The sequence below is a fragment of the Nyctibius grandis genome, chromosome 2 (genome assembly GCF_013368605.1).
Source record: "Nyctibius grandis isolate bNycGra1 chromosome 2, bNycGra1.pri, whole genome shotgun sequence".
In the NCBI taxonomy this organism is placed as follows: domain Eukaryota; kingdom Metazoa; phylum Chordata; class Aves; order Nyctibiiformes; family Nyctibiidae; genus Nyctibius; species Nyctibius grandis.
The window spans coordinates 51,434,258-51,556,153 of record NC_090659.1 but is presented as its reverse complement, the minus strand read 5'-3'; the positions used below and the strand labels follow the sequence as shown (position 1 = coordinate 51,556,153).

The 121,896-nt window shown below is 41.8% G+C and overlaps 8 protein-coding genes and 1 long non-coding RNA gene across 17 annotated transcripts in view; 6 read left to right on the top strand and 3 right to left on the bottom strand.

Annotated features, from left to right (window-relative positions):
• Positions 1-1,676: 1,676 nt before the first annotated feature.
• On the bottom strand, positions 1,677-40,169 carry EIF5B (eukaryotic translation initiation factor 5B). Its single transcript, XM_068421850.1, has 24 exons — positions 40,018-40,169; positions 25,658-25,783; positions 25,489-25,573; positions 24,426-25,077; positions 23,726-23,946; positions 23,396-23,546; positions 21,766-21,861; positions 20,469-20,555; positions 18,907-18,996; positions 16,787-17,085; positions 16,043-16,150; positions 15,805-15,915; positions 14,833-14,900; positions 13,556-13,697; positions 11,954-12,085; positions 11,131-11,313; positions 10,826-10,987; positions 8,321-8,452; positions 6,918-7,049; positions 6,727-6,803; positions 6,440-6,604; positions 5,316-5,454; positions 4,443-4,604; positions 1,677-3,520 (listed from the first exon to the last, which is right to left on the bottom strand). Exons 1-24 carry the CDS (start codon positions 40,050-40,052, stop codon positions 3,413-3,415), a joined length of 3,663 nt encoding a protein of 1,220 aa, XP_068277951.1. The 5' UTR covers positions 40,053-40,169; the 3' UTR covers positions 1,677-3,412.
• A 2,044-nt stretch (positions 40,170-42,213) lies between these two features.
• TXNDC9 (thioredoxin domain containing 9) lies at positions 42,214-53,231 on the top strand. 4 transcript variants are annotated; one of them, XM_068424234.1, is made up of 6 exons: positions 42,776-42,791; positions 44,199-44,246; positions 44,574-44,790; positions 47,060-47,178; positions 49,108-49,362; positions 51,692-53,231. In XM_068424234.1, the coding sequence occupies exons 3-6, from the start codon at positions 44,602-44,604 to the stop codon at positions 51,807-51,809; spliced, it is 681 nt and encodes a 226-aa protein (XP_068280335.1). In that variant the 5' UTR covers positions 42,776-42,791; positions 44,199-44,246; positions 44,574-44,601; the 3' UTR covers positions 51,810-53,231. The 4 variants fall into 4 exon arrangements, with proteins under 4 accessions (XP_068280329.1, XP_068280322.1, XP_068280335.1 ...); XM_068424228.1 differs by lacking the exons at positions 42,776-42,791; positions 44,199-44,246 and adding an exon at positions 42,214-42,429; XM_068424221.1 differs by lacking the exon at positions 44,199-44,246 and having other exon boundaries at positions 42,713-42,791.
• Positions 53,232-63,419: 10,188 nt separating this feature from the next.
• Positions 63,420-67,260, top strand: LOC137674926 (lysozyme g-like). Its single transcript, XM_068420744.1, has 5 exons — positions 63,420-63,462; positions 64,298-64,387; positions 65,466-65,662; positions 65,917-66,055; positions 67,130-67,260. Exons 1-5 carry the CDS (start codon positions 63,420-63,422, stop codon positions 67,258-67,260), a joined length of 600 nt encoding a protein of 199 aa, XP_068276845.1.
• A 2,812-nt stretch (positions 67,261-70,072) lies between these two features.
• LOC137674916 (lysozyme g-like) lies at positions 70,073-75,459 on the top strand. The gene is given in 6 exon segments (XM_068420732.1): positions 70,073-70,136; positions 70,510-70,611; positions 73,053-73,181; positions 73,184-73,236; positions 74,394-74,532; positions 75,326-75,459. Coding segments are annotated over 6 exon segments (621 nt in total).
• Positions 75,460-79,603: 4,144 nt separating this feature from the next.
• MRPL30 (mitochondrial ribosomal protein L30) lies at positions 79,604-83,411 on the bottom strand. Its single transcript, XM_068420756.1, has 5 exons — positions 83,241-83,411; positions 82,705-82,785; positions 80,773-80,919; positions 79,874-79,947; positions 79,604-79,787 (listed from the first exon to the last, which is right to left on the bottom strand). The coding sequence occupies exons 1-5, from the start codon at positions 83,289-83,291 to the stop codon at positions 79,655-79,657; spliced, it is 486 nt and encodes a 161-aa protein (XP_068276857.1). The 5' UTR covers positions 83,292-83,411; the 3' UTR covers positions 79,604-79,654.
• MITD1 (microtubule interacting and trafficking domain containing 1) lies at positions 83,233-91,766 on the top strand. 6 transcript variants are annotated; one of them, XM_068420702.1, is made up of 8 exons: positions 83,478-83,704; positions 84,008-84,109; positions 84,401-84,537; positions 84,620-84,706; positions 85,394-85,509; positions 85,845-85,905; positions 90,203-90,311; positions 91,384-91,766. In XM_068420702.1, exons 1-7 carry the CDS (start codon positions 83,551-83,553, stop codon positions 90,284-90,286), a joined length of 741 nt encoding a protein of 246 aa, XP_068276803.1. In that variant the 5' UTR covers positions 83,478-83,550; the 3' UTR covers positions 90,287-90,311; positions 91,384-91,766. The 6 variants fall into 6 exon arrangements, with proteins under 6 accessions (XP_068276821.1, XP_068276803.1, XP_068276795.1 ...); XM_068420694.1 differs by having other exon boundaries at positions 90,545-91,766; XM_068420720.1 differs by lacking the exons at positions 83,478-83,704; positions 90,203-90,311; positions 91,384-91,766 and adding exons at positions 83,233-83,366; positions 85,993-87,711.
• A 923-nt stretch (positions 91,767-92,689) lies between these two features.
• Positions 92,690-94,463, bottom strand: LIPT1 (lipoyltransferase 1). Its single transcript, XM_068425562.1, is given in 3 exon segments — positions 92,690-93,948; positions 93,951-94,163; positions 94,387-94,463. Coding segments are annotated over 2 exon segments (1,230 nt in total). The 5' UTR covers positions 94,003-94,163; positions 94,387-94,463; the 3' UTR covers positions 92,690-92,770.
• A 398-nt stretch (positions 94,464-94,861) lies between these two features.
• LOC137660621 (uncharacterized) lies at positions 94,862-95,461 on the top strand. Its single transcript, XR_011047722.1, has 2 exons — positions 94,862-95,092; positions 95,181-95,461. It is a non-coding gene; the product is annotated as an uncharacterized lncRNA (long non-coding RNA).
• Positions 95,462-101,893: 6,432 nt separating this feature from the next.
• Positions 101,894-121,896, top strand: part of TSGA10 (testis specific 10) — a gene marked incomplete at its 5' end in the record, with an annotated part of 29,967 nt that continues 9,964 nt past the window's right edge. The window contains 17 exon segments of the mRNA XM_068395290.1: positions 101,894-101,956; positions 106,086-106,124; positions 106,126-106,250; positions 106,252-106,294; positions 107,047-107,068; positions 107,282-107,367; positions 107,369-107,512; positions 107,986-108,136; positions 108,478-108,656; positions 108,834-108,911; positions 109,514-109,665; positions 111,093-111,208; positions 116,175-116,329; positions 117,599-117,654; positions 117,886-118,054; positions 120,262-120,372; positions 120,955-121,140. Of these exon segments, the coding sequence (XP_068251391.1) occupies positions 101,894-101,956; positions 106,086-106,124; positions 106,126-106,250; positions 106,252-106,294; positions 107,047-107,068; positions 107,282-107,367; positions 107,369-107,512; positions 107,986-108,136; positions 108,478-108,656; positions 108,834-108,911; positions 109,514-109,665; positions 111,093-111,208; positions 116,175-116,329; positions 117,599-117,654; positions 117,886-118,054; positions 120,262-120,372; positions 120,955-121,140 (1,875 nt within the window).

Sequence of the window (121,896 nt, the reverse complement as noted above, 5' to 3'; positions counted from 1 at the left end):
GAAGGGCAGTAGATGTTCCCTTTGAATTTAGTATGGCTTTTCATAATAGCTCCTGTAATGTCCTCAGACAAGCTGATGACGTACAGGCTAGAGCACGAGAGAGGCACATGTGGATTGGAAACTACCTGGGCGGGCAGGCCCTGGGCATGCTGATCAGTGGCACAAAGTCCTGTTAGAGGTCAGTCCTACACCATCAGTACCAGGTCCAATCCTGTTCAACACCACCTTCATTAATGACCTGGATAATGGGGCAGAGTGTGTCCTTGGCAAGTCTGCTGATGACACAAGATGGCTGTGCTGCATCTAGAGACCAGCAGGCCAGAGAAATGGACTGGGGGTGAACTTCATGAAGGTCAACAAGGAGAAGTGCAAAGTTCTGCACCCAGGGAGGAACCCCCACAGGCACTGGGGGCCAATGGGCTAGAAAGTAGCTCTACAGATAAGGCCTTGTGGGTCGCTTGAGCCAGTAAGGCTCCCCCACAGCAAAGGCAGTCAACAGCCTCCCAGGCTGCATGGGGAAGAATGTCACCAGCAGGTCAATGGAGGAGATAATTGTTCCCCTCTGCTTAGCACTGGTGAGGCACACCTGGAGTGCTGGGTCCAGTTCTGGGCTCCTCAGTACAAGAGAGATTCAGACATACAGAGCGACTCCAACACGGGGCCACAAAGTTGCTTAAGGGAGTGGAGCTTCTCTCGTAATACAAGGAGAGGCTGAGAGAGATGGGGCTGTTCAGCCTGGAGAAGAGAAGGCTGCTGGGGGGTGATTGTGCCCATGTGTATAAACACCTGATGGAGGAGTGAGGAAGACAGAGACTCCTCTGTGGCATCAAGTGAAAGGGCACAAGGCAATGGGCACTAACTGGTACAAAACATTCCTTTTAACCACACCCCACACACACACCCCTTGGAACAAGTTGTCCGTGGGAGTTGTGGATGCTCCATCACTGGAGATGCTCAAAACCCAACCAGGCACAGCCCTGGGCAGCCTGCTCTGACTGCCCCTCCCATGAGCAGGGGAGGGAGGCAGGTTAGACTTGGTGACTGCAGGAGGTCCCTTACAGCCTCAGCCAGGCTGTGGTAAGTTAAGACTGTTTTTTCCAGCTCACGTTAGCTTGTAGGTACCTATGTAACTGCATCTAGTTCTAGATATGTATCTACAGAGAGAGAGGGACCTTATCCAAATCAAGTTGTCAAGGTTTCCACTAGTTTCTAGTTTGGGTCTTTCAGAGCCCCTTGAGTGGTTGCTTTTGAAGCTGCCTTTTTCTTTTTTCCCCCATTTAAGAAAACTGCCCTCACTCTTCCCCATAAAGGAAGATAGTTGCTGAAACTCAAGCGCTTAAGTATGTTAGCAGTAGGTTTCAGGTACAGCACTCTGGTTTTGCGAGTGCTGCTCAAGACATGCTTGAAACTAGCATCTTTTTTTAAAAAAGGACTCAAAGCATTACTTAACTGAGTAAGGCTTTTTGTAATTGTATTTTCATTCTCCCGTAATGATCCCTGCTTCAAGCCCTTGAATCTTATCTTCAACAGCTACCTGCTTCTTTAAAGCCTTTTAGTGAAGGTATATTAAGTTCCACAACAGCAACCTGCAAAAACTTTTCCCAGAGTTTTTACCTGTGGGAAGAACACCCTTCCACATTTTAGGAAACAATCAAGAATACATCAAAACCACAGTGTTTGACATCTGGGTTCTTAAGAACTTCTTTTATTAGTGTAGTTTTCATGATTGCATAGTTTCCAAAAGAAAATTTTAACAATTAAATGCAGTCTCCTCTCTGTGATCGTTCTATTCTAAACCAGCGATGTGAATTTGCACCACGCGGCAACCACACTGAAAAGGTCCTTTTCAATGGCAAGTTTAGTCTAACAAACCAAAAAAATTCCAGTCGGTTACATTCCATTGCCAAAGGAGGGAAGTTATTGTGTTCCTTTGTAACGGAGTCTGCACAATCCCAATTACAAAACTCAGATTTTAAAAAAAAAAAAGTAATCTAAGTGACAGAAGAAATCTGATCAAACTGCTTATTGCAAGTTAAATTCTTGTCGATATTTTAAATACTAAAACTCTCAGCTACATGAAAGATCATTATTGATTTTTGTTTCAGCTTGTGCTTTTGAAAAGTGTTTGTGTAGCTCCTCTCAGCACGAGCTGTAAGTTACCAGGAGACTACCTGCTGAGGGCTACACCACACTGTCATCCTAAACAGGGAACCAGAGGGGAAGGAAGGGTAGGAAAATGCTGGGATTACAGACCGACTCCTGGTCATCGCAGACATCATCAAGCAAATGCCTTCTGAGCTGGTTCGGTCCCACGGTGTCAGATGACTCCACAGCTCTGACGCAGCATCCAACGCCACCGCTCACTTGCAGACAACCGTTTTGCAGGTGCTTACCACAACTCTGAGCCACAGATGGAGAAGAGATGCCACCTCTCAGCTCCTCCCAGCAGCGCCCTTCTGGGAGTTGTGACTTGCTAAACACCCAGTGTGCGACTCCAGTGCTTCGGGAACACGGTGTGAGACACGAGCCACTGAGATCGTCACCACCACGCGCGGTGCGTGCTCTGCAATGGGAAGTGAAGCCAGAGGAAGAAACGCCTTTGCTGTAACGCGCCTCCGCTACTTCGCCAAGCCCAGAGAGGGGAGCCTCCACCTGGCATTTCCACCTCTGTCACAGCCTGTGAAGTGACACTTTGTTTACTGAAGCAAACTGTAAAACAAGTGGGCTACGATGTCCATCTCCTTTATTTGCGGCTCTGCGTTATAATGATTACAGGTCGACTTTCATGAACTGTACAAGCAGTAAAAGGCGGCCAGCTATGCTTTACATCATCGTTTCACACAAAGCAAATACAGAAATATCCAATTGCCTAATTTTCTATTTAAAAAAATTTCTATAGGCACAAAGCAGAAGAATGTTGGAAAAGAGAGTCAGGGGAAGAGGTACGCATAAATAAAGAAGTATTTCTTACATCAAAAGTGTCCCAAGAATCACAAAGTCTGCAGAAGCCTGGTTAATCAAATACTGCAGTACTGATCTCATCAGTATAAAAGTGAAAGAGCTTTAGTTCTGTAATAAAAATTCAATTTATTTTATTTTTATTTTGGAGGGAGGGAGGGGGAAAAAGGGTGGAAGGAAGGTGTAAGAGAAGGAAGGGCAAACTTTAAAACAGCAGCCAGTATTAGGAAGGGCAGTAGGAGAGGTGAACAGGCACATTGGAACCACGGGAACATGTAAATTGACCACTGTCAAACCAGTGTAAATTTCTTGGTTTCTCATGGAAAACATTTTATCCACATATTTTCCTCCCAAACATATATCCAACACTGTCTTCAACACAGGACGCTGTTGGTAACTTTTAGAACAGGAACAGCGCATTTATTCCTGCCTCCCCATTGCTGCAAAAAGTTATCTAGATGATTTCAAACACTTTCTTCAGCTCTACTATAAGCTGCCAGTCAGACTTCTGCATTTCATCCCTGAACCAGTCCTTCAGAGCATCGATGGACTGACGACTGATCTGTAATACACACACAAGACAAACCCATCAGAAACATACACGTGCGTATTAATAATGGCAACTTTTAGAGCATGGGAAGCAATTAATCTGAAGAAAGGGCAGCCGTGTGCACGGCAGGAAAGCTCCTTTTAATCCCAGTTTTGCCACTGATCTGCTGCATGACCCATCCCATTTGTTTCCCTTCTTTTCTCCTCACGTCCCTTACCTGGTCTTCAGAGACCGCAGCAGCCCAGAGCATCTCGTGCCTTGCGCGGTAAGGCAGGAGCCTGTGACCAGAGAGGAGCTCCCGCTTCCCCAGGGCCCACGGCACCAGCACCACCTCCCAGCCCCTGCGTCTCCATCTGCAAAGCCCCTGTGGCTACTCACCCCCCATTCGTGGGTACATGCACCCAGCGTGTGTGTGTGGCAGGGGGTGCCTTACGACATGGTCACTAAAGCAGTTAGGGGTGTGGAGAGCTGTGGCTTTGCCTCTGACAGCAGAAAACTGTGCAAGGCATCGTCTCCTCATGGAATCCCAGCGCTCCAGAATCGGATCAAGTATCTCTGTTCATTGCACAATTTCAAAACTAGGCAAATGCTGTAACACCGTGGCGCACTGCTAAGCTGCTCTGCGCACCAGCCACATACAACAGTGCGCAAACAGCTCATTTAGCGTTTTACCCTCTCGGGCGCAGTAAGCTGGGAGGTGTTTTTAGCTGCAGTACATCCTTCCTTCCATCCTCGAGGGGCACTAGTACAAATCTCAAAACAAGGCTACAGAGAGACACGGCTGAACAACGCCACACATGAACCGTTCCAAGTGCCTGTTGGCCTCTGATGGAAAGTCCCTAGTGTACGTTTTTCAGGCTTCACGCAACGTTGCCACTTCGCACGAGCTACCACTACGTCAGAAGCCCTCTCCAAAAACGCGGATTGCTTTTACCTTACTGACGAGGATATCTGTTGCTTCAAAATGTCGTCCATACATTTTAGGTGATTCGCCGGGAATAGGTTCTATTTTAACACAAACTTCTTGGCCTTTTTTTGCAACTTCCACTGGCTTATGGTTTATTTCAATACTTGTAACTATTCCAATTTCAACAAACTGTAATACAATGAAGAAGCTGTAATACACATCGACAAAACCTCTGTGCACAGACTCTTCTCTCAATCCCTGTTTATATAGACAGACTTGCTTGTTTGACGTACTGCGCTGCCGGAGCAGCCGCCTCGGAACTGGCAAAGCAGTACCTGCTGCACTGGAAGCTCATTGTACTGAAAAGGGGAGCGACATCAAACCATCCGTAGTTCCATCTGTAGCCATCGCGATATCAATTCGTTATCCCTTAAAGTGTCAGAAGTTGGCTTCCCCCCCTTATTAGCTACCAGGAATGACAATTTCCTCATTACTTTACATCACAATACAGAAATTGCAGCGGGGGAAGGAGGGAGGTTGACTGGCAGATACCCTCTGGCCATGCTTCCTGGCAGGGTCCTGCAGCAGTCAGGAGGCTGTGCCCCACTACAGGACTCATCTCTGCTCCATAGAATCGTAGAATGGTTTGGGTTGGAAGGGACCTTAAAGATCATCTAGTTCCAACCGCCCCGCCACAGGCAGGGACACCTTTCCACTAGACCAGGTTGCTCAAGCAGAGAACAGTAAGATGACCAGGAAAGAGACCTGAATTACAAGTCTGAATCTCATCTCCTGCCAAAGCGCTGTACACTGGGGAATGGCATGCAAGCGTTCCCTGGTGCCTCGGCCCAGGAACTACCAGGTGGATCAAACGCCCACTGGGAAGAGGCGCTTACTTACGTTTTTGCTAGGTACACACATGGGAGTCCCCTGCTTCACCTGGCCGGCCTCCACGACGACACCCATCACTATTGGGTCACGGGAATTGAAAATGAACTGAGGGAGTATTTTCATCTTGCAAGGAAATACTGCTATATGCCTGGAAGGTGACAAAGAAAAGGCATTCTGAAACAGATACTGCAAGAGTGTACACAAGAGGAACAGTTCTCCTTCTCCCACACTTCTTGGGCATTTATTCTAGGACTGTGTCATCGGAGGAGAAATCAAGCAGGAAAACACTCTTTTCCAATCTTGCTAATTCTAGTCAATACTCGATCTTCAAGAACTATAGGGAACAACAATCAAGCACAGCTGGCATGGATTTTGACTGACTTGGGCAGTCAACTAAGACCAAGACCAAAGGAATAGTGATTTTACAGTATAATTACAGTCTCAGAAGAGCATAGGAATGGAAATATTACTGCCTCAACCCATCACAGGGGCTCCAAAAATTCAAGATTTTTGTTTGTACAGTGAACAAATATGTTTAAATGCTGAGGTATACAAACTCAAATTGTGATCAATATGAAATGAAATATATTTTCCTTTATTTTGGCTGTCCTTACTTTACTGAGAATCACCCAATGATGCAGACTCCAAAAATTAATTCTGGTTCCCTATAAATTCTTAAATGATTGCATATTCATGTTACTGCAGCCAGAATTGAGCCCTGTACACTGGAATTGCATAAATATGAAACAATAGAATCCAAATCCCTTTAGTTTTGTTTTCTTAACTCTGCAAGACTAAGCCATCTGTCACAAACTAGAAACAGAAGCCAAGTATACAAAGCAAACCCTAATAACACTCCACACTACATGACAGTTTTAGCTAAATCTTATGACCTGCTTCACAGCTCTCATCCTACTAAGCCTAATCCCACATGTAAACAATTAGACTGGAGTACTGAATTCTTGAACACCACCAATTTATGGTCCCATCCTCTTCCTCCTCTCCTTCCTTCCCATCAGAACTACATGCTAAATAATAACATGGAAACAAGAAGTTAAATGCAATTTCATTTATAATAAAATAATTGAGACACTTATTTGGGAAGCATCCAGAATAGGACTGCTCTTACTTACTTGAATTCCTCTTGTTTCTGTTTTTTGTAGTCTTGTCTATATTTTGTGAAGGCATCAAATAAGTGATAAATTATTTCAGCACTAAAAATCCGAACTCCTAAGCTATCAGCCATTTCCTGTGCATCACGTTCAATCCTCACATCAAATGCTAGAATGACTGCGTATCTGTAAGTAAAAATAAGCCAAAGAGTTTACTGGACAGACCACAGCACCAGAGCTAAGGAGGGGGCCCTTCCTGAAATGCCACCCTGCATTTATCAACATAGTAAAGCAAAGAGGTTACTTACTGCGGGTCGTGCTCCAACATAACCGATGCCTTCATAACATCTTTTTTATGGACAGGACCTATATTAATTCCTGAATACTGTTGAAGAAGAAGGCCACATAAATCAGTCACTAATCTGTCTGAGTCGAAAGGAAACAGTTACCAACTAAAACGCAGAACCACCACCATCAGGTACAGCACAGAAGTACTTACTGGCACTTCTGATGTTTTAAGAAATTCAAGTAATGCTTCTAAAGAGCCTAAAGTAGAAGCCTGGACATAAACACCTTTCTCTTCTAATTTGATTGCATTCAGTGTTTGCTTCAGTTCATGTATTAGTTCATCCTTTAGAAGAAAAAAAAAAAAAAAAAAAAGGAGAGAAAATAGCAAGTTTTAGTTCTATTGCTATTTATGCCTCAGGGTACAAAGTCTTTCCGTTTGTGAGCTGCTGAAAGTACGTGACAGCCATACTGACAGGTACCAACTCACAGACTTGCAGTATAGGTCGTACACAGCCCCGTGATACACTGCTGCTTGCGTCTGGCATTAGACAAGACTGAACTGAACTAGACTTGAGGATTTTGCAAGAAGGTGATCCTATAACACAAAGCAGATGCCCATTCTCGGAGTTGGTAACATTTCTCTGCAGACTACGCACTGCTCTCCCCAGCACTGTAAGTTTCTACTGCAAGACCCAGCGAACACACACCCCACAGTGTGTGGCAATATCTTTGGTTGCCTCACTGCAGATCAACAATAAAAGCAGACACCCCTAAAACCGTGAGCTGAAAGGATTCTGAGCGCTCTTTAGGCCTAGGTACAACACAGAGGATGCAAGAGCAGCAAGGCCACTTGGCTGCTTTCAGAGAAGTTAAACATTTTTTAAGAGCCTGTGCCTTTTAAACCCAAACACTCAGTCTTTTCCTCTGACATGAACAACATTTACTTTCAGCCCTCACATATCTACTACTAGTCCACTTTACATACGTACTCAAGGTCTGTATTTGGAGGACCTGGAAGATTAACCTCCCTTTAGAGGCAAAGATAAGCAGACAGAAGGCTAAAGTAAAACTACGGTTAACAGTAAACTATCAACATGTGAGTTTCCTTTTTAAACTAACTTCCTGGCTTTGGAGAACAGGAGCATCTCATCTCAGTTTTGGTTTTAAGATAGCTGCGTTCTTTCCCCTGACATTTTTAAAGCACAAGAGTCACAAGTTTACTGCAGAAGTCTTAAACCAGCTCTGCAATTCTGATAGTTTGAAGAACTCCACTAGCAGATATAATTGAAATATATGCATAAATTACTAAAAAAAAACAAATCAGTAATTAACATAGTCAGCTACGATACTTGTTTTCAAACCTTACTCTACCAGCAGAGACACCCCACCAAAATACCAGGGAAAAGCTAAGGGTCAAGATACTAAAAACACTGCCAGGCTAATGCTTCCCATGGACACAAGGCTGCAGAATGTTACTGTAACAGTTTTTAAAACTCAACCAAAAAAAAAGCAAGTTACTTGCATACTGAGCTCTCAACGTTTGAATGAGCTTCATCACCAGAGAACTCAGTTACCCTCAGTTTAAGTGTCTTATTTCAACGTCAGCCATCTCACCTTGAGGACTGGGATTTCATCCTCTTTATAAGCTACAAGCAATGGCAAACCAGCCAATGTTTTTTCCAAATCTTTCCCAAGAATCTTCACACCTTGAGCAGCAACGACCTCTTTGTGCTTTTCATACTGGTTCTGAAAAGAAGAATACACAAAAGCAAAGAGTTCGTGTAGATGTTACGCAGCAACACAAAGCAGTGCTGAGCAGCTGAAGAGCTTGCCACCAGCAAGCACAGCAGACAGCGTGACAGTGAAGTCCAGCAGCTCCCATCTTTCATCAGTGATTTTCTCTGCTTCGTATTCCTGACATGCATGTTTCAGTCTGCATGCTCCTCTCCTGTCAGATACCTCCCCACCCCACAGCAAGGGGCAGGAGAGGGGGAATCATCTGAAAACAGGAGGCAGCGAAGAAGAAATGCACGCTATAAAAAAGCACGCAGTGACAGGCAGCTGCTCACTAAAAAAAACCCCACACAAACTCTGCCGCATAGGGAAGTAAGGGGAAGATGCCGACAGCTCAGCTGAGGCACTAAAGCTTTGCTGATACAGCCCAAGGCTCCGGCACAAAGAGCTGTCGCACCCTCCCGCTGGAGACCTCCCATCCAGCCTTCTCATGTACGCAGTTCCATGCTCCATTTCCCAGGTGCTCCTCCCCACCCAGGGGAACCTAACGGTCTCTCCCCACTCAGAGCATGGCTCTAAGGCATCACAGACACAGTTACTTCTGAAGACCTTTAAATCAATGTTGGAGGGATTTTCTGGTGTGTTTCTTCTTTTGTTTAGGAGATGTCCCATCCTTTTCTTGAAACTGCAAGGCAGCTTCCTTCCTCGGTAAGCACTTTTGTTCCTGCAAGCTTCTATTCTTTAGCCCTCCGCTCCCAAAATTTGGGTCTTATTTCAAGGATGACAATTCCCCATGGACAGCCTGCATTGAAATGTATCCTCATTGCCTGCTTCAAGAAAAACCCAGCTCTCCTAGATCCACTTCCCCAGCTAAAGGTTCCCAAATCCAGTGTTCTTCATCTTGGTGCTGGCACCCTGTACTCCATCTCCCACCAAAGTGCAGAAACTCATCTGAAGATCTTATTGATGGGAACCTGAGATCTGTTATGTTGCTATTCAGGCCCGCAAAAAAATTTCAGTCTCATAAGTTTCACACAGCAGTTTATCTTCTGCTTTAAATAAAGGGAATCGAATAGAGGGAAAAGCTTTCAGTTCATTCCTCATGGTAGCAGAATATATTCAACAGCTTCCAACAAAGCAGAAAACAACCTAAGCAAAAAAAGTCAATTTTCCTTTTGCCACTCCCTAGCCATTATCAAGTTATTACTGTAAAGCTGCGCTCCAGAGCGGGAAGCCTGACTTAGATTCTCCAAGGCAACTGCCGTACCCCACAGCTGTATCAGCCTGCCACACACACCAACAGAAAGAGCAGCTCTTGTCTTCCTGTTTAAAGCAGGCCAAGAAGCCCTCGCTCAGATTCCACCTCAAAGTCAACACTGCATCCTTCCACACCTCTGAGGCCACAATGGTCTCACAACAGAGGATCACCATGGCAGAGAGAGTACACTAATGTCAAGCCAGGCCCACCAATTGTTACTCCTACTTCACAAGAGTATCTAAGTTTACAGGAAGGAACTAGATTAAACACTAAGGACTACAGTAGCCTGCAGGGACACAGTCCTCCAATGAAATGAAGCACACCATTAAGACCCCACACTAGTTTTCCACCTCTAAACCCAACCTTTAAGCCCTGTCCTATTACATTCACTTAGTATGGTTTTCTTCGCCTTAAGCAAAATCTGTGCCAACACTTATTCCTTCTCTTTTAAACAGGAAAATCAGAACAGTATGTTATTAACAGTATGTTACTACTATTAATGTATCTATTAATGTATTTATAGCCTTTAGTTTCTGTGGCTCTCCTTTCCTGGAAAGCAATACAGGCAGGATCTCAAATTCAGTGTCTCTCCCGAGTCTATTAAGACTAGGGCAGCAGTTGTTGGGCAACTCTTGAAAATAACAGGAGGCTGCAGATTCTGCAGAGGTCCTGGTCATGGCCACTCACCAACTACTTCTAGAAACTCACTTGTTCTCTTTTCTCAAATCAAAGTGTATATGATTTTTGTTATTAAAAGAACCACTTTTACTAATAATATCTACTTTAACTCAGAAGTCACTGTACTAGTACACTCCAATTTCCATTTAAGATGGGTACCTCCCCCTCACACATGCTTGAATCCCTTATTAAAGCATACACATCTTAATCCTCACTGCAGGGCAACTCCTTGATCCTTTTCTTTGCCACTTTTACAACAGACACACCAATAGGTATACACAAGTACCTTCACAAAAACACTAGATGTGCACCGTCTCCCCCTTTAAGTCATCCTTAGATACTGTTAATATAACTGCACCCTACTACGTTCTCATTTTTTATAAAACTTGCGGGTTTTTTTCCTGATTCTATATCTTCTCTAAATGTCAATACACTACCAGTTTCCATACCTTAACTCGTAGCTCCTTCATAGGAGGAGGTAGCAAAAGACCTCTAATCTGAGTTACTATAGGACCTTCTACCCCAGGAACAATAATGGTGTCTCCTTCTTTCAGGCGTCCATTAATCAAAATAACATCTATGGTAGTGCCCATGCCTGGTAGTGCTTTAACCTGAATGAAAGGGAAAAAAAGAAGTTATTCCCTATTTAAGCACTTCAAACACCTTTTTTTTTTTTTTTTTTTTTTACCAGGAAGAAGGGGGCAGGGAAGGGAGAAGTTTCTAGATAAATTTCAAAGAACAGCTGCTGAATTACCTCCATGACTTGAGCTCTCAGCTCCTGACACTCAGCCAGTCTCTTGGTCAGCATAGTTTGTGTTAGCTCAACGAGAAGAGCTATCAGACTTCCCATGCCATCCCCTGTGTGAGCAGAGGTCGGTACAAGAGAAACAAAAGTGCGGGGATCCTTATTCTCATAAAACAAGGCAGCGTTCAAGCCCTGGAATCGGATTAATCGTTACATAGGGAAAAATATATATCAGTATTAACAGTAACATTTAACTCCAGTCAATTACTATTGCATCTTTAAATCCCAATTAAAAAAAAAAATATTGTTACTGACAGTGTGCTATGGAACATGAAGCCTCAACCCACACTTGGAAGCAGTATGGGATAACTCTACAAAGCTAACTACCACATCTTGCTTCTAGACAGCATTGTGTGTCGCAAACAGAAGTTCCCAGAACTGATGTGATTCATGCCCTGCCAGAGTCCAAGGGAACAAGACACGGATGGGATTCTCTCAGGCAATTCCCAACAAGAGAACGAGTGGGGACAAAAAACTTAATCTACTATTCATAACTCCACTGACCACACAGAGCAATTAGCTGCTCTTTTCTCCAAAGTAGCACTCTAAAAATGGAGCAGTTGAGAGATTAATTTAACAACAACAAAGTTTGGTTTATGAGAGGTAAATACCAATGTGTCAGAAGAGATGTGACGGCTGTCTTGATATTCCAAGTTGTTTTGTGGAAAGAAAAAAAAAACAAAACAAAGAAACACACACACAAACCACACTGCCCACCCACCGTCTTTACTATCACTTTTGTTAACCAAAAACCTTGAATATTCCAGCCTACCTGTTTTGCAAATTCCACTATGATAGCTTTTGCACGTTCTTCAAATTCATCTTTCGTATTCTTTTTCTGCTTCTTTAAGGTGACAGCTACATCTGTATCCGGACTTTTTTTCCAGTCATATAACCTATCAATCTTGAAAATACAGTTACACGTCATCTTATGCAGCTTACTAAAGGGCATCTTCATGCTTATGCCACATCATCTGTGAGAAATACTTTACCAGCCAACATAGCTAGCCATCTATTTGCTCCAGTAATCAAACTAAATTTTTATTTGCTTTAGCTGCTATACTTACCTCTGCTTATGTATTTACCCAATATCAGACAGTATTTCATGATAGCAGTACTACTTCAGGTTTTAAAAATTCAAGACACAATAATCTAGGTTCTTATGGGAAAGTTCACACACATGAATTACATCAAGTTTAAGGTAAAACATTCAGAAGAAAGAGACCCACGTATAGCTTCACACACACACAAGAAAAAAAGAAGGGTTTTTTTTTCTGAAAAGAGACTGTACTAGTTCTACAAAGAACTTCTAAAACTTAGTGGTGAATTTGGACCCTTTCCCATGTTGCTACAGAGAAGGGATCACTGGGGGCGTTGTTCAAGAGACAACTGCATACTTCAGAAATACTTCCCGAGTAATTTTTTCAAAGCAGGATGGACTTAGCCCAAGAAACTATTACATTTGCAGTACAAATCAAAAGAACATCTTTAGAAAACAGATTATAACCTGATCAAATGATAGAACTATAACCCACAATGCAAGAACTTTTGGCTATTTAATCTCAGGCTCACTGTAGGCCTTAACACCTCTCCATCCAATAGTGTTTTTAAAAAAGCAGCTGTTTTCAGCAATGAGATAATGACCTCCTCAGTTCCAACAGCCTTCAATCTTAACGCTCATTTCCTTTTTTAAAGTGTACTGCAATTTTTACACTGCACATTAAAACCCTTCTGTAAGTTCTCTGTCAGCATGTCAGATAGCATCTAAAGTCATGGGACACGAGTCATTTCTTTATTATAATTCATGTAAGTCATCACGAACAGCCAGCGTAATTTCTCATGCACAGGATTTCTAAAACCAAGGCTGAAAATAACTGGCTTTACCATCTAATATTGCAGAGCCTGAAATACCTCCTATCAGTGATCAACATATTACTGTTCCATGAGCTTAAAAGCCAGCTTGTCTTCAAGTCAAACAAGTATCAGCAGCTAAAATAGAGGACTTTTCAACATGAAGCTTGTCTTTCAATTTTTTTCAGGAAATGCACACAAATCCATGTAAGTAGGTGCAAGGAAAAAAAAAACCCACAACTGAAGTACAACTTCCAGAAGTATGAACCACATTCTGAAGTTACATAAGGTAAAGAAACTTATCAGTAAGGACTCTGAGAAGAACTGATAGATTGTTCTGCAAAGCTCCTGTAAAGCCATCGGGGTATCAAGGATATGAAAAATGCAACAAAGAGGATCTAAGAACCACTGCTTCAGACTTTACACAAACAATTCAAGTCATGGAAGAAAACAGAAAATTGTCAGGTGCCAACTACACCATTAGAGTATAAAAACACACTATTAGAGTAACAAGCTATCTTACCTTGTTGAGAGCTACTATAAAGGGACATTTCTTAGATTTCAACAGATTTATCGATTCAATTGTCTGTGGCTCCAAACCATGCATGATGTCAACCACGAGTATAGCAATATCACAAAGTGAGCTTCCTCTATTTCTTAGATTGCTGTGGCATTTAAAGCAGGGGAAAAAGAAAAATTTAAAAATCAGTCATGTAGCAACAGAATTTCAAACACCAAATACAATGTCAAACTTATATTGACCAACAAAAAGCTAAAGCTGATCAAGCAGTTATTTTTCCCTCAGAAATGTAAACTAGATTAAAAAAAATTCAAATCACACTGTGTAAATTCCATTTAACATTAATATATTAGAGTACGCATAAGCAAAAATAAGAAACTATTATTCTCCCAAGATTTTTCCTATTATTATATATTTTTACAAGTTATGTTCTGATTTTTTCTGAGTGAGAATTGAGAAGGTCACAGTGAAATACAGGAGTGCAAAACCTGAACAAGACAGTTTAATTATACAATACTACATCAACACTAAGATTATCAGACATCTTTGGTGCCAAACAAAACCTGGCTAGAAGATGAAGAGCTGTGACAGGATGCCAAGGAACTGATCATAACATTACCAAGTGCCCTAAGACCTGGTATTTCAATGCTTGCAGAGGTTTAAGAATGTTACCTCAGAGTCTTAATCCTTCTGTTTGGGGATTTCACCCGAGCACTACCTCAGTGAGTACAGTTGTGCATACCATGTTTTAAACTTAAAAGTTGATTTAGTGGCTTGCCTGCATGCCACTGGTGTTCCTAGACAGCATACGATCTCTGCTAAGAATCAGCTGACTTGTGCAATTGGTAACTTCCAGTCTTATAAACTCAGTTACCTTAACTGGCACACTATGAACTGGAAGTTAGGACAGAAGTTTTAGTTTTTCACAGCAGAGTACTTAGGTCACCTGAAATCCTCACCTTTTCTTCTCCAGCTAGCTTCCTGCTTCTATCTTTCCTCTTACACTAACTATTGAGAAAAAAGTTATTTACATGCTTTTTCAGATATTTATGGCTCAACTGGTAGGAAGACAAAAAATTAATCAAATATAATGTATTAATCAGATGTAAAGAGCACGTACAAAGTAAGCAAATCCAATTATTCCTCTACTTTAGGGTTTGTTTTTTTTTAAAGTGAGAAGAAACACAAAGGATTAGGCAAAGACCTAGTACTTTGTAAAAATATATCCAGATGCTTTAGCCATCACTTCTGGAAAGTACTACATTGTTAGAAAACATTACCTGAAAGACTCATGTCCTGGAGTGTCAATTATCAGCATGCCTGGAATTTTTATGTTCTCTCTGTCAAACTAATATTTCAAAATATTAGCCATCTTGTAAAGATTACACAAGAAGAAAAAAAAAAAAGAAACTATGAGCTAGCAGCATGACTGACAGCCTTTACTTCAAAAACACAGATATGTATTTTAAAGAAAGGCCAGCACCCTCTATAAACAAATCAGCCAAAGCTCATTTCAATATAAAAAAAAAATTGTGCAGCACATTCCCCTAGGCATCAAGTGGCCATAAGCTCAGCTAAAATTTGTAAGACAAGGCAGCCTACAGAGGTTAGTAGTTCAGGCTAGTGAGATTTATCGTCCTTGTCTTGAACATGTCCTCCTCTCCGCTGACTTTACATTTTTAATAAATTGAGTAAAATCGTGGAAAAAGCCATCACTACCAAGGTTTTTCAGTCAGCTGCTGCTGCAAGTAAAGTAGGATATAGTATCCAGAACTGTATCCAAATAGGATATACTATCCAAAAGCAATATAGAACAGTTACTATTTCTGTAACACAATAAAATTAATCACCCAGGCATTGGCCCAATTTCAGTGCACACAGTAAAAAGGTAGGTTTTTAACAGAAAACATACTCAATAATTTTCAAAAGTCTCAATTTACAATCAAAACACTGACAAATAAGCAGCCTGTGTACATACAGGTACTGTCCAGAACAGAGTAAGCAGTATTTGTGTATTTTTCTGAAGAAGTGGCAATGCACTAACTGAAACCATATGTAGCAACTAAAATGAAAAATGATACAGCATCTCCTTTTGGGGGGTGGGGGGAGGATAGGAATTAAAAAACAATCAATTCCTATATTAGAGATGGGGGGGAAAGCACATCTGCCCATGTCGGAAAAGTCTCACGAGGCCTTAACTAGTTTACATTTAATATTTTTACAAATACAGTCTTTGAAGTGCTATAACTTACATTTTTCACCATCTTAGTTTGCTCATTAATAGCTTCAAGGGGAACATTAGTTGCACCAATCTGCTGAGTGATACCACCAGCTTCACCGTCCTGTACGTGCGTATGGCGGAGCTAAAGACAAAAAAAGACCAGAAATACTTACATGTAAGAGACTAGAGTAATCTCTTTGAGTACACTTTAATTCTTTATATTTTCAACCAAAAAAACCCCACCCATGCATAAACATTCCACATCTTACCTTATCTAAAATTTTGGTCTTGCCTGTGTCTACATGCCCCAGGACACAGATAACTGGTGCTCTAAGCTTTTCAGTGTTCATATTTTTGCTGTTTTCAGCTCGTCGCTTCTATGTAAAAGACACATAAAACTTGGTAAGTATAAACCAAAAACCACAGCTCACCTCTTGACTTGGTTACGTACATACAACAGAGTTAACTGTGGGACTTAAATTTTCAAGGCAATTCAAGGTCTGTCATCCCTCTTTTGGTAAATCAAAAATTTACAACAGTTAAGGGGTTTGTTGTTTGGTTTTGGTTACAGTCTAGTAGGCCAAGTTATTACATCCACTAAAATGTAGCTTTGTTGATGGTGCATTCTGAAGAAGCATCTCAGATAAGGAAATCAAGGACACTAGCAGCCACAAAAATGTTGAACAGTTTAGAAATACATCTTTTAAAACTCTGAAATATCTGTCTGTAAATGATAATAGCCTCTTTCTCCAGGAGGGCGAGAGGTGGAGGGAAATGACACTGAAGTGCATGTTCTTTGTGATCAAGTTGTCTAAAATCAAATACTTCAGCTTCAGGCAAAATCAGGTCTTTTTTCTTAATTAACCCAATTTCTGGACCTGCCTAAATATTAGTCATGGCACAGCCATCATTTTGACAAATACAGTTAAAAGGCCTTTCAATGAACTGAAGATTAAGCTCTTTCTTATACAACACAGGAGTCCAGCTGCTCAAATAAAGCTGTATCTTAATACCTCGATTCTCCGTTTAGCTTTGTCATAAGCACGCTCTTCCTTAGTGCGGTCATCATCAGAGTCGTACTCGGAATCAGAGCTAATTTCCTTGCTGGGCTTTTTATCCCTAGATTGTTTTCCAATAGCTTGGGAGTCTGCCTCTCTCTCGTCTGAAGTCTTTTCATCCTCATCTTCACTCCCTTCACTATCTTCAGATTCTTCACTCTCTTCTTCCTCTTCCTCCTCCTCATCTTCTTCCTCCTCCTCTTCCTCATCCACTTCATTTTGTTCTTTGACTTCAATGTGGACAGGTTTGCTCTCTGTCAAAAAAACCCCAAAATCTAAAGTAAAAAATCTCTACTAAATTCACATTTGTAGGGTAGAAGGCAACAAAAAACCAGAGAGCCTACTATAAAAGAGTGAGGACTGAGAGCAGGTTCCATTCCAGAAGTGCTAGTCAAGATCATTTTTCAACTTTTTATATTGAAAGTTTTTCATGTTCAGAGCTGGTGACTTGTGTTTAGCATCCGTGCAAGCGGGGGGGAACGATATTATCGGCACACTTACACTTGACATAGTTTGCAAATATTCAGATAAAGTGACATTCTTTAAAGCTGTGCGCACTCCATAAAGGAATGGATGCACTAACACCTTTAAACATAAAGCCAAAATACTCCAAATTCAACAAAATATGGACTCAGCGTATTACTGATCAGGAATTCACATTTAAGCAGAAGTAACAATCAGAACAACCTGTCTCTTCTACATCTTTAAAAGTCTCATCTTAAGGTTTTCCTAGACTGTTCAGAGAAGATTAGTACTTTTCAGAGGAATTATTCAGTAAACAAACAAACAAAAACTATCAAAAAGTAATTTTCTTTCTTTGAAAGCTTCACATTTATCACACTTGCAAAATCATAAGAGATGAGCGAATGAACACTTAAAAGCCATGCATTCTCCTCCTTACAGAGCTGCTAGGAGGTTCACTGCTCTTAAAGATTAGTTATGTTTCCTTGCTATGCTGAAAGTCAATCAGCTTAGTAATACACTAAATCTAATTCCCAGGAAGGCTCTTTTTCTGGATCACATTGGCAGATCCTTCAAATCCAAGCAGCAAGAAGTGGGATGTGACATTCTCCCCAGGACAGTGGTGACAGACTAAAACAGACTTTCAAGAAGGTGAGCAGCCCTTAGTACTCCAAGTAGAACAGTCCAGCACCACAGGAACACACACTTGTGCCAAAATAAAATCCATACTGCTGTACATCTATGTATTTAAAGCATTACACTTAAAAGCACAGGCGCCAGAAGTATCAGGCTGAGCAAGTCAAAAAACATTTGATGAATAGTCTTTGATCTTAAGAAACAATGAAGACACATCATGGAAGTGCTAAGAACAGTAATTAACTCCTGTTCAGGAAGACTCGTAGCAATACAGCTTTCTCCACCACTGGACGAAAACACCTGAGAAGTTATCCCTGCATTCTTGCGCCACTCTAACTTCCCCATAAACAATGCTGTGGCCGCAGACAGAATATGGGCTTTGGCTTATACGCACAGGAATATAAGTGTTCTGGCAACTCTTCCCTTTCTTCTGCACCTGCCTCTCAAAGAAGCAGATGAGAGAAGGTATCTAGAACCTACTATAACGCATGCACACCAACCTTCACATCGTCTTAGTCCCCCTCTTCTTTGAGAACTTGTCTCAAAGGTACTCTCCTAGATGTTGCCAGATTCGTGTAGTAGAATTGTTACGGCTTTGGAATGGTTACTAGGGAAATACAGTACCAGGTAAAAGATTTCCCTAAACTCCCAGAGGCGGTTTAAGCACATATTAAGAGGAGAGGATTTTTACTCCTACAAAAATGACCAAAAAAAAAACCAACTGATTTATTTTAGGTGATGACTGCACATATGAGTATTTCCACAGAGTCTTCTTAGGCAGTATTTGTGCCATTTCTGAAAGCTCTGTCTTTGAGAAGAGGATCTTGTATCTATTTCTTATCACATTTGCCTTACAATTTATCTAATGGGGCAGGGGAAGAATCTAAATACAATATTGTTTTCTACAGAAACAAAAGACTCAGCCCAAAGCAACCTCTTAATCAGAAAAAGCATCTGTTTGGTATTTACATGCCCACCTTTCTCTCCATCTTCATCACTAACCATAGCTTCCCAGTCGTCCAAACCTGCATCTTCCATTTCTTCTTCTTCCTCCTTTTCTTCTGAAACTAAGAAAGCCAACATTAAAGGAAGAGAAAGAAACATCCCAGCAACATAAAACATTTTTAGATGCCACTTCCTTTGACACAGACAACTGCAACTTACAAGTTTGCTGCTACCGTAATTCTACCAAATTATCTCCATGTTTCTTAAACAGAAAATGCTGCACACTTAAGAAATAATCTTTAGTTCTCTCCACAAAATCTTACAGTGCTAGCATCTTTGCCTAGCAAAACATGTTTTTGGAAGACATAGCTAAACCACTCATCTAGTTCCTGTCTGCATATCATGCAAGTGCCTGCATAACGCATGCCACACAAGCCTCTACCACCACCACCATGTTCCTTGAAAGGAGCTGCCCAGTTAACAGTTAGCCATGTGTAACAAAGCGACAAAGAAACAAGAAAACAAGCTGGGTTACAGTATTAATTTTAATTAGTGGGAAAATAACAAATTGTCTACAAAAAGTGCTATTTTAGGACTCCAGGTGCCTTAACATAATTATACTACAGATTCCAGAAGCATTAAATATATTAATTCCAGGAGGAATTCAGTCAGATATTAAGAGCTGCAGTCTCTTCATATAACAGACAAATGGAAAAATGCAAACTTTCAACCCTCTCCAAAAGAAGCGTTAAACAATATATGTTGCAGCACATGGAGTGTCATGAAATTTCAGCTATTTGAAATGAAGTCTAAGTTCCACACTGCTAGAATATTAACTGGGAACTAATGTTCTGCCAGTCAGACCTTCTTTTATGGCAATGGAATTGCTCCTTCAAGAGGTAAGTCAAGCTAGAATTAGAGTACACATTCAGCTTTGTTTTCAAAAAGCTAGTAATTTTGTCAGTATTTGTCTGACATAACAATAAGGGTAAAAATTGAAAGTGTCTCCAATAAGGGTAAAAATTGAAACAGTCTCCTTGCTGAGGAAGAACTCTAGTACAATGTGATTTTGCCAGAACAAGTCCTGTGCGTAGGCAAAAACGAGGGCAACAATCACTTGCTATGCTGATACTCAGTTTCACAAGCTAACCCATATCCACCACATTCAGCACTTGCGAAAGCAAAACATTTGGAATCAAGTCACTGTGAATATTGCAGTATCAATACTAGAAGTAGCATATTTCCTCCCTACCCCCACCTAACCGCTGAAAAAACAGCCTTTTAGGAAGCAAATGAAAAGTCAAGGGAGCTAATCATAAGGCACTGAATGTGCTTATTTGAGATAGTTGCCTAAGCCAATCGAATGCTGGAGTTCAGCCAGAATCAGGGACCTTTACAGTCTCATTCTGAAGCTTCGTGCCTTTTTTTATTCCATAAAATTCCATCAGTTCGTCCCTTACGAAAAGAAAAAAACAGCAACTACCTCAAGAAAGGACAGCCACTCAGCCCCCATCCAACAAGGTATGATACCTACCATGCAGTACTGCCACACAGTCTCATTATGTGTTTTAAGTTTATTAGCATTACTACTAACCTGGCTCTACTGGAAGAGGAGTCTCTTCTTTTACTGGCATTTCCAGTTCTGCAGCATCTTCAGCTGGGGAAGTTACCTCCACGCTTTCTGAAATTGCAAGAAAGCAAATTGGTTGTTACATTCTTCCAAAGTGCAAACCAATGTAGTTAAACATATGGCTTCACCTTTAAGTTCTATTTTTAAGTTGTGTTGTTACAAGTAAATGACATCTAAATTTATTTAATACCAAATTAACTGAACTCCCACTTACTGAGGTAAAACAAAGTTAGAGCATGTGACTTATCTGGAAAACATTTGGCTTTCTAAGCAGGTAAACAGGTTCATGTGATAGGTCAGTTATTGGCTAAGAGGATTACCATTGCTTTTGAACATTTAAAAAACCCACACTTTCTTTAAAAGACAAGAGATAATGAAGTAATACTAACAAACTACCCATTCTTGTTCTACTGTTCCATATTAAAAAAAAAAAAAAAAATCACTGATACAATTCAGATAAGCACCATTCTCAATTCTTTACACACACTCCTTAAGTGGAAAGTAGCCACATAACACTCATGTAGAATGTAAAAAAAAAAACAAAAAACAAAAAACAAACAACAAAAAAACGACCACAGCTAAATAACAAAAAGATTGATGCAAGAGGGTTTTGTTTTGTTTAAGCTAAGGAATAGTCCTGAGAAGAGCCACAGTAATACCCCCACAGGAAAACCACAAAGCACAAAAGTAAAAAATTCTAACACATTCACTTTATGTCCAACTAGCGCAATAAATTCTAAGTTTTCAAAAATGCAAGCTCTCTCAACTACTCATGCCCTGGAAACTGAAAACTCTTTTTATATACAAGAAAACAAACAAACAAAAAATTGTCTCTAACTTAAAAGTACTAGAACTAGGATCAATGCCCTTTTAACCTGAGACATCAACTTAGACTTAATTACACGTCATTATCACTTACGCTACATAGTATTTAACCTACATATGCACACAAAGCATTCAACCTCACATTTGTAAGAGGCCTTTACTTTCTGTACATCTCCAACATTTAGAAATTCTGAAGAAAATACCCAGATTAGGAAAAAATAACAGTCAAGTAGATTGTAAAACAAAGGATTAAGTGAGCGGTCTTCAAAACAACTTCAGAATCCTAATGCACCAGCTCTTGCATGTGAGGGTAAGGGTGTCAAAGGAACCTCACAGGCACCCTGAAGTGCAATTAGTTTAAAATTAGCTGATTTATTCCACAAACACTTCCGGGAATGTGACTAATCTGTTAAGTATCCCTACATGAAAACCACACCTTCTTTATTTTCTGGCTGCTGCTGCTTCTTTTTCTTTTTGTCTTCATATATTGGCCTCCTCTTTGGCACAGAGTCTTTGGATGGCACTTCAACACCTGCAAAAAAATTGTTAGAAAGAAAATCCAGGTGATTAATTACTAAACATAAGCTATGGTTTAAATGAGAACGTACCTTTCAGAATTGCAAGGTGGAGGAAGGAAGAGAGTGGAAAGTAGGTTCAATGCATATTTTATCTTTTTAAAAAGCCTGATTTTCAAAAGCTGCAAAACTTGAGCAAAGTATAGTTCTTCAGATACTCTGAATGCTCTCAAAAAGAACTTAGATTACTAATGGGGAAAAAAAAAACCAAAACAAAACAAAGTTCTGATCCTAAGACTCCAGGTTTGAAGCTATCACACACTTACACAGGATTTCATGAACACACATACCTCAAGTTTAACAAGCATATGTCAATTTAAAGTCTGCTACTCTAAAACTCACTTAAAACCAATCTGCTAGTCATCCGAGTTCCAGACAATCTGGAGCAGTTAAGAGGCACAGCTCTCTTAAAAGCTTAAGGTTGTTCAACAGATAGCATTTTCCCTTTTGCTCAGTGTTGGGGGGTTTTTTGTTTGTGTTTTTTTAACACTATAGATGGTTTTAGGCATTGAAATAATGCCAGCTTCAATTCATCAGCTTCGTCTTCACCTCATCAGAAAGACAGCACTGTAATGTTGGAAGGGATTCAATTAAAAACAGAAGCTTGGTGCAAAGACAATAATTTAGTTACTGCTGCACTTTGTGAAACACTCAAAATTCCTTCAGGTAATGTGTGATTTACAGTGTAGATTTGACAAAAGTCCAGTTGTGGCAGCACACAAATAGAAGGATTCTAATAACTACAGCAATGACTGAAGAGAAATGGCCTTTGTGTATGTTTAAGAGCCCCAAACATTTTACTAGCTACAGAGACTCCTACCCTTACACATCCACCTACCAAAGTGTCAGACAGTGTTCTCTGCAAATAGAAAAAGAAGGATACTCAGCAATTAATTTCTTTCCTTAGCCACAAACAAGTTATCTTGAACAAATTAGGACATGGGCTTACAATACATTGGATACATTTACTTCATTGCAATGGAAACAGATTATATTTGACAGAAAAGCAGGAAGGCTCCTATATAACCTTTTTCTGAAGAAAATTCAAAAGATAATATACTGTTCCCGTGGACTAGCTAACGAGGCAAAACAATGCACTTGCTTTAACAAGCACATGAACTAATTCAAGAAGATACAGATCACTGGTCTTACAAGACCTGCGGCACAGCCCATCTGCTCTTCCTGGCCTTTGGACTAAGCAATGGAACAAAGTGATTTTTCTTAAGTTCCACAACTAACATCTTTAAACTGCAAGTGGAATGTATTAAAAAGTTGGATATTTAAAGTGTAAGATGAAAATATACAGACATTTAAACCTACTTAAAAAAAAAAAGAGGGAGGGGGCACACACACTGCCTTCCTTGACAACAGAGCAGAGCTTTACATGGAATTACTCAGTATTTACCCTCCTAGCTCCAGACAGAAAAAACACAGAGCAACAAGAGGTATGATTTTTTTTAAATTATTATTATTTTAAACTTTACTGCTTACCCTGAGCTTGGAGTAGTTTAAGAGTAGCCTCCGCTCTGGCTCTAGCTTCTCGTTGAGCTTTTGTTAAAAGTTTTCCCTCCTTCTTCAAACGCTCCTTCCTCTCTTTTTCCTTCTGTTTCTTTCTTTCTTTCCTCTCTTGCTCTAATCGTTCCTAGAAAGAGGTTAAAAAACACACAGAAATTTTAAAGCTTTCTTTACACAAAAGCCGACCAAGTGTATATTCTATTGACAAGAAACATATTAAGGACTAATCCATCAACTGCACCAGCAAGGGTACAGGTTCAGATTACCCTCTCCCTTATTTTATCCTGAGAGTAAGATACACAGTACCTCCTCTTTGCGCTTGGCTTCTAGTTCCTCCAGTCGTCTTATGCGTTCTTCCTCCTCTCTTTTTGCCCTTTCCTCCTCCTCTTTCATTTTAGCCAAGGCTTCTTGCATAGCTTTAACCGTGGCTTTACTGGGACCCTTTTTCTTCTCTTTCTCTTTTTCTTCTTTCTCACCTTTCTTTTTTTTCTTGTCTTTTTTCTTTTTGTCCCCCTCATTGTCATCAGCTACAGAAAGAAAAGGCATACATTCAAAGATCCCAGAAATTTTAAAGAAACTCTAAATACAATTAATGTTTCAAGTATGATAAATAACACCAAATGAGGAACATTTTGACTGGCTACTACGTAAGTACTTCATAATGAAAAAAATAAAACTGTCTCTTAAGTTACAAAGCTAGGGCCTGAAGTCTTGAAGTAACAGAATAACTGAGAAGTGAAAAAGTATGTTTGCAATACAGAACTGTAAGCATATACTGTAATGAGAATTCACCCTCTGGCTTGTTTTTCCATGTACCTGAACAAACTACAGGCCAGAAAAAACAGCCACATGTGAGCCAACACAAAGAGGCAGACAAGGCTACCACATGCCTAGTATTCCCAATTCAGAATAAAGCAACAAATCATCCTCACTGCCTGCCAACTCTTTGGCCTTCTTATAAAAGCTACAGTGTTTAAATTACAGTTTTAGAAGCCATGTTACAAACCCTCTGTTCCCGCAGGAGTCTCTCCTTTTTCCCCAGGGCCAGGAGTTGCCACAACTTCAGAAGCAGCCTTCTCCTCAGCTTTTTTTGGAGCTTCCTTCGGCTTTGCTGGTTCTTTACCACCTTCTAATTCTTCCTTTTCTTTCTGCTTCCTCAGTTTGGCTTTCTCTTCCTCACGTTTTTTCCTTTCACGTTCTTTTTTTTCTGCCTTCTTCTGAGCCACTGTTTTTACTTTGAATGAAGGTTCTTCTTCATCATCCCCACTTTCAGCAGCAGGAGTGGACTTTGGTTTTTGGTTTTTCTTTTGTCCTTTTCTAGACTGGGAGACCTCATCTGATTCATCACCACTCTCACCTGTAGACACTGCCCCTGGACGCTCTTTGCTTTTCTTAATGTTAGCTTCATCTTCTTCTGACAGATCATGCTTTTTATTTGACTTCTGAGTTTTCCCTTTGCTTTTCTTAAGCTGCATCTCATGATCATCATCATCGCTGCCAGAAAGCATGTCTTGTTTTGCTTTCTGAGGTTTTTTAGATTTTTTGTCTTTATCTTCCACTTCCTCACTGTCATAGTCATTTTCCAGATTGGCTTTTTTACTCTTTCCTTTCCTTTTTTTATCTTGTTTTGATAAGCTTTCTTCGTTGTCATTTTCAACCTAATTAAACAATTCAGTAATTAAACAATTCAGTAATCAGCCATGAAAAATTACTTGCTATTGTGATCTAAGAAGTAGCATTGAGCGATGTCAAGAAAAACTTATCTTATTGAAGACAAGGTTTGAAAGCATTAACTATTCCTGCTGAGTGTACTATACCTCAGCTCACAATTAAAATTTATTCTGATTGGCTTTGAATAATTATCAGCATCAAGACATGGCTTCTGGTAAAATCTTTCACAATTGACTTTACTATGAAAATATGATCAAGTATAATTAAAAATATATGCTAGCTGCGTGTTTCACATAGGATCTCCAACTACACTGCAACACTAGAACATTTCTGGGACAGAGGTGTCTTGTATTTCAACTATTTCCTATTAAATAGCCCACCTCCCTCTCAGTGTTCACCTTTGCTGTAGAAGGTTCCCTGTCAACTTTCCCTCCTTGCACCTCTATTGACAGTTCTTCCAGCTCCTTCAGGATATCATCTTCACTAAAACAAGAAAGAAGTTACAATACTTAAGTAACTGAGTTTTTGTTTAATGGAATAAAATAAGGCAGAAAAAAACAAACTTACTCAAAATCCTGTTTCTTCTTCTCTTTTTTCTTTTTGCCTTTAGATTTCTGAGGCTCTTGCTCCTTTGCAGCTCCTGCACCTTCTATCTCAGCAGCAAGGGCATCAATATCAATATCATCTTTTGCACTAAAATGCAAAAGGAAAGCAAGGTTATCAACAGTTCAAACGTTAAGTTTACCTAAGTAGAAGCCATCTGCACAGAACAAACAAAAGCTTCAAAATGTAAAATCAATCACAAAACATAAGCAATGCAAGGGCAAAAGCCACATTTAACAAACCATTATGCACTATTACCTTATTCCACCTGGTAGGATGAAAAGGAAAAGCCTTCACACATGTCATCCCCTTGAAGGGAGGCGGAACAGTAGAACATGTTCAGTTCTTGCAACACTGACTTCAAAAGTTTAGATGTGAGATTGACAAAACTTCTTGGACAAATGTAACTAGACTGTTTCACTTTTTTCTCCAAAAGATAAATTGTTTAGCCCTTCAAATCACAGCAGGTGTCACTGATAGAAAAGCAGCCCCCACAATGAAAGCGTAAAAACGAAGCACAACTAGAAGAAATCTTGCAAATAACCAGGAAATTCTATTAAGAAGCACTTATCTGCTCCTTTAAAGACCCTTTAGCAAATAAAAAAGCTACTGTATTTTAATTTAGCAAATAAGTGGAAGTTCTTCACAGCTTCCAACTTATGATAACAGTTGCCTATGCTTTGCCATCAGACTGAAAAGTTGTTTTCTTATCTTTCAAGAAAAGAAGTCACACGGAGGAACACAGTTCAGCACCGAGACAGACTCTAAACCAGATCATAAAAAATACCAATGCAGTTGGCAAGCAATCATTTCCACCACTTGCCTTAGTGTTACCTCTCCAGGTCTAAAGAAAGCCACAAGAAGTTTCACTAGGCATCTGAAATATGCCCCCTTCCTCATCAGGTCTCATTATATCAAGTTTCTCTTTCAAAAAGATTTTCTTTTCTTGCTATAACCAACCTCTCATCTGCAAGTAAGCAGAAGTGGCTTTTTTCCTGTCCTTTATCAATAGTTCTAATTCAGATGCACTTTCTTCTTGACTTCTACCACAAGAATTGAGCAACGACTGAGTCTAGCGTCCAGCGGGTTTCCCACCTAATCACGCTCACAATACAATTCTAAGAAAGGAGACTTACCTATTCCCTGCTTCACACTTAGAACTTTGGTACTCAGACCAAAACTGGTCTATTAAAGTAGCAAATACTAGGATGCTACTTTTATCACAACTTGTAGTTTCAAAAAACATTTAATCAATAGGCCATTAATATCTCATCTAACTCCCTCTTAGATACGTGGGCAGAAAATTGTTCTTTGTTTCACAATTTCACTGTCTCAATTATTGCCACCCACTTAGGACAAATCGGCCAGACAAAGGTTGACCCACCAGATACCTGAATCTATATCCAGAAAATAAGGGAAATAAATTTCTTCCAATTTCAGGACCTTCAAAATATCAGCCAATTCTAAACTACCAGAGCTTCAGCCTTGCTAATTTACAAACCCAGAAGTTGAATATTAACAAAGAAAATTAAGTACTTAATTGGTCCTTTAAAGATTCTGAAATTCAACAAGTCAAAGTTATATTTCCCTTTGCAAAAGGAGAGGGTCGAGAGAATTATTTTACAAGTTTAAGTGAATGCTGACATTCACGAACCCATTTTATCCCAAATATTGGGCACAAGCAAGACACCAAACACTGTCTATAAGTGACAACAGCACAAGTAAACAACAACGCACTTCCTTTTTTTTTAAAGGCCAAGATTAATTATTTGTATTTTGAAGATCTTAAATTTTCTTCTATATAGACTGAACAAACCAAATCAAAAGCAGCACCATAAAGCACTTCAATGTACACCATCTTTATCACCAGAGATACTTACTTTTAGTCAAGAGAAGGAAAAACACGCCTTTAATGTACCCGGTAGTACTTATGGCGCTGACATGGTAATACATTGCTCAAAGAAATGTAACTCTCAAATAGTTAATGCACCATTTCTAAACCAATCCTCACCTCCCTCAAGAAGACTAAACTTTTTGGCCATTTTCACCTTAAGAACAGCTGATTTGATGTTTCAGCAATTTTAAGAGCTGTTTTTATAAGCAGTTTAACTGGCTGTGCACTGGGGTTAGCATAGACAGCTGAAAAAAAATGTCAACAATCATCTCTACGCCTAGAGTTAAAGCCCTAATATCAGGCTAACTATACTACATCTAGGCCCACACATAGGCCTTCACATTTCTTTTTGCACTAAGTGCAGTGTATCAGTTTATTAAGCACACTCGCTTACCTCCTTCTACTCTAGGAGTTAATGGAGAAGACTGAGCCAAATCCAAGCTTTAAATAGTTCAAAGAAACCACAATCTAAGTTCCACTACTACTTCTTCCATGGCTGTACTGCTCTCACTACTACAGGATCTTAACCACATGGTTGTACAGATATTAAAGAGCCAAGCCTTTAAACAGCTTGTATTTTACACAGATATTCTCAAGGCACACTTTTCACATTGCAGCTTTGCAGAAAGTTACGTCCAAACACAAAACACATGGGGTTTTATGATACTAGCAAAAAGGATGCTTATGGTACCTTACGTTTTCCAGGATACAGGCTTTAAGGGGGTAGGGGTTTATTTGGTTTTAAATCAACTCACTTCACCTGAACCTTGAAGAAGAACACTTCTTTGGGGAAAATCTCTCAAATCAAACACTGAAAAAAAATTCACAGACGTTAAGCTTTAACACCCACCAGCAAGAACAGTTTAGGAATAATAATGAAGACTGTTCAGCTGTCACAATAGTGGCATAAATATAGTACGCGACCCTTTCCAAACTTGGCTTCCACTGCTTACCAGTCAATGGTTTCCAAGAAAGCTGTACTTTCCACTACATTTCCATTTATAAGAAGTGGCACAGCAAGCTTCAAATGTTTGAGCCTCGATGAAGTAAAAAGTAAAACTAAGGCTGAATGCACTTATATATATATTTACAATTCTTCTTAAGAACTGCAAAGCAAGAATATCATTGGAAAGCCAAGGAATTAAAATATTGGCTTCCATTACTAAAAGTTTATTCCCACACTGACCCTGAATTTCCTTACCTTTTAAAACTCTAATAATATTCCACTAGGATTTCATAATAAAATAAAGCTGAAAAGAAGATTGAGAAGGTGCCCTCCCTCTCTTCCTGGGAGATTCTTATGTCACAAGGAACCCACGGCACTTAAGATATATAACAGGAGAGCTTCCTTCCTATTGGCATTGGAAGATATACCTAGGAACTTTTTCCTGTAAACTTTTTTAAGCATTCCCCAAACACATGTTTCAGTAACCCAAGCACTCTTGCAGGAAGCTCCTGCTCCAAGTCCTCCAAAAGGTCTCCACATGGCCTCTCCTGCCCCTCCACTCAGCCTTTACAAGGGTCCTAACTCCAACCCTAGGAGTGCCTGATACAGGAACCTGAAAGCTGCTGCTTTCTGGTGTATGCTCGAACAGTTTTCAATTCTGATCTCGAATTGCTTTTGCATGAAGACTTCATAGATAGACTTCACAGTCTCACTACCTTAGGCCGTTCAAGCTCATAATGCTTTGGACTCAAAGGAGGCTTGCTGTTGATCAGGTTCACACACCGAGATAACCCCACATTTCCTCAGCACAAGAGGCTCGAGGTCTGGAAAGCGTGAAACTGAAAGCAAAGTGCTACTGCACTGCTGAGAAGGGGTTACTTCCCTGATTTGCTTTTGTCTCTGTTTCAGAAGTGAAGCCTGAGACACCTTTCTTATTCACACACTTTTGATTCCAGCCTCTATTTTTGCTGCCAGACATAAAGAGTTCTGATATTGCTAAAACAGTATCTCAATGCATTAAATTACAGCAAGAGATAGGTGTGTGTACTTCACTCATAAACCTAAAAGCAATTTTCAAAACATTAAATGGCTGCAAACATTCCTCCATGGACGTCTGTGCCTATACACACAAAAACTATGCAGCGAAAGAAGACACAGCAGTCAGGCTAATTAAAGGAGATAGCAGTAATCATTAACAAGTATGCAGAGATTACATTTCAGATACTAAGTGAAACTATTTTTCTTTAGAATTACATCACTGAAAAAAAAAAACACTCTACATTTCCCCTACACAATTTCACTGCCTTTTGTCATTTAAGCAGGATTACAGCAATATAAGACTTTAAAATATTCCAAAGCATTTTAAAAGTAGTGTATAGAAATATTCACATACTTTATACTGAAAAATATTGACCTTACTGCCCTAGAAATGACATTAAGAAATCATCTGTTGCCCAAAAGGGTTCCAGTACAAGTTGTCTGCAGAGACTACTGAAAACCTGCATTATATAGGGAAAGCCACTTATGAATAGATTCCTGAATATTCACTGGGTCACTAGTTAAATGCTGTGCTAGCACACCATTCTGTAGCAAACCAGGATCAAATATACCCAGATCATCCCAAGTGTTTGGAGATTTTTAAGACAGGCATGGGCAACAAAGGAAATCCAACACCTTTCATGCAATCAAAGCATCAAATCAGGCCAGTAACAGAAAGTGACACTCCAAAACACAACCTAAGCTACTTGCATTACACGCTAAGCAAAACCAGTGACAAATAAAGCTACCATCCCAAATCCTACCTATAAGAGAAAGTATGAAATTTTTTCAGTGTGAAGATTAAAGCAGAGTTCAGAAATAAATGAAGAGCTGTCACCTACCGCTGCTCAGTCAGATGTAAAAAGACGGCCAGTAGCTCTTCTACTTATAAGATCCCACACAGTTGCAAGCTATTGAGTCAGAAAAGTGGAAAAGCCTCGTGACTGATAGATGCATGGTCTGTAGAAAAAACATCACAGTGTTTCTCTTGCTAGTACAGCAAGGAAACAACATTTAAGACTAGAATCCCAGTAAAAAAAAAAAACAAACAAACTAAATCCTCAGCTATTACATAGCATCTGCTGAAAAAATACTAAAATAGCACATACCCTAAGGTGCTGGGCTTGGGCGGGGGGGGGGGGGGGGGGGGGGGGAAGGAGCAGTGTTTTTTAAAACTTGAGAAACAAGCACAGTTTTGGCACAAGTTCTCTTTCTGATGCAATGGCCTGCAACAGCCAGAACCTAGAAATCCCCTGTGGAAGTTATCATGAAGCCACAGCTCACCCTAACACAAACTTTGATTTACAGATGATCAAGATTATGTTAATCCTAGTTTCCACATACTAGGGTTTGCTTTAGTCTTTTAAGGGCATGCTTTGCCATTTTCCTTACATACACTTAAATTGTAAAGTTTCATAGTTTCTAACACTTGTGCACAACTGGCGAGATGTATTTTTGAAGTTTTACCTTTTCTTTTGCGGTCTAGGATATTACAGGTGTCAACTAGTGCACTTCTCATCAGAACAGAAGTTGTCATGCTCCAAATCAAGATTTAAACTTACAATTCTGCAATAAGATAAAAACCATCAGAGATTCCTAACAAAGTATTTCAGAACAGTTACAAGCACATTTTTATTATCTATCACTTCTCTCTTCCATGGAAGGTTAAAAGAATGACTCCAAGTGCTGGCATAGTTAATATATTCATCACTAGCGATTTTCAAAGTGTGAAGCTTCCATACTAAGTACACACACTGCATGCAATATAATCTCTCTAACAGACAAATCTAGGCATAGAAACTTGAAAGACTTCCTGGGCATTGCCCCAGAAAACAAGGCCAAATGCAGGGAAGACAGGACTACAGTTATCAAAGTAAGAGTCAATAGACTTTTAGCATTTTTCTTTGCTCAGTGAACTTCTGCAGCTGAAATGCATAACCGCCTTTCCTTGCCAAACAAGCTCCTCCAGCTTTCTGCACAGGCTCTAGTGAAGGACAGCCTTGCAAGCCAACTGACACCAACAGCATTTCAGAGATACTCTCCGATAACAGACAAACATATTATATTAGCAAGATCACCAGCAAACATGCACATTTTCCTCATGCTTTTTCCTAAGAGCACACACAATTATGACTTTGACTACACTTATTATAGTACCTACAATACATATCCCTGAACACAGGGCAAAACGTCATTATAAATAGGCACTGTGCATCTACACATGACAGAGATGGCAGCCTGACTAGGCAAGGGTAAGATAAAGAACAAAGGAAATTATTGATCTATACATGAACTGAAAGAGTGGAGCAACAGGATTAATTAGTAGTACACAAAGGAGTCGAGTTGCCCTCATTTATATCAATTTTACTCTATTGAAATTAGTTAAATGCAACTGCAGAAATTAAATGGAAGAATTCAGCTTAAAATGAGAACAAGCCCTTAGCTACTGGAAATCCAACATACAGCTTTGCTAACAAAGTCAACAGGATAACACTCTCCTGCTGGAACTAAAACTAAAGGGTACATGCAGACTCAAAGCTCCAAGTACTTTTTGATCCACTGCACTGACTGACACAAATATGATCACTAAAACTTGCCTTCATCTTACAGCTGAGATAAGCCAAGTCAAATTATGCTAAAAATATTTTAGTTAGGATTGGTTTTAAGCGGTCTCTGTAAAAATGGAGTTCAAATGTCAGAAAACACTGTACAATTAAAAACAGACTGAAAAAAAATCCATTCATATGCATGGGGCAGAAGAGTCAGTAAGTCGACACAGCAAGAAAGTTGCATCACTCCTGTGAACTCACTGCCCACATTCCTGCATAATCGGAAGACTCAGTTTTGCTGAGGCAACTTTGGAGATATTTCATCATTTACATGACACCAGCTTTTCTAACCACCTTCAAAGAAACATCACTGTCATTAAGTCATTTTCTTTTGCTTAAAAAAAAAGTCCTTGAACTTCAAAAAGACTGAAAAGAAGCTGAACCATCTGTTTTCATGTGTTTGGTTTTGCAATAGTTTTAGACCAAGTAAAACTAATACTTTTAGATTGGTCTTTATCATTACTCCCCTAGAGCACCTTACCCATCCTCTGTATATGTGGGCCGTAAGCCTAGTAGTAAAGATACCTTTCTAAATATAAGCATACTCAAAATTAGCAAGATACCAATGCTGAATGGCATATTTGTAGTTCTTTTTACTTGTAGGTATTAAGATAAATTGGCATTCTCTCTTTCAAAAAAAGTTCTTTTAGAGCAACTGGTTTAAATGCTACAGAACATAAACCACCTTGGAAGTAATTCTTTAATTGTTCAAAACGCACCACCAACTTGTTCTCTAAGTGGGTTACGAAACTGAACATGCAAACATCTGCTGGCTCAGCAAGGCTATTCAAAACATCGAAACAAAGCCGTGGCCTTTTTCTCATTCTTACTTATCAAAGAGCACAAACATCACAAACCTCTCTTTTTAGGGTAGAAGCAGACACCTTGTTTTTCCTGCTGAAAACATTTAAATTACATATACCGGAGACAGTCTGAAATTCAGGAAAGAATGACCTGCATTCCTTCCTCAGCCCAAGAAGGGAAGGAACATCCACATGAGCACCAGCTATGCAACCCACCATTGCAGCTGACAGTGCGTAATAAATAAATCAATCAATCGATCAGCCCCAGAAAAAGGCCACCCTCCCCTTGCCTTTTCCTTAAAACTATGGGGCAGGGGAGGGGAAAAGCAACTTCCTTCCCCATTCCCAGCCACGCTTTCCCCGCTCATCAGCTCAGGCAATTCTGAGGCCACAAGTCCTTGCAGAAAACACTTTGGCAGCAGATCACATCACACACCGGAGTTGTACTGCGGGGACATAAGCATTGAATCCAATGCAATGGAAGCAGTTATACCATGCAGCTGGGGACAGCAAGAGTCAGACCACAAGGTCTGAAATGTCTGACAGCTCAACTGAATTGTGTGATGTGAAACACCTTAGCTGTTTCTCCCTAGTAAGATCAAGGAAGCTAGTGAAGCTACCTAATTACATGAGACAGCAAGGAAGTAAAATTTGACTAAAAGGGTAATTGCTTTTTATTCAGGCTCCCAAGACAATTATTCCATTTTTAATACTAAAGAGTCATGCCTCCTCTTTCAAGTTTGGCTGGGGAAAAAGAAGAGCGGAATAAATATCAGCTAAGCAAAACCTTCTGAAAAAGACTAGAAAGCTTTTAATCCCAACAGATTCTAGAAAAACAGAAAGTCTCCTTAATACAACCCAGATTAAAAAAAGAAAAAAATGAAAAAGCTCACCACAACCTAAAATTCCCAGTTAAACAAAGATATATCAAAACTTCAAAATAAACAGCTTCTCTTGTGGCTAGTAGTTGGCAACACAGCACTCTAGAAGAAAGTAGTTCTTCAAGGTTCAGTTTAAGTGTTTACCTCCCAAGAGAACAGATGACTAAAAGCATGGAATATGAAACACTAAGTACTAGCATTCAGTCTTCCCTGAACTAGTTCTTTTGGGTTTTGCTTGTTTAGACAAAGTGCAAAGATGACAGAAATTACCTCCAAGTGCAGTGTTTCACAACTTCCCTACCCTATGTATCTCTCATTGTATGAAATCAAAATACATCGCAAAAATATCAATACACTTTAGATTGTCTATAATCCTTAAGAGCAAAGGATGCCCACCTACATTAACTAACATAAAACCAATACTTCATCTTACAGCATGTATCTAAAGAAACTTATTTCAGTATTAAGATAGCAGTTTCATGTTTAAAATCTCCACTAGACTATCATAAAATTAAAAAAAAAAATAATTGACATACGGGAAGAGTAAGTCACCAGTGCTGCAAACATCAGGATCATCAAAACGCACACCTTCTGTAAGATACCAACTGCTTTCAGATCAGAACACCCACCAGACTGCACTGTACTTTGTCAGCAAGCCAAACTTAATGACTGAATTAATTATGTGCACACATAATTTGTCTGCAGAAAAATTATTTCCTCTGCCAGTCTAGGGGACTATTTCTGTGGAAGGAGTTGGAGGGAGGAGGAAAAGGAATATTATGCAAGCATTAAAAGTTACTAAACTGAGGGTTTTATTCAGAACTGTAACCTTGACTCCTAGGCAGCTTTTAAGTGATGAACAGCATAGAACAAATACATAGCGATGGACATGAGCCCAGAGTCAGAAAAACATGACAGTACTAATGCAACTAAAACCAGCAAAGGTATGTAGAGCTGTCAGCTTGTCTGGCTTGATATTGCGAGTGTCAACAACAGCAGCAAAGTTTAACTTACTGTAAATCTCTCTATTCTGAGCAAGGCTTTCCAGAGATCTTAGGAGAACTGAAAGAACAGTTCCTGCAATTCCTCCTGGCTTGCAATGTACTGTTTTCATACTTCTCATAAACAGTAGTCATACATAAGGTTTAGATGCCTTCATGAAGGTAACAGATGAAGAGAATCAAGATTTTGACACGAAAAGCTGCTTCTATCTACTTAGTGGATTGTACTGCTTTTTGTTTTATGTTGCCATTACCACAAATATTTGAAGATCCTTACAATCTTTTTACAAGGATGTTTTGCTACAAAAAAAAATAAAATCCAACAAAATGCATAAAAATAGTTTTCTTATAAATATGAAATGCCTGTGTTAAAAACTATAGGTTTTGAGGGAACAGAAATATACATTTGCATAGAACAGGCCAATAAATTTCTGTAATGGAGAAATTATTTTCCATTATCTTACTCCATCTTTCAGTACAAAATCTTGGCATCTTCCAGATGAGATTTGCAAAACAAGGATTTCAAGGGTTTATCAGCTGTTCTCCTTGGCAGAGCTCTAGAAAGCTTTGCTTGTGGAAATATTTTTGAGAAGCAGATAGAGTTATTGTAAATCTTCTGGTGTACAGAATGTTTCTAAACTACAGGTGTTCATAGGCTTTCTAGCCTTCACAGAACTTTCCTACACAATATTAAGAAGATTTTACTTAACACACTAATAAAAAGAGAGCCAAATAGAATGACTAGTAGACAACGCCAGCAATGTAATTTGCAGAAGAGAAAGCAATATATAGCATCAGCAATAGCACTGTAAGTCTTATTTTAGCAGCAGTGTTCACTCCTGGCTGCAGAAACACAGCTGGCACCTGTAACTTCTAAAGCAATATGCATGAATGATCAGAGTGGTATGCCTAGGCAACAGTTCACAATATTAAAGGGCACAAGAATAAACACACCTACAGACTACCTACTGGAAGCTAAGGAAAACTACTAAGAGAAGAAGAATACAACTTAAAGCTGGGAGAAGAGGAAAAACACATGAAAAGCTAACACCGTCATGGGGAAAGATACATATTCCAGGCAAGAAACTATTTGTAACCTACAGCATATAGCACAGTTACTTGGAAATCTACAGCTGCAGTTTGAGGCTTGAATTCAAATCACAGTTCTTTAGTTTACAACAGCCTTTCTTCCCACACATTAAAAAAAAAAAATCCTATACTAAATTCACAACAACAGCAGGAGAGAACCTTGAGACAGCTTCTGCCATTACAGCTCTATCCAAGAACCAAAGCATAACAATTCACTCCCAGGAAGAGCTAGACTACACATCAGAACACCCACTCTTCCATTAGGAAAGCCTGGAAATTCAGATACCTCATAATTTTATTGAAAGGTTTGCTATGAAGTTTCATTTGAAAATGAGCAATCAACACAACTATATAAATTCCAAAGAGGAAACAATTAAAGCAACTTCTATATGGCTAGGAGCTATTTATGACCCAAGACACTCTCCATATTTACAAAGCACCTCTCTAACACACAGAGTTTTTCCTACAACGACCATATATCTGACAATTCTAGATAAATATGTTCATGGACAGATGCACAGCAATCAAGTGGCAGGAGCCAATAACAGAGTTCCAGAGGAATATAACAGAGGTGCTGGTATAGCATAAACAGATTTGTAGGTGTATTTGTTCAGGTAGCAATCTGTGTTCGTAACAGGCTACAGTCCTGCATTCCCGTTCTTTCCCTGCCCACCACTATCATCTCACTCACAGTTTTCTCCCAGTGTACTTATACCCCCTTCCCATGTCAAAATTCATCCTCATTTACCAGAATACTTCCCTGGGCATTTATCAATATTTATCAGTATGACCTCTGCTGTACTCAGCAGAAGCAAAGGAGGGGGAAACTACACAACAGAAGTCAAAGCTATGGGGGTGAGAGGAGAAACACGGAGTAAAGATGACTTGTACCTTCTGTAACTTGTTTCAGTATGTCAGAAGACAAGGAGAAAATCTCCCTCTTGTCACATCAATTCTCAAACCAATATTCACAACACAGACATACCACCTGCATCTTCCCATGTGCCTCCTCTGCGCTGCAAGTTATGCCCTTGAGCTGCCGCATGCTTTGGGAGAGGCAGCCAAGAGGGATGTAACGGATTGTATCTGTAACACGGTTTTTGGGGAAGGAAAGAGAGCAAAAGAAGGAGGAAACGAATAACTGCATAGCACAGAATTGAAGAAGTGGGAGACAAAACTGACTGGAAGCCTTTGACTCCACGGTGCCATTCTTCTCTCACTCTAATGGAAACGAAAGGGAGACTGATAGGGGATGTTGAAGTCCAACTTCAAGCTACAGATGCCAAGTATGTGATGCAGCCTCTCCCTCCAGGGAACTTAACAGTCACAGCGGTGTCAGCTAGAACCAACGCCACCAGATGATGGCGGTACCTCTACAGATAGACCCTATTCCAAAACGTCGCTAGCCTTCCAGGTCCATCCTCACTTCCACCCCCTCAAACTTCCTGAAATACACCCAGTCTAACCGTCCTGTCCTTCTTCTCAAACACATATTCATTTGAATTCTTCTTCCATATCATCCCTCCCATTGCCATACAAATGTGTAGCCCTGTAGCACAGTATTGTCACTGCTAGTAGCAACCCATAAGTTCTGTACTGCATTTGCAAGGCCTTAGGACTGAAGCCTGTCAGGCTTACTTTGGCTGAACTTTTCTTGACCTGCCTGCAACTGTTACTTGATTTAGCTGTGACAGCAATTTCTCTAATTGATCAGGTGTCTATGCCTAATTGGTTCTACTTTTGTTTACCTAGGCACGCTGCAACCATAGTTTCATAAAGATAGCAGTGACAAGCAGTTACTCTGTGGAGAATGAGATATTCACAACTCTACAACAATGATGGAGTGTAGAGAAATACAGGCCTGGTACGGTAGCAGAGGCCTTGAGAAGTGCAGACACTGGATGCAGTGGAGAGGAGCGCAGCCATGGGATACGAAGAGATGGTTCATACAGGACTTGGCACTGAACACCCCACAATTCACCAGCTAAGAGAAACGCAGACCTGGACAGAACTGGGTTTAGGGGTAACAAACAAGAAATATATAGTATCTACTGTATAGTGCCTTTTATACATTTGGATGTAACATGGAGCTGCAAACCAGTGAAGAGCAAAGGCACATAAGCACATTAGCAAGCATCTGAAACTGATCTCATGTTGATCTAGAGTAAGGAAGATGAAACCATCAACAGGAACAATCCCATTCCTCCTTGTGAAGGACACCTGATGCTGACAATTCACCGGAACAGCTCACCATCACCAGGATGAAACCACTGACCTTAGGACTCGAAGCAGCAGTGAGACGGTACGCATAACTATTTTAACTGCATTATTGCTCTTTTTTCCTGTAACAATTAGATCTGGACTAATAATCATTAGGCTCTTAAGATTTCAATTCTTCTAACAATAAATTCTTGGCCTCTCTTTTAAGGTATACTTCCATTTTTTAGACATAAATGAGATTTTGCGCATAGCGCCCAACAGAGACCTATGCCCAGTAATTTACAGAAATACAAGAGAACAAAGTACGTGGTAGGCACCAAGACTCTCCAAGTTTCCCCTGCACATCAGCTGCTGTCACTGGAAGGGCCCCAAACAGTGACGCTTCAGTACCCAGAGCCTTCTGGGTGATTTTGCATCTACCACACCAGGTACAAAGACAAGCACTAAGCCTTCTTTGCTTTAGAGCACAAAACTCCAACCCCTCCCTCTTCTTTCTCAAATCACACTTGACTCATCTTCTCACCAGAGCTGCTCCAAGATATACCTGTGAAATACAGCCCATGAAACAAGCTAGTAACAACAGACACTACAAAGCAGCATATATGATATGGCAAAAGGTGTGAGGAAACAGTCAGAGGAACAAAGTACTCATTATCCAGAAAGGACAAGAGAAACTAAAATAGTTTACACCCTCACCTGATAAAGGGTAACAACCCTAGGTCACTACCATTAACGTCTTACTGCAACACACATATAAAGTGCTTATAGAGGAAATAATGGTTTGTGAAATAGCCTTCATAGGGTGTACTTTCATTAAAGAAACATTTAATGACTCAAAAAGGACAGACAAAATGAACAGTCTAGGTAAAGAAAAAAGTTGTACTGTTTCTAGTTCATATACATTTTAAGACATCAGTTTTCATTTAACTCCTTACCACTATGAACAACTAAAAACACTCTCCACATTGATTGTATCTTTGTATTTATTATTTTATGGTGACAAGTAACAACGCATTCTCTCCTGCTAGCATATATACACACAACAGTAATCAGTCAGTGTTCCATATGGTTAATATAACTGCTGTTCTAAGGATTTCTTACAAAAAAACCCCAAGTTCACTGACAGGACAGACTCCAAGATGATATGCACAAAACTGTACAAGTCATCCTCTTAACCTACAATCACTAAAATATCTAAGATCTGCATTTATTAAACATGCACAAATCGCTAAGTTATAGCATACTCTATAGTACTGTCTCCCACTTAAAAGAAAAAAAACACCACAGAACACTTCAGGTGCTACAGCTGAACCACGCAGCGATGTTCAGCTGATCGAGACGTGCGCTCACAGCCCGCGGCACTCTGCCACTGCCCGCTCCCGGACAAACTCCCCGTGAGCCCCGGAGAGGCTCGGTGAATCGCCTTTCAGAGGGGCCGCCAAGACGGCGGCGGCAACGCAGCCGCTCCAGCGTCAAGGGCCAAGTTTCTCCTACCGGCGGCAGCCCCGGCGGCCGCCAGCCCCCCTCTCCGCACCGCCGCCCGCGGGACATCGAGCCGCCCCCCGCGCCCGCCGTCTCCTCGGGCCTCCGGCGCCAGCCGAGCCCGCACGCACAGCCAGTGCTGCTCCCCCGAGCGAGAGGCACTACCGGGCCTTCCGCCCCGACGCCGCCCAGCCAACAACCGCCGGGCCGGGCCTAGCGAGCCCCGCCTGCCCGCCGCCTCCGACGAGGCCGCGAGCCCCGGCAGGGCCTGACTCAGCGCCGCGGCACCGGCGCTCGCCGCTGCTGTCAGCGGTCCGGGGAGGGGGGTGAGGAAAGGCGGGGGGGACGCCGCCACACCTACCTGTCCTCGCTCTTGTTCTTCTGCTTCTTGCCCATGGCGGCGGCCCCGGCGCTCGTCCCCCGCCTCAGCGCTGCCCGCCTGCCCGCGCGCAGCCCCGTGCATATGGTAAAGCCGCCCCCACCGCCCGTCCCAGACGCGCGCCGCGCACGCGCCCGTCCCGCCCCCCCCACCGTCCCGGCCTGCCCCGCGCCGGCACGCGACGAGCGGCGGCCCCCGGCGCCGGCCGGGAAGCGCCTCCGCGCGCTGGCGCCCCCTGCCGGCCGGAGGGGGGAGCAGGCGGCGGTGCTTGGCGCAGGGCGGAGAGAAGGAGGGCCGGGGGCGGTGTCCCCCTCGCCGGGGAACGGCTGCTCTCGGGGTTTCCAGCGACCGGCTGCTTGAACTCGGCTTTGTTTCCATCAGTTTGGTCCTCAGGCAGCCCTGGAAAATGACTAAGCGATGCCTCAAATCTGCAGTTTCCCTCCTGCCTCCCCGGAGGGCTGCGCGGAGGCCCAGAACTCCTGGCAGGATCATAGCCCTCTTGGCCACAAAAGCCGACTGAAGAGCCAGCGTAAAGGAAACACGTTTGGAAAGCTTTTATCTGGAGGCAAAGGGGACAGGGTAGTGAGACCCTGGAACAGGTTGCCCAGAGAAGCTGTGGCAGCCCCCTCCCTGGCAGTGTTCAAGGCCAGGTTGGGTGAGGCTTTGAGCAACCTGGTCTAGTGGAAAGGTGTCCCTGCCTGTGGCAGGGGGGTTGGAACGAGGTGATCTTTAAGGTCCCTTCCAACCCAAACCATTCTGTGATTCTATGAAGTGAGGAAATGGAGAGGTTAAGGGGAAAGCTTTTATGGTGCTCGGCGGCAGACCAGGCGGTAATGCTGGTGCGGGGCATGCTGTCGAGAGCTGCCCCGTACACCTCGCTGTTCTTCCTCCGTGCACACAAGCTGCAGTCCCCCTGCCCTTCGCAGGGCTCTGCTGGTCCTTTATCCCCAGCACTGCCCCACGCTGGAGGCTAAGCGTAAACAACGGGAGTCCACCATCTGACACTGTGGTGACGGGCCTCCAGCCAAAGCCAGGGGTCAGAGGCAGCAGGGCTGAGTCCACAGCTCAGTGCAGAGGCAATGATCACACTCAGCTCCAGGGACAGAGGTTCCCCCACAGGGAGTTTGGCTGCCAGGCAGCAACACTGAAAGTATGGCACTTCCTTCCCTCCTCGCCAGATTTCCTTAGCGTACAAAGCTTTTCCTCCCTCTCCCCTCCAAGAAGACTTGCGGCACAAGAACTGAAATGGTGCTGCGCTCTCTCACAGGAGAGCCCGCACACTGCTACTGCGGGGCAGGAGAAGATGGCCTAAGTTCACAGAAATACGGTACGGAAGTTAGACAGTAAACACCGAGTATAATGGCAGTGGGGCCCTCGGGTGCAACCCCATCTCCTCCTGGCTACGTTTCTCAAGAGCAAAGCAAGATGGAGCAGGAAAAACAGTGGCCACAGCCATCACGCTGTTTAACACGCTGCGAAGGCTGCACGTTTTCTGTTGTTGTTATGACCCCGTTACAGTAATTCCCTTCGCAGACACAGCAAGCCTCGCGGCTCTCTCCATCTTTCAGCCTCAGGATCACCACCTCCACCTTGCTTCACTCCCTAAAACCTTCGCTTCCTACTTCTCTCTGCCTTTATACAGCTACAACCCCTTATCAGCCTTTCCCACCCAGGCTCCCAGCGGACTGCAGACAAGGCCAAGAGTTTATCTTCCCGCCCCACCTCCCTCATCAGCGTACTTCAGTACCGGGGAGTCAGATTTCCAGGAAACACGACAGCAGAACACTTGGTTTTTTTGAAAACACACTTTAATATCCCATTATTTAAATCTGAGGATCTTCTAACGCGCTTGCAAGAAGAGCAAAGAGACGACAAGCCCCAGCTACTCCAGCGCAGCCGTCTTTTCAAGGAGACGGCCGGAGCGGTCCGGCCGAGCCCCGCCGCCGCCCGCCCCCTGCCAGCCCTGCCTGCTCCCGCCGAGGCGCCGCGCTTACCTCACGGCATCGCTCGAGGGGCCCGGGCCCGGACACGCGGCTCCCGGCCGTTATCGCCCCCGCCGCGCCCCGACTTCCTGCGGGGGCTCGGCCTCATGCGCCCAACCCCAAGCAGTCCCCCAGACAGGCGGCGGCGGGCCCTCCCAGCTCCCGCCGGCAGCCTCCCCCGGCAGCCGCTACGACCGCCCGCCCCGCAGCGGCCGCACACCGAGGTGAGGTGAGGGAAGGGGTAGGACACGCCCCCTGGCGGCCAAGCCCCGCCCAGAGCAGCGCGGCGGCGGGAGGCCAGCGGCCTACAGCGGCCCCGCTTCCCCGCGCCGGGGGAGCCGCGCTGCACCCCAGACGAGTCCGTGCGGCCGGTCAGCGGAGGGATAGGCGGAGGGAGCCGCTGAGCACGCCGGTAAGGCCGCGGCTGCTGGGGGGACGGGACGCGGGTGGGCAGCGCGCCCCAGCAGAGGCCGTCCCCGAGGGGCGGAGCTGCGGCGCGGAAGGGGAGTGGCTCTGGCTGAGCCCCGCCCCTCCCGCGGGGCAGACACACGCCCGCCCTCCGGGCCGCTGCCCCACACAGACGCGGCGCATGCGCGCTGAGCGCCGGCCGCAGCAGGAGCGCGCTGGGCGCCGCCTCGGCCAGTGAAGGCGTCGGGGAGCTCTTCGTGCGCGCGCACGCGGCAGCGGCCCCGCCCCGGCTCTCGCGAGACGCTAGCGGGGCGCGGTCGGCGGGCGGGGCGGGGAGAGGCGCGGGAGGGCGCGGCGCGGCGGAGGGTGAGCGGTGGTGGCGTGTCGGGGCTTCGACTGTCTTGTGGCGGGGGGTGGCGCGGCCGGCACCGCAATTGGGAGGGGGGGGGCGAGGCGAGGCGAGGCTTTCCCCAGAGAGCTCGTCAGGAGCTGGGTGGGTGGGCGTGCGGGTGGCCGTTGTTTGTAACAGCCCCGCAGAGGAACGCGGCGCCTGCGCGGTGTCCCGCCGTGTGCCGGCCCCCCTCGCCCCGCTGCGGGCGGTGCGGGCCGCGCCCGGCCCCCAGCGTTCCTCCCTGGCGGAGCGCGCAGGGCCCCGGCTCCGCCAGTGGTGCTGAGCCCCCCCGGGAGCGGGCCTGGGGCGCAGGGCCCCTGCTGCGTAGGAGCCGCATGTTGGCACCCAGGCTGCCGCGGCCTGGGGAGCCGGGAGCCCTCTGGGGGCCTCGGGCTTTAGTGGAGACTGGTTGGGGTTCGTCTTCCGTTTTCCTTCCTGTTTGCTTGGAGGACAAGCCTCCCTCTGCCCCAGCTGAGCAGGGTTCCCCCCCTCTCCTGAAGACCTAGTGGCCTCTGACCTGCGCTAGCAACGTTCTTCTTTCCTCTGGAAGGACAAGAAAGGGAGACAGGAAGCACTAACGGAGAGACTTTGTAGTTAGCAGCTTTGGGGAGGGGGCCTCAAGGTGCTGCAGGTCAGGGCAAGCGTGGCAGTGACACGCGTGGAGTGTGGCAGCAGGCTCAGCACTGCTGATGTTGCGTTACGCTTGGGAGTGCTGCCGAGATGTTGGTGCTTTGCCTGTCGCTACTTAAAATGTTTTCTTGCCTCGGTATGCGAGGTGTCAACAGAGCCAATGGCACTGGTGGTTTGGCTGTTTTGAAATACACCCAAGATTCCTCTGGAACCCAAATTCAGCACATCAAAACCCTGGCCTGCAGGTTGAGAATCTGATTAGGGTGACTGTGCATTGTCCCCAATTCAAAACTGTCACTCGTTACGGTGGTGGTTTTTTGTAGTGTAAGTATATTGAAGAAAACAATCAATTATGTTGCCCCAGCTCTCCATGCACCCCAGTCTTAGTATTTTGTTCCTTTTGAAGTGTTTGGGCAAGGGCGGACTTTACAGAACATGATTTTAGCTGTGTTTTTTCACACAGTAATTAGGTAGTGGTTGTTGGGGTTTTTTAAATCCTTTCACTGGCTGCTGTAGGGTGGTGTTTCCAGTACCAGTTTTCTTGTACTAATTGAAGCCATGTATTGGCCTAAAGCATTTGCTGTTGAGCTCCTTGTCTTTATTTTAGCTGAGGAGAGGAGTGTTAATTCAGATTTAAATATGTTAATATGCATCAGGTACTTAAAGTGATTGCATTTAAACTACTGGCAGAAACTTATATACTGAGCGTTGCTTAAACTTATTCTGAGACATCTTACACCTTCCCTCAGCAGCTTGGAGCTTTCCGATTGCATCTTCTAGTTTGAGAATATTTATTAAAGGTATGTGGATCTGGCTCAGGATGAGTGTTCCTTTGGAACGGGTGAATTTTACTTCTTTATATTAACAAGTAATTTCAGGTTTCTGTGCACTTTTAACAGCTGCATTTAGGATTGAGAGAATAGGACTTGATTGGTATCTTTGCCATCTGTGTTTATTGTGAAAGTATTCTCCAAAGGAGATTACAATATAGAAAAGAACTACCTACTGTTATCTTCAAATAGCATAGCATTTTGTTTCTCTGCAGTGTGAACTGCAAGTAAGAGAGGTCAGGCTTTTAATTAAGTGTTTGTTATAAATGTTAATTCCACGTGTCACTATTTCCACAGCTCTGAAGAGATCACTTTCTAGTTAAAGATGGCTGCTGATACCTCTGTTGAAATACTTCAAAAAGTTCTGGAGAATGAAATACTTCAGACTACCAAGGTTGTGGAAGAACATCTGGATGCTGAAATGCAGAAGCTGGACCAAATGGATGAAGATGAATTGGAACGCCTTAAACAAAGGAGGCTTGAGGCACTAAAAAAGGCCCAGCAGCAGAAACAAGTAATGTCTGTAGTAATGTAGACTATTGACTAGACTTTTTTGTAATCCTAGGGAAATTATGTATGTGAACTAAGTGTTTTGGGGTTGTTTGGTTTTGTGGTATTTTTTTTCTTCCTCACCTTTCTGTATTTATGAATTTTAAATTATCCAGGAAAGCGAGTGTCTGTCCATGTGTGCATGCTTTGTGTTTTTTAACAGGAGGAGAGAAGAACCTCTGTGATTGTTTACAATAAGGATAGGATAAAGAGTCTCGTACAAAGATTTGAGTGTGTCCGTATTCACTGAACATTGCTATCTGGAAGCATAAGCCTTGTAGGCAACCTAATCATAAGCCTTTAGGCTCCTTAAGCTTCTGAATTCTGGACATTGATCCTTACGGCATGTAAGTGGTGCATGCTCTTCTCTTAAGGTATTTTGTAGGAGAATGATACAGGGTCTTTCCTTGTTCCTAGGGTGGAATCGTTTGTCCCACTCCTTCTAACCCAGTGAAATGTCTTTGTGTGACTGTTCATTTCTTCTTGCAGGAAGGAAATTCTGCTTTGGTCCCTCATGCTAAATTGTGGTCTTTGTACTCCCCAAAAAGTCTCTTTGAACATAGTTCTCACCAAAATTTTGATAACATATGGTGTGAGACCTGAATTGTAAGTAGGGAAGCCGTAGGTTTCTTAGCTTACTCCATCTAAGCAAACCTAAACAAAGAAATAGACTGGTTTGGGGAGGAGGTGACTGGGTTGAAAGGAGATGCTCTGGCTGTGTTGAAACCCCTAAAAGTTAATGCTGTGCTTTGAAATGAGAATGCAGTAAAATGGCACTGCATGGCTGGGATGCTGGAGGCCAGGCAGTGTTAGCAGCTTTGGTTCTCTAAACACGGAAGTAGAAAAAGTGGCACACTGTTTGCTTGTCCTCAGAAGTTAAGTTTATATTTGATTCTAGTGTTTTCCTTTTTCAGAAGTCGTAACACTTGGGTGTTCTTGGATGTGAACATGTGGTAGTTCTCATGTGAAAACTTGTTCATGTCAGTTGATCTTAAGTCACTGTTCTCATGCATTTTCAAATGCAAATTTGAAGTAGGTGCTACTCAGTAAAAGGAGTATGACCGCACTATTCTGCAATAGGATTGTGCAGAGGGGAATTAGCACATACCCGCTGTTGAAGGATAAGTCGATTCTTGATTTGCATCATGATGACTTCTTCAAGTGTTCATACCTCTATGCATTTTTAATGTGTACAATGTTCAGGAAATTCATTGTTCTATCCTAGTGTAGCTTACAGGATATTTTTGGTTTGCTTGGAAACCTTTCCCTCCCCCCCAACTCTGCTAAGACAAAACTGCAAGATCAAGAACAGTGATTTATCTAAATCCCTCATACCACACTGGAAACTAGAGGTTTTTGTCAAGTTGTGTCATTCTGCCCTACTTCTAATCATTCAGCTTAGTCTGTACTTGTTTAAATACACTGCAATTCACTTTCAGTATTGTAGAAGCTGGGTTTTTTTCTTAAGTGCACTTGTTGAAAATCCTAGAAGATTAGCTTTTTCTAAACTGTATTTGCATATTTAATCAGGCAGTTTTTGAAGTTGCCTGTAAATTTTAGCTTGTGAAATTTTGTTTTTCCATACATTTTATGACTAATGGTGTGCATGTGTTATCTGAATGTTTTTCTGGAAGCCTGGCTGATATTAAGATAACTTCAGTGTATATTTGATAGATAGACATCATCTGTTGCAGGTGAGTTAGTAGGCTTTTCTTCTCCCTGTTTTTTTCATAGAGGGAAAAATTAGAAGAAATTCATTTTAATGCATGTAATGACTTGAATTAGTTTTAGACAAGAGTTCTTTGAGTGTACAAAATCATTTTAGAGAGCGGAGCCCAAGCTGTTGGTTAGCAGTTTTCAAATGCTGAGAATTTTCTGTCGTTGGTGTTCTCTTTGAACTAGTCTAGTCTTACTGAGAGGCTACGCTGCAGAAATTTGTGCAGCTCTGTACAAGGTTTCTACTTCCAAATGAGTAAGGTAGCCTTACTGCTCAACCACCTATCTGTTGTTGAGAAAGAGGCAACCCAAAAGGATTGTCTAGCCTGGTGGCATTTGTGTATTTTCAAAACAGAACTAAAGCAGGGGAATAACTTGTTTTTCCTTCTATTACTGTGTGAAATAGGTTTCCACTGCAGGCCCCCTCTTTTATTTTTCTTAAAAGATGTAGAGCTTGCATGACAGGTGCAGGACTAACAAACTCCATGCTAATTATTTCCTTTTATGTTTTCCAAAAGGAGTGGCTTTCAAAAGGACATGGAGAATACAGAGAAATCCCAAGTGAGAGAGACTTTTTCCAAGAAGTCAAAGAAAGTAAAAACGTGGTTTGCCATTTCTATAGAGATACAACGTTCAGGTACAGTAAATAAGCTATGTTTAAGAAACCTTTTATTATAGATGTCTACAAAACCAGACATGTTCTTTTGTTCTTTCAAATCCCACAAACAGACATTTTTAGAAGTATTCAAATTCCTTCATTTTCCAAATCTTGCTCCCTTCTCAAGATGTTTGATTTTTTCATTTTTTTTTTTCCATTCCAGTTAATCTGGACATGATTTGACAACAATTAATACTCCATTATGTAGTTGATTAGAATATAAATATATAACTTCTTTGACAATAGTTGAGAGAGTGCTGTGTTTCATTACTGATTTAGTTTGAGGGAGCCAGGTCTATAAACGTAGTGACCACACAGGAGCAGCATGTCAAGAAGATCACTTTGGTTATTCCAGACAGAGGTATTCTGGACAGTTCTGGCAAACAAAAATAAAAATATAAACAAAAACTTGTCTAGGAATCTTCAGAATTTAACCTTTCACCTTGAAAGGATCTGTGGATACCAATTACAGCTGCTTTCCCTTTGTGCCTGTGCCTTTGTGATTATGTCACTTTTTTGGGGTGTGAGAGACCTAGGTCTGAGAATATGTCCTGGCTCAGAATAGGGACCTAAAATAAGATCTCCCACTTCCTTGGAATAATTTCAGAAGTTCTGGGTTGTAGGCTGTTCATCGGCGGGTCTGTCTCAATGTCTTCTGTTAAAATGCAGTTGCAAAGTAGAGTAGTTTGTTGAAGGAGGAGCCAGTTGTCCTGTTTTTGCTTGGTTGGTAGGGGCTTTTTTTCCCCCAAGGTGTTATGTTCTCTCTAGCTTATAGAACAAACTGAAACAGCCTCAATATGAGAAATTGAAAGAGGTCAGAGCTGGATTATGCAGTGAGGCATCTGCATCCTACATTTTTTAAGTTAAATGTTTTAAGTTTCGGAAATAGCTGAAGCAGTTGTTTTTGGCTGGCTTTTACTCAAAGAAGTTGCAAGACTGTCTCTGCAAATAAAGCAGCTTAGAACAGGTTTGGGTTGGTTGGTTCTTGTTTCTTGAAGCAACAAAGTCTGTAGACTCAGACATGAGAAAGAACTTTACTAAAGTTCTTTGTAAAATGTGTCATGTGGACAGCCAGCTTGAAGCTAGTGTGTCAGGTTTACCAACCACAATATGAAGTTGCTTTCATCCTTGCCCACTCCAGCTTTTTGATCTGTTCAGCTCTCCTCTTGAGTTAAAGGACAGTCACATCACAGAGTTCATGCAGTTAAGCCAAACCACTTAAAGATGACAATCCAGAAACTTGAGCTTGCGGGTGACAAGTCCCAAATCTCTGCCACCTGACAAGTGTTTTGAGCAGTTCACGTTACTGTCCCTTAGCTGAGAAACAATAATTGTATGCTTGCTCCTATTCCTTTGCAACACAAAAGTGAAATATTTTTGCCTATAGCACTGTTGAAACAGTCTGTGCAAATCACTTTTTTTTCTTCTGTACAGTGAGTTACTGCACATCAGTTGTGGAGGTAGTGACTGAAAAAAAACAAAACACTGTAACATGTTGAGAGTACTTTTCTGAAGATGTGAAGTTCGTTATAGAGAAATTTTTCCAGCTGACAGACAGCGAAGCTAGAGCAGGAAGAATAGAAATAGGGGAAATTTCATCAAGAAATGCAGGCCTCAAGAAATGAGAGAGGCTTTCAGGTGTATGTGGGAGTAATTAGGAAGAAATTAGAGAAATTGATGGTGTAATTGTGCAATAAAGGTGCTCCAGGCTGTTACTCTATTAGTCATTTAATCCAGTTACCTTTGAAACAGGTTTTTTTGAAACTAAATTCTTAATTACAAAGGTCACATCTGAGGAATTAACATGATAGAACTAGCTCTTGACTGTTCCTTTTAAACATTCTCTAAAATACATGTTCTTCAGCTTACTGATTCTAACACTTTGTGTATTTTGGGCTTTTTTCACAGGTGCCAAATAATGGACAAACATTTGACAGTACTGGCAAAAAAGCATGTTGAGACAAAATTCGTGAAACTCAATGCTGAAAAATCTCCTTTCTTGTGTGAGAGACTGCGCATCAAAGTAATCCCCACTCTAGCACTAGTAAAAGATGGAAAAACACAAGACTATATTGTGGGCTTTACTGATCTTGGTAACACTGATGACTTCACTACAGAGACCTTAGAATGGAGATTAGGCTGTGCAGACATAATTAATTACAGGTAATTAATTGTTTTGTGATAGTTTTCAGATACAGGGCAAGGAAAACATGCTTGCAGACAGGAGAATCTGTAAAAGTTTGTAACTTTGACTAATATATTGTATGCTTAAGACACACGAGAGTTTATTCCAGTCATTTAATCTGTCTACTTTGGCAAGGGAAAGAAGAAAGTATCTCTTTGGCAAAGTATTGAGACATTGTAATGAAGGTTACGTTGTCCTTTTTGTACAGTAATAAAAATAGAGTTCTTGCTATGAGGTGTATTGAGTAGCTACGCTGCTTTGATACAGCCTCTCAGAGGCATGCATCTAATGTAACCCTTTCTAAATCAGCCACAGATGCTTGGATGTCACAGTTGCAGCGCAGTAAAATTTGAACATTTTTAATCCACTTCAGAGAAGACTCAGCAAGTCACCCTTAAATTGCATCTTAGTCCATATTACATACATGAATATGTGGGGTTTTTTTCCAATGAACAGTACAGAAAGTGAAAATGAGTTGCAGAAGTGTAAATAAGTTTTTTGTGTAGCAGTACAATATAATCATCATAAATCCCCCATTTAAGACTACAGGATAGAAGGCAGTAGAAGATAACTGTCACCACAATAGCCTAACTTTACAGGAGAATCACTTACCAGAACTTTCTGCTTTGCTTTCCAGTGTGGCTGAAATGTCATCTTTATCTCTTTAGGTTAATTTTGCTCTTTTGTTTTGAATGTCTTTGGCTTTTTCTTTATTTTAAACTTCATTACCTGAATTTATTTCAGTGTCCAATTTCCAAATTTTGGCAAGAAATATTGTTGTATCTTAAAGGCAAAAACATTACTGTTCAGTTTAGCTTAGTAGCTGTTGAACTTCAGATGAAATAACTGAAATTAAAATTTCTAATTCAAAACAAGTGGTAATACCCACTTCCCAGTTCAGTAGCAAGCAAATATACAGAGGAGTCAGAGGCAGCTTGGATATATATTCTAGACAGTAACAACCTTTCATAGCAAAAATCTTTCAGTGGAGTTGTACCAAGCTGCATTGAATTTGCTACATGTTAGTACATTGGCTTACGCCATAATTTTACTTCCTACTTGACTCTACTAGTACTGTTTATTCTGCTCTTAGCTGCTTGTGGAGTTGTTTCGTTTTTTGTTCACTTTGCCAGATCCTGAGTTTGGTACCCCGGCTTTGCAAAGTGAGCCACAATATCTGCACAGCCCAGGAGGTCCATTTGTGTACAGGTGTTGCATTTCCACACTCCTCTGAATGTAATGTCCCGCTCTCTGGAGTTCATGAAAAGGAGATAGTCCTCCTCAGAGCCTAGAAACAGTTCTTTTCCTTCAACCTCTGTGAGGTAGCAGATGGTGAAAGGATATACTGTATTCAGGGGAAAAACTGTTCAGGTCACATTGTTTCACCACAATCAGGATTCAAGTGGTGTATTGCCTTATTACTGACATGTAATTAACTAGCAATCAGTGAACTGTACATTTAGAATCAGTATCAGCAAAATTTTGTTTACAAAATGTTACAACCTACAAATTTCTAAACACCCTTCTATAGCTAACTCCAGAAGGTTCTAATTGCTCACTCACTCACTGACACTTAGATGCAAACCCCTCATGAGTCATGCGAGTGAAAGCACGCACACCCTCTTCTGAGCAAGGGGAGGGGATTCCCCTCCTTTCGCACCCCTGCTGTAGGAGACGTGAGTGCTCCAGCTTTACGTGAACACCGGCTGTTCTCAACAACGCGTGGACCCATGCACTGGTGAGAAAGCCCCCACAGGGTCATACGGGCACACTGAGGCCTGAGTCCCTCCACAGTCCCCTAGCTGGAGTACCGTGTCTGATGGGGAAGCTGCTCTGTCTGGCCTAGGCAGAGATAGTACAAGGTGACTTCTGGCAATACAAAACCCAGTTTTGACTCATCTGTTTCTACTCTGAAGTCCCTGTTACAAAGTTTTAGCTTCTTTTGTACTTCTGGCTCCTTGTTTGTTTTGAAAAGTCACTCTGTAATTCCCTGGTTACTGTTTAATCTGACAGATGGTTGTCTTTAGCATGATCAGTTCGCAACAAATGCCCTTTCAGATAGATTTTCTCTGAGCTCCGCTCACAGGTGCTGTTTCCCCTCGCAATCCTGTCTTAACTACAGTTATCCAGGCCATTTTGTCCAGGATATGCTATGCTAGCAACACCGCAATGCTACTTAGGGTGGCTTTAGGGAGCAGGGGTTGTGTTCTTTTACAATGTTTTTCTGGAGAAACAGGTAATTAGAGATGTTACTTACTTTCTGCGTGAATACCGCTTTAATCAACATGTCTTACTCTTTTGCTCTAGTGGAAACTTGATGGATCCACCTTTTCAAAGTCAAAAGAAATTTGGAACGAGCTTTACGAAGTTGGATAAGAAGACTATCAGAGGAAAGAAATATGATTCAGATTCTGATGATGACTAGAAGAACAGATAAATGTATTTGTAAATCATCTTTTGTTTATGCTTGGTACATTTCTAAGAATGTTTTTTATAAAGCTTACTGCTTTTCATGACATCCGCACATAATGCTCATTTTTCTATACAGTTTTATACAACTGAGTCATAGCAGAAAAAAGCTTAATTTTTTTTTCCGTCTTTTGGAAGTAATTTATAATTCAAAAATCTGAGTCCTTCTAACTAAATAACGTGGCAAATGATGAACTTTGTCTTAAGTGTAAGTTTATGAAGTGTTTTGGAGTAACTGTTAGAAACAACTGTACCAAGTCAGACCAAAGGTCCCTCTGGCCCAGCGTCCAGTCTCAGTGGGCAAAAGCAGATGCACAAGGAAGAGTAAAAACAGGGTGAGCAGATAATGCTTCCCCAGAATATACTTGAAGCAATCTGCGGCTTGGGGAACTCTGTATCTGAGAGTATTTGCTGGTTAAAATAGTGGAAGAAAAATCTCTTTAAATCCTCATAGTATCCTAGCATCCACATCATATGGCAAGGAGTCCACAGCTTTAACTGTGTTGTGTGAAGAACTACTTCCTATTGTTTTCCTTGATTCTGACAGTTCCAGGTTTTTTTCTAATTTTCTTTATTAAAGGAGATGATAGACACTTTTTTAAAAGATTTTTCCCTATCAGTTGCTCTTCCAGTTGCCTTTTTAGATATATTATTACTTATATTATCAGTAAATCACCACAAAATGATTGGTAAAGGAATCGCGTGTTTTAACAAATGATTGCTTATCCTATGGTGCCATATCATGACATTGAATAACTTAACTACATTGCACTAGAAGTTGTAAAAACAGTCATACCTTCTGTGAATTCTGAAATAGATGGTCAAGAGAAATGCCCTTTTACCATCAATGTACACTGCACGTTAAAGCTGATACAGCAGGTAATAGCACATAGCAACAAGCATATTGAAAACAGCCTTGCTCACAGGTTTGTATAATTCTGTGGTTTTGAATGTGTAAATTTTATAGCAGATGCTTTGTACAAGAGAGTAGAATAGAGAAAAGTATTTGGGAGAAACCTTGATCCGTTAAGTTTAGATACAGCGCCGCATACTGTGTACTGTTCTTCAGTAGTGGACAGAATTTTCAAGGGAGATCTTCCTTGGAACACAATGTAAAATTTCTGGCTAGGTGAAGAGTTGATGAGTTTTCTTTTCATTTTCAAAAAAAAATAGTTAGCTGTGTGCTGAAGGACCCTTTTGAGGTGGTACTTTGAATCCAGTTGGTCCAAAAAGCAGTGAAGTGGCTCTAGTCAGTCTGGCTGCCTTGTAGTGGAGAACACTTGTGATTGGGCCAGCCCAGCAATATATCTCTGTAAGTTTAAAAAATTATATTTTATTTCTGTTCATGTACATTGAAATAAAATTATTTTAATTCTGATGATGACTTTTGCATCCTTTCAAATAAGATGGTCTAGGTGCTGTGGTTTTTTTTTTTTTTTCTTTTAATAAGGTCCATCAGAAGGTTGCATGTGCACTTTCTAGAATTCTAGCAAACTACATTTGGTTCTAACATTACGACATCGCTTTGAGAAGGCAATCAGCTTCAGGTCTACATAGCTGCCCATTAATCTGCTAGAAGCATGAAATAGACTTGCTTTGAGTTGATCTCCTTTTTAATGCACAAACTGTCTAAATGCACTAGAAAGTGCCTTTTTTTTTTCATCCAGTTGCATGAAATTTGATTTAGGAAACTAATGTTCCAACAGTATTTTTAAGAGTGTCTTAGCAGGACTCCTCTCTGAGTCCTAATTATGTTGAACAGGCTGTGGAAATATAAAATAATGTCTAACGTAGTTGCGTGCTGTGTGGAAACACATGTGGGCTTGTCAGGATTCCAGCATGGTGCGTTGTTAGAGGTTATTCAGTTCCCTGTGTGAACAGCCACATTACGCACTCAAGGCAAACCCTAGTTAGAGTCTGTGGTTTCATGTCACTTTAAGCTGCTGATTTTTTTTCTAGGTTAATCTTCAGTTGGACTTCTTCCTTCATCTGGCTGGTAACAGGGCCACACACACTCCAGTGCTGATACAAAGAGTTTGCAGGAATGCGTGGTTTGGGTAAAAGGGAAAGCTGAGACTGTAATAATAAGTTTAAATTCATTTTGAAGTAGCAGCCTCATAGATCTGTCTGCTTCACATCTTTACTTTCATGTCTGCTTTCTGCATTTTCTGTCTTGAATGAAGATTAGATTCTTTACTGTGAGGGTGGTGAGACACTGGCACAGGTTGCCCAGAGAAGCTGTGGATGCCCCCTCCCTGGCAGTGTTTAAGGCCAGGTTGGATGAGGCTTTGAGCAACCTGGTCTAGAGGAGGGTTGTAACTAGATGATCTTTAAGGTCCCTTCCAACTCAAACCACTCTATGATTCTAACGGTCATTGAACGGTCCTCTCGGTAAGATCTCCGTTCTTGATCTGCATGTTACTTTGAGATGAACAATTCAAATCCAAGAATTTTATTTTGGCTGAAACTTAAAAATTATTTAAGAACTGGAAAATTCTTCTAGTTTGAGTAGTGAGGAACAAATTAGTCTTCTACGGTAGAGCTCAGTGATTTTTCAGTGCAGATTAAATAGTGGGGTATCCATGATAATAAGACCTGGGTCAGTAAGCTAGAAGTATAAACAATACAGAGAACACCAACTCAAACCAGTGTCAGCTGTACAGACTTGAAAAGCCCAAAGCTTAACTTTGTCAGCAATGTGGCAATATGGCTGATAGATGAGAAGGTGATGATGATGCACAATATCTAGAAAGGACGCAGGTTGCATGTGATTAATTGCTTACAGCAGATAGATCATATATGTAAGGACATGACTTAATAAGGTTCCTGAGCCTAGGCTAATCACAAAATAGTACCTAGTCTGGCATGTGTTAGCCATGAAAGGGTATTATACAATAAAGAGATGAGAAGTGCTCACATATAGCTTTTGAAGTTATGGGGCTTATGCATGAACTCAGCATGTAACTTTAGTAATGATTAGTGCTTAAGTCTGTGCTTGATGCTTGCATGAAGTGATCATTAAAGAAATGCATGGAGATAATAAACCAAACAAGATCTTCAGTGTTCAGCTCTTAATGCTAGATTATTTGGATTTGACTGGGCACTCATTGATCACTGATTGATCCCCTGTTGTGCTTGTGATGGTCTGCTCAAGAAATCTACCTAGAAGTTAAATGCTGAGTTGAGCTTTGGGAAGTGTGAAGAAGTCTGCTCCCTGAAAGAGATGGGATGAGAAACAAACTCTGCAGAGGGCAAGAGCTGAGCAGCTGCTTTCAGACCCCATTAGTAGGTTGGATTGCCTGAAAGTGTAATAGGGGTCATTGAGGGAGGCCAACTGGAAAGGTGAATTGATGCCTTCCAGTCCTCGGTTCCAAGTAATCCACATTGTGCTATTTCCCATCTAGAAATTCTAAAAGGAATACTTTTCTACAGAAATTTCTATAGAAGATTTGGGCTTTGAACAGTACAGTTTCTAAAACAAGCTCTTTGTCTTCTACATACAAGAGTAAAGCCGGTGTCCTCAACTCAGTGTGAGGGATGCCATCATTTTGTCTCTTGCATACACACACACAAATAAGCAAGCACAAGCTGGTGCAGAAATACATGGCTTTTGTATTCATTGCCTATTCAATAGCTGTGTATTCCACTTTTTTAAAGGAAAACTCTGCCAGTAGCGGGTTGATCTGTCTGTCTCTTTAGAACGGCTGTATGTGACAGTTTGAGAGTGAGGGTTACACTCCAGAGTTTAAGGAAAGCCTCTCTCGGAATCGGACGTGGAGGGTACTTGATGTTAATGGAGAATATTTTGGAACTGTTCTGAGGGGCATGTTGCCCCTGAGTCCCCTTTAAAGGATAAATAGATAGATAGGTTCCACCACATTTGAGCAAATCACTGCTCTGAAGGTCTGCTCTGATCTTTTGTTCTTGGATCATGCTTTGGAGCCTTCAGTGTTAAGCCTGTCTAATATGATTGTGGTGATCCAAGACATTCCAGTATCCCAGATGCTCCTTGTTATCTGTCACCGTGGAGAGCACCATTCTGTATCGTATGCTGCAAAAGGGAACATAAGCCCATACCTTTTTCATCAGTTTAAGCTAACACATCAAGCTGGCTAAAGTAGTATATAAGAAACCAGAGCATCACCCAAAAACATCTTGTTCAAATTTGGTGGATTAATTTTAAGTATATGTACACTGGGAGATATTTGCTGCTTGATGATGGAAAGGAAGTAGTTAAGAAAACTTGCTTTTAGAGATCCCATGAGGTGCATATTCTAAGGCTACATTTTTTTGGATTAGCTGTTACAGCCATGGCTTGAGCTGCCTAAAATGAACCACTGCTGATCCAGGAGCTATGTAGCTGTGTCAGCTCAGTGTTGAATCTGTGTTAATATGCTTTGCCTTTTTGAACACAACCTGTTCAGACATCATCTGCCCGATGGTATGATTTCAACATGTGACTCTTATAAAAAAAGATTTAAAAATTAACTTATCTGCTTCACAAACCATGCAATCTCCAGTAACCATTGGCTTTTCCCAAGATGACATCGTGTGAAAATCAGGTGATTGTAATACACAAAACCACATTAACTCCTTTCCTGATCTTCTTCCTCCTTGCTAATTATTGCTTTTGTCAGTGTGCTGCCCTAGAAAAAAGTCTGAAATTGTTTCCTGCTTGGTTTCTGAACTGTTGACAGTCCTGAATGCTTTGTATCATTAATTCCAAGCACACAGAAATGCTCTTAAGAGTTATCATGATTAATGGGTAAAGTTAATAATTAATTATTGATGGGTGTTAGTTTGACATCTCTGTGAGTCATGAATGTCCTATCCTCATTTTGTATGTGGGAAACTAAAACGAGACTAGGTTTACTGGAGGACCTAGGAACATCAAGAACTAGGTGCTCCAGTATCTAATTTCAGTCTCTTCCTGGAATCCAGATTTTGGGATTAGGTGTGTCAGTTTCCTCTCCAGTGGCTGGTTCCCCGGGGCAGGATCTGAGGCATCCAGAAGGCTGATGAGCACCACCAAAGTGAGCGACTACAAAATGCTTTACCCAAGCGCGGCATTCCTCTCCACCCGCACTTCTGAACCTTTGTACAGCACAGCATCAGGCTTGTGGGACTGGAAAGAGGGAGCAAGAGAAAATGTGGCTTTGTAGCTTATGGATTTGAGAGGAGATGGGGTTCTCCTCCCTATTCCCAGTGCTTTGTGTGTTTTCCACACTTAACTACAAAATACTACATGGATTTTTTTTTTTCCTCTCTGCTTGTTCAATATGAAACACCAAGGCAGTCTCAGGAACATGAGGCTCATGCAACTATGTCCCTACAGAGGCTATAGGGCCATTCTCTTTGTCTTCCCACTGACTTCCCCTGTGGCTCTGGTGTTCTCTGCTGTGCAGTAACACAATCTCAACAGACTGAAGAACGAACACACATACATCCAGTCTTGGTGAGAGGCATAAGTGCTTTACACAAAAGGGAGGTTAGTGTAGGTTTCTGCCTTCATGAGGTTATCTTCTAAGATTGGTCTTGCTTCTGCCATGGCTGGTCTAAATAAAGTAGGCATCACAACCAGTTTTTGTGAGTAAATGCATGAGTGTGCACTGTAAACCCCCACTCATCCAGAGATTTTGGCATTGGGACACAGAGTCCAGAACCAGGCTTTGGGACATAAGGACCAAGCTCCTCCAGCTGAGCCACTTTAGACTCAAACAGGAGCAGAAGTACATCTCAGCCAAGTACTTGGAACACAGTTTTGGAGCATGACAGTGTTTTGATTCATGCTTTATGAGCATAAACCCTCTCCTGGCTCAAACTTGAAATGACTTGCTTTAGGTGATAGATCTGTCTTTAAGGTGGGATGTGAACTGAGGTCTCATAAGATCCTGTCCAGTAACGTCTTTGCTAGAACACCTTTCCTACAGTAAAATTCAAAGTCTCATTTTAGAGAACAGAGGAAAATACTTTTTTCCTCCCTCATAAACACTTCTGGTCTTAGTTATCTTACATGATGGCTAGAGGGATGCTTTGTGCAGAGTGGGATCTCATTTCAGTGCCCACCTGCATTCTTCAGAAAGGCAAGATAAAGAAGAGATTGGGGCCCTTAGCACCTGCTCACTTCTGAACACAGTAAAAACTGAGAGCCTCATGTCTTACAAGTTTGAAGACCTTTGCTATCATTACTTCCAGGTATACTAGATGTGTCAAAGAAAATCTATGGAAATGTAATTATTAAACTGGCTGTATCCCTTTAAAAGTTGGGAAAGACAGCTCTAGGGGATTTGTTTGAGATGATGCTACAGATGCATCTTTCACTGGCCAGTTAGTGGTAGGCATCCAACATGCGTCAGCTGTCGTGGGCAGCTTCCCTATAAAGCAGTTACAAAGTCTGTGAATACCTGGTGTTACCTATAATTACATCCCAGACAAAAGGAACAACCTGAGAAATGCATCTGCCTGCCGATGTTATGAAACCAGAGCTGAAATTCGCAACAGAGACAGTAATTAGTATGGGTATTGTTCCAGGTAATTTTAGATAGTATTCTCACCACCCAGCAAAATGTGATGCTCTAGCCTGCACCCTGAAGGACAATAGCATGTGCAATACATAATGCTTTTCAAAATGATGCTCCATGTTGATCGCATCTCTGTTAAGTAAGTGCAGTGAAAAAAACCCTCACCCTGGTAGATCACTTGGCATGAGGAAAAAAAATATAAAGTTAAAATCTGTAAGTAGGAAAGAACTGGTTGGTGGTGTTGAACCTGGTGTGCTTTAGATCTCAGGTGTGCTCCTTTCTAACTTAGGTAAAACAAGGGGAAAATGCTATTCTGTCAGGTAGCATTTTTTTTGTCTGCTCTGTGCTCTCTTTAGCTCAGTGTAACTAACAGTGTCAGCGAAAGACCATGGGGAAACTATGTCTGTGGTCACTGACTGCATCTTATTGCCAGGATGCCCCTGTGGATACCAGGAAGCTTTGCTGCTTCTTAAGTTTAAGAAGATGCAGGTACCATCTGGTAAGTGACCTCCTCCTCTTTTCTTGACTTTCATCCCCTTCCTCCCAATCACACACTGTGCTGACCAAAATCCAGCACAAGGGGAATATGTACTGGCATCCTTCATGTTTAAAAATTACACAAAAGCAAAAAGAGTTTCAAATTATAGGGTTGTTGTTTTTTTTAGATTATAACATTGGTGTTCTTTTTATTTAATATTAATTTAATAATAACATCATATTTCCATGACTTTCATATTTTTTCCCCACTACCAACCATGAGGGCTAGCAACTTGCTGTCCTTCTGAATGAGAGTCTCGCAATATCATATGAATCCAAAAACCTGTGCTTCTAAACAAAATACCAAGAATAATAAAAATAGAAAAAGAGGTATGGTAGTGTTATGAGAGAAGGTAACATTTTTCAGGGACATCAGTCCAGTGCATTCCTGGATCTCTCTTTATGCAGTCCAGCCATTTAGAAAGAGCTGCTTTAGTCATACACACCAAGATGCCTTCTAACGCATCGCCTCTTCAGCCTATCAAAAGTAGCATCATATCACAGCTGTGTACATCATTTCTGTTGGGTTATGATCTGTCAGAGGTAGACCTTATCTGACTCTTGTCATAATTTTCCAAATTAAAGCTAGCATAAAAATGAAAAATTGTGCTGTACTAGTGACAGATGCAGCCCACTCCCATGTAGTGGTTCACCTGAACTGGATGCTCTAGATTAACAGCCCCACAAAGACCTTTGAGCAGAAGACTGTGTTTTCTAACATCTTGCAGGTCCCTTTATGTGCCAGTGTCTTGGACAAGTGCACTGGCTTAGAGCCCTGCCCCGTTCAACGTATGTGAGCACAGCCTTGTTTCCATCGAGGCTGCCTGCTTTTGGCATTCACTCTAAAAGACATTCGGCAAATTTTGTGAGGATAAAGAGGTTTTGGGCAAGAAAAAGTCCCATTCATAATGCTGCTGAAAAAATATCCTCTTATTTGGCCTTATACTGGAAACTGTGTGAATAGAAGGAATCTGCCCTAGGGACCTAATGGCATACGGCAGCATAGATGAAAATAGTTGTACTTAAAACACAAGATCCACCATTCAATGAGTAAATAAAGAGCAATGCAATGCAGAGCAGGCATTAAGAATTCATGTGACAGTACTGTGAAATGTAGAAAATATGTGATTATATGGGTAAAAAATGAGAGAAAATACATAGCAAAGACAAACTATTTAAATTCAAAACTTTATCTTAAGGACCATAAGCAAGTGGCCCACACATTAGGAAAGAAATCTTACCTAAGGTCAGGGGTTACTTTTCAAAAAAAGGTCCCAAGTCATCAGCATGAACACAGGTTCAGTGACCGAGGAACACTAGTTTATTATCGCTAACATGATACTGTTTTTATAAAAGGTAACTGGATGTTAATGCTAAACTATTTTCATCTATTTGAGAGAACACATCTCTTTCTGATACAGATTATCTTCTTCTATAGAAGGCAAATGAATATATCTACTGGGTTTGTTACCATCAAGCTGTGCACTCTGACCTTTTACCAGCTCCTTTCTTCTAGCTTTCCTCCCTTCCAGTATTTCTTCAGTCACTGTTTCCTTTTGAAAGGACTAAAGCCACACTGTACATGTGATGGAGACATGTATTTCCACCTGTTATTTCCAAAGATACCACATAGATTCTTACCTTACATTATGTCAAACATTACCTTCTACTATTTAAAATGTTAAACCCCAGTAAAAGAATTAAGTGATAGTCTAGTCTGAGATACTACAATAAGATATCAGGTTTGTACATGACGAATGAATGCCTAGCCTTGTTGTAATCCTTGCCTTCCTTGTTGGGAAGATGTCTATTATTTCCATGTTTCACCCAAATAAATGAGGTTTATACTTAAGACTCACGCTAACTCATATACCAACCCTCCTAGGGTACCAACAGGGCTAGGTTCTCCAGTGAAGCTTCCCTCCTTCATAGTGACTCAGGATCTAAGTCCACGATATTTGTGTTTATTGATTTTCAAGGTGACAAAGCCTACTTGATCATCTCCTGTGCTTTACAGACTAATAACCATTGCTTGTTTTTGAACCCAGAAATTAGTAGCTGGACAAAACAGTGTTTCCTACCCACCACATCTCAAGCCCAAAAGTGAGTAACGGGAATAGATGGATTTGTGATGTATTAAATAATGAAGAGAAAGCTACTGGAAGAAAAATCTTGCTTTCCTAGCCTCCACACATGCTGGGCAGAGTCTTGGGAAGAGAAAAATGTGGGGAAGGGAACAGGATTGAAGGGCACTGGCCTCCCAGACCATCCTTCAATCTCCAAGAGACTCAGATGTTTTACATATGTGAAAAGTGTCTCGGCCACAAGGTGCAAGTCTTTCAGAGACCCTCTGTGTACCACTCCTGGCTTCACCTGCTGAGAGACCAGTTCCCTTCCTCCTCATTTCAGCTGCAGCATCCTGCCTCCCCGAATCTGAAAATCAAACCCTGCCTCTGCTCTCAAAGTATTCAAGTCACCCTCCTGAATTAGGCTTGCTGCAAGCAATGAAGCAGTGAGATGCTTTTCTTTAATTGTCCTTTTTGGAATTCATATGGAAGTATGACACTTAATTAAAAGCTTGCCAATCTGAAATCATTGAGGAAATGAGAAAAAAAAACCTTCCAGAAACGTGTCCAGACTGATCTGAGATGCAAAGCAAGGAGAGCACTAGATAGGGATCTGATTTTTGCCTGCCCTCTGCCGCTGATTCACTGCAATGCTTTCTGCAAGTCATTTATTGTGCATCAATGTGCTTATTGATGGAGGAAAACCAGTATTTATTTCCTTTCACAGAATTGTCCTGAGTCTTACTAACCACCACTTGTGCAAATCTTTGGATGAAAGGAATCGTAAGAGTTCTAAGCTCTTAATATACATTACTTATTGTACTTAAAAACAAATGTCATCACACGAGGTAGGATTTAACATTCCAAAGCCCATAGGGTGGGTACCTTTTCATACACATATATATAAAAGTCATCAAGTGACCTACCTCAGAGGAAGGCCGACTGAAGACAGGTGAGTCTGAATTCACCCATAGAATATTTATTTAGAGCCAGAAGCCTTGATTTTGATTTAGCATTTTGTCAATACTGTGATAGTTATGCTCTTTCTACTTAAAGCCTGTGGTGATTTTTGTGATGAGAGGGGGAAAAAAAAAAGGCTGATAATTAAAAACTTTATAATATGGCAATTTTCTGCATATGGAAACAGCTAGAGCCTGTAGCTTTTGATGGGGCCATGTATGGATTTGTCATTGAATGAATAGGTATTGGGTCAAGCTGTATTCATCCTGGCTTGCAAATACTCACTCTTAGAGCTCAAACTGAGCTACTGCGTGTACCCGGCTCCAGCTGGGGTTTTTGCTGGCCTGAATAAGCTCACTCAGGACAAGGGAGTCTTTCTGATGACACTGGTGGACTATTTGACTATTTGTGTTTGTGCATCTGTGCAGTTTGGTTTGCAGTAGAAATAAAGACTAGAGAAAAGGTCGCACATTATTAAAATCAATAAGGCATTTTCAAGTGTTAATAGCGTTGGGTGATGATTGCCTACAAGACTCGTGGTGTGTTTTGTATTTGAAACCCTCTTGGGGAAAAAGAAACATTTGTAAGCTGTAAGAAATGCTCAGTTTAAATGCATGCACCAGCAAGGCAAGTACAGTCAATGTTTTTTCCAGTTGATAGCTACTATCTGATGACATTTGGGGATTTTATTAATAAGCACAACAGACGCATTTATTATTAAAGTGGTTATCTGCCATTATCACACACGGTAATTAACACAGAAGTGTTATTTCACCAGCAAAATCTTTGCCTTGCATGCTCTTAGCAGAGAGGGTCATATTTCTTGATTTATGAAAACTACTTTTTTTCTAAAAGCCAAGCAAAAATCCCATTGCTTTTGAACAGAGAGACAAAGGATGTGTGCACTTTGTAGCACATTAGACTTCAAACACCTATATAATTAAAGCAAAGGTACTGTACCTCTTCTTCATAAAGACATGCTACGGGTGTTCAGGACCCAAGTGATGTGAAGCCAGTGATATGAAGTGACAGGGGCCGAAAAATCCCTGCTGGCCCAGGCTGCCAACGGGGACCTCCCTGCTCCCAAGCTCCCCAGGCCCAGCCCTTCTGTCTTGACGTGATGGTCTAGTGGCACCCGAGATGGAGGAGACATTCGGCCACAGGAGAAGCCTGTATCCCCCAAGCAAGGAGGAAATAAGGAGCAGATGGGGCTCCCATCACTTGTTTCTCCTCCCACCACCACTCCCCGAAGCTGTCGGCTGCATGCCGTGCTGGGGGTGAGGGGAGGAGAGTGCTGCGGAGAGCGTGCCTCCACTCCCCAACCCGTCTCCAGCTAATGCCATCCCTGTCGGGGGCCTCAGGGTGGGAGCTTTTGGCACGCAAGCTTTGCTACAAGGCTGTTGCAAATCAGCACCGATTTCTTCATGTTTTGCAAACCGCTCTGTTTCCAGGTCTCCTGAGGAGCTGAAGAGAGCCATTGCCATGATCCCCGCACTGCTCTTGCTGGGTCTTACGGCCCTTGTCGGTGAGCCAGGGTTTGGGTTTGGTTTGCTGTCGAAAGCACCCCGGGAACAGTTTGCAGAGGGACTGTGGAGAGGAGGTGTGCGGCCAGGCCTGAGGTCCCCTTTCTGCAGGGCGCTGTAAAAACCTGTGTGGCTGAAGGTCCTCGGCTGCCATTTGAGGCTGTTTGCTCTCCACCTGCGTCCTTTAAACCAGCGCGTCTGGAGTACAGGACTGACACCAAAAGGGAGTCACAGACACACCTCTTGATTTTCTCAGCTTACCTTATCTGATCTTTCTGCCTACTCAGAAATGGTCTCACAAATGTCTCAGGCTGTTTGATGGAGGCTAGTCATTCCTCAGTTACTGAGGAAGCAGGGTAATTTGCTCAGGCTGAGGCAAGCACTCTCTTGAATTAATTCTTCACCAAGTTACAGAGGGATACAGGAGACGTTCCCAACCAGGGTGCTTGGGTACCACCAGCCATTATCTGAGGGGTCATGGACATTGGAGGGCACTTAATGGGAAAAATCCTCTGAAACAAATGCAGATGCTGTTGTTCCCCTCTACCAAAACAGCATTTAGACCTAACAGGGCAGATGCCTCTTCATGTAAATTGTCATTAGTTTCACTTATTTCAACCTATCAAATTAGAAAAGAACAAATTTATATTCTCTAGCTTTCTTTGATAATGTTACTGATAGAGAGCAGTGGCAATGACATAAGAGTGGCCTACACAAGGTGATGTGGGTTACGGGTCTGGATGAATCCCTCACGCTTGACTTGTACTCACTTGCAGCGCGCTGTATGATATTGCTTTGAGATCTTATGTGTTCAAACACCTCCGTTTAATTTTTCAGCTCCATCCATGAGTTACAGTTGCTATGGCGATATAAGTGCTCTTCAAGCCCCCACAATATCCTGTACAGCCGTAAGAGCCCCAGACTGTGGTAGGTATCATTCATTGCTTGATTCGTCAATGTGTTTTGTGTCTGACAGATGCTTCGCCTTCTGTTATCACCAATTTAAATGTGGTGCAACTATTCAGTTAGCCAAAAGGGAGAAAGCAACACCTCCTCCCTCAAAATGGCAGGTGCTGCGAAGCCTCCAGACCTGGTGGGAAGCGGGAGGACAAACCTCAGGTCCTGCAGTCAGGATCCTCAGCCTCTAAGCAAAGGGAAATGGCGCAACCCCTTTTCAGTCAAAACAGCGTCTTCATCAGCCAGGACTTTAGCATCAGCATCCTGACAAAACCCCAGGGCCTCTCAGCTCAAAGGGGAAGATGCGCAGAGCTGAGTCCTCAGTGCTGGCATGTCAGCTGATCTGGCCAATGGTGACCTGCCAGAGACACACTCTGCAGGTCCCAGGTTTGTAGCCATCCTACCTTTGGTGACCTGGTTTTGGTAACTCCTTCCCATTTCCCTCATTCTTACCTTGTGTTATTGCCCCATGTCACTGCAGAGCTGACTGTGTCAGATTCATACTGCTGAGACCTCCAGGGACTGTAAGGGGCTTTGCCACATACCTCAGACATAGCCATCTTGGACACATGACTGCGGGTGTCCAAGCATGGATCTGAAACCACTTGCTTGTTTACAAACTGTTCCAAAATTACTTCAAAAAAACCCCACCTGTCTATCCACAGACTGACAACGTAGCTGTTACTGCAGTTTGGCTGGTCAGTAGTAACACATCTCTCACTTTTTTCAAGTGCAATTTGAAATTTCACTTTTCCAACTCCAGAGCTGCATTTCCAGTGGTGCGGCAGCAGAGCAGGACTACAGATGCGTGGTCCCATCTCCTGAGAAGCTGCCCTCTTCCCCTCATCATCCTTGTGTACTGGCACAGCAGCTCCCCGGCCAAGGCCAGAGCCAATAGAGCTGTGCTTGTTCCTCAAGTGCCACTGCCCAACTCGGTGTAGCTGCGTTTTCTTCAAAACTCTTGTTACTCCTTTGATATACCCACTCAAGGAGAAAGCAAGGGTTTTGGGCGGGAGGGTGTGTAAGCCTACCTTTTCCTATGCCGCAGGTCTTGCCATGATACGGAGGACTGCTGAGGCAGACATCGTACGCCTGAGGAAATACGAGATCCCGATTAAGAGAGTAGCCAGAAACCTGTGCTTGGACCCGGCGCTCATCGCTGCCATCATCTCACAGGAGAGCCGCGTTGGCCTGCTCCTGGACAACGGCTGGGACCAGGATCAGCACAAGTATGGCTTGATGCAGGTACATCAGGGCGATAAGTATGAGTAACAGAGCAGTAATGGAGTGTATATCCCAAGGCTTTACCTTAGCAAATGACTGTTCTGTGTTTGAGACAGCACTTAAATGCGTTCTCTCTACATCAAAGGTTGTGCTTAATTGTTATCCCGAATAAGGTCACTTCCATGAGTCACAGCCCAGGAGTACAAAGAAGAAGGGGAAGCTACAGTGGTGGTTGTGTTCAGAGGGAAACCCATCTTCTTGCTTGACTTTTCTAGCTTGGCAGGCAGCAACACCAGCCTTTCGGAATGTGGGATAGTGAAGAACATATAAATCAGTGCTCAACTATCCTGGTTCTTGCAATCAATGAAGTACGGGCAAGACATCCTACCTGGACCTGGGACCGGCAGCTGAGAGGTACACGATGGGCTACGTACTAGAAAGGGACACACTGAGTGATGGGAGTGCTGTGCATTTGTTGGTGTCACTTTTAAGGGAAAAAGAGCATCAGTCTGGCAGATTTTACAGCTTCTCTTACAAAAAAAAATAAACCCAGAGTTTTCTAGTTTAAAAGAGGCAATCCCAAAACAGCAGACCAGCAAGAGTATGTGAACAGCAAGAGTATGTGGCAAATATGAATATAGACATAGCCTCCCACCTCAAACCTCTGTCCACAGGGCCTCCATGTTTCTGCCTGCAGCGGAGAGACTGTGGTGGGGTGCCAAGCTCCTTCGCAGCTTTGCTGCAGTAGGAAGCAATGGGAAACCAGCCCAGCCTGGGAGATGCTGCAGCAGCAGGGAAGCACCATGTAGGGCTGGGCAAAGCTGTGGGGCACAGCTTCGGCAGGTTGCCCCTTGACTTCAGTGACAAATGTCCACAGAGGGCCACTACATTGAGCAGCCAGGCCACCGCTGGTGAATGGCTGGATCCAGGACCTCCTTAAATTCCCTGGAAAATGCATTGTGCTCAGTGAATGTGAACAGGTCTCAGGTTATCCTCTTATCTGTTCATCCTACAAGTGAAATGGCTGTCAGATGGATAAATAAGGTAGAAACCAACCAAACAAAAGCCACTGGGGAAGGCAGAAATTGAGGCATCGCAACACAACAGGCTTATCATGGCAGGCTGTTAAGTTGATTGTGTCAAGGAAGCCTGGGATCCAGGTTTGCTTGTAGTCTGCATTATCTGCGAGCCAATTTGTTCACCCTATGTTATTTCTTGGCGCTCCCATCCTTGCCTTTTTAGATTACACCCTTCTGGGACTAGCATGCCATTCCCACCTGCATTTGGAGAGAGTTATGGGTTCCTTCACTATAGAAATAAAGATTTTGCAAAACCAGTCACTTTTCAACAATAATGCACAATTAGCAATTTCCCAAGCAGTTGTGTAGGTTTGGTGAGATGCATGGCCCTTTTGGCTAGGAATTTTTACTTTTAAATCTCTGTTTCTTACTTATAAGCCCATAACAACTCCTTCTTAACTCTTTCCAGGGGGAATCTGCACCTACCGTGCAAAAATGGGCAACCTCCAGGTCTATGAGGAAGACCCATGCGACAGAGACAACTACTACGCCAACAGCGTGATTAGGCGAGCCCAGTACTTTAAGAGACAGGGGTTCTAGCTCATAAACCTGCCCTGCCACTAAGCCTCTCCTCTACGTAGACTAGCCCAGTAGTGACCATAGTACCCAGAGCAGTTCCTCAGGGTTCCTGGCAGGACCGATGCTGGTGGCACTGGCACCAGCACCTCGCTTGCTCCAGCAAACCCCAGCTCCCCACTCACCCATGGGCAAGCTCAGTGCTGCCTTCCAGGGGACCCACAGGGACAAGTAACCACAAGCTCAGGGCCTTTGAAAGGCAGATGGGGACAGACCAGCAACATTTAAGTGTCAGGTTGAACCCAGAGCTATTTGAGCCTCCCCCAGGTGCGGGCATGCAAGCAGCTCTCCCTGGGCACTGGCTGTGCTTTTCCCATCTCCTCTATCCATCTCTTTTCCTCTCCCCAGGCCAACAAGGGGGACAAGCCCCCAAGTTGAAATCTTCCTTCCCCTTGATTGCGTTAGCTACTGGGCAATGAAGAGACTTCTCAACGAGCCTCTGGTCTCTGAATGTTTCTGCACTAGCTGTGTATTCCCATGGCCAGCCTTGTGGGGGACAATGCTAAACACGCCCATCGCCATGGTGGAGTTAGAGATCTCTTCAGGGTGAAAAGCAGTCTCACACAATGGGAAAACCTCTAAATGGGGACTACTACAAATGCTGTAGCAGGCATGCAAAACACCTTTCCATTACAGAGCAGCCTCCGAGTGGGAGTCGGCCCTGTATGTACCCTCCCCAGGAGCCATATCACAGTAATAGCATTGGTAAAAAAAAACACAACCTTTCCTGCTTTAGCTGTGGCACCTTTATGCTGGGTTTCCTCCAAGTTTAAAAGCGTTTCAGCATCTGTCCCTCTGCCAGGAATCCCAGCTTCTAATTAGGAGAGAACTAGCTCTGGATTTATAAGCTCTCTTTGAAAGTGTTCGTCAATGTGGATGGGTCTGGGTGCAAATTTAGGTTTACTGAGAATAATACTGAGAATAACAGAGAAAATAAAGATAAATGTTGAAACCCTATCTTTCTTTTTTTTTCCACCAATTTAATGGGGCCCAGTGAGCAGTAACCTGCAACTTGAGTAAATAACCCAATTCAGTACTCTTGGAATTGGTTTAAAACTCAATTTGAGAACAGGGAGAAGAAAGTGGTGCTGCAGACTGGGGTGGGTGAGAAGAACTGGGCTGGGCAGCAGGGCATGAAGCAGCCTGAGCCCGGCTGCTGCCCCCAAACCTGTGAACAGGGGAATAAGGATGTTCACATTTAGCCTTTTGAATAACCATTTTGGAGGCATCAGGGCACCTTTCTGCCGGCTGTCACCATTGCTGACCCAGAAGCGATGTGCTTGGTGGTCCCTGCCCGGCAGCACGGGGCTGTGCTGCGCATGTGCCCGGGCTGTCAGGTAGTGTCAACACAGGCAGTGTGAGAGCTGGTCTGGAGATAGTTTTTGCAAGCAGAGTAATTTTAACGCTGTGCTCCTTGTTTTGCCAGTCACTCATTCATCTGCTTACCGACGCGGCAAGGACTGTGTGTGATTAAAATATTTGCAAGCAAACTCATTATATCATCTCTGGAGACCAGAGGGAGCTCTAGGACGTCTCTAACATTTCTGATTTTTTTTTTTTTAAGACTACAAAAAACAGTTCAGTGTTGAGCAACCAGAGGTGTTAAACTATATATTATTTAGTCTTTAGTGAATTCTGCACTATATTAAGACAATTTTTAGTAAAATCGTTACTTTGTAATACAAACTTGTGAAACATATCACGTGGTTTGATCCCCTCTACTTGAAATAGCTTATGTAAAATTCATAGGTTGAAGTCTTTGCTGCGTTATGTTATATAAACCTCTCTTATACAAACCTATTATGTAAAACCTATGAATGCATTTTTGGTAATCAGTATAAACTTCAAATGGGGCAGGGAATCTCATTGCTGCCTATGTGTATAAAGTTGTTTTTTGAGTGTGGAGGGTGAACAAGAGTGGAGCTTTCTTTGGTTCCCTTCATGTCACCCTTAATTGCTGCCAGCAGGCTCCCTGTCACCAGTACTGGTATTGCCATCCCTGGGGATCTGTGAGCTCCTCAGGAGCCCAATTTCTGCATGCATTACGTATGAAGCTGCTGCTTCACGTTATGGTAGCAACACCCAAGGGCCTGCAGACCTGTCTGCTGGCTTGTGCAGCACTGCCATGAAGGATTATTTATTTTTTAAGTCTATTTAAAAGGCCTGATTATGGGAATTCCACATTTTGTTGGAAATTTTATTTTAGGGTATCAGCACTTCGTGGCAAGTAAGGAAAATCTCTGTGGAAAATGAGTTGAAATATAATTGCCTGATAAATTGGCTAGAAGGAGTAAATAATTAAGGAAAGTTTAACACTGGCACACTGCCTTAAGATTTGGGCAAAAGCTTTCCTGACAAACGGTGGGTTGAGATTGCTTTACCCGTGTCCATGTTCCCTGGTCACTCATGTCCATGTTACTGAAAGTTACTTGTCTGGCTGGTGTACACAGGGCTGCTGCAGTCGCACTCTTGGTTACCCTTTTGACCCATGGCCTATTAAAAAAGAACAGGCAGCTTGCAAAGCAAATGATCTAATACCAAGTAACATATTAGAAAAAGTAGAAGCACAGGTAAGGAAAGAGAAAAGCTGAATCAGAGGGGAAAGAAAGGTCCAGGGAATCACAGACCAGGACACCCGGCTGCAGCACTGAGGAAGATGCTAGAAATACCCCATCAGCTCAGAAAGAGTTTCTTTGTGTTTATTCAGTGAGCAGTGAGATACATTCATGTCTTCATGCGTGCCAATGCTGACTGATTGGTTTTCAGGCTGTTCCGCATGCTCAGGAAGAACCACCCCATGTACCCGATGCTCGTGCTGCTGGGCCTCGCTGCCCTCCTGGGTAAGTCTGGCGTCCCTCACTGCCTCGTCCCAAGCAGCCAGGGACACGCTCCCCGGGGCTGGGAAGCAGGAGACATTGATGCAGCTCCTCACACCCCTCCCCAAAATCTCGGTTGCCATTAAACTCTATCAGAGGAGAGAGTGTTGGGGTCCCCTTGTGATTCTTGCTGAAGGATGGGTAGCCTCTGAGGGTGCAGGGTGCAGGGCACAGGGCAGGATCTCGCCTCCTCTCCATCACAAGGAGTGACAGAGGCAGCCCTGTATGGCTCCTGTGCCCCACAACCTGTCCTCTCTGGGGTGCAGCCTGCCCTTTGGTTTTCCTTGCAGTCACAAAAGGTTTTTACTGCTTGAACCTTTCCGTGTCGCCTCTGCAGGTGCCTCCCAGGGCCGCAGGGATTGCTATGACAGTGTAAACAGAATTAAAACCTCTGGGACTTCGTGCAAAACTGCAATGCCAGAGGGTTTACCCTACCGTGGTGAGTATCCCTCCTCTGCCAGACGGCTCCATTTCTCCATGGCACAACAATTCCAAATCCTTCACACATCCAAAGTGCTGAACACACACTAGCTGCTGATCTGTGAATCATCTTCAGTGGTATTTTGAATTTTCAATTTTTTTAAAATGTCACTTCTGTACGAGCCATATCTGTTCTATTTTCCTTCCTGCCAGAGGTACTTCCCTCTGTTTCAACATTCTTTAAACTCACTCGTAATCGTGAACATGAAGATCTCCATGCATGGGCTGCTGTGACTTTTTGTAGCTGGTTCTCTATGGGAGGTATCAACAGTACAGGCAAAACTGACAGAATTGAATCTTCCAACACAACGACACAGGATGAATTCCCCGGCTTAAAACGTGAAAGAGCTGATGGAAGAGTGAAACAGCATTTCACCCTCACAAAATTTACCGTGGCGGAGAAGCATGTCCGGATGGATTAGCAGTGACGAGGAGGTCTGCCATCCAGTGGCTCTTTTCCTTACTGCTGAACAGCTACAGTGGCTTTGATCCACACTGCCTGCTAATTTCGGTTTGTGCCTTCCCCTTTGTTGTCACTGTACAAGAGGGGATAAAAAAAGGGACCTGGCATAGCCTCTGCATATCCAAATTCTCCGTGGTTGCAGCTCCGTGTCATGTTATTGTTGCGGGGTCTTTGCCTGCAAAAACTTTATTACATCCAAAAGCATAGGTTCTTGTTTTCCACTGACAGCACGTTATTGCTCCCAACAACTGAAGCGGGGCAGTTGTTTTCAGACAAGGCTCATCCTAGTTCCAAACTGTTAGCAACAGGGTTTTAAATTAAATTAAAAGGTATTTCATTTCTAAAATCATAATTGTGTTTGTGCTGTAGAGCAGAAACCCTGTTGTTTTTGAGTGGACGCACAAGTTGTTAGGCGTTCCTGTCTCCCGTAACACCAGCAGCATGTGGGAAGTGCACAGAGTCAGCTGCTCCAAAACACCGCCAGCAGATAAAAAGCCCATTTGTCTCCAGGAAGCGCGGCAAGAAGGTGGGGAGACATCCTGCAGCAAACACGTCGGGTCTGTGATGTTTATCTAATATTCTTGTAAATAATTCACTGTACCAAAGTCTGTTTTCCATTAACTGCTGGCATCGGGTTAGCATTGCTCCTCTCAGTTGCTGTTTGTGTGTTTTCCCTTCTGCAGCGGCGTGTTTAGGCAACAGATAAATGCGGATAAATTGCAAGTCAAACAAACTGCAAGTCAGATAAATTGTAATGGATGTAATTGAAGGATGTTTCTCTTCGATTTTTCCTATTAATGGTAGCTATGGAAAAGCAAGCTGGAGCCAGTAAGTAGTGTAGGATTTCTTTTGACCTCATAGTTTTGGTGGGTTTTTTTTGGAATAGAAAAAGCACCTTCTGGAGGTGCCGCTCTCCACTGGCTGTGTGGGCAGCCCAAGTCACAAGCTTAGACTAGACAGCTAAGTCCTAGGCAAGCTAAAATTTGAGGAGATGAATTGTGCACAAGCTAGTTCACCTCACAAGCTACACTGTGGCTTTATGCTAGGATGATCGAGGGGTAATCCTTTCCAGAGCACACGATACCATGAGTGCATCTGCTAGCACAAATGCCTGCACTAGTATCGAAATGATGCCATGGGTTTCAGTCATGGATCTGAAAACATTTTAACGGCATGCGTCACACACTGCACTGGCCTGACGTCTGGTTGTAAATACTGTTCTGAGGCTGTTCAGAGCGTTATGGGAATATATTGAATGTTGACACAACTGGAGCTTTGGAGGCAACCGTGAAACCAGAAGGTCCGAGCTACACAGGGACGCACCAATTCAGTTGTTCATCTCCCCTTAGATCCACGCACAAGCTCATGCCTATTACAGATCTCGGTCTCTGGCTGTCAGTCATTGCCATGCAAGCAGATTTTTCCACAACCAATAAAGATCCTACTTGGGCACATAAGTTTATGTTGGGAATAGAATTGCCTTTGAGATGTTCTAAGAAAATTCAAGACTATCACAGAGAAAATGCAAGGTCTGCCGAGTGCATCCAACCCCTGCCATCGAGCCGGCTTTTCTCTGTCCCTTAAGAGGGTTTCCCTCATGACCCAAGTTTCTGAACATTTCCCCATTATAGTCCTAAACTGAAAGGAACTAAATCTGGGACTAATCTACCCAAAGGCTTAGATTTAAAACAAGAAAATTTGCCTTTTAGTCTGCACGCCAGAGAACTGCCCTCTATATTTGAAAAAACTTCTTTTATATCATCTGTGTAGTGATTTCTAGGGCACTTACCCTTCAGCAAAATCAGTCAATTCTATCATTGCTTCTCTCTAAATAGATTCAGAAGGATTCCAAATGTCAGCTCAGTCATAATGACTGTTAGAACAACCTGTTTCTGATTTTTAAAATGAAAGGAAAAGTCATGCATGTTGTGTTGTAGGAGTTCCTGCCGCAGAGAAGATTGCAGAAAAAGATTTGGACAACATGGAGAAATACCAAGCCAAGATTACAAAAGCTGGCAACAGCAAGTGTGTTGGTCCAGCTGTGATTGTCGGTATTCTCTCGAGAGCTGCATGCTGAAGGACAGCTGGGGTGACCACGGAAATGCATTTGGTTTGATGCAGGTATGGCCAACCTTCTTAAAATCACAAACCTCATCCTTCTTTTGAAGCAGAAAGTCAGAAGAGCAGCAGAGGCCCTGTTGAAAAGCAACCCCCTAAACCTTTTCAGACAACTCTTTGGCCAGAATAAAGCTGACACTGACCCAGCTATCAGCTCCCAGCACTGGGGAAGGATCCTGGTGAGTGTCAGGGCATGAGCAGATTGCTTTTGCACTGTGAAACCGCTGGTTGCTTCCCTGCGCTCTCTTGGGAATGAAGAGATTAGTTGTTCCTATTTCATACTTTAGATAATAAATCTTGTTTAAAAAGCATTTTTTTTAACTAAGCACAGAGGCCTGTAGGCTGCAGCTACATACAGTCAGGTTAATTACCCTTTATACACCACAGGGGCCTGGCTAGTGGGGGATCCTGCTTCATTATTCATGCCTACATTCACGCATCACTTGTTTGCCAAGTTGTACGCTTACCCGTACAATCCCTAAACACTTGCTGCACGCATTGGGATCTGCTTTTGTAACAGCTCCAGCCCCCTCAGACTTGTGCTTTACTAACACGTGGATAAGAGATGAAGAACAAGCAGAGAAGAAGGAGAAGGAGAAGGAGAAGGAGAAGGAGAAGGAGAAGGAGAAGGAGAAGGAGAAGGAGAAGGAGAAGGAGAAGGAGAAGGAGAAGGAGAAGGAGAAGGAGAAGGAGAAGGAGAAGGAGAAGGAGAAGGAGAAGGAGAAGGAGAAGGAGAAGGAGAGCAGAACTGGGGCAGAGATCCAGGGGAGATCCCTAGAGGAAACAGGGGTTTTCCCACCCTTGATGCAGCTGGGGAGGAGAGGAGCAGTCACCTTGCAGTTGGAAAAGCTCAAACAGAAGTAAACCCACTTTCTGTACCCTGTCACCTTTACAGCAGCAGCTGTGTTGGGTTTTTAAGGCTCTGACAGACAAGGAGCTGAGGCAGACATTCCTCTTCAGTGCCCCGATAGTCTGCTAGTCACGCGTCTGCAGGCTTCGCCTACGCCTTGAACTAAGTTTGCTTCCTCTCTATACAATTAAAAAAAGAGGTAAGTCATGAGATTAATGATCAAAATTAATACAAGCAGCCTGCAAGCAATGAAAAGCTCTGGATAAATAGTGGGGTTTCTGGTGTGCCGGTATTGCTGTCTCACTTTCAGGTTGACAAACAGTACCATAAGATTGAGGGGTCATGGGACAGTGAAGAGCACTTAGCACAAGGCGCAGAGATTTTATGTGGGATAATAAAGGAAATCCGGAAGAAATTCCCCACACAGACAAAGGAACAGCAGCTCAAAGGTGGAGTTTTGTCAGCTTTAAAATGTCAGCTTTAAAACACTTCACACACATAAAAGTCAAGCACGATAACACTGTAAAACCGAGCATTTCAGAAAACTAAACACATCCCAGTCTCCCTGTTTGTTTTATTGAGGTGTGGAACAATATTCCTTGACACTCACTAAAAGGAAAAGAGGAATAGGATGTGGTTAGCTTTCTAGTAGGCTTTTGGAAAACTTGGTATATCTCATGACATGTTTCAGTTGCAAGGAGTAAGGGTGGGTTTTTCCCCACCTCTCTCCATTTAATTTGTTTTGTTTCTGTACCCACCTACAAAAAGCTACTATCCTGGCAACTCCAAAGAAGGAACACATTCATTTTGAAAATGTGTGGTCCTCTCTGAAGGAAACATGGTTATATTCTTGAGCACGGATTACAGCTGAAGCCATCATGGTTGGATCCCTTTATTCCAACTACAATACAAATATGTCTGAGGTTATTAACGTGGGTAGACATGAAGGAATATGCACAAAAGGAGAAAGTCACACAACTGAAGATGTTACATTAGCAAAATACAGCAAGGGGACAATGATCACCAAGTCTGGATGTGAAGGAGGAAATTATGATTTCTTCACAAAGTTAAAACACAAAAGGAACACCTCAGTGGCAAAAATAGCTGGAAATGATAATACAATACTGGTGAAAAGAGAGCTGCAAACTAAAGCAACACACTTAAGTTGCAATTTTTGTTTGTTTGCTTATTTACTGACAAAGTATAACCACTGTTTATATGTTTCTTTCACTCTCATTTGAGGTGGGATTTCAGCCTATAACATGGGAGCTAACAGTGTCCAGAGCTACAACAGAACAGGTTTTGGCACAACACACGATGACTACACCAATGATGTGGTTGCAAGAGCCAAGGTTTATGAGAGAAGTGGATACTGAGATATCCGAGTGATGAGTAGATTTGAGTCACTGATTGCGTAGTTTGCTTCTAATTAAAAAAATCCTGGATTTCTTCCCCAGAAAGAGTAAGAATGGAGGAGGGCAATGAAGGCAGAAACAAGTGCAAGCTTTCAATGTTTTTTTTTCAGCTAAGGCTAAAAACATCACTTCAAAAGATAACACCACTAGTAATCCAAACTGCAATCTATCTTTTGCCAAGCAGAGTTTTCATCTGTGCTTGCAGTTTCTCAAGCAGCAGATTAATGCTGCAAGAAAGTTATAACACTGCTTAACAAGATTTTGTCTGCCTTAGATTTTAGCTGTCATTACATGTGTCTAACAGCAGTACAAAATTGGTTGTTAACAATGTGCAATTTTAGAATTGAATATTTTCAATAAATATTGCATATATGTAATCCACCAGAAGACTATATCACAGTGTATCATATCCTTTCAGAATAACTGCTCTTAACACTGGTGGTGTGACCCCAAAACGGCTGTTTCTTGTGACAGGAGGGAAAAAACTAAGCTATCCTTAACTTTTTTTTTGCCCTTGATACTAGATCATTTTAGCCTTTACAGTTGCAAACAATCTGTAAAACTCAAGCTGCTGTAATGAATACTTCTATTGAAGCTATATATTAGCTTCAGTGCAGGGTCTGGACTAAGAATATGCACATTCCATCATGTTTTTAAAATGACATGTAGTTTACAAAATCTGAAGCAATTTCATGCACAATAAACAGACCATTTTAATCAATCATATAGTAAAGATTTTGGGGAGTCTTGGCTTCAGAGTTGCTGGATTCATTCAGTCATTTCAAGACACAGGGGAGCAAAGTAAGTGGTTTAGAGTGGTTAAAAAAACCCTTCAAGCATATCACTAGGGCCTAAAGGGGAAATAACGAAGAGCACGGGGGGTTGTTCGTTCATTTGTTTGTTTTAAATATGGTGCATTTTTTATAGCTAGTATTTTGTACCTGTGATTAAAACTATACTGATACTATTATTAAAATGGTATTGATCGACTCACACTACAGTATTAATTACCAAATCTGAAACAGTCAATAAACCTGCAACAGAGCAATAGCACAGAAATAGAAATTTATTCTTAAACAGTACCTTTCTACCTTGCTACCACATATTGCACCAAAGATTTGTTTGAATATACTTTAAATGCTACAGCAGGTAGACATGGCAAATCGTTCCTACCCAAGAAGCAAGCTCAACATGAGCCAGCTGCGTGCCCAAGCAGCAAAGGCAGCTAAGGGTACCCTGGGCTGTATGAACAGAAGCACAGCTCGAACAAGGGAAGGGATTACATGCCTCTACTAAGTGCTTGTTAGTCCATATCTAGAGTAGTGTCCAGTTTTGGGCCCCCTGACACAGGAAAGACCAATTAAGTAGAGTGAGGTAAGCAGAGAGCCACTGAGGTGGTTAGGCCTGGAGCACTTGTCCCATGAGAAGGGAGAGCTTCAGGTGGACTTAAGAGCAGCCCCACAGTATCTACCTGCGAGGGATAACTGAGCAGACGGAGCCAGGCTGGCTCCTCCTGGTAGTGCAAGGTGGGAAGAGAAGTGACAACAGGCATAAACTGAAAGAAGAGAGGTTCAGACTGGATACAAGACTGTATTCTGCACACAACCCTTCCCCATGCGGACAGCCAGGCAGCAGAGCAGGCTGCCCCGAGAAGCTGAGCTGTCCCTGTCCTCAGAGGTTTACAAGACCCGACTGGACAAAGTCCTGAGCAACCTGGTCTGACCTCAGCGCTGGCCCTGTGTTGAGCAGGAGGTTGGACTAGAGACCTACGAGGTACCTTCCAACCTGAATTTTGCTATCATTTTAAGTTAGCCTGTTTGTTCCCTGCACAAAAAGGCAGCGTCTCTTACCTGTGCTTCACAAAGAGGTACATGAAGCATTTATAATGCTCCATTAATGAAAGGATGTGGACACACACTGTGTTTGTGCACCCTGTTGGTTCAGGTTTTAGATCTGAGATCAAATCTTTAGACAATGTATGCTTATACAGAGGTTTGGGATAGAAGATTGACTGTATGACAGTTGCGACCTTGAAGGAAATACCATTTCAGAAGCGCCTAAACTTACATGTGTATTAAAAATTTTAAGAAAATACTATTTCCTTTTTCATTAAAATTGCTAGCTTGTCAACATCTCTTGTAGCTAAATCTTACCCAGAAATAACAGGTACTATCTAAAACATTTTCCCTTCTCTGTACTTGGGAAGCAGTTACTAGCTCTGCTCTAACTTAGGTAGTTTATAACACACTTAAGTTGTGCACAGTACCAAGCAAATTTGTCCATTAACACATTCTTTCTGGTTTACATCGCAGTACTTTTGAAGGCTGTAGCATCTCTATAGTTTAATGAACAGAAGATCCACATTCATACACATACTGCATATGACAGAACTGGCAGCGCTCCCTCTGTTGGAGATTCACCAGGCTGCAGTGCCGTGGACACAAATCCTGAACGTGCTTGGTAAGGCTGAGTGATCCTGGCTTTGGTGCTCTGGGCCACCAATCCGGGTACAAGTCTTGTATTTGCTGTCCCTCAGCCACATGACCCATTTGCCTAATGTTCTGGGCCCTAGTACTTGTGCCATCTCTTTTAAGCATGCCCTGTACCTTGGATGCACTACACACATCCTCCAAGAGGGCTGAAATTTCAGCCTGTACGAAGTACCTCCCTATGGGAACATGATGAACACGACACAGAGACTGCAGTTATAACACAGTGCAGCACAAGAGGTAATGCCGATGCTGGAAGGAAGGAGGGAGGGAAGAAAAGCAACATTCATTTATCTGTTTCACTTTTTTCCTTGCTATTCTCTGTACTTCACACTGACACCAATATTTCCTACGTCCTTCCATCTACAGCCTGTAGCTTGTTGAGAAACTGAAGTTTTTCAGCTCAATTTTGTGTTTCTGTCTGCAGCCTGCCCATAGGAGCCATTACACTCTTCAGTGCCACTACCACAGCCTATCCTTTTTCCTCTGCACACAGTGACTCCAGCTTTTGTGTCCCTCTACTGATACATCTATTTCTTTGAACTCCTACTGGTGTTTACTCTTCTCTGCAAGCCTGCAGAAGGGATAAACATTCATTTCCAGTGACTGTATCCCTCTGATCTTCTCACAACATACAGTCATTAAGATTAACTCCTCTGCAGTGTGTCTAGCGTGGGAGAGGCTCACAGTGTGTTAAACTACAGAATTTATGCTCACTGGAATGAAAACTACTTTATCATTTGATACAGCAGCAGCTTCCTAACTTTGGCCACAATTCTTAAAACTTTATATAAAAATATGCACAAGTACTATTAAAAATCTTTCAGTAAAAGGTGTTATTTTATAAGCTTGTAGCCCACAATTACTAACTTGCATCAAGGAAGTATGTTTCTGGGTCTCCAGATTTATAAAGTTTGCAATCTTAGAACAGGAAAACCATCAACTTTCACACAGACTGCAGCTCTTAGGCCATTATTATCAAACATTTAGGATCAAGAAATATGTATGAAGTGAGATAGCATGTTTCCTGAAAGACAAATTATACAACCTACCACGATGTGAATCACTCCTCCTGTTACTCCCAAATGGGGAGATCAGCGACTTTTTAAGCTACAGCAGAGGCCAGGTGACAGACGGTTTGCTAAGGAACAAGCATGAGATCTGGATGACCAAGGTAAGTCACCCAAATGCCTGCCTCAATCAAACGACACTCTCGGTGGACAGCCAGTCGATTCTCATGTAACTGCTACACAGAGGGTTTTTCAATTCCAGTTCCTTCCTTTGTGCAGCAAAGGTGAAGTCATGCATCATCACTGTAAACCTTCACTGTTAGCTGGGAAATGTCCTCACCATCATTAGCTACATGTACTTCTCTGCTTATCTGACTTTATTTACAAAGTTCTCTAATAGCTAGACATAAACTGCAGTAATCTAGCCACAAAATAAAAGCACGAGGACAGAAAACCTATCATTCATTTAGTATTTCAGGCAAATATGAACAACATTGAATTTTATATTTGTACACATGCAATCCTTCTCTAAGCATCAGTGTCACCTCTGCCATTTGTACCAGACAGAGTAAAAATTAAGCTTACATTTCATACACAAACTCTTAATTCAGGATTTAAATTATTTATTTTATAAAATATAAATCCAACCAGCACACCTTACGACTTAATTTCTTTCTGCTCCACAGGTTTCAGATGCCGTTTAATGACGAGCTCTCCCTTGCTTGTAAGAAAGGTGTCCGACATTTCCTCTTCTGTTGGCAACCCGTAAGGTAGTTTCAGTGGCTGTATTCTACAGGCGAAAGGGAGTTTGCTTAGTGAAGTCCTATGACTAGAAGAGAGTTACATTAAATGTTCCAAATTAAACAGTTAACAAACCTTATCAGATGTTTAACAACTTTCAGTCTGGAATTCACAGAAGGGATATTTTTGTGCAATCTTGGCTGATGCGCCTGTATAAAGGATAGAAGACGTTTTACAAATGCATCGCCAAACACCACATCTCTGTTCACAGAACTTTTCACACTATCAGTAAAAATATAAACCACATTTGCAAATATAGGATTTAGAGAACTGTCATGCATCAAGAACATACACAAAAATAGGAAATTAAAACTTGATCAAACTCAATTCCAGTAAAATGACAAATTCATCTTTATTCCCATTACATTATCAATATATTCAAATTTCTTCCAACTGTTAAAAATACTGTAAATGTAAATACAGGAGTTTAGGGGTAAGACTGCTTGCTTCAGTCAGATCTTAAATTGATCAAGCACACTTTTTTTCTCTGTAATATAACACTGACTAGGTTTATCTTTGCACAATGTGCAGTTGGCCTAAAAAATCTGGATAAACCTATCTTTGACACAAACACTTAGAGACTTGGATTTGGAAGCCTCTTCATTAATAAATGAGTCTTATTTGCCTACCTGCAATATCTGAATAATACGACCCACAGAGAAAACTAAACTCAAAGTATTTACAAATCTATTTTTATTATTTTAGCAGAATTCTCAAGGTAAAGTTCTCCACAGCCATGCAGAGCAATAGCACATAGTGATATTCTGAATTCCCACTAAAAGGGCATTTGCCATTAATGTTCCTCTCAGCTCTTTAAACACATTACCGATTTCTCAATTACATTTATAGCAGCTGTAAAGCAATCTGAGTTTGAGACTGCAAAACTGAGGTCCTTAAAAAAAAACCACCTTAATTCTACCCTATGTTTCTACATTTCTGATGTACGCAGTAAGTATTAAGAACAACTATCATACTTTATCCAGTCCAAGATCACGTATTATCTTCTTTTCCCAATATGGGCGACCAATTACACTTTTTATTCTAGTAACAACATGGATTTTGTGGGGCTGCTCAGGGTCACCTCCATACTTTTCATGATCTCCAGGCTGTGGCTGAAATACCTAGAATAAGAAGTTCACAAAAACGGGTTGTTTGTTTTTTTTTTTTTTCCTAAATATCTGAATTATTATTATTATTATAGTTAACAAAATAACTCTCTAAAACATACTTCAACCTTGGTAAAAATTCTTACATGTTTAACTACCTTTCTTTTCAGAAGGTCAAAGCACCAACAAGTGACCTCAAATTTAGCTTTTATAACATTAGTCAAAGATATTTTTATAATGGTTTGGACTCTTGTGTTTGGACGTACAACTGCATAGAAATACATGGACATCACTATTCCAGCACAGCACTTAATTCACATGCATCTCATTGAAGAACCTCTGCTTAGCCTCTGAATGGTAAGTTTTTCCACAGGCTTTAAGAATGATTTTAAAGAAACGAGTCAAGTGACACAGGACAGTATCTTGAAAGAAGCTAAACTAAAAATGTAAATGTAAAAACGTACAATTTAAGTCAAACTTCCCATCTCTTTGGTTTTAGTTATTTATTGAATAGAATTTAAAAAAATAGAATATTGAGTAGAATAGTCCCTTCAGTTGGAAGGGAAGTCAAACTTCCCATCTCTTTGGTTTTAGTTATTTATTGAATAGAATTAAAAAAAATAGAATATTGAGTAGAATAGTCCCTTCAGTTGGAAGGGACCTACAACGATCATCTCATCCAACTGCCTGAGCAATTCAGGGCTGACCAAAAGTTAGAGCATGTTGTTAAGGGCATTGTCCAAATGCCTCTTAAACACTGACAGGCTTGGGGCATCGACCACTTCTCTAGGAAGCCTGTTCCAGTGTTTGACCACTCTCTTGGTAAAAAAATGCTTCCTAATGCCCAGTCTAAACCTCCACTGCTGCAGCTTTGAACTATTTCCACGTGTCCTGTCACTGGATCCCAGGGAGAAGAGCTCAGCACCCCCCTGTCCACTTCCCCTCCTCAGGAAGCTGTAGAGAGCCATGAGGTCGCCCCTCAGCCTCCTTCTCTCCAAACTAGACAAGCCCAAAGTCCTTAGCTGCTCCTCACAGGACATTCCTTCCAGCCCCGTCACCAGCTTTGTTGCCCTCCTCTCGATGCATTCAAGGACCTTCACAACTTTTCTTAAATTGTGGGGCCCAGAACTGCACACAGTGCTCAAGGTGAGGCCGCGCTAATGCTGACTACAGCAGGAGAATCACCTCTTTCGGACGGCTGGTTATGCTGTTTGATGCACCTCAGGATGCGGTTTGTCCCCTGGGCTGCCAGGCCACACTGCTGACTCACATTGAGCCTGCTGTCGACCAGCATCCCCAGATCCCTTTCTTCAGGGCTGCTCTGCACCCACTCCTCTCCCAGTTTACACTTGTGCCCAGCATTACTCCGTCCTAGGTGCAGAATCCAGCATTTGGACTTGTTAAATTTCATGCCACTGACAATTGCCCCATATCCCGATCTATCTAGATCCCTCTGCAAGGCCTCTTGTCCTTTGAGAGAGTCGACAGCGCCTCCCAGTTTGGTATCATCAGCAAACTTGCTAAGGGTGCATTCAATCCCTGCATCCAGGTCATTGATAAAGGTATTGAACAAAACTGGCTCTGGGACTAAGCCCTGAGGAGCACCGCTGGTGACTGGTCACCAGCCAGATGTAGCCCCATTCACTACAACCCTTTGAGCCCTGCCCTTCAGCCAGTTCTTCACTCAGCGCACCGTGAACCCACTCATCCCAGTTTCTAGAAGTCTGTCACACCTCAGAAAGCACAGCATTAAGCAGGCTTACACCTACTTTTCAGTTTCTCAACTACTGAAGCACATACCCAGTCTGGAATTCTCGACCTGGTAAAGAGACATCGAGCCCACACAGCGGCCGCCATGCCCTCCATCCTCTTCCCCAGCATCTGCAAAGACAGCAGGACAGAACTTGGCGGGACCTTCCCTACAGCTCTTCACACTTGCCAACAGATCACACAGTCACTCGAACCACACCGGTGAGCGCATATCCCGCGTTTATTACAGCTCTCGGTGTTTGAAGAACTGACTGTGCTGACACCGGGCCCTCTCCCACGGCCGCGCTCTCCTCTCAGCGGAGGCACCAACCGGGCCCCGCGGCGGTGGCGCCCCGAGGAGGCGAAGCTCGCAGCAGCGTGAAGCTTGGCCCTTCAGGCCACTCATAACCGGCCCCTCTCTCCTTCCCCCCGCCCAGCGGCTGCTGCAGGGCGCCGACAGGGCCGTTCCCCGCCGCCCCTCCTCGTTTCACGGGGGAGGCCCCCCGCCGCAGGCGGAGCGCCTACAGCCAGAGGCGCGGCGCCAGTGCAGCGTCACGCCCGAACGAAACCCCAGACGAGGCCACCACCTTCCAAGCTGCTGCCTGCCCCAGGCCGCCCCGGCCCGCCGCGGCCGCCATCCCGGTGCGTAACCTTCCGGCCGGGCGCCAGCACCACGGCACTTCAGTTCCGCGCCGGCCGGCGGAAGGACAACGGTGAGGCACAGCCCCTCTCCCTCCTCCTCCGCTTCGGTTTCTCGTCCTCCGGTGGCGGGTGGAGCGGCGCGCATGCGCAGTGCTTCCCCCCCCCTCGCGGCGCTGCCGGAGGCGGGGCCGCCCCGTGCCGGTCCCGGTCCCGGTCCCGGTGCTGGTCGTGGTCCCCGTCGCCGCCGCGGCGCCCATGTCGCGGGCGGGGGGCGATGGCAGCGCCGCGCTGGAGCGGGCCGGGGCGGAGACGGTGAAGCGAGCGGTGGAGCTGGACCTGGCGTCTCGCTTCCAGGAGTCGCTGGTGTGTTACCAGGAGGGCATCGACCTCCTGCTGCAGGTGGTGAAAGGTACCGGGCGGGGCGGCGGCGGCGACGGGGCGAGGGGCGTCTGGGCAGCAGTTTACCACAACCGTTGGGGCGGTTTGTTGTTAAACACCCCCCGGCTCTGTCGGAGGCCGCCAGCCAAGGCGGGTTTTGAGGAGACAGGAGCCGTGCTTGCCGCCGAGGGCCGGCCCCGGTCCCCCGTCCCCTCCCGGGCAGGGAGAGGAAAGCTGGCGGTCTCTCCCGGGGAGACCGGGGGCCGGGCAGGGCTCATCTCCCCGCGCTCCCCCCGCCTCGGGGAGAACTGGCCTGTGTGCTTTTGATTCACAGCCACGAAAGATGAGGCAAAAAGGCACCGTTACCGGCAGAAAATATCCGAGTACATGACGAGAGCTGAAGACATTAAAAAACACATTGAAAAAGAGAAACAAGGTACGGAGCTGCGATGTACCTGTTGGCATTTATATACCTGTTGTTATGTGAACGTTTTATGGGCGAGGTGGTTAACACAGGAATTATCACAGAATCATAGAATGGTTTGGGTTGGAAGGGACCTTAAAGATCATCTGGTTTCAAACCCCCTGCCACGGACAGAGACACCTTCCACTAGACCAGGTTGCTCAAAGCCCCATCCAGCCTGGCCTTGAACACTGCCAGGGAGGGGGCAGCCACAACTTCTCTTGTCATGCTCTTTACTGAAAAAGAGACTTCTTTTATTTTCAGATGGCAAATACCACAAGCAGATCAGGATAGAGGAAAATGCAACAGGTTTCAGCTATGAAAAGCTTTTCCAAGAGTACCTCACTGACATTGTTTCAGAAGTTTGGGTGGAGGACCCGTACATTAGGCATGTTCATCAGGCAAGTAGATATTCAGTGCAACTGATACAGATGTAACTACTAAAAAAATTCCAAGATACTAAATTAAATAAAACTTTTACAGTTGTATAACTTCCTACGATTCTGTGAGATGCTAGTTAAGGGGCCGTGCAAAGTGAAAACAATCCACCTCCTCACTTCCTATAACGAAGTAAGTGTCTAGACTTTGGTTTCTATTTCCCTGTAGGTGATTTGCAGGTGACACTACATGCAAATATCTCTCTCTCTATATATATATAGAAAAGATTTTAAATATAGATTTATTCTTACTTACCAGTAATTGTTACACTAAGGCTCTCATGCCTTCAGCAGAAAACGCAGATTAAGAGAAAAATAAAAATGCAATAGTTGAACATAAGTAATTTTATAAGCTCAGAGTTTTCTGATAACTCTAACAAATTCTTGGTAAGCAGAATCTTAAATGGAAAAGATACTTTTGTGAAAGTTTTGTTGTGGAAAATGTCATCAAAACCAAAGCATCTATTGAGAGATGTTTTTTTTTCTCTTCAACAGCTGTATGTAGTTGTCATTTTAGAAGTTTTGATGAGCTAAAACCTCTCAAACTATCACTGTATTTATTTTGGCTCAAATAGTAATTCATATCTAGTTTCAAAGGGCTGAACGTGAGCTTCTCCTCTACATCGCTTAGCAAGTGTAGCTGTAATCTGTCTGCTTTTTATCCTGTCTTTGAAACTGCGAATCTGCCTTCATCCAAGTTACTTTCCTTTGGTTTAAGTTATTACTAAAAAGGTTTTGTTGGTGAGTTTAGGAAGAGGTGACCAGAAGAGGAATATACGGTTAAAAAAAAACCCCACCACGTTATTTTTACTTTTAACAGGGTAGTGGGAGGAGTCAGCAGATAAGTGGCTTGGAAGAAATACAACAATCATTGAGGAATTATGGAGTAACACTGAATATTGCATTTTCATCTTCAATACATGATCGAGAAATTAGGTGGGTGATATAGAAAACCAGTGAATGCCAGTTATTTGAAGTCAAACTACTTAACCCTAATTCTGGAGACAATTTCTAGTTACTGCTGTGGTTAACAAAGTTGAAGGCAGTGGCCCTCACTGGCTAAAATCAGTCCTCCATAGTTTCATGTTCTAACTGTGAGCATAATAGTAGATGTCTCTTTGTACAGAACGGTGCCTTCCATGGTTCATACAGGTATCGGCTACACTAGGAAATAATTGTGATTGAAGCAAGGAGCTTGTGTGTTGTGTGGATATAACTATTTTTTTATTCAACATACGCATAGTATTCACATCTGTGATTTTTTAAAACAGATTCAACAATGGATGGATGATTAAGATTGGAAGGGGTCTTGATTATTTTAAGAAACCACAGGTAAGAATGCTTTGACCTCTTTAATTAACTTGTATTGTAGAAGAGCTCATTCTGTGTTCACCATGTCAATTCTGTTAATTTCTGCAGGGTCGTTTCAGCATTGGATACTGTGACTTTGACTTGCGACCTTGTCATGAAACAACAGTGGATGTCTTTCATACTAAACATACAAAGAAAATGTGATCAGATATGACTGCTTTTAATGAGTGTTTTTATAAGCATAAAAATGTAAGACTGGATGATGCTGCTTGAGTCCAGCTGTCCACCCTCAGAAGCAATTCTTTTAAGTACTTAGTCCAGCACAGCTTTTATAATTTATAGGTTGAAGAATATTTGAGACTTTTCAGTCTGAGAAAACACAACTGTACAATAATTCCTCCATTGTACTTCTCCCATAATCTTAATACAATCCATATGTAAATTTGATCTTGATTTCATAACAGACCCTCAATACTGTCTCTCAAAGGCCTCTTTAATGTCATTTCTATTTTTACTATTAATTTTGTCTTGAGCAATTTTGGTTTTTATGTCTTTAATTGACCACCTCACAAACATTTGAAGCTGGGCTGCCACATGTCCTCTTTTATAAGCAGCCTTATTTATTTCCTTTAATTCCTGTATTCTAGTCATGACTGCTGTTCTGCTGTGTTTTGGTCAATCCCGTAATACCTCATTTCACAGGCTTTACTAATAAACCCCAAATCTAACACTCCATTTTCCAAGCTCCTTGCACACAAATATTGTAGTGGTCAGTATACAGACATTTTAGGGTTGTGTTATGTGTCTCTGCATGATGGATTTTGGGCTAGAAAGGATGCAAACAGCTCTATTCTTTTTCCTGTCACTCCTGTATGTTCTTTTATGTATGGTCATACACCTATTTCCATCCTTTGCATTAGGTGTGGAAAGGTTGTATGATCCTCTCCCAGTCTTTTTCCCTGACTTGCAAGTTTAGTGTCCTTCCAGCTAGTCATGCCAGTCTCAACAGCAGTAAACTATTTCCCTGCTACTAAGGTAGTTCCCTAAAAAATTAATTGATTTTTAAATTCTTCCAGAAGTTGGATACCTTCAAACTTTCTTGTTGATAATGATTCTAAGCAATATGCTAAATGGAAAAAAGACAAAGTCTTTTCTGGTCTTTCCTTCATCCTTTGGAAAACAGGAGGTATCACCTAAGCTGCTGCTGCTTTTTCTTCTTGTACAAGAGTTTTTGATCATGGTCAGCAAGAATCCAGCACAGTCATATATTCTGACATGAAGAACAGGCAGTGGCCTCTTTTGCAGGTCCCATCAAAATCTTTTCAGCCTCAGGACTGATAGGTGCCTTACGCTTGCTGTGTCTTGTAATACAATATGCCTCTATAGTCTAGTAGCATGTTCATTGCTAGAACTTCCTCTCCTTTGTCTCTTTTTCCTGATGGCTGGTGTATTCCATTATCCTTTTTTTTTTAATTTGCTTTATTCTTCTTTCACCTTCTGTCATCTAATGCTGCTATTCTTTTACTCTTGCCTCTAATGCAACAAATCTATTCCACAACTATCAAGAAGAAACAGAGCTGGTCTTTGCCTTGTTCTCTGAGTCACAGTTTGCCAGTGGTCTGCCTTCTTTATCCTTTTGCATAATAATGTCTCGGCTTTTCAGTGTTACATCAGCAAAAAGAATAACATACGTGCCACAGAAGCTGTACGCTACCAGTCGGTCCCCCCAAACATTCCATAGAAGCTCCCTGGCTTGCTGCTTGATACTAGGTTTCTAGTCACTGTTGTCAGTTTTATTCAGTTGTGTATAAGATATGCCTGTTTTTAATGGGAATAAAGGTTATTTTTTATTATTTGTAGTTGTAGTCATCTGTTTGAATTCTTCTCTGCACTACATAGCGTAATTCAGGGAAGCTGGGTAATGCCTGGTAATCAGGCATTCAGGTAATCCAGGGAAGCTGGTAATCAGCCATGTTTGGGAGAAGGTTCACTGTAAATACAGTAAGCTTCCCAAATGTGAAGCTTTGTATCTTTTAACCTAGTCCAACAATTTCAAATGTATAGGGACAAAATAAAAAGCCACCTTAAATATTTTAGATCAACTTTAGATTTTAGTACTTAATTGGAAATCAAAATTCTTTATGCTTTCTGCATCTTGTAATACAATATGCTTCTCTGTTCCATTAGTAAGCCCCTGTGATGTGGTTCCCTACAAATACCACAAGAGGCAAGCATGGTCTTCCAACTCTTGCCTCTTCATTGCTAGAACTTTTTATCTGTTTTCTAATTAGACTATAAATCACTAGTTAGGACTGCAGATTTTCTTTCAGATCTCATGGATGTGCAATATCTGTACATATGTACAACTAAGGCTTTGGTGATGTACCAGTTGGTGCTGCACTGCAATTTTTACCTATAAGCCCTTTACCTCTGAATAGTTGCTTTCACTAACACAATGTATGAAGAGGAATGGGCATCAATGCATGGAAAAAAAATTGTCAGAGCAATCTAAGAATACAGTTCCGCAATCGTTTTGCTGACTCCAGGCCATGTTCTTCTGAGTTGCCACTTGCACTTACACAGTCAGGTCATCACCTGGATTGTGCAGCCAGGACTGTGCCTCCTGGTATCATCTGTGGAGATGAGCTGAAGCCACCTTCCCTGCTGGAGTGAGACGAGTCCCATTCAGTCCTACAGTGTGACTGCCAGCCCTAGCTGAGGGCTGGATTCACCCCCTTTGACTGCTCTCCTTAGCTAAAGGGAGGTCGCTTCTGCCATGTGATTTCCTCCTACTGAGCGATGGTCAACCAGCCATCTTTTAAAGACAATGGTATGCAAGTAAGATAGTAACCACCTCACAGGCCTTTGCAGGCCTCACTTGTTAAGAAATATTTGCAGCTAACGGTCTCATCTGCACAATTTAATTAGGAAAAGAGTGAAGTATTCATAAAAGGACATACTGCCTAGGGCTTCCTAATCTGACTGTCTAGAACTGATATCAGGTACCTAGCGCTTATTGCTGAGTTAAAAGTTAACCATGGCTTTTGCAGGTGAGCTGATTTGGAAAACAATAAACAGTTGCCGAGTTAAGGCCAAGAAAATGTAAACTGAGTTCTGGAACGTCAAGTCCAGAACTAAGACAAGACTTCTTGTGCAGGTGGTCGACTTGGCAAAGAAAGCAGGGATTTAAGTATTCTTAGCTGAACTACCTTCATTATAATACTAAAAATCAAGCCCACCAGTCAAAAAGACCCTTGCCCAGGTAAAGACCCTTCCCCTGAGCATGCGTAGATCATATAGGAATGACTAAGCGTTTATGTTAATTGTAATTGGATATATTAACCAATGAAAAGTATGTTATTCAAATAGAGGGATGATTTCATGTAATTCTTTGTGTATAAAAAGGTGCTGGGATTCACAACAGGGGCGCTTGATTTGTGGATGATTCCACCAAGCACCCTGCGCAGAATAAATACAATCTCTCTCCTGAGCGTGTGAGATTGGTTAATTGCACACCGGGCTCGAATCTGCTATTCGGACAACAGAATCACAGAATTGTTTTGGTTGGAAAGGACCTATAAGATCATCAAGTCCAACCATTAACCCAGCACTGCCAAGTCCACCACTAAACCATGTCCCTAAGCACCACATCTACACATCTTTTAAATACCTCCAGGGATGGTGACTCCGCCGCTTCCCTGGGCAGCCTGTTCCAATGTTTGACAACTGTTTTGGTGAAGAAATTTTTCCTAATATCCAATCTAAACCTCCCCTGGAGCAACTTGAGGCCGTTTCCTCTCATCCTGTCATTTGTTACTTGTGAGAAAAGACCAACACCCACCTCACTACAACCTCCTTTCAGGTAGTTGTAGAGAGCCATAAGGTCTCCCCTGAGCCTCCTTTTCTCTAGACTAAACAACCCCAGTTCCCTCAGCCGCTTCTCATAAGACTTGTTCTCCAGACCCTTCACCAGCTTCGCTGCCCTTCTCTGGACTCACTCCAGCACCTCAGTGTCTTTCTTGTAGTGAGGGACCCAAAACTGAACACAGTACTTGAGGTGCAGCCTCACCAGTGCAGAGTACAGGGGGAATCTACAATCTAGATTCTCCTTACCTGAAGAATTTCAATCACTGCTGTTACTTACCACATCCTGCTTATTTGACAGTTTGGTGAAGAATTAATTGTCTAACGTAGAAGCATAAAACCTGTAACTGCCTCACTTCACCAGAGAACTTATCAGCAGAGGCTGTCTCTGCTGCTCTGTGTTCTTATAGCAATCAACTGCTGCTGTTTTGACCTGATCAAAATTGCATTCCAGTTATTCTGCGACAGAATTTGGTGCCATGACTTGGATTCATGTGTCCTGCTTCGCCTGGCAGAACCATGGACTGATCCCTGCTGAAACCCCCTTGGTGCCACTTAGAAAGGTAAGGGACCTTTTGAAATCCCTACTGGAGCTTCAGCTGAGGGTTGTCTGTATGGACAAGGACACTGTTGGAAGTCAGAATGTCCTTACAGACCTAATCGTAAGTCTTCTAAGACCAGCAGAATTCAGTAACCCTAACTTTCCACCCACCTTTTCGTTCATGCGGATATAGCGAAACTTGTATTTGTGTTAGAATATTTACTTAGTGTACTTGTACTTACTAATTGCTTAAAGATGTATGTAGGATACATTCTGTCAGGACATATCTGGTCCATCTTGAAGAAAAAGAAGACATCGTCCTTATCTACATCTAGGGAAGCTAGCTTGGAGAAGAACAAAACCTTATCTACATCTAGGGAGACAGGGAGACTAGCCAGAAGACGAAGAACAAAGGAGTATCCTGGAACACAAGAACTTTGATGTGTGGTCTGGTTAATGTAAAAGAATAACTGTTGTCTAATGTAAATCAACCTTGACAGAAGTATTAGTTTTAGGATGCCCTGAAGTAAACTATGCTCATTATAATACATTATAATACTAAAAATCACACCCACAGGTCAAAAAGACTCCTGCCCAGGTGAAGATTCTTCCCCTGAGCATGCGTAGATCATAGGACTAAGCATTTATGTTAATTGTAATTGGATATATTAACCAATGAAAAGTGTGTTATGCAAATAGAGGGATGATTTCATGTAATTCTTTGTGTATAAAAAGGTGCTGGGATTCACAACAGGGGTGCTTAATTTGTGGATAATTCCACCGAGCACCCTGTGCAGAATAAATACAATCTCTCTCCTGAGCGTGTGAGATTGGTTAATTGCACACCGGGCTCAAATCCACTTTTCAGACAACAATGCCACAGCCTCAGAAATGTGATTAGGACAGCCCCGAGGACATAAACGTCATTGCTCTTTTACTTTCTTTGGGCCAGACTGGCCTATCTTGCCCTATTAACAGCAAGATTGTTTCTTGCCTAATTGATACTGGCGTTTCTCAATCCACTTTATGTGCCTCTGATTTTCCTGCAGTTCCCTTATCTTCAGAAGTAGTAAAAAACACTGTTGGTATTTCAGAACAACCCATATGTCATCCGATAACAAGCCCTTTGTCTGTAACTCTCCGCCTCATTACTGGATACCATGCTTTCCTTCTAAGTCCTACCACCCCAGTTGACCTTCTGGGAAAAGACTCTTATGCAAATTGGGTTGTGCTATATATTGTGCCCTGAATGGAATTTACCTCGATGTGCTCACACCTCGACAGGGTGAATTTATGGCTTTTTTGCTTGATGAACCTCCCACCTCTACTATTCAAGGGCAGTTTGGTAAAGAAAGAGCTGTATAACGCAAAGGTATATAAACTCTGTAACTGCCTCATTTGGGCAGAGTTCACGTCAACGGAGTCTGTCACTGCTGTGCTGGGTTCTCCTGCGGCTGTATCAATAAACTGCTTATGTTCTGACCTGATCAAAATTGCATTCTGCTTCTTTGGCAACAACAGTGAAATACATCTTGAGCCTTTCTTTCATAATGTCACTTTATACTGAGCAATTATTTTTATTTAAATTGAAAACTGTCATTTTCAGTTCACTATTGACTTTCAGTAGCAAATTTTCTCCTAGGTGGTAACATAAGGAACCTGCTTCTCCTAGATCTGTATTTGCAAGTGTATTTCCTAATGTAGAAGTATTCCCAATTTTATCTTAGATACCAGTACCTATGGCTGCAGTGACTCCCAGCTTTGTGCCAGGCAGTGCAGGTACAAATGAGGCACAGATTGCCTCCGTCCCAGTTCGCCTCTCCTGCCCTCATCACATAAACCCCCAACACTCGGCTTAATCTTTCCCTCCCTTCTGCACATACATGGACAAAAGCTCTAATCCAGGGTGGAACTGCTGGAGTGATTCACTACACAGTGGCGAGTTTAGCTTACTCCCACGCTTGTACAGCGGAGGCAGGTCACCAGCAGTCTGGAAGAAAGGACTTTCAACCAGAAACCAGGGGGACATCCCTCTCCACACAGCTCAGGGGCTGAGACACAGCCTTTGAGCTACTGTCTGCAAGGAGGCGGATGCAGGCTGGGGGATCCAGTGCAGCAGCACAGTGGCAGTTTTCCATCTACCCCATCACATGCATCAGCCATTTGTACCTTCTCTGCTACAGAGCCAGTTTGGGATGCCGACACCATTTTCCCTGGTTTAAGCAGTGATGATGTCTGTCAGAACAGAGCGATACAGGGCCGCAGCGCACTGCAGTGGCTTACAGCCTACAGTTTGGGAACCTCGGGTGCAGGCAGTGTGAGATCTAATTGCCAGTAAGTAATACTAAGCAAAAGCACAAGATTAAACAGCTTTGATGACTAATAAGAGAAAAATACAGCTTGTAGAAATTAATGTTTTAATTTTGTTTTCAATAAATAAAAAAGCAGCAGAAGTTTAACTTCACATTTTCAAAATGCAAGTCACATTAACATTATCATATTCTCACACAGCAGATTCCACTTGCTGTGCAACTCATCATCTTGTGGACACACTCTTAGTAATGTTGTTGCTAGTGTAGTGGTTTCATGTGGGCAAAACTTACTGCCAGTAAGGCTCTTCGCCAGTTCCCTGCACAATGCTGGTGGCAGCCACTGCTCCGGCAGATCAACGTTACAGGCTTCAATCCTTCCATGCTTTACATCCATATCTACTTTAACGTCAAGAACACAATCTTTATAGACCATGTTAAAACAAGTGCTAATGCTGAACTTCGGTGTCTTTCCATACACCCATTCCCAGGTTTGTAGTTCTTTAGTTTTATTATTAATTCCAGGAAGCACAATCTCATCAGCAGGATTTATTAAGGTGATATGATGATCTATTTGGTGTTGTGTAGCATATTCTTCAGCAATGGCATCTAGGAGCATCTCACAAGTTAAAGTAGGATCCTCTTCAAAGAGGTTTTTCACTGAGGCAGGCACACTAGGAGTGGCATTGCTTTTTAGCCCTCTGTAAGGACTCTTTAGCACAGAAGATAGAACAAGCTTATCTGCGTTACAGAGTAAGGTACAGTGGTGATAAGCAGTTGCCCTTCCCAGCTTTGCAGCAGTACCTGAGATTTTGTAATGCCTGTCTAGCAAGATGTCGTATCTGTCACTGACGTGTACATCTAACTGGGGGCGCAAGGCTTTCAATGCCTTCACAACTAGTTTCAGGTTTTCCATTCGCTCGTATTTTTTTCTGGTTGTGAAGAAAGTCAAATTGATATTGCCTAAGTCATGGTAAACTGTCCCTCCTCCACTTCTTCTCCTGGCTAGTTTTATATTTTTTTGCCTCATTAGCCTGAGGTTGCACTCCTGCCAGGGATTCTGATGTCTCCCTATTACCACAGCAGGGGAATTTCTCCAAATGAAAAGGACCTGTCGGTTCTCTAAATTCATGTGGTCATGGATCCAGTCTTCCACAGCTAGATTTTGGTAAACATCATTAGAAACTGACTGGATAATGAGGCCTCCACTAGTGGTGCTTCTGAAACCAGCTTTTGGAGTCCTGAGGATACAGGATAGCTGAAGGCAGTTCTTTAATGATGACTGGAGTAGCATGTTTTTAATAACTGGACAGTAGATGGAAGGAACTCTTGATCTGGTAAAGCTGAACGTGGCAAGTCCACGACGCGTTGTTGTGACAGGAATGAAATGCCAGTGGCTGTCATGATGCAGTCACGCTCTTCCCAAAGCAGCAATGCTCCTGCACTGATGGGAGTTACAAGGCATGTTTCTCCTTTTGAAGCAAATGACGCCGTTCCAACCCTGAGGTGCACTTAACATAAAAGCTGGCGTTGTCTGAGTGGCTTCTCCTCGCAGTCCGTGGTGCCTAAAAGACCAAAGAAAGAAATGAAATTAAACTATGTGTTTTCCCCCCTCTCAATACAGTCTTGCTAATACAATTTTACTTTAGTTTTAGCAGTCCAGTTTTATTAATTTTTTTTTCATTGATCTTAGAAGAAAAACAGGAGCAACAAGTTCATGAGTTTTTTGGGTCAGTGACGAGCCAGCCAGGCACAGGGCTGGCTGCCCTGGGGCCTGCAGCACCCTACCGCGGGACGAGGCGAGCCCCGCGGTCACCGGAGCCGGTACTACCCGCTGCCGTCCCGGGCGCCATTTCGCTCTTGGCGCAGGTTGCCCCCTCCGCCACGGCGGCTCCCCCCGAGAGGCGGTGCCACAGTGACACCCCTCGGCAGCCGTCCCTCCCCGAGCGGCAGCAGGCCCCGTTCCGCCGCGGGGCTGCACCGGGGCGATGCACCCCCCGCCCGCCATCTCCCCCCCGCCCTCAACGGCCGGCCCTGCGCGCGCGGGGCGCGAGTCGCTACTCACGGCGGGGAGGCGAGGGCCAAGGCGGCGCGCGCGGGCCCCTTAGCGCCCTCGGCGGCCGTTCCGCGCGCTCCGGCTCGCCTTCCGCTTCCCGGGGTGAGAGGTGCCGGGGGCGGGCGCCCGGCCGGCGGGGCTGCCCCGCGGTACGCGACCCGGCAGCGCGGGGGGAGGCCGGGGAGGGCGGCAGGCGGGCAGGCAAACCAGCGGCCCGCTGGTGGTGGGGGGCTGTGAGCGGGCTGGTGCCACGCGGGTGAGAGCTGAGGGGAGCGGGTGGCCCCCGCGGTGAGCGGTGCGAGCGGGACCCGCTGCTCCCAGCGCAGCCGGGACGCGGTGCAGCTGCGGGAGGCTGAGAAGAAGCGAGAATGGTCAGGTGCTGTGCAGCGTGCAGCTGCGTAAGTCAAGACTCGAGCCTGATTAAAAAAACTTCCTATGGTAAGAGGTCGTAAAATGGTTAAGTGGCATTAAAGAAAGGAGGTCGGTGTTGGTCTTCACTGCCTCTCCCAACACGGTAACTGTGAAGCATCAGATCACGCCGGCAAGATGCAGACGCACAACGGATGAAACGGATGGTTCTTCGTGCAAGACCCAGCTGGTGCAGTTCCTCGCCACAGGAGGTTCTGGAGGGCTGAAGCTTTCGCGAGTTCAGAGGGAGACTGAACACGTTAGCAGAAAGGCACAGAGGCTTGTCAAAAACATAGAAATTGCCCGTGGCATTCATGAAGATAAATGTCGATAGCATAATTCATTAACAAGCTGGACATGGACAAAGACTGGATAATTAAAGATGTATTGCATGCAGCAGATTGTCTTCAGATTTGCATTGATTCAAGCCGTTCTTAAAGTCGACCAGCCCTTAGCTATAAGTCTTCCTCAGGAGCTGTTATCTGTATTTAAATTTACACAGTGGACCAATGCTCAGCATTACTAGTTGAAGTTTTTATCCACAGTAGTATCTGTATGGGCAAATATATGCTATATACCTCTTGCTGGTGTACATGCATTCATAAAGGATACATTGCATGCTTTTATTTCTCATTCCTCCTCAATAACAAGTGATAGGAGAGGAAATGGCCTCAGGTTGCACCAGAGGAGGTTTAAGTTGAATATTAGGAAAAAATTCTTGACCGAAAGGGTTATCAAACATTGGAACAGGCTGCCCAGGGAAGTGGTGGAGTCACCATCCCTGGAGGTATTTAAAAGACGTGTAGATGTGGTGCTTAGGGATATGGTTTAGTGGTAGACTTGGCAGTGGTAGGTTAACAGTTGGACTCGATGATCTTAAAGGTCTTTTCCAACCTAAATGGTTCTTCTATTCTAATACTGGAGTCCCAAGACATGAAGGAATTGTAGAGAAATGGGTGGGACAACGGGTTGTGATAATTCTCAGAAACTATTCCTTCTGAAAAGGAGGAATAGTTTCCTCTTCCTCCTGAAGAGGAATAGTTACAGGTAATTTTTCTTCTTTCCAATTCTAGGAATAGGTGGCTTAGGAAGAAACACCAAGATGATATCCTTATTCAAGTGAAACAGTGGAATTATTTGAGGAAGCAATTTGGCTTTGAGTACAGGGTGTTCATATGTTTGCTTTACCAATAAAGAAAACTGTTTATGATGGGGCCTGAATTGCCTTTACCTTCTGATTGAAGAAACTGTACTAGAGCAGTTATATTCCCTGAAAACTGAAGGAGAAAAGAAGGTGGATAAAGGGTGAAAGGCTTCAGAGATTAAAGATGGGAGCTTGGGGTTGTTTCCTACTGAAGAACTGGATCATTAAGAGCATGAGAGTTCCTTACCAAACTCATAAAAGAAATGTGTGGGTATAGTAGGGCGGATAAAAAGTAACAACCTGTCCCCAGATGTACACTGGTGGTGATTAGTGAGAGAAATAGACTAAAAGGAGCCTGACACAATGTGTGCCCCAGCACTTGGCAGGTTGTATTATCACATTAAAAAAAAAAACTTGGTAATTATTTTAAGCAGTTTGAAATGAGCATAACTTGTTGCTAAACTAGTCTGGTGATAACTTTTCACTGGGGTAGACTATTCTGTAACGCATAGGGTAAAAAGCATGTGGAATTTGTCCATAAAAATGTGTTGATTTAGCGTTCCAATATTGGAAGATCAGCTTTTGAGGCAGTTGGCAGAATGCAAAAGCGAACCTGGGCACTGTAACGCTGGTCAGAGGAAGTGAAATGCGTCTAGTGGGACTTTTTGTTTGTTTTTTATTAACATCAAATGCGGGACCATTTGTTTGTTTTGGCACTTAACTCTTGGAAATTTGTAATGTGACGTTCCTTCATTTTTGCCACAGGGTGTCACTCAAAACATACTGTGAGCTGTTACACTCTGGTGTTTTTCAAGTTGAAAACGGTGGGCCTAACCAAGGCAACTCTCCGTTCCTTTAATTAGAACCAGAATTTACTAAAAATGTAAAGTGCACAGAATATGAAGTGGACAGGTAAAAATGCCATGGGTCTGTTTCTGATGTGATGAAGGATAAAATAGACATGCAGCAATAAATACCTTTCCTGAAAAGTGGCTATTCCTGAAGACAAACTCAGGAAGGTAATTAGAAATATTCCAGCTATAAGCAAAAAGTATGAATTTATAAACAGGATGATGTTACATTATAAGGGAGCAGAAAATCCCAAGAGAGACATATAAAATCTTAAAATATAGAGTTATCCCATGGTAGGATCCAGCAGAAACTACCTTTGTGACACTTACTCCAGTATTTCTTTCAGGTTCAGCCTCTGTGTGCAGGAATCCCGAAGCCATTGGGCTACTCTCCTGTGATGGAAGTCTGAGGCAAATGTCCATCTGCATAGCTGATGTTAATTTTCACAGAGCCTCGGGCAGCAGCCTAAAGAAGATTTATTCCTTCCTTCGTTTGCTCTAGCAGGAGCTGAATTATGCATAAAGATGTGACTGGGGCAAGAAAGGGGAAGAAGGCTCATGTTGGCAGAAGAGAGGGTGAACAAAGTCATAACAATTTCACCTTCTTCCCTGTGGACCCAACTAATATAATACCTCTCTAGACTTGACTTTAAATGTCCAGTTTGCCAGCTGGACTGCCACAGTAAGAGGTACTTTGGTCACCTTAGATCTGCTGTTCTAGTCATAAATCTCAAACTTCTAAGAGTCTTTAGAAATATAACATTCTCCCAATTAGTTTTCAAGAGATTTCTCCCATTTTCTGTCAATCCTTAGAACCACCTTAGAACAAAGACCTCCTTGTAATGATTCAAGGTCTTTGTTTTTCATGGGCCAGTAAATAAGCCAGACTTACACCACAGCTGTGATTTCAAGTCTCATGGCCCAGCTACCCCATAAGCTATTCTGCATTCATGTTTTACTGCATTCACATCACTGTCAATATAAACTGCTTGAACCTCCCATCAACCAGCTTAGGGACTGCTCTAACAATGAGGTTAAAATAATTAGTTTTTTTTTCTCTGCTGGAAACACAGGAAAGGGGCAAGTCTATCAAATTAACATCAACACAAGAAAACATCTCTGCTCTGTTACATTGGTGTCTATCTTTAGCCTGCACCCAGGGCTAAACAATAATCAGTTGTTCTATCACTCAAGACCCCTCCCCAGCTGAGAAAGAAAATTGGGAAAAGGAGGGAGACTTGTGGGTTGAAATTTAAACAGATTTAATAAAATAAGAGAACCAATATCAATACTAACACAAAAGACACAAAATTATACTTAGCTCATAGAGTAGTGGCAAGTCCCTCCAGGGATAGTAACCATTGGGAAGAAAGAGAACCCCAGATCCCTCGCAGCTTTCCCATTTATAGTGAACGTGACGTTAATTATATAAATACACCTGTGGGCCAGCCTGGGTCAGCTGCCCTGGATTTAACTGCTAATGGCCTTGATCACCATGGCTGGCCACAAACTGAAACAAAATGTTACAGAAAAGTGATCCTATAAATTTTATCTCTGCAAAACCAGGACAGTTGGCTAGCAGGACTAGTGTCCTTCTGACTCCTGAAACAGGCCATGCATTCTGATACAGAAACACATCCTTGATACCTGCCCTAGCCCCAACAGTCAATATAATTTGGAACAAACTATGATGTTTCTATATCTGGCCTAATTTGTCCCAAATTTCCAGGTGTGGTATCTGATACTTTCCCGATGGATAAAGTGTACTCACCACGATTTATTTCTCTCTTCACGCAGTCTAGTAAGGACTGCATTATGTAGAAAGCTGCAAGTTTTAGAGGGTGGGGTTAATGTAAGAGGTAGTGCAAAACTATACTAATGCTGTCTTCTCTGCAGACCTACGTAATAACCTTTCTGGATTGGACTTTTAAAATTTCTTATGTCTCAACTACTATTGTATAAATCACGTATCTGCAAAATACAGTGATGATGGTTTTTGCTTTTGAAAACAATCCTGCGTATGAGTTTCATTCTTTCTTTGACCACCAAAGCTTTGTTTGATGCACAAAAAGAAAACAACTGCTCTGCATAACATTAACCAGCATTAACAAATAAGGGAGAACTCACCATACATCACTTAGAGAAAACCATAGACATACCAGAACAGATCAAATTAAAAATATATAATTTCAATCCTAAAATTATTTTTTTCATAAAAAATAATTTTGGTAAAGTTATGAAAACCTGAAATGCTATCTTTTCACATCTTTTTTGGAGATAAACATGATAATGCGTAGTCTTCTCTGATGATTTCCACCATACCAAAATCAGAAAGTAAGACTTGCAAGAAATCCAGGATGAGGAGAGGAAAAGAAAAAAAAGTTTCTCTCGCTCTTTTTCTGGAAGTTAAAATCTTCCAATTTCTTCTCTGTCTTTGGATGGGGAATCATATTTTGGAGCTATTACTCACTCCTAATCTCCAAAAAGTTGAGCTCTATCCATGAATGCTTAATAGTGGCAGCTTGCCAAAAAACTCATCATTCACCCAGCACTGTCTCCAGAGTATAAAATCTGTGCTAATGCCTAACCATTTTCTCTGGTTTCTCAGCTTGACTTTGGGACTACCTAAAGCAGCTTCTTTCAACAACTCTATATATCCGTGCCAGATGTGAGCAGACAATAGGAGCCACAGGATTCACATGGCCTCCTTACCCTTTTCACATGGCTTTCTTCAAAGATGCCAGTCTTCTCGTCCCTGTCTGTGCTATTCCAAGAAGAGATGTGCAGCTAGAGGTGCTGTAAATAAAAACTCCTATCTTGGGGTGTAAGAAAACATAAGAAGTAATTTCTTTCATGTGATTTTGTTAGTGGAATAAAGAAAAGCGTAATTAGCCTTGTAACACCTTGGCGTTTTAGCTTTACAATGTTTGTAAACCAGTTAATATGTTAGTCCGAGCATTAAACAGGAATGAGTTCAGACTGGGGTTTATCATATGTATGAAGCTAATGCTTGACACTGTCAAGAAACCAGTGTAATATTAAAAGTAATATTTATTCTGGACAATACAACTGGCACATATATCTTACAAATACATATGTATGTTAGATGGGTTTTGGACAGAAGATAAGGTTTAATTAAAGGAAGGCTATTTTCCCAAGATTAAGTCTTTCTTATCTAACACTTGTTCTTGTCAAGCCAGAGAGATTGTATGGCAATTGTTGGGAGTTTTCATCTGTGAAAGTGTCTCCTTGGATATTAGTTTCTGAAAGAGATGAACCTAATTAGAGTAGAGGTGTTCAGCTGAGCTCCTTGGGCTCACACTGTCCCGGCTGATCAGCTGTGGCAGTTTTAGAATGCCCGTCTTCTCTCCTGGGGCTGGACTGACAAGGCACGGCTGCTTGGCTTTGTCTCTGAAACCTTCTGACCTGTAAGCATTGCTTGTGCTGCCTTTCCCTGAGGCTTTTGGATTAATCTGGGGTGAGGCCTATGCTGCATGTGTGCAGAGGGGCCCATGGAGGTTTGAATTAAAGGTAGTTAAGGGTGCTTTAAAACCAAATAATTCCACTCAAATCAACGATGGGAGGTATTATTGCATATGTCAGAGTATGCCAATCTGTGATATTCACCCACCTCCCTGTTTCCATCCCCAAGTAACTATGAAGAATTGAACTATTATTTGAGGAAGTCATCTTTTTATCTGTCGAGGTCCTGAGAGAACATTATGTCAATTGAGAAGAGGCTTGGCTTAGCTCCCCCCAACAAAAAAGCCATTCAAAAAGATATAGCAGCAACCGGTCACTCAATATTCATTTGTACTTAAACCCAAAAAGAAATATGAGCACCTTTTCTTGACTTTAGTAATGTTTATTGAGAAACTATGCTATAAATCATAAACCTGATATCCAAAAGTTTAATTTTCATATATAAGAGTTACTCAATAAACCTCCCAAGATGAAACCAAGTAGAGAAATAATTAAAATTTCTATGAAGGCAGTGCTTATAGATATTTATATCAGAATTAATGGAAAAATTATTTTACTGATAATTTTGTACAAGATTTTACAGTGCATCAGGTTTTTCAAATGATTTTTTAGGATTATTTCTAACCTCTAACTTGGTTTTGCCTCTAGCATTTCAGTCATACACACCTGCAAGGACAACAGGTTTAGACTATCATCTTTGAAAGCAAGATTAAAGAGAATAAAAGTATAGAGACTGCACGCTCGCTACACAGAGCTACTTAGCTCAGCTGTTGGGTAGGTAGTGTGCCAGAGGTTGGTATGTCCATCACAGCTGCTTGGCTTCTGCCCTGCAGGACTACCTGCCCAAGGAAATGGGCCAGCCTCGGGGGAAGGGCAATAGTGTGGGAATGTCATGGTTATGGATAGCTTTTCCTTCAGGGGGAGAGCCGCAGCCGGGGTTTCTACGGCTCTTCACAACCATCCAGACTAGCCAAGGCTTCGCTCAGCTACCTGGAAGAAGACGAACCACTTCCCGCCTTAGCTGTGCTCCCGCTGTGGAGAGCTTCGCCCGGCTGCGGGGAGGAGAGGCGATGCCCGCTGGCGCAGCGGGCCGCGGGCTGTCCCCGGGGCTGACGAGACAGGGCCTTCACAGGCGCGGAGGCGCGCCCCGGGCGGGCGGACGGCAGCGCACGGCCTCCTCCTGCCTCCCCCCGCCCCGCTCGGCAGGCTGAGGGGCGGCTGGGAGGGCGCGGCTGTCGGTCGCCAGGCGCCCGGGGAACGCGGCGGGAGGCGGCTGTTGCGGCGCGGCGCCTGCCCCGTTGGGCCGGGGCAGAGAGTGGGCGCGGCGGCGGGTGAGAGCGCCGGGCGGGGCGGGGGGCGGCAGCCGCGGGTGCCTCACCTGGGCGCCGGGAGGGGAGAGCGCAGAGTCGCCCCAAGGTAGAGACCGGCGGGACTCGCCTCAGCGCCGAGCCCGGGGGGTCTGTGCGGGGTGGGGGGTGCGGGTATTTCAGGTACTGGTGCTGTGTACGCTGCGGAGAACAAGGAGGAAAGGAGCATCTTAAATTAATCGCTGAAATACTTGTAAGCCAAAACCAGTTTTGGGCTCTGCGGAGAAGGACCTGGGAGTTCTGGTGGACAACAAGTTCACCATGAGCCAGCAATGTGCCCTTGTGGCCAGGAAGGCCAATGGTATCCTGGGGTGCATTAGGAAGAGTGTGGCCAACAGGTCAAGGGAGGTTATCCTGCCCCTCCACACTGCCCCAGTGAGGCCACACCTGGAGTGCTGTGTCCAGTTCTGGCCCCCCCAGTTCAAGAAAGACAAGGAACTACTGGAGAGAGTCCAGCGGAGGGCTACAAAGATGATCAGAGGACTGGAGCGTCTCTCTTATGAGGAGAGGCTGAGGGAGCTGGGTCTGTTTAGTCTGGAGAAGAGAAGACTGAGGGAGGATCTTATCAACACTTACAAATACCTTAGGGGTGGGTGTCAAGAGGATGGGGCCAGACTCTTCTCAGTGATGCCCAGTGACACGACAAGGGGCAATGGGCACAAACTGAAACATGGGAAGTTCCATCTCAATATGAGGAAAAACTTCTTTACTTTGAGGGTGACAGAGCACTGGAGCAGGCTGCTCAGGGAAGCTGTGGAGTCTTCTTCTCTGGAGATATTCAAAACCCTCCTGGATGCAACCCTGTGCAATGTGCTCTAGGGGAACCTGCTTTGGCAGGGGGTTGGACTAGATGATCTCCAGAGGTCCCTTCCAACCCTAACCATTCTGTGATTCTCCAATTCTCTGATTCTATGACTTAATGAGTCCAAAAAGTTTACTACCTCTGAATTCTTTTGGTCATGCTGCAAGGCCTGCTGGCAAGTGTCTTCAGTGCTGCGTGAAGATTACAGTGGTCTTAGTGCGAAGTTTCGTCCTAGTTGCAAGAGGGTTGCATTATTGCAGTTCAGCAATACGGTGGTGAAATGTGTCAACAGCGGTAGTTAAGTCTTACCACTTTATAGCAAGCATAAATAATAGTTATTTTAGGAGATAAATATTATCATGTCTTTCAAAAAGTTCTTTCACAAGTTGAGTAAAAGTAGTATTATGAGTGAGCAAATACTATGCATTCTGTCTGTAATTTCGAGTCCTCAATGCTCAGCGAGCTACCGAAGGTACCGATAACTTGCAAATTACTCTGATCTGTTCTCTTCCCTTTCTGGAAAGACTAGGGCAATGCATGCAACTGGAGAAAGTTGTGAGTGCCTCCTTCAGAGAGAACAGAATATTAGGATGGGATTCACCTCATCTATTTTGACATGTCAATGGTGATGATGACTGTAATAGAGATGTGTAGGCTGTCTTTATTGTTAGAGGTACTCCTAGGGCATGATTAATTTTAGGATGAATGCCTAAAATTGATCATGGGAATCACTTTCTCGAAATCCCTCTTTGTAGCTACCCAAAATTAAGTCAGCTTACTCCTAAATAAAATTATCACTTATATTGCTGCTTAAAAACACCTTGAGGCCGATGGTCAGACTGATGCTTGGTGGCAGAGATTTTATTCAGATGAAGCTGAACGTGGTAGGGAAATAACTCAGTGAACCAGCTGCCCTAAATTTCCTTGAAACTCTTGAATCTGAGCATGGAGAGAAACTGTTGTGGTCATGCTGGTGATGATAACTTCCTGCTGGCAGGTAACTGAATGTTCATATTCTGTTGTGAGACCTGTGGGCTACTTCCCATACTATAACAGGAGCAGGCTGTCAGGCGCTGAATAGCACTGTGAGGCACTGGCATTCTTGCCACTCACCCTGTCTCACTGTGGCTCATTCATCTTTCACTGAGGGACTCATTCCAGCGACCCTACTTCATCATAGTTATTCTGAGAAAGCCGTCTGAGAGTGCTCCATCTTTTTCTTCCTTCTTATATTTAAAAGGCGTTTGTGGATTTGTAAGGTAACATAAGCAGCAGTACTGTGAGTTGATGATAACTAGCTCCATATCTCTGTGTTCAGCTGAATTGAACAGAACTTGAACACTTACAAATGTTTCTGGCCTTGCTCTGTATTTGAGAGGATGCTGATAGAGATAATTCATAAGTTATGTCCATGTTTCTTATTATCATATATTTTCTCTATTTTGATATAACTGAAATACCAAAAGGTGCTTTTCTGCATCCTTTTGTGCCTAGGAAGTTAAATGGAAGCATTCTCCTCCCCAGTTTATATCGCTGGAACAAGCTGTCATGAGCTAGAGCAGAATGCAATGATATGACAGCAGCAAAGGTTGTTTGTACTTCATGATTTTTTATGGCTATGAGTATTTTTTGATAGTGTGGTACTGGGTTTTGAGTCTGTAAAGCCTTAAGTGATCGATAATTTTGTCTGGTTACAGATTGCTTTCATCATATAGCATTGTGAGCACAATTTGTAATTCATTAAGGTGCTCAAATTATAATTCCTGTCTGTATAAAGCAGAGTAAATTGCTAAAATGGTATTTTCCATGAGGAACCCTTAATTTTGTAGTCTACGTATGGTATCTCTGAGTGCTTGCCAGAACTTTCTTGGTTATGCAAGAGAAGATGAGGGGGAAAATCATAGACTCGTAGAATCCTTTAGGTTGGAAAAGACCATGAAGATATGATACAGGTTGGCTGTATGGAACAACAAAACTGCTTTCGGTGTAGCCAGTTACTTGAGGCTTGAGGGTGTAGATGTGACTTGGACTTGAATTTTGTCATTTTAAGTGGTGTTTGTTCATTCAGATGAAGAGTAGGATTTAGCCTCCCTACCCTTCATTAGCACTCCTCTTCCCACCATGCAAAGCAGACATCGTTGTGAACTTCCTCTAGTAATAGCAGAGCTGTAGTCTCCCCAGATTTTATGACTTAATAAAAGTGCAGGAATCCCAAAACACAGATGTACAGATGCTGTCTCTCCTGCCCTTTGTGGATGCTTTCTGTGGTGGTTGTTTTGTTTGTTTGTTTTTTTAAAAAACTACTTTTCCACTCAACCAATCCATAATTATCATGTTTTCAGGTTTATAACTGTGCTTTGTTATTAATTCAGTAGCATTATATGGATCAGGCTTGATGAAAACATAAAAATAAAATGACAATAAAAATAAATTAATAATTTTTTCACTGATGCTCCTAATATATTTGTATACCCATTGAACAGAAGTGGCAAAATTAACTACTACAGAATGTCACAGGACAGAGCCCACTCAGAAAGTGTTTAGTCACAAAGCATCTTTCAGGTCTTCCTAAATTATTAAAAATGTATTTTTGTGCACTGCTAGTAGTACCTGAAGAAAACTCTCAGACTATTAGAATCAAGTGAACCTCAGAGAATTCAGTATTCAGTGATACTGATTTCTCATGCATTACAGGATCAGCCTGTACAAACAACGAAGTTTCTGCATTGCACTGTATCTATATCTTGATTAGGCTGAGATTTTAGAAATCTGAAAATTGAAAAGCGGTATGAGGCTGTTGATGAGATGTTCCAATAAGCTGATAGTGCCAAAATAGTTAGCGACTTCTGGTTTCTTACATAAAGGCCATATATTTTTTTTTAAAAGACAATATTGTTTCAGGAAAATTATTAATGTTATATTGATTAATTGATGAATTAGTATTAATACTTGATCTGCTACATTTCTGCTGGCCTTGGTGAAGTAAGTATGAAGGATATGGGCCCAACTCAAAGAGGATGATTGAAGGGCATTCCTAAGATCTGACAGAACCATAGTGAGTAAGAAGGGTGTTGGAAACTTGAGACCAGGCCTGGAGAGACATTTCCTCTCACAGTACTATGGGACAATAATTGTAGTGGCAGCCCAGCTTGAGATAGTTTTTAGCATAAATATTAAGGGTCAGATTCTCCATTGTCCAGAACCCTTCAAAATTAATCTGTTCAAAATGGTGCTAGTAGGGTGCATACTCTTCATTTGTGAATCACGTATACTGTGGTTTTTTTTTTGTTAAGTGTGAGTTACTACTTATTATGAAATACTCCCTGCAAATCCTTGAAGATGAAGTAAAATACTTTCTTCCTCCTTTTCCTCACAGATTGAAGATCTGAAGAAGATAAACCATGAGCTAAGGCAAACATGTCATACAGCTTCTTGATAAGAAGCACGTGGTGGAAAGTCAGGTAGATAGGTTCACCTGTAAAAATGATCATCTGTGGAAAGGACTGGATGTAATTGGCAAACTGTCTGAGCAGCTGGAAAAAATTGCTATTGAATATTGCTGATAAGGAGCTTGAGGAAGCAAAGGTATCTACTTATTAGAATGAATACTGTGCAGTGATATTTTAATGTTGGTTGCTAATATTATGGGAAACTGTTTTAGGTTTGTGGGGTTTTTTTTGTTTTTTTGTTTTTTTTTTTTTTACCTTTTGGGCTGAATTTCTAGCTGTTATCTCTGCTTTGAAGTGTATTTGCAGGGATGAAGGGGGAGTAAGTTCTGGCCAGTGTGGTATTTTTCAACCATTTCAAGTAGAATGGTTCAAGTATTAAAATCATGCTTGCAGTTGGAAAGAATGTAATTCCAGTGAAAAGTGCTTTTGATTTCACAGGATAACGGAAAATTGCATTCTATGCATGTGCAATTATGTGATTTAGTAGCAGTGGTCAGATGGGAGAAAGCATATTCTTTGTTTGTGATTAGTGTAACTACATACTTATTTCTTTAGCCCATAGGTGTAGTCAGACTGTCCCTGTTTTCAAAAGTTTCTTGGTAAGACAGTTCTGGGAAAAGGTATCCCATGCTTCCTTTTTCATTCACTCACCTGAAAGTTACTCAACTGTTTTTCCTAATCCTGGGCTGCATCTGAAAATAAAACTTTTAACTTATTCCCTTCTAGATTAAGTTTATTGTTACTAAATAGTATGCTTTTAGCCTAGTCAAGCTAGAAAACATGTACAAAATTCTCCTTTGGACTAGAACAATTGAGCTAAAATGATGGATTTGCACTAATGATTATAAAAAATTAATGCATCTCTTGCTCTCAACTTTTTTCTGGTAGATTAAACTTCGACACCAGCAGAACACTTAGCTTTTATGTTGTTTTCTGCCCTGTTAGATCTGTTTTAGAAGGACATTCAGACGTATTCTGCAATATAACAAAAAAATATAGATGTTCAGAAGTTATTTTAATGGATGTTTGTTTTAATTAGATATCTGTTTCATCTTCATTTTGAAGAGTATGTTTATCCATTTTACATTGAAGTATCATTCTTTACAAAAGTTCTAGTTCAGTGAGTGAATTCGCTCGTTTTTGCACATGCAGGTTATTTTACAAACAGAAGCTGAAATAAAGCAAGGGAAGTCACCTTCAAGGCTTGATATGTTTTATTAAGACATTGGAAGAGGACAGAGACTACTATAAATGTGAGACTGAGAATTTGCTGAAGGTATTTAGAAACGCATTTTGAAGTCTTAAGTGAACCTCTCCTTGTGGCAGCATGTAAAAAAAAAATTCATTCATTCAGGTGAGCTTGGAAAAACACTTTGGAAGAGGAGGAATGCATTTTGTAAAATGTTGGTTTATCTTATGCTAAACTACCAAAGCTATAATTACCAGGAAGAAAAACTAAACAGAAAGATGCATAACATAGGAATGGGCCAATAATGTGAACTTAACTGCCCCTTTACACTGCATGCATGTATATCACTTTAAATTGTTACTAACAACTGCTTACATTTTAAGTAATTATTAACATGATTGTCAGTACCATTTGTGATAGGCAATTGCTGCTCAAAATAATGTATTTTAGTGTATTTTAGAAAATGGTATGTATATCTGGTCTCTAATACTAAGAAATATATATGAACAGTTTTGACTGTCTAGAGGGTACTAGTATGAAGGCTTATTAAATCTTTTATAGAAATTTCCAAACCAGATATAATAAGCATATCAAGTTTTGTTTCTCTACTTTAACCTTATATCACCTTATTCTTTAAGGGAGTGAGTTCTGAATCGGAACTTTTGAAAATATTGAGAGAACGTGAAGAATTTAAGTCAATGCTGAAAAAATATGAGCGCCTTGTGACAGAAATTCAGGGTAACTTCAAAGTTTTAACAGCTGAGAGAGACAAAATTGTCAATCTTTATGAACGGGTAATTTGATTTGTATTCGGATGATTAATGAAAATAACTTAAGGTGTTGTGCAAGAAAAAATCCTGGTTTTGTGTAAAGAAAAAATGCAAAGCATTTGTTTAAAAAAATAGAAAAAAATAATGGAAATTCTGTGATTTGAATCTATCAGTTAAATACAAGTTTGTAAGTGCTGTCCTGAGTTAAGAATGCTTTCCTGAATCAAAGAATATATGCACAAATCATTATTTCATCTTTAATATTGCACAGTTTCTGGGATGCTCTGCATTACCAGCTATATGTTACAGTAATATATTACATTATCTATTCCATCTTTTGGTTATGCTGCTGTTTTTAAAAACGGGCACAGGAATAGATTTCCCGACTTCATCAGGAAGTTATCAAATGCCCCAGGATTCCTAAAAATACTGTGACAGCTCAAGCTATGTTAAGACATGTGGAGATAGAAAGGGATACAGCACTGTCAGATTTCCGAAGGATGACTGCAGAACGTGATAGCCTCAGGGAGCAGTTAAAGGTTTGATCTGCCCGCCCCCTCCCGCCCCCAAGGTTATTTTAACATGAAAACTACTTAGTATTGTAATTAGAGTTGGGAAAGATTTCTATTTTAATCCTGAGAGTTAATTGTATTATATGTCTGTGGCTGAGTTCAGACTTGTTCTATGTGTGATTTTGTTGTTGTCATTTGATACAGATTTCCCAAGAGACTGCATTTAATGAAAAGGCTCATTTGGAACAGAGAATCGAAGAGCTAGAAACTACCATTCAAAATGTAAGGGAAAATAATTATTTATGGAATTGTAAATGTAATAGAGGTGATGATCATGTTTAATTCTGCAGGACCAACCTGACTGCTTTCTATCAGGAAACAACAGGCTGAGAGCAGTGAATGTCATTTACCAAGACTGTAGCAAGTCTTTTGACACTGTTACCCACATAGCCATGTAACTTAGTAGAGGCCTAAATCCATCATTGGTAGTGTTGTATCCAAACTGTGATTTCTCCCTTCATACACTCATAATAATGTTTTCTGTTATGTTATTTTGCACTGAAAACTCTTCATGTTGATCAATGCCAAACATTTTTGCCCTTGGGCATAATTACCAACCGAAAATTTACTTTAACAAACGAAAATACCCCCAGAGATCTGAAAGACAGGAAATTGTCCTTCAAAGGACGTGAAATTAACATTTCAGCTCTTTGCCAGCTACCTTCAGTAGACTTGGAGTCAGGCCCTGAGTAAATGAGATACTTGGACATTTCTCCTTCAGTAAAAGACTTGTGCTAAAAACAGAGTAGAATTTGAATTAATAGGAGAAATTCTATGTATAAATCAGCTTTTTTTTGGCTTTTAATGTTTAATTATATTTATAGTTAGATAGTGAACGGTTAGAACAGATGTCCAAAGAGGCGCTAATGAAAGACACCATTGATTCTCTGGAAACGGAGGTGAAAAGATTGGCAAGAAGAGCACTGGGCTCTGAAACTGAGCTGAGCTGGTAGGAAGCTGAATAGGTTTCACTTAGGTAAGTAAAAGTATATAATTCCATTAGTTTGACGAGTAACGTCAGCCTGTGTTCATTGGTTTTCGTAACTGTTATATAGCTCAAAGGGAAAGGAATTTATGATAGTTGTTCTTATGAGCCATCCTTCTTTTTGGAGTGAAATTGTTTTCCTCATTGCTTATTTATATGTAAATATTCTTGGCTTGTTGATATTATTATACGCTGAAAGCCATCTTCAGTGAAAAAGTAAAATTCACTCTGAGTTAAGAGTTAGGAGCTTTATATTAGAAGCTGCAGGGATTGATGTTTTTTTTGTAAATTGCATATGGATTAATTTTTTAAAAAATTTTTATTGTTGTTTTTATAGAGGCAAGCAAACATGCATAAACTAATGAGTGTCACGTGTAGTTAGTTTCAAACATCCTTTTCTTAGTCTTGGAGATTTTCATGAGAGGAAATAAAACTGAATCCTTGCATAGCGTTTATGGCCTGCTGGTCAACTGGAGTTCCTAACCATGTTTAGAAACTTGTAGTGCGACTAGACTCAATGGAAGCCTTTACGGAAGAAAGCATAGGTCAGTGAGTGCAAGATGAAAAAGGATAATTTACTGACTGGAGAGAAAGATCAAGCACGTGTGAAGTTTGTGCAGAGAGATAAGAAGGACTATATCACAGACTGAACTAGGCTACAGAGTGAACCGACTGCAAGAGAAGATACTGTGACTTTTTCCTCCTTAAATATAATTCAGTTAGGAAAACACTTTCCTAAACCTATGTGTCCTTACAAGTGACTGGTATAGTCGACACATGGGTGTTGCAGGGTTTTTTGTTGGATTTTGATTGGTGGGAATGCTGGGTGCTAGCATGCAGTATTATGCCGGCCCACAATGCCTTTCTAAAGACACTGTGATTTCTAAAATAATGTGAAGTCCTTTGTAAATCCAGTCCTGAGTTATTGCTGCTGTATAATAAGTTGTCAGACTTATGAATACTATAAAAATTGAGTGTGAAAGATTAGTTGCTGCTACTAAAATATTTTTTTCTTTTCCCCTCAAACCAGGCTGATAGTCCTCTTCAGTTTCTTCAACAGTTTGAGAATCATTAATATTACTACTTGATTTGAACGTATGACTTGGGTGTAGCTTGAAATAGGTGAAGTATTCCAATGTATGTCCTAAGTGATGATTTTTATTTTAATAATTTCTGAGAAGTTTTTGTGTCCACCTGTTGTAAAGAACGCTTCTTACTTTCTGGGATTCTTTGTAGGAGTATTCAGGCTTTAATATCCAGAGATTGAGGTTAACATTAATAAAACATCCCAAATAGGCTAAACTATACAGAAGAATCTTGCTTTTTCTTAGCTTCTACAATTTTAGTGACATTTCAAAAAGGAAAAAAATAATACATAAACTTCTGAATTCTCCTGTTTAATGCTTCTGCTTTTCCAGTTTATTGAATGAAAAGACAGAACAGAGTCTTTCAGAGGCTCAGCAAAGCCTTGTTAAGAAAAAATATGAAATGCAACTTACCCAAGAGAAAATTATGCTTTTGGATGAAAAAAATGGTGAGTGACAGATACAGTTTTTGTAATAAAATTCAATATGCTAATTGTTATATTACAGCATTTTTCTTTTTCTGTTTTTCTTATGGGTTGAAAGAAAAGGTGTTGAATGCAAATAAATATATTTTTGACAGTTTTAACATTTCAAGGGCAAAAAGGCTGTTTTCTTTCATTATTGGGAGGTTTTTGCATTTTAAAATTGTGTAATAAAGTTCTTGCAAGTAAGTTTCAGTGACAGCACATACTGTCAGCTACCAATGTGTGTTGGTACCAATGAGCAGTGTCTGAGCATATCAGTTATATTTATGATCCACTAACGTGATTGTAGCACCTCTCAGCGTCATAAGATGATGATGATGGAATCAGGAAGACATCCTTTATAGTATATATCCTATATTGTATGTTGCACCTTTTTTATATTATGGGAGTAAAGGAGGTGGATACAGGAATTATTATTCCTGTAGTGGCAAAGAATATGTTCTCACTTCCAAATTATAACTGTATTGTGTTAGAATTAAATAAATTGTGTTAGAAAATAAATAATCTGTTATTATTTTCTATAGAGGCAGTTGACATAATCTGTTCTCAAATGCAGTGCTGAATTTGTGAAGGGAAAATAAAGCTAACCTATAGATAATGACTTCTAATGTTAGAGCTGCCTTATGGTATTAAAATATCTTTTTTTATGTTACTTACAAATTTCAAACTCTGGTTATTTGGATTTAAACATTTCATTCAAATGAATAAGCATTTCATTCAAAGTGAACTTAATTTTTTTTAATGCTTTACCTAAGGCATCTAAGCCACTTCTGAGAAGGCTAGAGAAAAAGATGTTTATCCACATTAAAATCCACATATTTTGTTTTAAAAGTCCTATATCCCGGTCCAGTAAAGTAAGGGACTTAATGTTTGATAGGCATGTCAGTCTGTGTGTCGTTGCGTGCTTTTGATCCTTCCCAGGAAATGTGTCCAAATGAAGCGTATTTTAAGCCTCAAAAAAAAAAATCCGTTCATTAAAGCTGAATAGAGACTTTTCAGAATTTGGCATCTGAAGTCTCATATCATCTGACTGAAGCATGATCCAATCTAGATTTATTAGGATTTTTCATTACTGTGAGGCAAGTCCAGGCAAAGAATCTTTAAATTAATGGAGACTGTCTGTATTGTGCTGTTATCCTGTCGCCACAGGGATAACAGTGGGAGAAGCTGAAGGAAAGGAACAGTGTAGGTGTGGGGAGAGAATGTACTGAGAGAAGAAAGTCGAGAGGTTTTAACTGCAAGATCAATAAAAGAGGGTACCGAGATTACAATTTGCATAAGGCAGCGTAATCCTAGTGAAATAGGTAGGAGAAGTAAAGTTAATAAAGAGCCAATAGGGATATTGGCTGAGCAAGAACTTGCAACGAGGAGGACTGGTTGTCAGAGGAGACTGTAAGTAGGAAACAACGAGACTGGGAGTCAGTGAATGGAGAAACAGAGTGTGGATATGGCGTCAGAGAAAGCTGGGCAATGCAAGAAATCAGAGACTGAAAATTAATAAAGTGAGGGGAGAAAGTGAAGAAGGATCAGAGACATCCAGTGAGGAGAGCTAGTATGAGGTGGTTAAAGAGACTGGAAAGATCCTTAAAATTGGATGACTAGTTCAGGGATTGTGGGTAGGACTTGAAGCTATTGAACACAAACTGTGACTAGAACCTGTGAGCAGCTATACACACAGAATATTTAGGACTTGGACAATAATGGTGAAAGCAGGAGGAAGATCAGAAGTAAAAGGAGATTGAGATGGAAAAGGTGTATTTAGGAGTTTAGTACTGGTAGGGAAGGAGTCTAGGATGAGAAACCTTAAGACTTGGGGCTGACCAAAGTGAAGAGAAAGGAGAAAGGATGAGCAGCTAATAACTTGGAGAGGTAGAATTGGAGAAGATGGAAAGAAAATGTGTGTGCCCACTAGAGAACCTTTTCCCTTTTGGAATCTGGAATGGAACTAGGGATTTCCAAGTCTTGCATTACCTTCTCTTGTCAGCAAAATAATGTACACTTGGCAAAGTGTCTCTTTCCAGTGCTTGTCCGCAGAGAGAACAGCCGTATAGTCCCCTGATGGTTTGTCTTCTATGTCATGTGAGACATGATGGGAATCCAAGTTGTGCTTTTTGTTTTTCACACAAGTTAATCTGTACTATTACTTAACAAATAAACGCTGGTGGGGTTTTTTTTTAACTTATGGTATTGTTTTTAAGTACACTATCATGTGGTGGTTTACTATAGGAGCCTTGCTGCAATTTTTGCACAGTTTTGTAGGGAGTAAATCAGTGTTGTCTAGTGAAGCAACTTGTCTGTCAGATCTCCTTAGCCAAAAACACAGTGAATAAAGCAGGTAATTGCAGAAAGAGAAAGCATACACTATTTAAACTGTTAAATATTGTTATGCAGTATTTTATACTGTACTTTAGAATTTTGGGGTGATGCATAACCAAACTTTTCACAATTGCTCACTAACTATACATGACCTATTTTCAGAGTGCCTGATTTGAGATATTGGTTATTAATTTTCAGAAATGTTGAGCACTGACAGCGGTGGCAGAAATCCGTGCTTGTTTTTTTGAACATGTAATACTTTCTATCCTGAAAATTTAGGTCACAGTTTGGACATCCAAAATAATCAGATAGCATTTTCAATTGATCTTTGTGCTTCCATTCCTTCTTCGTAAAATGGTGATAACACACCCTTGCTTAGAATCACGGAATGGTTGAGGCTAGAAGGCACCTCTGAAGGTCATCTTGTCCAACCCCCCCTTCTCAAGCAGGGCCACCTAGAGCCAGTTGCCCAGGACTGTGTCTAGATGGCTTCTGAATATCTCCAAGGGAAGAGACTCCGTAACCTGCCTGGGCAACCTGTGCCAGTGCTGGGTCACCTTCAGTAAAAAAAAAAAAAAAAAAAGTGTTTCCTGATGTTCAGAGGGTCCTGCCACTGAGCACCACTGAAAAGAGCCTGGCTCTGTCCTCTTTGTACCCACCCTTCAGGTATTTATATACATTTATAAGCTCCCCCTGAGCCTTCTCTTCTCCAGGTTAAACAGTCTCAGCTCTCTCAGCTTTTCCTCATAAGAGAGATGCTCTAGTTCCCTCAATCATCTTCATGGCTCTTCGCTGGACCCTCTCCAGTATGTCCATGTCTGTCTTGTACTGGGGAGTCCAGAACTGGACCCAGCACTTCAGGTGTGTCTCACCAGAGCTGAGTAGAGGGGAAGGATTGCCTCGACCAGCTGGCAATACATTCCCTAATGCAGCACAGGGTACTATTAGCCTTCTTTGCAACAAGGGCACATTGGTGGCTCGTGTTCAACATGGTGTCCACCAGTACCCCGAGCTTTCCTGCCAAGCTTCTTTCTAGCTGGGTGGCCCCCAGCATGTACTGGTGCCTGGGATTGTTCGTCTCCAGGTGCAGGACTTTCCATTTCCCTTTGTTGAACTTCATGATGTTCCTGTTAGCCCCTTTCTCCAGCCTGTCAAGGTCCCTCTGGATGGCAGCGCCACCCTCTTGTGTATCAGCCGCTCCTCCCACTTTTGCGTCATCAGCACAACTCCTGAGGGTACGCTCTGCCCCATCATCCAGATCATCAGTGAAGATGTAAAACAGGATTGGATGCAGTATTAACCCCTGGGGCACACAACTAGTTACCAGTGTCCAACTAGACTTTGTGCTGCTGATCACCACCTTCTCTCTGTGCGTGTCCGTTCAGCCAGTTTTCAATCCACCTCACTGTCTGCTCATCCAGCCCATATGTCAACAGCTCATCTATGAGTATCCTATGGGAGACAGTGTCAAAGGCCTTACTGAGCTCAAGGTAGACAACATCCACTGCTCTCCCCTCATCCACCAGGCCAGTCACTTCATCACAGAAGTGGCCAAGCATGACTTCCCCTGGGTGAAGCCATGCTGACTACTACTGATGATTTTCTTGTCCTTAATGTGCCTGAAAATGGTTTCCAGGATTAGCTGCTCCATCATAATTTTCTTTAGAAATAGGTTTGAACACTGCCTTAGCAGGTTCCAGAGCCATGCATCCAAAAATATGGAGTGGAAATTTGAGCGCCTTTCACTTTGTGTTTTGAAATAGGGAGAAGTTCTGTGGAAAAAGTAGAATGTGAATATATGCTATGATGACCCTGAAAGACTGAGCTACAGATCATTTTACTTTGGATGTTTTATCTCCTGGAAGTGGTTAATAAATATCATTCAATAAGCCAAATTACACTGATATTTAAAGAGTAATTTGCAGCCTGCATGGTTTTTATGAGATGTAAGGTTCACTGTGAGGAGGGTTTCTGTGGTTCTCCTCTGTGAATGCAATGTATGTAGATCATGTAAGGATTGATTCTCTGACCATTTCAAGGTAAATGTAGTGTGTAACACCTTATTAGCTGAATGAAGACAGCGAGAGACATGTTTTAGAATTTGATTTTGTAGTGAGTAGATTGCTTTTTTCATTATTATCTTCGCAATTTTTAAGTGGCGTTGAATTTTATAAATGCATTACTCATTCACTATTACATAAAGTTCATTTCAATAAATTAAAAAATTATTTCAGAAAAAATGGCTAATATCAGGTTATCAGTCTCTTATTTCATCAGTCATTACATGCTGTAATCTATGTATTGCTTCTGTCTATTGTAATTCTGTTCGTCTTTATTGTTATAATACCTGAGAAAGTTATTTTTAATGATCTAAACATCTGTTTAAAGACATATGTGTTTTCAGCCAAGTAATTCAAGGCCTTGATCTAAGGAAGAATGCAGTTCTATAAGTATTAGATTATTTATGCTTTGAAAAGGTACATGCTTCAGTGTTCTCTTGAAGGGGAGCTTTTGCCTTCTTTTATGTTCTTTTATGCTTCAGAAGTGTATCAAAAGAATTTTTATTTAAAATGGGCTGAATTAATAAAAATGAGACCTTTCTGCCTCTGTCCAGATTACTTTTCAAGACAAAGTCTTGTACAGCAAGAGGAGATCTGTGCTTTGAAAGAAACAACTGCACAACTTGATAAAGAGAAGGCAACTTTGCAAGGCTGTGTGGAAGAAGGAAGAGAGAAGATTGCTACTTTTGAGGAAAGCCTGGCAATTAAAGTATGTTCTAACATGTAAATAGTCACATAGTCACAAGACACAAATAGGAAAAGGATCTGTTGGGTCATCACACCTATCTTATATTGGTATCTGCAACAGTGCTTAGTGCTGACCTAGTTCTGCTCCAGTTTCAAGGCTACAATAAAACTCATGTTTACTTCAAGAGCAGTAGGTTTGAGAAGTGTTGAGCAACTCATGTTTGGTGTTTTGTATGGTTTATACTTATCAAGAGAAGAGACTTTTAAGTACTTTCCTGAAGTGGAGAAGAGTACATTAGCCAATAAAATATTTTGTTTATCATAAAATTTAGCCCAAATTCTTCCTTGGGGTCCACTGATGTTAGAGATGCAGGGCGCCAAATAATATTGCCTTTGTTATCATTGAAGAAGCATCTGGATTATATTATTTTCATCTTAAGATACTAGTTTACCTAAGAAAATTGCATCAGTTTATTGCACAGCCTGATTTCAAACTATATAAAGAAGCTGCTTAGTTCTCAGTTCTGAACCATTGTTTTTCTCTTTAGCTTAAGTCGTCTGGATATTGATTTAGGATAAACTCAAGAAGGTACTTTTTAACTGTTGTGATTGTTAACTCAAGAATTCGCACTGATTTTTAACAAAATCCTAAAGACAAGATATTGCAGGACAGGCTATAATCATCTTGCCATAAGCACTGACTTTGCATTTTAAAAACTATGAAGTCTAAAATGGTGTCCATTTTAGAGAAAAGATGTCTGTCTCTCACCACTCTTGTGTCTCCAGTGGAAGACATTTCCTTAGGCTATCTATGCTTCTTTTAATATCTGTATCCAAAGACAAGAGAGTAAAGTGATATACTTTGTGCTACCTTCTTTATGGAAATATAGTGACAGAATTCTTGTTTTATCAATTACAAACTACCGGACTCTGGTAGTTTATTCATTGTAGAAAAGCTGTGATAACTTATCTAATAAACAGAAGACATCATTTAGTTTTGGGAGTGTGAGCCAAATGCTACCTTTAGAATCACAAAGGATTAAAAAATTTAATTAAAGTCTGCAGAAGATAACAATATTTGTTCCTTTATTTGCCAAATTAGCTTATCAGAACTTTCATCTCTAAACAGTGCATGATGAAACTTGGAAAACCACAATCCATTTTGCTTTAAATCATTAAATTAACTAGCTAGCTGAAGAAAAGGAAAATATAAATAATCTTGTTAGATTTTTTTCCCATTTATACTAGTGAGTGGTGAGAGGTTTATTTTAATTTTGTATTTCTTTTCAAGGAGAAAATAATTTCAGATTTCAAGATTCTGATTTCTGAGTTGGAGTGTTCCACAAAGTAAGGATAAATTGTCAAGATCATTATTAAATTTTGATTAATTTATAACATTAACTCAAAAATTGAATCACATGATGTGCTAATGTATAAATTTTTTTTTTTTACTCTATTAAATATTAAAGTGTTACAGCTTTGTTCCATGACTTGCAAACTTAACCACTGGAAAAGCTATCATTTGTCTTAGGTTGGGCAATATTGTCATATCTGAAGTATTTATTGTTTGCTGCATAGAAAATCTGCTGAAGCACTCTCTATCTGTGAGAAAGGTATCACCAGTTTGCATCAACAGCTACAAGAAACCAACAAAGTACTTGCACAGACTAACAAGAGCAGAGGATCATTAGCTCAGGAGAATGACAGGTTACAAGAACATCTTTCTAATATTAAGCAAGAAAATCAGGTATATTTGTACAGAGAAACCTTGAATAAAAAGGAAAATTGTGTATTTTTCAAGTAGCACATAGAATTGTTGGGCCCTCATCTGAAGTAAATCGGCAAACTCGTTTTTAAGCTCACTTTTCAAACTCTGATTTTTCCCTTATTGCTCGGCTCACTTGTATAAAGAGGACCAGCTATTCTTAGGTAATGGTTTGGATGTTTATCTTGAGGAAGAGCTAATTAATGTTTTTTTCTGATCTTCATGTAAATCACTGTGGCAGTTATTACTATTGCTTATATGGAAAAAGTACTATAAAGGAGGCAGCAAATATTTCTTATACTGTGCTGTGACTGGCCCAGAGCACTTACAAGCTTATGAATTTGACTTGCTAATAATTTAACACAGTGTGCATTTTAATAAGGTTCAAAACTTTAATAATAGTATTGTATTTATTTACATTCCATTAAAGTGGCTATTGGATAAAAGATGCTGGAAATATTTGGTTATAATACAACATTACATTATCTCCTGTGTTATTTATCTGTGTGCAGTTACTAATGAAAGTAGTTAAAATACTTAAAACTAAAGTGTCATCTCATGCACACACAATGTTCATGCATCAATGTGTTTTCCAAGCAGCTAGAAGTTAAGCTTAATACCTGTAGTAGTTCATCACAGTGTAATGTTCTGGTTTTAATTCTTTTTCTTCAACTTCTTGCCTTCACTTAGGTTTTCTGATACTTGATCTTTCTTCTCTGCACTTATTCTACTGTTTAGGATATCTTTGTCTTTGAAAATACTTTCTGCTCACCTGGCTTTCTCTTCCTCTAGAAGCACTACCCCATTTTGAAGGAGCAAATTAACTTCACCTGATGTTAGGTATATCAGTTTTAAGTCATTAAGTATCCCTTTTAAGTTAAGAAAAGTCCTCCAGAAGGAGATTCATCCCATCCCAGTTTTTGAAGTGATTCATTTTGCCTCTCTCCCTTCATTATAGAGGAAGTGTGGCTAACTAGTTTAAATCAGGTGCTTAATTATGCACTGCAAAAATTAGGTGAGATAACTCTAATTCTAAATAACACTTCCCTTAAACATACTCATCTTTTTTTTTTTTAGCGCCCTCTTTGAGTATCCTGGAAAAGTTGAGGTTCGTAGTAGCTTTAGCCATCAAAAGTACTCCAGGGAATCACTATTTACTTTCTCTCAGAATCAGAGTTGATACTGATGTGGTCAGCTGGTACCAAACACAGCCTCTTGTTGCTTCTAGCTACTTTTGAAAGCTTCATGGTTTCCTTTGCAATGCCTGGATGCTTGTAGAAGCAGTTAGAAACAAAAAAGTCTTAGCCTCACAGGATCAACTACTTCTTAATGGGCTTGCCTCTATAATATGCATTGGTTCCTCTAGGTTCTTCCATTTATTCAGGTGATACTCAAAGTACTTAAAGTAGCATTCTCATTTCTTCGCTTGAGCTTACTGGAAAAGTTCACAGATTTCCAGAGCACCTTTCTCAGCAATTCACGGCCTTTTCACAACAGGAGCAGGGGTTTCTCGATAGCCTTCTCCACCCCCACCTCCGCTGGTTCTTGCAGCTGAATGTTCTAGTAATTTTGTAAGGAACAAAGAGTTTTTGAACCGAGCAGTCTAAGACAGCCTTTCTGCAGTTTTTTTCCTCATTCTGTTCTCTTTCTCAAGCAATAGTTGCCAGAAATTCTGCGTGTGTTCTCCTAATACTTGTGGCTTTATTTCTCCTGATTAGGAGATAACCACTTAATTGGTTAATTCCATTATTTAGCTGTCTTCTGCTTTTTCAAATGTGGGCTTTTAAGAGACTGTAACATGTAAAAAGGAGGGAGCTAAGTCTGAACCCTGCTCCTTAAATGGGGCAGGCTATTTTGTTATGATCATCTAGCTGCTAAATAAACCATTTATATTTTTCTTCTTATCTGCTACGCTCTTTTATTGACATTTTTCTTCTTATCTGCTACCCTCTTTTATTGACATTTTTCTTCTTTTTAAGAAGATTTAGCACTATTTGTAAGTCAAAGAAACAAAATCTTTTTGAGAAATGCAAAATTTTGTTTATAGAAATACACATGGTTTGGATCTTATATAGCCTTTAAATAATGAGTTAGTAAAGCCACAGGCATTAGATACATACTAATGCTATTTTTTTTGTAAAGGTACAAACAGTATGCTTTAACCTTATGAAACAAATCTTTCTTCATAGCTATTATATAAAAAACTAGCAAAGTACCAAAATGAACTTGATGATATAAAGCTGAAAGCCCAGGATTCAAACACAGATATTGTCAGGCTGAAGGGTGTACTGAAGACTAAAGTAAGTATATGGATTAAACCTGTTAATAAAAGCTGTTGTTTTAACTAAAAATGAAATTTTAACCATATTTCCGTGGAAGAATTTGCTTCCTAGCCAAAACTTATTTGCATTCTACTAATATGTTTTAAGAGTTTGAACACATTTTCTTAGCTATTTTTGCAGTACACAAGTAATGATGTATATTTCATTGTGGTCTTATGTGTATATATATATACACACATGTACACACACGTGTGTGTGTGTTTATTAAATTTAAAAATTCAAACAGTGAATAAGAGAGACTTGGAACTCTTTTGTCTTTACTACCATATGGGATTAATAGTTAAAAAAATATTTCTGCAATATATTGCTATACCTTGTATTTGTAATGTTAATCTAGCCATTTTTAACAGGTGTCTTTTGAGCATTAAAATGTGGCTATCTTGAAGTGGTTCTTGAGAAGTCTCTCAGTGTTTTGGCTAAATGGCAAAGTTTTCAATGGAAAGAGAACATCCAAGACCATGACATACCTGTAGATCTATAGATAGCCCTATTTTGTGAAGCTTACTGTAAATTATTAAACAAACAAGCTTTATGTGTTAGGAGACAGAGAACTGCGAGCTTTTGGAGAATTACCACGAAGCCCGTGAACGAGGAGAAAGCTGGGAAGCAAAATGCTGTCAAGCAGAAGCAGATTGTAGTCCTGTGAGACTGGCACTGATCATTGCAGAGTCTGACAACCGCAGGTTGAAAGAGAAAATGGAGTCCCGTGAAACAGAGTTGGGGCAAGTAAGTTGAAATTGTTCTTTCCATAGTTCACCCTTGAAATGGTCTGATAGTATTTCAAGCCTGTAACTGTTTAAAATTATGCTTAAGAGATATTTGCTACAATGAACTGTATGGAGTCTGAGTTTATTTAATAACATTACTAGAATTCCACTAGTCACACTTAGAAAAAAAATCTTAAAAAATAATAGCATATTTCAAGCAAAAAAAAAATATAAATTATAAAATGCTCTCATGTTTGGAATGACTGAAGGCATAATGTCACACACAACTCCACAGCATACCTGAAACATACCTAGTGCTTAATCACCTATTAGGTTCCTGTCCCTGCTTTTCTTCCTTCCAGCTTTTCAACTTACTTTCCACTGCTTTAGGTGTCCCAAAGAGCCTCTTCCCACTTGAAACTCTGAAGAAGTTAAAGGGAAATGCACCGCAGAGCTTTGGAAATACGTTATGAACATATAAACTATCCTCTGGTTTTGGGTTGTTACAGTTTTTGTTGCAGATCATCTCTGCTTCCTGAGTATCACAAAGGTTACTGAGTGCTACCCGTGCCCATTAGATACTCAAGAGGAACTGAATTGGTGCTGTTCAGAAAGTGAATGAGAACATAACAGTAGCAAAACAGCACAGGAAGATTGTGTGGGAGATTTTGACTTTTTTTTAATATAATAAAACTGGTACATGGTCCTAGTTTGTTCAGCAAGCCTCAAATGGGTAGAGATTTCATCCTTCTAATTCCTTCCCACATGCTTGCTA

Coding starts and splice junctions, on each gene's coding strand:
- EIF5B (XM_068421850.1), bottom strand. CDS start 40,052: ATGGGCAAGAAGCAGAAGAACAAGAGCGAGGACAG. Junction 4,605..5,315: donor TGTGTGTACCTAGCAAAAAC/GTAAGTAAGCGC, acceptor ATTGTATTACAG/TTTGTTGAAATTGGAATAGT. Junction 3,521..4,442: donor CAGATATCCTCGTCAGTAAG/GTAAAAGCAATC, acceptor TGTGTATTACAG/ATCAGTCGTCAGTCCATCGA.
- TXNDC9 (XM_068424228.1), top strand. CDS start 44,602: ATGGCTGCTGATACCTCTGTTGAAATACTTCAAAAAGTTCTGGAGAAT. Junction 44,791..47,059: donor AGGCCCAGCAGCAGAAACAA/GTAATGTCTGTA, acceptor GTTTTCCAAAAG/GAGTGGCTTTCAAAAGGACA. Junction 47,179..49,107: donor TATAGAGATACAACGTTCAG/GTACAGTAAATA, acceptor CTTTTTTCACAG/GTGCCAAATAATGGACAAAC.
- LOC137674926 (XM_068420744.1), top strand. CDS start 63,420: ATGATCCCCGCACTGCTCTTGCTGGGTCTTACGGCCCTTGTCG. Junction 63,463..64,297: donor GGGTCTTACGGCCCTTGTCG/GTGAGCCAGGGT, acceptor TTAATTTTTCAG/CTCCATCCATGAGTTACAGT. Junction 64,388..65,465: donor CGTAAGAGCCCCAGACTGTG/GTAGGTATCATT, acceptor CCTATGCCGCAG/GTCTTGCCATGATACGGAGG.
- MRPL30 (XM_068420756.1), bottom strand. CDS start 83,291: ATGGCGGCCGCGGCGGGCCGGGGCGGCCTGGGGCAGGCAGCAGCTTGG. Junction 79,948..80,772: donor GTGATCTTGGACTGGATAAA/GTATGATAGTTG, acceptor TCCTTTATACAG/GCGCATCAGCCAAGATTGCA. Junction 79,788..79,873: donor GTTGTTAAACATCTGATAAG/GTTTGTTAACTG, acceptor TTTCGCCTGTAG/AATACAGCCACTGAAACTAC.
- MITD1 (XM_068420677.1), top strand. CDS start 83,551: ATGTCGCGGGCGGGGGGCGATGGCAGCGCCGCGCTGGAGCGGGCCGGG. Junction 85,510..85,844: donor ATACATGATCGAGAAATTAG/GTGGGTGATATA, acceptor TTTTTAAAACAG/ATTCAACAATGGATGGATGA. Junction 85,906..85,992: donor ATTATTTTAAGAAACCACAG/GTAAGAATGCTT, acceptor TAATTTCTGCAG/GGTCGTTTCAGCATTGGATA.